A 121,896-nucleotide genomic window follows, 5' to 3' on the forward strand; every position below is an offset into this window, starting at 1 on the left:
ACTAGCCCTGCGGAATCTAGGAACCATTCATATGAATTAGAGACGTTGGCGGAAGTGAATGCTGTTAAGCATTTCCGTCACTATTTACACGGACGAGAATTTCTTGTTGTAACTGATTGCAATTCTTTAAAAGCATCAAGTAAAAAGGTGAATTTAAATGATAGAGTACACAGGTGGTGGGCTTATCTACAAACCTTCAATTTTGACATTGTATATCGAGAAGGTAAACGTATGACTCACGTAGATTTCTTTTCACGGAACCCCATAGAAATAGAACGAATTAAAAATAACAAAATTAAAGAAAAAGAGATTAATTTGACTGAAATTTCTGAAGGATGGTTGTTAGTGGAGCAACGTCGTGATCATCAAATTTTGGAGATTGTAACAAAGTTGCAAAATGATGAACTCACAGAGGACATTGCGAGTACATATGAATTACGGTCTGGTACTCTTTATCGTAAGATACAAAGGAAAGGCAAGACTCTATGTTTACCTATAGTTCCTAGAAGTTTTAGATGGTCCGTTATCAACCATGTACATCAATCAATTATGCACTTAGGTTGGGATAAAACGCTTGAGAAGTTATACGAGTATTACTGGTTCGAAGGAATGGCGAAATATGTTCGCAAATTCGAAGAGAACTGTCATGCTTGTCAGGTTTCTAAAGCAAGTTCGGGCAAACCACAAGCCGAACTCCACCCTATACCTAAGACCAGCATACCTTGGCATACGGTGCACATGGACATAACGGGTAAGTTGAGTGGAAAAAGTGATTTAAAGGAATATGTCATTGTTTTGATTGATGCTTTTACAAAATTTGTGTATTTACATCATACTCGTAAAATAGATTCTTTAAATACAGTAAAGGCGCTTAAGTCAGCAATATTTTTATTCGGCAGTCCTTACCGAGTTATAGCGGATCAGGGTAGATGTTTTACTGGTAAGGAATTTCAGGATTTTTGTCAAAGTAAACATATTAAACTTCACTTAATAGCTACCGGTGTTAGTAGGGCCAATGGTCAGGTGGAGCGTGTCATGGGAACCTTGAAAAACATGTTTACAACTGTGGAAACGACTGGTCGATCTTGGCAAGAGGCGATTGGTGAAATACAATTGGCTTTAAATTGCACCACCAATCGTGTGACTAAATCAAGTCCTTTGGAATTACTAATTGGGAAAACAGCAAGACCTTATGGTTTATTGCTTCCCGATGACTTTGAAGAAAAGGAAGTAGATATCTCCAATGTAAGACAGCAGGCTATACAAAACATAGAGTCAAACGCTAGATATGATAAGGAAAGATTTGATAAAACTAAGGCCAATATAGTTAAATTTAATCTTGGAGACTTTGTATTACGTAAAAATGAAGAAAGAAATCAAACAAAATTAGATCCTAAGTACAGGGGTCCATTTATAATAGCAGAGATTTTGGAAGGAGATAGATATATTTTAAAAACGATGGATGGCAAACGGTCGTATAAGTACAGTCATGATAAGTTAAGGAAAATGCCAGATGGTTGTATTCCTGCTGAGTTGGATGTGTGTAGTGATGATATCGGCAACGACAGTGACGATTGAGGTACAGTGATTGAGAAGGAATGTTTTGATCATAACATTTCACACACGCCCAGTGTGGTGTTGTGAAGTAATTTGGTGTTTCACACACGCCCAGTGTGGTGTTGTGAAGTAATTTGGTGTTTCACACACGCCCAGTGTGGTGTTGTGATATAATTTGGTATATTCATGTATAAGAGTAGTACTGTGATGTGTTCTGGTGAGAGATTGAGAAGTCTAATGACTGGAGGATTAGAGGATGCAACTAAATAACAGTTTTGGAGAAAGACATTGTAATATGACAGATTGTTGTTTATGTTTGTTAACAAATATTTAGTAAGAATCTTTGTTGTTGTGGTGGACCCTTGGCTTATTAGAATGTTTTGTTAAATTATAAAAGATGTTAAATTGAGTCTAATGTTAAGAAAACCGAATATTTTAGATGCACCCGAGGACGGGTGATTGTCAGGATGGCCGTGTCGGAGATGTAGAGACATCGAGCCTTTCTTTTGGAAGATTTCTCAATATTTGGGCTCGGGGTGACATAACTGGTCGCCGAACGTAGCCACGGTCACGGGATGAACGAAATGTTTTACAAAGGAGGTTCCAGTGTTAACGGATACGCTGTATAAACAATCAAGTCTTGATCAGGAGCAATGCTGGTTTATGTGGAACTGCCTAGTTACGGCGCTTGGGAATTTGTTGATATTCCCGATCGATATGTATTTGATATATGTTACTGTATCTGTCTTTTATTTTGCAATCTCCTTGGAGAGTTTACTGTCATCGTCTTGGAGTCAGTCTTAGAGAAACCCTGTGCCTGAGTGAACGTGTCAGTGTGCTATCAAAAATATATTAAAACGTACAGAAAGTTTCCCGTTGACCGTGGATTCGTTACAGAACCCAAGAATATTATTAAAAGCATTTGTTTACTTATTAACATCATGATGGCAAATGCTAACGAAGAATCGTCTCGCGCTCGAAATCCAAACGACAATACGACATCAGAAGTGGGATACGTGCCGTTTATTACTATGCAAGAGCATTTGACTGTTATGCGAGAGTTGATTCAGACGCTAGTGCAAAAACCGAAAGAAGAACCTAAAAAATTATCGCTTCCGCGCTTTAATCCTGAAATTGCGGGTTCTGACTCAGCTGCATGGTGTGCAGTTGTTAATTTGTATATGAAAGAGAATCCTTTACAAGGCAGTGCGTTGTTTTCTGCTTTAAGTAGCGCACTGGAAGGATCAGCAGCACAATGGCTTACGCAAGTGCTAGTAGGTAGAGAAGTTACCTGGACAAAATTTAAAGACCTATTTATTGCGCGTTTTGGTGGTAGAGAAACAGCAACTTCGGCGTTAATGAAAATGTCCAACGAAAAACCACTGAAGGATGAAACCTTGGGAGCATTTGGAATTCGTCTTCGCTCTCTCTTGAAAGCGAGGTGGGAAAATTCAACTATAGCTGAGGTGATCAATGCTTCTGTCCTTTTCCAATTGGCTTCGCATGATCAACGAATTGAGCGAATAGCACTTACAACTGATATCAAGACAGAGGATCAATTTCTAAGTGAAATGAGAGCATTCTCCTTTGCGAAGAAGAGGTCTGTGTCTTCGTCGGATAACTCTTCTGCGGCTCCTGAGGCAAAACGATATAAGATTTCTGATTTCTACCGAAACAAATGTCATTACTGTGGTAACTACGGTCATAAAGTAGAGGATTGTCAGAGAAGAATAAAATTTGGAAAGCAGAAGAACATACAGAACTCGGAGGAAAGGCTAGCTCGGAGGAAAGCTACATCATCAAAAGTGACATGCTTTAAGTGTCGCGAGGAGGGACATATTGCGCCTTATTGTCCGCTGTTGCGGAAGGGGAAAAATAACAATAATACACCAAAGGGAAGCAATGATTATAATAATGAGCGTCGGGTCGACTTCTGTGTTACGGAAACTTCAATGGGTAGATTAACTCATCTGGGTGAGTCGTTTCCATTTTATTTTGATTCTGGAGCAGAGTGTTCGCTGATTAAAGAATCTGTGGCTTTGAGATTTTCCGGTAAAAGAGAGACGAATGTAGTAGTGATGCGAGGAATAGGAAATACTACCATTAAGAGTACTTTACAAATTTTGTCTGTTGTGTGTATTAACGAATTTACGTTGGAGATAGTTTTCCATGTCCTTGCTGATAAATATTTAAAATATGACATAATGATTGGTCGTGAAATTTTGAGCCGGGGTTTTGATATAAAAATCACTCAAAATAGTGTTGCTATTAGTAGAACAAAAGTAATTAAAGTAATTAATGTGTGTAATAAAGGCACTAAAAATGAGATTAATATTAATGATGTTGATACTGAAGTTATAGGAGAAGATAAAAGCCGATTAATTTCTGTTCTTGAAAAATTTAAAGATTCATTTATTACGGGTTTTCCACGTGTTCGTGTGAATACGGGCCAAATGGAGATACGATTGATTGATCCTAATGTCACAGTACAAAGAAGTCCTTATAGACTTAGTGAGGAAGAGCGTAGGCTTGTTCGTGAAAGAATAAACAAATTAATGGAAGCAGAAATTATTCGGCCCAGTAATTCTCCTTTTGCCAGCCCTATATTACTTGTTAAAAAGAAAGATGGCTCAGATAGATTATGTGTAGACTACCGGGAGTTAAATAAAAATACGGTTGCGGATCGGTATCCTTTACCACTTATTGCAGATCAGATTGCGAGGTTGAGACAGGCTAAATACTTTATAAGTCTGGATATGGCTAGTGGTTTCCACCAAATCCCTATTCATCCTAATTCGGCAGGGTTTACAGCGTTTGTTACCCCAGATGGACAATACGAGTATGTGACAATGCCGTTTGGGTTGAAAAATGCTCCATCTGTTTTCCAAAGAGCCATTTTCAAAGCTTTAGGTGAACTTGCTTATTCGTATGTTATTGTATATTTGGACGATGTTTTGATTATTGCTGATACGATAGATCAAGCTTTAAAAAGATTGGATATCGTGTTGAAAACTCTTGTGGAAGCTGGTTTTTCTTTTAACTTCGCAAAATGCTCTTTCCTAAAAACAACAGTACTCTATTTAGGATATGTAATTCATAACGGGGAGGTAAGCCCGAACCCGGGAAAGATACAAGCTTTGAGTTCTTTACCCCCTCCAACGACAGTCACACAGCTTAGACAGTTTATTGGACTGGCTTCTTACTTCCGAAAATTTATTCCAAAATTTTCACAAATAATGAAGCCTTTATATGCACTCACTTCCAGTAATAAGAACATAAATTGGACAGATAGGCACGAAAGCATAAGACAAAAGGTAATTTCTATATTGACTGATGCGCCAGTGTTGATTATATTTGATCCAAAATATCCAATAGAGTTACATACTGATGCAAGTATGGATGGATATGGGGCTATTCTTATGCAAAAGGTAGAAGGTAAGAACAGAGTAGTAGAATATTTTAGCAAAAGAACTAGCCCTGCGGAATCTAGGAACCATTCATATGAATTAGAGACGTTGGCGGAAGTGAATGCTGTTAAGCATTTCCGTCACTATTTACACGGACGAGAATTTCTTGTTGTAACTGATTGCAATTCTTTAAAAGCATCAAGTAAAAAGGTGAATTTAAATGATAGAGTACACAGGTGGTGGGCTTATCTACAAACCTTCAATTTTGACATTGTATATCGAGAAGGTAAACGTATGACTCACGTAGATTTCTTTTCACGGAACCCCATAGAAATAGAACGAATTAAAAATAACAAAATTAAAGAAAAAGAGATTAATTTGACTGAAATTTCTGAAGGATGGTTGTTAGTGGAGCAACGTCGTGATCATCAAATTTTGGAGATTGTAACAAAGTTGCAAAATGATGAACTCACAGAGGACATTGCGAGTACATATGAATTACGGTCTGGTACTCTTTATCGTAAGATACAAAGGAAAGGCAAGACTCTATGTTTACCTATAGTTCCTAGAGGTTTTAGATGGTCCGTTATCAACCATGTACATCAATCAATTATGCACTTAGGTTGGGATAAAACGCTTGAGAAGTTATACGAGTATTACTGGTTCGAAGGAATGGCGAAATATGTTCGCAAATTCGAAGAGAACTGTCATGCTTGTCAGGTTTCTAAAGCAAGTTCGGGCAAACCACAAGCCGAACTCCACCCTATACCTAAGACCAGCATACCTTGGCATACGGTGCACATGGACATAACGGGTAAGTTGAGTGGAAAAAGTGATTTAAAGGAATATGTCATTGTTTTGATTGATGCTTTTACAAAATTTGTGTATTTACATCATACTCGTAAAATAGATTCTTTAAATACAGTAAAGGCGCTTAAGTCAGCAATATTTTTATTCGGCAGTCCTTACCGAGTTATAGCGGATCAGGGTAGATGTTTTACTGGTAAGGAATTTCAGGATTTTTGTCAAAGTAAACATATTAAACTTCACTTAATAGCTACCGGTGTTAGTAGGGCCAATGGTCAGGTGGAGCGTGTCATGGGAACCTTGAAAAACGATAAAAAAAAAACCTTGAAAAACTATAAAATCGAATGCTCTTTGAGATCAACAAATCTTTAATACTTTTCTTAAAAATAAAATTCTTTTACCGAATATTTCTTATAGCGTTGAAGCTGTACATGTTTGCTACCTGCTGGTCTAAACCACAAGCCAAATCGTGTTCTTGAATTATAATAATATATCTTTCCCGGGCAGCTTAATCATAAGTCTCTTGAAAATTAGCAAATTCATATTTTATTTTCGACATTGTTGTAATTCATTACGATTACAAACTATAAAATTAAAACATCGCAATTAAACTCGGCGTTATCAAAAATGTTATTTACATTCGAGCACAGACTAATTTAAGTCCATGATCACATTTCATTAATAACAGCAGACAGTAGTCTGTGGTTATAATCTTATGCTATGCTGAATCGGTAAAGCAGTTCTGTAAGTTCTCAAGACATTGGACAAAAAATATATCGAGTGATAGATCTATCCTGTACCTCCATCTGTGATGATGTTTCGTTTACGCGTGTCTTGTGACGTTTTTTGATTTGTTCAAAGTTTGATTGTTGACGCATGTATATTATCATTAATATACTTTGTTAATTTGGATTGCAAATTCTGTCTGTGTCAAAAGAACCGCACGGAAGTTCAGTAGAGACCAAAGAGCTACGTACGCGTAACAATTGTTTGTACGATATTTCCGTTTGATTCTATCTCCAAAAGGCTGACAAGATTCGAATCTTGTTATGCTAGTTGTGTTGCTACAATTCATTTATAGCTTCTTAACAATCGAAAACACGAAGTATACTAAAACAAACCACTACATGATATATCTCATTCATTTCGAGAAACACATACGAAATCTTTTTATAAACATGTACTTTTAATTTAAATAAACATATTTGTAAAGATTGTTGACGAAGAGTAGCTATAATATGATCCACTGCTTAAAGCCGGATATAGAAGTATTTACTACTATGTATCGATTACGTATTTTACATCTATCACTGAAAGATATCAATTAGTTTATTTAAATATTCGTCTTTTATGATTCTTCTAAAATAAGTATATCTTAATCTATGTTGTAAGAGAATGTCTATATTTTGTTTCTCTATATTTTTCATGTATTCGTATAGCTAATTCATACATTTAAAGATTAATCCTATAGGACAGATTATAGTTAGTCTAATTTTTGCGTCAGAAAAATATATAATCGCGATTCATCATGAAATCTTTCGAAATATAATCTCCATCTGAATAAAATTAATTTCGATTAATTTAGCGTCTCGAGCAAAATAGCTCGAATGTATAGTTACCACTGGCTGATTTAAGTACTGACGTGTAACTAACGTGTCGGAAGTGATTATCATAACAAGAAAATTGTATAATATTAAGCATTACTTGGCTGCCAGGATACGGTATACGCGTTTGAATTTGAAATTATTCGATATGCACAGACGGGTGTATCTTACTGGTTGGCTGGCGTGGATAAGTTTGTTTACAAGCGGGAGAACTGCGGCTGCATTTGATCCTCGAAGGTTTCGTATATTCAAATTGGATATCCGACACCGAGCGTAATACGAAAATTCAAAGTATCTGCACGTATGTGTAGCTACTATAGACTCGTGAAACGGGCCACGGGGACGGGTCAGCCACGAATAAAACCGCTTCTGAAAATTTTTTTCTGCCTTTTCCCGGAAGAAACGTCCACTGAATGCATAATTCTGTACGAACGTATCTTCGTGAATGTGCACGCACGGGACTCGCAAGGTGAATTACCTTGAAAATCCATCGTATCTTTTCCGTCCTTCAATTTCTTTGTCGATTCGATCTTTGTTCAAAGTCCAGCTGGGCGTTCTTTATGGATCGAGCGTTTTCAGTTTGTTCTCTTTTCTTCATCTTGAATATATGAAACATTAGATAATGTATGCCACGCACAGTGTGGTACAATGTTGTCGATATCGAATTTCATGGAATTCATATTTTTCAATTCTTGTCGAGTGTATACAATTTTCATATATGTATAGAAAGTTCCTTTCTGAAACAACAACAGCTAACAGAATTCACTAAAGACTCGGTTCGTGAGTAATTACGCATAAAGTCTTTCTTCATCGAAAATACAGAGTAATCTAATAGCCAATTATTTACGATACCTATTCTAAATCTTATAAATCACGATTATAAATTATAGTAGAAAAAGGAATCACTGCAGCATTAAGCATTCGTGAATGAATAGAAGACGGTATATGATTAATGAGAGATACGTAGATCAAACTTGAATAAGATTATGATCCATTTAAATTGCTTCTAACCTTATCACGATAAAAAATGTTAAAAAAAGAAACGTAATAATTTCTTAAGAGCTTCTCCTTCGAATATAACATTTCTTTAAAATTTTCATCAATCTTTGTTTAGTATAGATAACGTAGGATATTCTCAAGTTAATTATAAGTATTTATTTATGCCAAAATTATGTTTGTCGCCACGCGTATCTATTTAGAATTTTCATGAAGGAAATTTCATCGATTTTTCTGGAAGATATTAGTGGTTGAAGGAACGTAATCTGATACTTTCGTTATAATTTGGCATGCACAAATACTTGCTGCTTACCGTGAGACCCAGATAATCAATAGCTCGTCTCGGTTTCATTGTGAAGGTAGAACAAATTGGTGCACCACCTACAGCGCGAACAACGCTGAACTCTCGCATAGATAATCTCTGTGGAAGTTTTCAAGGATGCCTGTAATTTACAACTGGGCAACAGGCCTCGGTGTTTCTTCTTTACGTTTCATTGTACACCACCCCTGAAATAGGTTCTTTGTGTGCGAGCAGCAAACTGGACCGTGATGGAAAAGTGTAACAAACGTGTCCTTGCACGAAATAATATCTTTCTTTCCAGCTCGGTCGTTTCTTTATTCATGCAATACTACGCGGAAACAGGAGATTATCTGGCCACAAATGAATACTTTTGTTTTAGACTGCCGATTGTCAAGTTTTTATTTCCAGAGACAGGTGTAATTACGAGATGGGCAAATAATCAAACTATCCGTGGTAACAACCACGATAAAGTGCACAGATTCTTCGATGAAACGTGTTATTAAATCATTTAACAGATTGTACATGCGCGATAATTGTATGAAGAATGCTCAAAATATTCTTTTAGTCCCGCAGCATTTAGTCGTACACGCGAATCGTATAAATCGCAATTATGTATATCTAATTCACTATTATTATTATTATTATCATCATCATCGTCGTCGTCATCATCATTATTATTATTATTATTGTTATTATTATTATATATGATCATTTCTTCGAATCATTTTCATAAGAAAATTATCGAGGTGAAAAAGAGAATTAACTTTTCAAGAGAATTAACATAGCTTATGCACGAATAAAAACAGTTAAAATGAAGACTTCGCCAATACTTCCGACAAACATGGATTCGTGCGTGGAGCCGCGTCTGTGTAACCAGCTCCTAGCAACAAGTCATAAGCTATACTTTGTACGCACTTGTCAGAAACGGCGAGAAAACAAGGGAGAGAGGATGAAAGGGGGAAAGAGAAAGAAAGAGGAAGAAGCGAAAGGAGATGAGATAGAAAGGTGAGGCGGAAAAGAGATAGGAAAAGAAGGTGGAATGCCTCGGGAAGACCTAAGGATTCTCACCGAGCCTCTCAGGAGACTGTCTTGCGGTGCTTTTGCGGCTCAACAAAAACCATTTTTTTGTACCTAGTCTAGATATGGAGGAGGAAAGAATAATATCGCAGAATGAACATTGATATCAGCTAGAACGTGCAGTAGGAGGACCGGAACAAGGCTTTCGTAATTTGAGATTTTTTCGAATCTTTGATCGCGCAGGGGAACTTCTTTATTTGGATTCATCCCCTGGATGCTATGGCCGCAGGATGTAGGTATATATCGTTGTTCTTTCTTAGGAATACTCGACGTCGGTTAACACACGAGTATTCGCGTTCAGATTATATATATATAAAACTCGCTCTTCATGTTCGATTACGTGAACCTGAGAGTACATAGTTGCTTATTCTAAACAAACATTTATCCTACAAGAAATGATCGTAGTTACGGCAGAAATTTATGCATTGAACGCTATACAATCTGGTCGGAAATTTTGGCGAAAGGATTGTTATATACAGGATTGATCGCGAGGTACGGAAAAGGAAAGGTAAAACAGAAATTAATAACGGTATCTATTTCTTTTGAATGGCAATCGTGTACATTGAAGTTAACATAATGTAATACGCATTTGAACGCATCCGGGTAACCTCTGCGAAGAGCGAGCTCGGACGAAGAACTAAATAGGAATGTGATGTAGGTGAAGGATCAAAGTAAGGAGGATGGATAATGAGGAGCGAAGTGGCTGCAACGAAGTATTACATTAATAACTCAATTTAGCTATTAGCCTGATACCAGATGGTGCCATGATCCATTTGCCTGTCTGCCGTTTCAATGGGGACTTTAACCACATATGGAACGATCGTAGAAGAATTTACAGGTGAGGAGAAACAGAGACCGAATGGAAAAAGCGAAATAAGAGATTAAAGAAGCGTGTACGAAGGAAGAAATTCTCCCGAAACGGTAGTCACAAGATCGTTGATCATAATCAGACCGATGCGCGTTGTACGTGTTTGCGCGATCGATCAACGTTTTCAGAAGAAAATTCCAAGTTCAAACTGAACTGAACACTGTCGCGGCGCGCAACGCATGTTGCGAATACGTCATACAAGCAGAAAAGAAAAGAAGAACAAAGACAGAAGAAGTGGCAGAGAAGGAGGAGAAGGAGGAGAAGGATGATGAGGACCATCGAAGTCGATGGTGGTGATGGTGGTGGCGTGGACCGTTAGTTGGCCCCAGCTCCGCGGGAGCGTTGTCCGGGCATTCCGCGTTACTATTTTGCGTCTTCCTCTTTTCTCTCCCTTCCCTCTCTCTTCTCGTTCCTTCTTTTTTACCTTTGTCCCACTCTCACCCGCTTCGTTCTACCGTTCGTTACACCGGCATTCTCTCTGTCCCATCATCTTCCACTGCCTACCAACGTCACCGGATCTTGTATCGGACACCTCGTCTCATTGCATCCTCGTGTTGGCTTAATGTCAACCGAAAACAATCCGACATTCTAACGAGTTTGTTTTGCCGTTGTTGTTTTTCTTCAACATTGTTTAAATCTTTTATTCTATCGTACATTCAGGCTGGATTGATTCGATTCATTTGTATCTTGCACACGATCGTTAATTCATTTTTTCGAAATGGAAATTCACATCGAGAACGACACGTAACGTAAGCGCGTTGAATATTTAACGATGCTCGGTGTCAAGTTTACTTTAGAAATAAATATATCAATTTCGAGTTTTAGTCCAACGATAACGGATTAATAATGTAAGATGAAATTAATTTGTTCTTTCGTTCGAGTCGCTCGAATATCATGAATTGCTTCATTCTACAAGTGAAATACGAACAAAGGCAACGAATGAGTTATGAAAGTCTAATAGCGTTTCACAAACTGCTGTTAGATATTCCTTACTCTTGTAAACCGTGTCAAAAATCTAGCCAATTACACGTGTCAAGAAACGCGCTGACGAAACGTCTGAATGACATTCTGGAATTTTAAATCAAGCGTATCCATAGAAGGGATCGGATATTCTATCGAACGTAACTTGACCATCACGAAGGTTCGAGACTTCGATGGAGAAATTAAAAATTTTATTTCGATCACTCACTTATAGACAGAGGATCTTACGAAATAACTGACCCTTTCAATTCAGTTTGTTTTAATCGATTGTTCAAGATCATGACACTCGAGCTTTTCAAAACGAAGAGAAAAATATTTGAAAGTATAAAAATGATCAAATGTGAAAGAAACTTTTCGAAAGTGTCGATGAAGCGACATTGTTAAGCGAACCGAGTGTCGGCTTGATCGCTGGGCCAGTAGGTCCCCTCATCAGTACCTCGGTAAGGATAACAGTTCACGGGTGTACCGTTTACGCTAACGTTATCCTTGCCGTTTTAACTTTGCATCTCAGACATCACCGCAATCATCGAAAGTGAGAAAGTGAGTGGTCGGTCGATGAAAGTATTGAAAGAAGAGCACGGGTGTAAATCACGTTGCATACAGATACAGTTTATGTTGTTTTACATCCAAACTATTCTACGACGATTGAGGGAGGGAGGAGAGAGAGAGAGAGAGAGAGAGAGAGAGAGAGAGAGAGAGAGAGAGAGAGAGGGAGAGGAAGAGAGAATCAAACAGTATCGTAATAAATATTTCTGCTCACTTCTTTCTGTTGCAATCTCGTGAATAAATTCAGTTTCTTGCTTCTATCGACGTATGTGCAATATGTCACGTGCATGCAATAAATTAAATTGATCTAACTATTACACGAGAAAAAGAACATGAGCAAAAAGACGAAAATAGAATTTTAAACGATGTACTCTCGAATCATTTACGAACCACTATTGCGTTACAATAAGCACGTGGAACGAACTTTGCTCCACTTGGTACATCGAATCTTGTATTTAACGTAACCTTGTCAACAAAGTAGCTGATGGGGATAGAAATCGATGGACGATTAAGATACGTAATGTAATTGTCTGAAACGCACGATTCGTTCTTGGAAGAAAAACGTCCATTTTTTATTCGGTTGAACTCACCGACTCTTTTCTAGTTAGTACGGTTCAAAATTATATGTTAGCTCATGGTGAATGAGTTTTAATCAAGGCCAGTATCACGAACCAATACGTAAGAACGTACTACTATCGACGTTTATAATGTTCGTCGAAATGATCTTCTGAAATAGGAAGAGGTCGTACGTTTTCGGTTTTTAAAGCCACTACATGTAACATGATGAGGATAAGTTTATAAAGGAAGCGATTGGAGAAACTATCATTAAGTGATTTGTTGAGAAACGTTTTATATTTATTTTTGATGAAAGTCGATAGGCTCTTACTTATACCGCCGACCATAAATATCGAGACATCAACTCTTCATATTTATTGGAAAACTCTAATAAATATTATTCACATAAATATATAAGTATTATTACATTATACAAAACACACAAGTAATAAATAATAGGTTTACAATAAAATAAATATAAAATAAACGCAGCGGACAGCATTCAATCTGCATTAAGTATCAGTAGATGTTCCTGCACTTACAATCGACAGTATACTTATAGATAATACAGATATATTATGTATTCTTGACCATAAGTCACCGTAAGTCATCATAAGTCCATAGAGACCAGAACACATGTTGATTTAAGATAGTAGCTTAATAAAACAGGTCTGTAATAAAATCTTCATAGCATACAATAATTTATTTTTTCTTATACTATCTATACAATTTTAATAAGTATCAAATTCATTTTGTAATTATATATCTATTCATTTCTAAGTGTACCAAATGTCCTATGACTTATGAACTGTAGTTTATGTATCCATGTATGCATTTACAATTAGATATCTGGTTTGCATTTACTTGGAATCGCGCGCTGTCTGGTTTCGTTACGTTATTATGTTAGATATATGTGCGTAGATCTCGGTGACCTCATATTCGAGAAGACTTACACAACGGTAGAAGGTTGGCCGTTAGTCGGTGATCCACGGCCACGGCAAAAGTGCCGGGAGGCGCTTCTTCTCGCCAACGAAAGTAGTATTACGCTTGATTTTCACTCTCTGTGTTTTCGATTACGTAAGTACCGACCGAACGAAGACGCAGCTTACGGTTTAATAAAACAGTTACGTTTGCCTACTTGCTGTAATACATCATTGTATGCATGGTACCATCGAAAGACGTTACACGCGTATCGACATTCATGAAGAATGATTAATCTCGTTTCGTTTCCTTGTCGATGATCATTCTGTTCCTCTTTCTACGTTTGACTCATCTTTTATGCGAGTAAACGTATCTTAGTGATTTTCATGGGTAAAAGGGTAATTATTAGGTTTTAGCCGAAAGACAGTATGACAGTAACTTGCTGTTCCAATTATTGAACAAGATGTTTGAACTTTCGCGCACCATGAATGGCAGTAGCTGGTTCTTGATCAAAGGATTGCCCCACTGAATGCGTAATGCACGCTGCACCATTACATGACCCGTTAGCCCGTTAGAGTGACCCTACTGACTCGATTTGCCATTATAGAGCGAACGATTGTGCCTGGTTTGGCTCGAAGAGAAATGGATCTCTGTATGTGAGACTTTGACGATACCATGTATGTATTCGAGAACATATAGTCAGCGGCAGTGGTTTTTGCAATAGCCATGACAAGGTCGAAAGCTATCTCGATCTAGATATTTAACATTAAAGTCGCTAATTCGCTTTAGATATCAATGATTGTAATTTGCTTAAATCTGATATTCAGAAAGCATTAAAAAATGGGATTAGGTATTTAGTAATATGACGAAAATATTCCATGAATTGCATCAATTATTGCAATATTGGAAAAAGTTTGAGTTTCTTAACAATTAGAAATTTTGTAGATTTAATTATGGAACGAATATTTAAGAATTTAATTCAATGTATAATATCTTTAATTTCTCTCACAACAACGTTTAAATTGTTGTTGCATGTTCATTCGAAATTGAGAGGTTATATATTTCCAAGAATTTCCGGTTAAAACTAAAACGCGGTCTACATTCAAGCAAATATTTACGGGGAAGCTCACTTCCTAGATGACAAGGATCGCTAAGAGAGTTTACCGAGCTCTTCCGTACGAGGAACCTACCGCAGGCAACTTATTAGCGTTTATAAACGTCTAACGGTCCCCGAGTTTGTCTAAAACGATTCGGCGATTATCTAATGCCGGTTGTGTAATCGCGGTTGTGCAACACGAAAATGTAATCCGTAAAAGTGTTACGGCCGTAGAATGAATACCTCTTCATCCTGTGTTCCCCTACCACGGCTACCACATACCTCCACAGCCATGATTCCTTTGCCCGTCTTTCTCCATGTTCTTCCTCTTTCGTCAACCGTTGCCAGAGCAAAACAGAGCAGGACAGATTACTCTCAAACTCTCACCACAACCTTGACCTACTGAACTCACGGTATCTCGATTCTTAATCTTTTTGAGTCCCTCGACTGTTTTTCAAAAGACACAGCTGACCCTTGGGTCACCTTGATCGAAACTGAAGAACGTCGTCAAAAGTCATTCAACTATTCCAGCTTCTTGGCTGATCGAGCTGTCATCTGTTCTCACTAATTTAAAGACATCTCATCATTTTTTCTCTTTCATCAGGAAATGTTCGATATTCGGAAATTTCTCTATTTCTGGAATTATTCAGGCGACAATGATAAAATAAAATATATAAATTGCTGAATTCCATTACAGTGGAATTAGCTACTTGTTATTAGCTACTTGTTACGTATCAAGAAAATTATCACTATTCTATTCATTTTCATAAGAAGAGAGACAAATTTATTTACTATTCGAGACTCGAACAAAAGTAAGTGTCTAAAAGTAAAGAAGAAGTTCTTATTGATCATCTGCATAACCAACGGTATGTTACTGTGTTTACATCATCGGTAAATTCAGCAGAAATTTTTTAGTATTTCCAACCCTGCTGTATCTACCCTGTAAAATCATCTTTTCTCTTCCACGATTGAGAGTTATAAAGCCAGAGAAAATTGTATTACCGATATTATCTAACGATGGAAAGTAGCGCAAGGCCGCTTTCTTCTTACTCAACCGACTATTACAGCTGAACAGTGTAACACGCTGACGGGACTCTTCTTTCTCTTTTCGAACCGTCGCGTCGTCTGTCCGCGGAAGCGAGAAATTAATGCGGTCGTCGAAGAATCGTCCCTCTTTCCAAGGAGAGAAAGAGATATTCTCTTTGATAGAGGCGAAGAGACAAACCACGTGGAAAAGTAGCTTTTCACTTTCAAAAATATCTACAATTATACAACAAAATTGTATTTTCTCCGTCGATCGTAAATTATCAAAAAGATGAATTTCGAACGAGCAACACGTGATTAAGCGATTTATTTTTAATTAATATGTCTGATTTTCTGATGGTGCATTGGATATTATTATTTGAGTACCAACCAAAGTTACGCGATATATCGTAATATGCGATTACGATTCCTCACCAGCGAATCCGGTTTTTGAATACACGGTTACTGTCGTTTATTATCCAACCGTCACTTATGTTATAAATAAATCATTTATTACGTAGTTAACATGTAAACTTAATGGCTAACATAATTCATTTTAATTTTTCATCCAACTCTCTGATATGTCTTTGAAATTAATAGTCTTGCTTCGCCGATTGCTCGTTTGGGTATTGAATATTCTGTATAACTGAATCGTGGATGTCGCTTTCTTTTTAACTATTTTCTGTCTGTTGTTAAGTAATCTATCTTAGAGTGTATATTATCTTTCTATTGTTTCTGAAATATTGGTAATTACTTTTTATCATTGAATTTGATAGTCCATTAACGCTAGGGGTTGACGATTTGTTCGTTGACGATTCTTATATCCGGTCAAACGAAAAAATGTGTGACCAGCAAGAAAATACGAAGAGGTGCGTAATGTCTTGTTATTACACGTGTCCCTCCTTGGTAACGGGACAGGCAACCAAACCGACCGACCTACTTATACACGGACGTCCACGTACTTACACGCACGTTCACGCACGTTCACGCATAGTCTTGTCCAAAGAAACGCCTTAGGACTTACCATGCACTCCGTCCACCGTACGAAAGGTAAAACAAATTTCAAAGATTCGAGGTCAATACCGACATCACTGTGATTTAAATACCGTAAAATTAAACACGAAAGAATCAATCCCAGAAGTATTCTCGTATACACAGTCGTTCTATTGTGTGTTTATAAAACGATGATTTACAATGATCGTTATTATTCGATAATTAGGTTCTCGTAGATGATTATACCAGCTATAGAGTGGAGATAGTAAATAGCTTTGAAGGAACCGTTCAGATTGAAATATCGACGTGATGGGAAGTGAATGAAGGTGATTTTTGTCCCTGAATTTGACACAGTGCGACGCTAAGATGAGACGAAACTCGTAACGTATGCAAATGGGAAATACAAATAAAACGCCGGACGATCCGTTGGACATTCTTCGCGTGTTTTCGCGACCTTTTATGGAGATATTTGAGCTTGTCGATGTTAACCTTAGATTTTCCTTATTCACGGACGTGCATGAATGCTACGGGCCCGAAGCCAACGAGGAAGAGACGCGGTTGGAATAAGCACGAGGACCGGGTCCTTTGTGCGTGCAAAATCGAACAACAAGACAAGCAACGTTAGCCTTACTGCAAAATGAATGTTTCATTTATCTACCGGTATTTACTCATGCTGTTTTAACCAACCATAACGTCAATATCTCATGGATGAATGACTCCATCGTCTACGATTTTTTCAATTATTTTCACTTTTTACTCCTTCATATTTCTTCGAATAGCATTCCAATAACGTATCGTTAGATAATTTTCTCTTTTGTTTTTATAAAATTTTATTTCAAAATTTATCAAAGCTTCTAGAATGGTCGAGTGCGACCAATAGTATTACAAGTTACACGTCTATGACCACTCGAACATCTGTTCTTTGTTGAGCCACGTTATACGTATGCCTTTCTTGGTAGCGACTAGCTTGACTTGATCTACGGCGACATGTAAAAAATTGAACAGACTGTAATATTCTTCTACCAGAAGACACGCAAGGAAAGATCGTACAAAAATAGATACAATGTCTTTTTATAGCGTTTGAAGGTTCATTAAAGTTAATAGTTATTATTTCATTCTAAAAAGATTAACGATAGCTGAATTTTTATGTCTCGATGGTTTTAGTATTTCGGAAACGGTGATTTCTCACCAAGAAATTCAATAGTTCGTTAGAAGTATTGAAAGTGTTGAAACGAAGCGAAACACCCTGTACATTGGAATCCTACGTATTGTGATGAGATTCTAGATGGAATTGCGGTTTTAAAAGAAAGGACGGCTATATCTGGTTTTTTGAAATAGCTTTATAGCAAGGTCAGTGCACTGGCCTAGTCGTTGAAATTTACGGTCGTAGACTCGCTTGAGATACTTGGGAGAATATCCAGAAAGGCCGACAGGTACGCAGAGGAATTTCGCAATTTGTAGAACCGGCAACGTAGCGACTAACAAGAGCGGAGTAACTACATTCGCTCGTTGGATACCAATTCAATTCTTTATACCGATTCAAGTAAAACAGATCTTGTCCGCGATCGATACTCGAAGAATGTTATAACACGTGATAACTCGGTCAAAGAAGTCGAATCTCGGTATAATTAGTTATATGATTTTTAACAAGCTGTTCTATGAAAAATATATCCTGCCTTATTCGTTGAATATCTTTGCTTTCGGTATCTCTATAGTAGGACATCGATTTTATAAAATAAATTAATATCAATTCTTCTAGATAATATCAATTGTAGTTTACGATATTTTCTAGAAAATGTCAACAATTCCTGCTTTGATATGAACCCCGTTTGCTTAACCTTGTTTCAAAGTTTTTAACTAAACGAGTCTAGTTTGTCGGTTTTTATCTTTTTGGATGTAATGCTTAAGACCGTTGCTCGAAGTTTATTCTGATTCTTATCCAAGAGAAAAATTCGTCGACGTCGTCGGCATTAAATTTCGGTAGCAGGTTTTCGTTTCGTAATCCCGCCACGTGATACGGTCGCGTCGTTTGTACTGTTCTCCGCAGACGTGGACGTGTAAGTACGTGGGCTGACCATACGTATTACGCGCTCCTGGCTTATCCGTTCTATCCACGCGTTCGAATCTCCCACGATATTTTCAGTCGGACAGACACGCGGCCTTCCCTTTGTATCGTAAAACTCAATCATTCGAAGAAAATAGCATAAACTCGGATCGGGATAATTGCTAAAAGATAACATTGAAAAAAAAAAGAAACGCACAGAAAACGTACATTCATAATTTCTTCCAATTACGCACGTCGAAGTATCGCGATTTTACGACACTGTAGGACTATAGACCACCCAAGAGAGTGATTTTCGCAAATCCCATACGTGGTAGCTTAAAAGCAGAATCGTGTAATTCTACCGTGCACCGAATCGCTCGATTCTTAACTACGAATGTGCTTTATAAGGCTGCAATTGTTTTCATAGCAACGGTATAATTAATTTTTATTTCTTTTCACGAGACTTCGATGTACTTAGGTATTGTTATCTTACCCGCGTTTGGTATCTCGATCGTAATTAATTAGAATCGAAACCGTGGCAGAATTTTCTACATACTTTCTTAGCGTTTCCATTACCTTGAAACGCGATTAATAAAACTATTTGTTTCAACTGTGAGAAAATCCAAGGAAACAAGTACAGTCTGTATCGTAACCGTTTATCGGTCGTTATACATATTTATGGGTAATATTGATGCGATCGTTTGCTGAAGATGCTTAGAACGAAAGAGACATTCTACGATATGTATAGCATAGCGTGCCCGTCTGTGGAACTCTTGAAACCTTCACCGTGAAGATCTTGAACCGTAGTTGACGTACCGACCGGTACCAACATGGCGGCCGTGGTCGAGGAGCGGACAAGCAAACTCAACGATTGTGTAATGGCGGCTGAAGCCGGCTCTTGCAAGCCCATAGTGGAAAGGTGAACGTCCTGCAACGCCTCCTCCCTTCTCCTCTCTTTCTGCATCGTCTCCTCTTCATTCCCTCTCTCACACCATCAGATTCTTTCCTCGTCCCTGAGACGTGCTTCTTTGTCTGTCTTTCTGTTTCTTTCTCTCGGTCTTTCTACCTGAACCAGACGAATACCAGCCAAGTGAGCTAGCGAAGGCTACAAATCCGTTGCCGGGACAAACAAGCTTGCTACGTGGAACCTCATTTCGGACAAATGTCATCGGCCTCTCTTGGCTAAACAACGACCATTACGTTTCCTCGTTCCTAATCCTCATTTGCTGCTTTCTGTCCCACCTTTTTCTGTACTGCCGGCTGCCAACATTTGTCTCCTCCACTGCTTCTTATCTGCCAAGCATTTCTCTTGTTCCGTATTATTTGCACTGACCGATTTTCTCCTCAGACTTCGATCATTTTCTTTTTCACTCTTCAAAGAATTACCGTAGCCCTTATTTCGATCGGTGATGCGCATAAGTTTCAAAGTCCGCTATCTAATTATTTTCAGCTACTTGTCATTAAGATCAATATGAATTGTCGATAGCCTATACCAATGTACATCTAATGTACAATTTATATTCGTCATCGAAAAATATCGACGACTGTAAAAATTTCATGTTACTGACAAGTCGTTTAATTTCTTGTTTGAAATACATACATAGTTTTCCTTAGGGCATTAACGCTTGATGTTTATAAATATTCATCGCAAATAGAAATTGAAATGATATGCTTTTTATACGTCTAGTTGTTAAGCTAAAAATGTGCTAAACAAATCATAATCCAGTCATAAATATTCAATTTATCTAAGCTGCAGTGATAACGAGTTCTATAGTCAGTGTTACTGATTTGTTTATTTCTCCTTTTGATATAGGTCATATCGATCTAATCGCATAGACAGAAAGTTGATAGTCAACTTCATTTTCCTCGTCGTTGATAACGAGTTTTTATAGCAATTTAGATTTTTTCTCGCGTGATAAACAAGAAACATATCGTATTTATGTATTTTATATGCAACGCCCTGGTAAGTTTGCTACAAAGGGATTGAAGAACACGAGATGTTTCTCAGGCGGAATTGTGTAATTCGAATCACGGTGAACGAATCGAAAGGAATCTGGGTGGAAGAACGACAGAGTCGCGTTGGAGAACAGCGTACACCAAGATGGCGGCCGAGTGCCTCGTGGCATGGAATCTGATATTACCTCACCGTAGCCCTGGCAGTGACAGTGGCCCTCTCTCCTGTGCCTGCTTCTCTCTTCTTGCTCCCCCTCTGGCTCGTTGCTTGCTCCGTCTTTCCTCCGCAGAGTCCTCCTTTCTCTCCTCGCGAACTACCTCGACCATCACGTCGCGACTAGGAAACTCTACGGCTGCTAATTACACGCGAACACCAAGTATTTTTCGTTGCTTGCCGTGCAGTAACTCCTTCTTATTATTATTTATACTCTGATGAATATATTTATATATTTAGAAGTAATTGGCCAAACTGTATTTATGCATTTGTTTCAGACCAACGTAAAGTAGTACTACAATGTTTGTTTTTCAACGTTTGATAACAGATCCATTTGATTGTAGTTTTTTCTTCGTTTTGGTGTTTTTATGTTGACTTTGCACGCGATAGGGTTGAACCAGATATTGGTCAGGCTAGATCTGAAGGGTGACACGTCTATATTAAGCAGCAGAGAATGATTGATTATCGTTGTTGTCGCTCGTGATACGAAAAGAATTCGAACGTGCGACGTTTCAGCCGATGAATCACAAGTGTGTCGCACGTGAACTGCAATCTTGATGAAATACTCGCCTCATCCATATTTAAATGTAATTTTTATTGCGAAAATTGTGTCGTGCACGTCACGCCAAGTGCATAATCACTGTCGTTTACACGGACGAAGACACGTGTTACACAATTCTGACGAATTTCGTTTATCGATCATAAACAATTCTTTCAAATTTCTTTTAATTTTAATAAGTACAAGGTTATTGTACTTCTAACCATGGGCAAATTGCACGTGACAATTGTAACATTATAAAAATTGTACTTTGATATGCGATTTAACGGATACAAACGATATCCAAGCCCTTAAATTGTGTCTAAAGATTATGAAGAATATCATTATGTATTCATACGTCTTCCTCGATGACGAAACGGCGGTCTGATTTCCGTTTAAGTTTTATTTCCGCTCGGTGGCCGAATAAAGGAACATCGATGTTTAGTATGACTATCACGGCGAATGGTAGTGTGACAAACGCAATTGTCGGAAGGCGATAACGATTTAAAGTGTTATACAGTAACGATGTTTCTAAATCTTATAATAAAAAGACTTAATACCCAAAGCTTTGCGCTTTCGTTCGCTGTCATATGCTATTTGAAATGTATTAATTATTTGAAAAACTATAGTTTCCATTAGCTGCTGATCAGTACGATCTCGTTAATTAATCGTAGAAATAATCGCCTACTCGGTATTTCCGAAGCTTCCTGTAATCCAGGTATCTTTGACCAAGAGCCAGTCGTCTATGATCAAGCTCCGTAGACCGAATCTTATACTTCGTTTCAGTTCCAGTTCAACGAACCGGAAACACTGACTTTTATCATCTTCAGCAACAAGAACGCGTGGCGTATAGTTCTGTTCTTTGAAAAACAATTGACGATCGGTTAGGGGAAACAACGAATGTGTGTTTTAGGCGAACGATCCAGCTGAATCGAGAAGGCTGTGTAGCGTCGTTGAATTGGTTTCGGGGGTGATTGGTACGAGACAGCAGATATTCAACAAGGACTTTCGAAGGGAAGAAAACGGGATCGGAAGGTCGGAGCTGGAAGAAGCAGATTCGCTCCTTCTCTCTTGCCGTTCGTCTTGTTAAGATCATTCTACTACCATCGTACCATTCCTTCTCAGGCTTGACTTGGCTCGCCTCGACTGTCCCTTTTTCTCTCTTTCTGTTCTCTCTTTTCTCCTTTTCTCGTTTTCTGTTGCTCGTTTTTGATCGAGCTCGCTGAACGCATACGGATCCCGCGGGCAGGAGCGGTGCGCGGTACGTTCTTCTTCGGTCCGCTTCGACTCACAGTGTCCGGTAGGTGGGTGTGTAGGACATAGCGGACTTGTGCAGTCAAGGACACGTTCCGCTTGCTCACACAATCATGTTTCGCGTTCGCCGTCTAGCGATGCAACCAATACACTGTCGCGATTGCGCGCGCGTGTACGTGATGCATCCATCCCGCGCCAATGGCAATGGCAATGACGATGGCAGTGGTTACGACAGTGGTAAAGAAAAGTCGAATGGGACGATATACGCCTAGCTTAACTCAACGCTAGTCGAGCACACGTGTTTTCTGGAACATTGGAAGCGAGACTTTGAACTCCGCGCCGCATGCATAATCAGTGTGCGATCGCAATGCGCGGCCCGTAATTAATTACTCACGTTACCATTGATTCGAGCTGGGACTGTGGGAGCCGAGGTTTTTGTTCCAACGACACGATCTTTATCTCGGAATTAAGCATCGACGCTTTTGTTAATGAAGCAATTGAGACGAGATCAAGACGAACAGGATGTAGCTTCCTTTTGGATATATGTAGCTCCGTCTTCAACTGCACACGATGTAGCCAGCGAATAATTATCGCTTGCTCGGCCAGAATCATTTCCATCTTCCTCCGTTCCGAGACGGTTTCGCGTGCAACCAGAGGAGATACTTGTTCCTTGATATTGGTGTTGTCCCTCGAGAAAGCGAGCCTGTTGATTCGTACAAAGATTGCTACGTTCTTTGCGGCGTGTCTCTGGTTAGCCGTTCGATTCTACGTTACCGACCACATAGAAATCACCAAAATGTTCGGAAATTACCGGCAATCCTTGTCCGTTGCTAATCGTACACGAACTAAAATATCTTATTGTTTCAGTTCTCTACAATTTCATGAAATAAACGATCGAGCTGTATCGAACAGCTCGGAAATTACAAGCTACCTCTGGCTCGACCCCATCGCTACTATCATCCTGCTACCAACTTCATATTTGCGTTCGTGCTTTCTTGCAGCTTGTATCTACACGAGTGCCCATTGAAATTCTTTGATAGCATGCTTGATCTGCCATTCGTGTCTGGCTTCGCCCACTTTCCGTCGATATAAAGTTCCTACTCGAGTCATAGATATAAATATGAGATTCGATCGAGACATTTGTTAGAAGTCGCGTCAGATTCCATCTCTGCATTACGATCGTATTAAGATCGAAGTAGAATAGTTTATTGGTTGGGGGTATCCACTTCGACTATTTAAAGTATGCATGGCATTAAACGTATTTCATTGCATTTCGAGCGCGAAAACAACCCTACGGTACGCTTCGTTACCGCTCATACCGCAAAGTCGCCGCCAAAGATGGCAGTCATACTCAAGGACACATTTATCCTTTATCCTGTTAGCGAGCAGGAATGTCCAGTTCTCGTTGCAAGATTCTCAACTGGCCCGTCGGAGCCGGCTCGAACTTTTCGATCCATTAAACGACTCGATGGCACACTACGTAAAAATGAAAAAATCAGACAGAACGTTAGTTATATATATCTCTTTTAATCCCTCCATAAATATCGATATCTATAATAGCAAATAAAAATCGAGCGCAGTATAAGCTCGACCATAAAACCGATTTAATTAGATAACGCTTCGATTGATCATTCTTTGTGCATGCTGTCATGCTAATTCAAATAGGCACATTCGGTCAAAAGATGGTTTTGAGAAAAATGACTTTTAATATTTAACAACCAAACATCGATTTTGCATACGTCTGTTAATGATATAATGTAATTACTGTCTGTATTACTAGAAATATAATATAAAACTGTTATATCTTCAGTTTTATTGTAGATACAGTTCTCTTATTTAATATACACATAGATAAAGTACTTTCGTGCCACCTGACAGCAATGACTTTTACGAAAATTGCAGATACGCCCTTTTGACTTAACACGGCAGTATATAGGTAGTGTGATGCCTCGGGATTATAATTAACGTAGACAAAAAATTTTAATTTCCTCGTGTACGAGCGGATCGTCGCGTCGCTTCGTTGTGCAGTGAACAGAAAGAATGAAAATGAAAATAATCGACCAATGATTAATTTTCAATGTTTTGTACCGATGTCTGCTGATACGTCGGTATCATTTCGAAAGATAATAATTGTAAGAGGAGATTTATAAAGCGAAGGAGGAACGAATGAGTATCATCGAGAACCGAATGACGGATGTCAATGATTACGATGTCCTGTGAGAGTATTGCGCGAATAGAATCTGTCAAAGAAAAGACAGAAGAAACAGGTAGAGATACATCGTGGGGTAGATAGATAGAAAAAGATAGAGGGGAGCAGTAGTGAAGAAAGAACGAAAGGGGAAAGAACGAAGAGAAGAACGAAGGGGACAGAGGAAGTGAAGTGAATTAGCGAAGGTGTACGACCGAAAAGGAGGCCACGATCGTTCGAGTAAACAAGTGCCTTGGCCGCTCGACCAGTTCCACCTTTCTCATCTTGTTCCGACGTTCTGTCGCCATGGCCTTTAACGTACGTAGAGTCGCAATGCTCGTACAAAGGTACTTGCGTACAAACTTACATGCTAATTTTTACAGATCGATCTTTTAATGAACGCGCCTGCCTGCTCGCAAAGATGTACAGCGTTTAGTTTTCATTATTATTACTATTATCGATATTGTACATTAGTAATTCCTGACCCCTTTTAGTAGCGAAGCTCCATACAGATTTGGCGAAGTCGCGGAATATAGTTTTATACGTTATATCATTGTATATAACTCAATTGTTAATATCTACCTCATGTGAAATGCTTGGAAAGTATGTAGCTTTTATAAAATATTAGACACGCAGGAAATCTTGAGGATAAAGAGATAATTATATTCTAAATTAAGAAGTTAATTTGCTTTCGTGGAAAGTATGATCATTACGTGATAACAGTATTCGCTAATCTTACGTCAAAAGTTACATCTTATACACCAGAGTAGATGTTTACCAGTGTACAGGTTTATTCAAAGTTATGTCAGGTTTACATGAAATATTGCATTAGCCTAATTACAATCTATTACCAAAAAAGACCGATAAATCTGAACCGAGATTGCATCAGTAGCGAGTAAGTAATTATGACTCCTTTCTTTTGCATATTCATTGCAACTTTGATAAAAAGACGGCCGCAGACTTGCAGAGACACGTGGATGAGAGTGTAATTTCGCGTCTTTAATACTCCCGATTACTTTACCTAAAGGTGATCTCTGTCGCTTTCCTCTCTTTCTCACTCTCTCTCTCTCTCTCTCTCTCTCTCTCTTTCCCTCTCTTCCCTCCCCCTTCTCTCTCTTTCTAGCGTCTTTCCTGTTTGTTTCGCCCCTTCAAGATCAAGGCCTCGCATGATTGCTGCATAAGAAAACAATCTAGGTTAGCGACGGTGCATACATATCTATGTATGCGTAACTACGGTTGCGTGAAATTGTTAATGTCGTGTGTACAGGGTGAATCATTAGTAATCGATGTCTGGAATAACGTTTTGTCATCATATAGGTTATATAATATTTTAATTGAATCACGGACGTTTTATTTAACTCCTTTCATAACACGACTATTTCTATTTGCAGAACAAGATAACTCGAAGAAAAGTCACAATTGTTATCTATCTTTCTGAATCTTTTGAATATTCTAATGCAACAAGGTTGCAATACAACAAATATGCAATAAATCGCGGCACTTAGAACTGTAATGAATTAAGACATTAATAAATCCTATATGACGCTATATATTAACTAATAATTGCTGTATACATATGCATACATGATCATCTACATAATAATCTGTACAATTAAGGACAATTTGCTATTTACCTTTATGTGTGCATGCGAGAAGTTGATAGAACTATAGATAGAAACACGTGTAGATGCACGTATGAAGAGCAATTTGGATAAATCGGGCGGCTCGATCCAAGGCACGCATGTGAGTCAGTAAGGCATTAGCTACGCGTGCCACACCCCGAAATGCATTTCGCATTCCGTACCGCACCGCAATAGCGAACACCACACATTCCCCGAGGACCTGCACCGGCTTTCGCTGTGCAAGGTGAAACACTTCCGTCTGTTAGTGACGCCGACATTAGCTTCCTCTCTGAAACACGGTATTCTGTCTCTACAAATGATTCATTGTTTCCCTTATCGAACGAGAGATTGTCTGTAAGAAATAATTAAATACGGAAGAGGATCTTATTTGGACAAATTTTGGTCTTCAACCTTTTATTTATCTTGTATACTCGCTATACTCGCTACTCGTTACCTTCCTCTTTCCCGAACGATCAAAGTTCTGGCGCGAATTTACACGAACCGATTCGCACTTGGTATCAAAACGACAGAGAACGGTGATCTTGATCACGAGTACGTACGGTTGGACGCTCACTCGTCGTACGTTTCCAACTATACACAGTGTTCGCGAAATTCGTTCCAACTTTAAACTAATCGTTTTAAACAATTTGCCACGTTTTGCTAAAAATACATTTTTCTGCAGTAGTTGTTTGAAACGTTAAATATTATATTACCATACGTCGATGGAAATTTAATTTCTTCATGGAATACGGTAACATTAATAATCGCAGTTATTATAACGAAAGATGTAATAAACGTAATATGAATCACCTAACCCATTAAGAAATTCTTCGTATCGTTTCAATGAAAAGTTTAACCAGATGAAACGCGAACACCTTATGTATAAGCGCGTGTAACTGTTGGTGTCACACACGGAGAAAACGGTCAAGGCCATCGTACGTGTAGATGCTCTGCGGACAGAGCGCTAGAAAGCAGCAGCAGCAGCAGCAGCAGCAGCAGCAGCAGCAGTAGGTAGTGACCGGTGTGTTTTCCAATCTCCTTAGCTAGGCTCGACCTTCGCGAGTTGACTTTAGTCCAAGAAACGAGCACGGTATCTGCTAATGGAAACAACCGTCGGGGGTGGTCTTGTAAAAACGCACGCGCTCATCCCTGCACGGTCAGGTCGCGTTATTACGGTAAATTCACGTACTTGCCGGACAAATTCGATTTGCGAACCGCTTTATCGCTCTTAGCCCTGTTTCATAATGATCACTTGTGTAATTGTCACTTATGCGTTTGTTAACTGTTGTAATAACCATGGTCAAGCGATCGTCAAAATGATGATTTTCTTCACAAAAGAATTAGTCGTATATTTGCGATCGACACTCGTGAGAATCTTTAACAGATGGAGACTCATCAACAATAAGAATTTTAAAATCATTTTAGTTTCTAGGTGTGAATTGAAACTTGGAGCTTTTAGTATTACAACTAAACTTTTTCGTTCCTAATTACGAGTAATAGAGATTTTCTGACGGGCATACAAAACACGCTGATTTTGCAGAAAAGATTTTTAATATACTAAGGTTCGAGGTCAGCTTTAGAGAATATACAAATACATTCGTCGTTTTAAATCATTCGTAATTTACAATATTGAAATACAATGTTACGTATACGCAATACGAATGTGAAAGTGTTAAAGTTCAAACATTGAACATTGGATGAAGAGCTATCTTTTTCAAAGATTTCCGTTCAATGTCCAACAACTATTACGTTTCTGATGCCTAATTTGTCTACAATAAGTTCGTCGTGGGGTGTTCCCTTTAACGAGACGGCTTAATGTTTCGTCTTCTGTCAGAAAGCATACTATTTATAAATGTACTTTATGTAGCATTCTTGAAGTGCTTTCGAGCAGATATTACCATTCTGGTCAGTGCAAAAAATATGTGCGATCATATTTTGCAGGATTAAACGACTGTCCAAGTCGACGAACAATTCCATGCCACCGAACATATAGTGTGGATTGTAAACATAGGTAAAGTAATATTCAGAAGGAAAGGAATATTGAACTCCTAAAAGGATTTTGTCTCGCACACCATAATTTCAGTCCCTTAAACCATTCTGTCAGCCAAAATATTACATGCCAATTGCTCGAAACTGTTTTACGATACGTTTGTAGACGTTCCTGTAATTTACTTTTGACATTTATCTTTAGACAAATTACACATAATTAATTTATAAGTAACATTGTATACGCAGAAATATTTCTAATGAGTTTACCCTTCGAAAAAAAGTATTTATTAAAAAGACATAAAGCGTCAACCTTCCCTGTTTCTTTGGAACATCCACGAAACTAAATCACTATCCATCTGAGAAAAGTAAAGAGACCCATAAATCTATTTCATTCCGTTTTATTAGTAGAAAGACAGAAGATATTAGGAAAAAGAAATTGAAAAGTCTCGGTTAAGTTCATATTGTAATTTTATGGATTACTAGGGGCTATTGCCTTGCACCCGTAAGCTAGACGTCGTAAAACTCAAGCTCAATATCACGATCCGTATTATTTCTGCCCAAATACCTGGATAAAGAAATTTGGGAATCCTAAATTTAGTGAATTTTAAAAACGAAAATTGCGAATTAGAACACCATCTACATTCGAAATACATTGCTATACCTAGGAATTCCGCGAGCAGGGATCGAGGACATAAACGCGACGATGCGTGGCTCGAGCGCGAAGAACTGCAAACGTGGAGCGCAGAAATTCTTAGGGAATCGCGCGCTGAGTCTACAGGCGGAGAACGATTCGTTCGAAACTAAACGTTTAAAATCTGAACTGTAACATTAATCATCTCAAAACCTCAGGGAACGAACTTAAGCGTAAAAGCAAGAAGAATTGGAAATAAATTCAAATCGAGTGAAGAATAAAGGAATACAAGAGAGGGAGTATTTGATGGTGAAAAAGAAAAGAAAATGGAATCGAAAAACAGTCGGTCAGAAATATCGGTAAGGAAAGGTAATGAGCCGCGGCGGAGCCCTTCCAGACTCGGTAGAAAACCAGAGACTCTGGAGGCAGGCGAAGGTGAGCTTGCAGCGCAGGGCCAACCGAGACGAGCTAAGACGAGGCGAAGCGAGCCGAACGAACCGAGCGAAGCGACGTGGATACAAGAGCGTTGTTAGGTCATTGACTGCCGGTGGCCACCGATCCGCGAGCATCCAAGGACAGCCGCTCCGACGCCTCGCGATCTCCTTCTCTTTTTCTCTTCTACCTCCTTTTTCATTCTCTCTTTCTCTTTCTCCCTTCTCTTCATTCCTATCGTTGTTCTGTCCCTTTCGAAAAAACTTACTGACAAGAGCTATTTCAGGGACGACTTCATTAATCGGCTTTGGAAGTTTATCATTTTAGACCGGGTATACCGTAGATCACGTGTGTATCTTGGCGCGAAATCGAGTTCAGAGATTGCTTGAGAATGCGACTTAAGATCCCTGGCGAAAAGAATAACGCGGCAACTGTTCGAATTTGAACGTTTCGGACGCGATATAGGTGTGAAATCTTTCGTGCTTTGAGTATGTTACAATTAGGATTTTTTGAGTTTCGTTACTGGTAAGATGAGTTAGGCTACGGTTACAGTGGATGCGTATTCTAACGAACGATATTTGAACGATTTGAAGAATGAAATGTAATATTTACAAGAAACTGTACGAAGAATATAGGGAAAGAAGGTGGTAAGTCACATTTCTGGTAATAGAAACGTTAAGATTCATTACGTTGTTAAGCAGTCCCATATTACCAAAATTGTTTGTGTACTTGGTACAGAAACTACAGATATGCTTAATCGTTCCTTTGAAAATGTTCAAAATGTTGCTTGTTACAATAGCACAAGACACGAAAGTATTGCTTCTCTTAGTAATTATACCTTTGGTTTTTGACTTTCATGAAACTTCGTTAATTTATTAGATATTTTTAAAAATCTTACATCTTTGGATCTTTAAGGTTGTTTTCATTTTTCATTATGTCATATTAAAGTTCCAAAGAAATAAATCGATAAAAATGTATTTGTCATGTTTTTCTCCTGCGATCTTCATATATTTGATTGCGCATATTCACTGTAACCTTTCACATGTTGCGATCAATCGATTATCAGTAGGCATTTTGTAATTATAGATAGAATTATTTATTCGGTTCATAAGAGAAGAGTTAGTTCCACTGTATTTTGTGAGCGCAAAAAGTTTAGACCTCGTAAGTGACTTCTTGAGTACATAGCTTTCTTCAACGCGAAATCATTTCGAACGAAGAAAAAACCCGTCCTGACGATGCACATGCTGTTTTCCGTTCAACACCGAGCAAGCGTCAGCTGACCAAACTGCAAACTAACTGTTTATTGAGAAGCATTCTTCCGTTCTACGTGAACTTGGAATTTTTTCTATCGAAAGTTCATTCTCCTATACACATTTAAAAAGAAAAAAATTTATTAAATGACCTCCATTAAATCTATAAACATAAACGACGATAAAAATAATAATATACTACATACAAAATGTGCGAAATATCCTTCTATGAAATACAAATAGTACCTGCGTATTGACTCGAAGTTCTACGACTAATACCGAGCGGAGAATGAGAAATGTCAACAGAGGCATGTCCCTGAATGTATACTCTGTAATTTGCAAAAGTAACATGTGCTTCTACGTGTCGTATATATCGGAAAGAATGGACGAAACGTGAACGTGAATGCGTTTGCACAATACATTCGGGTCATGGGAAGAAGACCGATGCAGAGGGTTACGCGGATTTCGTGGCCGCCATTCGTTCGTGTCTCACGCATTTCCGTTTTCATGTTTTTCATATCGTACACGTTTTTTGCCATTCATTACGAAGCTCGATCCGCGCCACGTGGAATAATATCATGACGAATGACCAGGAAGTCCATTGAAATCTAACAAAATTGAATGGTACCTGTCTTAGGTAATAACAATCCCAATAACTTCGAGACTCTGTACTTGTGCAACTTTTGTAAGTTTAAATACAAATAAAAAATACGAATAGAGAAAAATTTAGATTAGAGATTTTCTTGCAAGTCACGAACCAAGCGTTATCTGGACTTGCTTTTTCAACGTGCTGGATGTTCGTGGTTAATCGATTCCTGTTTCCAAGACTTTTCGCGCCATATGCGGTGTTCTTTCGTGAAGAGGAAAATCTGGGTCATCATAATAACGCTGTTCACACCAGAAATTGGTCAAAAGGGGTTTCGTTCAGAAGCTCATTTCTAGGGCTGAAAAAGGGGCATCGTGAATATTGAATGGGTTCGTTTTCTATGAATCGTTCCATCGAGTTTTCAATGGGGCTGGCGTACTGGAGTGACGTTATGCGAGGGCCAGATCAGTTTCGTGAGAAAGAAAATTCTTTGCCTGCATGAAAACACCGGATCTTTTTACAAGTCTTCGAATCGTCGCCGAATCGCTTTCCTTGTTTGTACGACAGCTTTTTCCTTTTAAGAGCTACAACAAGTAATTGCATTTAAAGCTAAAGTTCCTTAGGCCACGTTAGGTATATCTTGGAGATGTTAAATAGATAGCAATAGTCAGTGCATAATTTCAGGATCATCAGACTTATAATAGCGACTTGGTTTGTTAACCCAAAGTTAGACGTCGAACATGGCAAAATAGAAATATAATCAGGAGCAAAATGGCCAGATTACGATGTTGTTAACCAAGGTAATCCGAAAGATATTACTGAACGAACCCGTAATAACGATGACAGACTTTGAGTGACGTTGAATAATTTACGACTCGACTTCACAAGGAAGCCTGATAAATACCCAAATACAATACAAAAATACAAGAAAGTCACAAATACATGTCAATCAATAATTATTCTGTTCCGAATCTTCTTAAGAGCAGAACCTTCTTAATTAAGAACTTAACCCTTTAGATCCTGATTTATTTCCCTAGTAAGTTGATGCGCAATTTAAGCAGGTTAATCACCGGTAAAGTTATAACCTAAGATCTCTCGATACATGTTCGTTTCTTAGATGAGAAATTTATGTCAATTTTCTTTCGATAAGGGTAATGACAGGTTTTCCAGTCGGATGATGCAGAATCTTGGTGCTTATCATAAAATCATATCGGGAAGTTGCACGATAATTCAGTAAAATTACGTCACATCCAGGTACCAGGTTCCAGGAATTTATAACGGAACTTGATTTCGTCATTCAGGATCCCGTGGTCGACTGTATGTGCTGAGTTTATTTTTAGAAACGCGGCTACGATTATCTTGCCGTAGACATTGCCAGCGCAGGTGTATCCTCTTCACGCTTCTCCATTTGATCGAATAATTCCCTGTTTCGCCAAAATACGGGATCAATTAAACGTATCGTGCACGAAACGTAGTAAATTAAAGTCGTAAACTCCGTGATAGTAGTTGCTGCTTTTGGTGCAAGGCTTGTAAAATCATTTGAAGAGATGGTTGTCTACCAAGCGAGGAGAATCGATGTTTCACAAAGTAACAAAGGATAATTGCAAATAACCTCCTTATCAGAATGAAGCATTTGTTACTAACGTCGCTGAATTATTGATGACAATGGGCATTAAATATTGCCTATTAATCATTCAGTGAGATGAAATGTTCGGCTTAATGAACGAATAAAGATGATGGTAAATGGTTGGGGATAATTGCGAAGGCAAGATTGTATATTATTCGAAGAAACGGAAGATTTATTTGCATATTCGACAGGAAAAAACGTACAATACGAAAGTACGCTACTGTAACCGAAGCGTGTCATCGATGCAGATATTCCATCTGCAGAATGAGCACCAAAAGTTGAATAAGCAATTCCTTTAGTTATCCAAAAGTGAAATTTTTCCGTGTGCTATCTAATTCAATGAAAAATCTATATAAAGAAACACTACACTGTGGTGTGGACTATACAGTAGAAACAGCGTCTATTAATAAAAAAACAAGTTTGGAAGAAACAAGTTCAACCTTGTAACAGGTTCCTTTTTATAATATACATCAGAGTTTCGTTCGCTTCGCATTACGACTCGATCTACTTTATTCAACCCACTAGAAAAACAACCCCCGAATCCATATGCAAATTTTCTAGTGTTTTCGTGAGTGAGTTTGAGATCAATCACGATGCTTCTTCAACGTATGGTAATCGATCGACGAGGAAGCTTTCCCACAAGGTGTGCCTACGGGATATGGAACAGAAATATCGAATATACGGTAAGGTGCTACTGAAGAGCGCAGGATACAGAAGGATAGCTCGAACCACCTGTCCCTGTCTCCCACGCTTCTATGCGATCCTATGGACCGATGGATGGATGGATGGTTTCTAATACGAAATATCGAGCAGGGGAAGCGAAAAATAGATCTCCTAGTCTGCTTCCCCACCTGCGTCCTTTCTTTTCCATTACTCTAGGGCGAAGAAGGAGGGAAGTCGCTTCTTCTTTGCCCCTGTTCAGGCGGAATCGACTGATTGGGAAGCTTCTTATGAAAATTTTTCTTACCTTCATATACACGCATTTTTTTCTTATTTACATTTAGCTTTGAGATTTTGAACTTTATTGACTTGAATTATATCGATGACCGATATTATTTCTTCTATGAATTTGCTAATATAACTTGGAAGATGAAAGTTGAATAGTTCTCTGTCGAATGTAAGATTATACTTTGACATGAAATTTTGTTTACCAGAACAAAACGAAGGGTGGCGGGCTGTTGTACCTTGTCCATGAAATAAAATATCCAATAACGTCTCTTGAGAGATCAAATATTTGTTTTAAAGATATAGAACGTCCAAAACGAGAGTGGAAATTATTGAAAATATCATGGATACTATTCTTCATTGGATTACCAAGTTGAATTTTAATAGACACATTTGGTAAATAAAAATTAAAATTTAGAAGATTAAAAATTTATCACCTTATAACAAAAATTTTTACAGTTTATCATTTGTAAAAACATTATATTTTCGTGCAAAGATTAAAGTATATAGTATATATGTAGTATGTATTAATATATGTGCAAAATGCCTATATTTGTATTCTATCTCCAACTCACTAAATCATGCTGAAAAAACCATAAACAGAATTCCAAAGACACGGATAATAAATAATAAGATCATATCTCATTTTCTACAGTTGTTCTAATTTTCACGTAGTTTTCTCAGGTATGTGTACCTGTCGAGTTTGTTAGCGTAGTCGGTAACCTTCTAGTATATACGAGGGTCATAAACAAAGTATTTTTTAAAAAAGCCCCATACGAAGAGGTCTAAAGAAATTTAAAAAGATCTGGCGGTCAAACAGCTTTAATCCTTGCCTACTATCCCTAACGGAATTGGTGGTTTTTTTTCTACAATATTTTTCTATAGCCGGGAAATTCTTCAGTTGGCTAATCGCAAATCCTCTTTTTATGAGAGCCGACATTTTCTAGTAACCAAAGTTGGCTGAAAGAATATTGCCGTAATTCCGGAACTTTATTGCACGATTCGTGTGCTTGGTTGTATCAGGGACCGGTCAAACATCTGCAGTAACAGGCTTAAGTTTAACGTTACAACGCGTTGCTTTCCTTCTTTTTAAGCGTCGTCGAATTTACGGAAGATCCTCCACCTTTTTAGTTACACGAAAAAGCCTAAAATGTGTTTTCTAAATTCTTGATTCGCGTCTGTTTGTCCCAGAAATTCGACGATCACCATTGCTTCTTCCAGTTAAGTTCTTTCTAATTTTCTTTATATTTTTTAATTTGTGCTTTACAATTTGTCTAACTGGACATTTGGTAAATCTTTTTAACTTCATTAATAAGTAACATGTGGATGGCAACCCCCAGCGGGATTGCAGTTTGTCTATTTTATTTCTTTAGCGAGGTCGATGGGGTGTTTTCTTCAAGTTCTCTCTAATGCAAAAAAAATTGAGCTTCTTATTAATAGCGCGTCACGAAAATATTTAAGTACTATTCATAGAAAACTTCTATGCATACATTGTAAGCGTCGTATAAACCATTTGGACATTTTAATATTCGAATAGCTACTATATATCTGTATAAAAACGAAGCTTAAAATATAGGGTGGTGCAGTTAATTTTATACAATACATCGTACAACTGTATGTGTACTAACTAGTTGATAATTTTGTAAGAAAGTAAATGACAGAAGCTGAATTTTTAGAGAATTTTTAGAGAAACGCATTAGGTGATCTAGAAGTTGTTCGATATCTAAATATACTCATTGTAGACATGCGATGTGCAGTCAGGTGGGAAATTACAAAATCACTGAAACTCTCCTTTTTAAGAAAATTAAGTTATTTATAGCATATTTTATAGCATATTATTAGGAGGAGTATTATCAATAGCGTCATCGAAGTCTCGAAAATCTACCAATGAACAACGTGGTTTGTTAGCTCGATTGATATTTGTATTGGCGTTCTGATACACGAATAGGATACGCTAAAAGAGATCCACTATAATGATAACGTAACGAGTTAAACGGTACCCATTTGTGTTAATTATTATATTACATACCCATTGTGTTGGCCCATTTTCAAATGTCTTAATAGGATAGATAGATGATTAACTGAATCAATTTTAACTTTTCGACGTTGTTTTACAACGCACGTAAAAAATCCATTCACCACTTGGTAAATGGAAAGGGTTGAAATTTTATCAAGAAACCAGCAGAATTTGGAAAATTTAAACAAAAAAAGTAACTTCGCTTACGATGCGTCTAACTTTTGGTTTCTTCGTAGCGCAAAAACGAATCCCTCGTGATAAGCTCTGATCTAAATGACAGAAAAAAAGATTCGAAAAAGTGTAGTTGATAATGATGGATGGTTATGTCATGTTTACGAACAGATTGGAGAAATGGCAAAAGCAGCTGACTCCGTCTATAACTAAAGGATTAACTTGTGTCGACAATTCGTCGAGGGTTCTTTACGACGTGTTCGAAGGGTTAAGTGCAAAAAACCATGAATTACTCTGCCTAATTTGTGACCCATGGCTTTCACCCTTTTTTTTCCTTTTTTTTTTTTTTTTTTTTTTTGCTAGAGTGAAACTCGAGAACTAACAGAAAACCCGGAAACATTCGCTAGATTTCGCAAATATTTTAAAGGTCAATAATTCTTCAAATATCATAAAACGGTCGTAAATAAAAACGAACAAAAGTTTTCATTGAATTTTAATACGTAATGTAATATTATGTAATACGTAATTGTAATACGTAATTGTTTTATATATAGTTATATAAAGTTTTTATATATAGTTTATATATAGTTCTCCTTTAAGACCCTTTTTCCAAAGATATTTTGGTCTTGTTGAAGTATTCCGATTTTCAGAAATAAATAATAAAATAAATAAAAGTGCCATGATAGTAAGCAATATAGTCTATGGCTATGTTTAAGAGTTAAATGCGTAAATATTTCCTAAATTAATCGTATAATATATAATTGCAAATGATGCACATAATGTACTTTTGCTATAGAAGGTAAACAGAAAAAAGATGCGAAGGATATTTTATCGATTATCTTTAATGATTTCAATGTAGTTAATGACAGATGTATTTTGGAGAAATATATTTAGAAATGATGACAAAGTTTCGTGTAAGAGAAAGGATGGAGCGAATAAAATTGTTACACATTGATTTGACCTACGATTAACGGGTGGGCTTTTTTTTAAAATCGATACATAAATGTCCAGCTACAAATTTGATTGTTTGTTCTTCAATGAATTTTCATAACGATGTGCATTGGACTATCATTTCTTAAAGCCATTGAATAATAATTTATTCCTAAACGATTGCGAAGAAATAATAAGCTTATGTCTTCGACGAAGTGCAATGAAGCATGAAAGGATGTCGTTGATATAATACTGTCTTTGTTGGAATAATAATTGGTCATTAATGCAGCATAGACGATATGCAAGTAGCGTCATTTGTCCTATTAGACGGTCAATTGTACCGGTCACATTTTGCTATGAAAACCTAATTGTAAGATATCACGGAAGAGACAGTACGATTGTGAAAGGATTCCACTAATAGTGGGAGCAATATAAAACCGCCAAATCGACCCGCAAGTGTGCATTGAAAATACGCGCTTCAAACAGCAAAGTGCTATAGAAACACTAAATTGAAATCATTAATGTATATCAGAAATACAAGTATCGTTACGATAAACTCGATGATCAATGGATTTTTGGGTGGAACTGAATGAATTTTGGACTGACTTTGAAAAGCAAGTAATCAATCATTGATAGATTCAACAGATTCATCAACATTCGAATCCAATTCAAAATTCTGTATTTAAATATGAATGTCGAGGATTACGCAAGAAAATTTAATAGAATACCAGACGGTAGAATTAAAGTTAAAAATGAACGGTTTCAAAAGAAACACCGCAAACGGCGTGATCATGCTAGACGGTACAGAATGTATCCTTGATAGTTGCCACTCGTTCATCGTCCTGTAGGCCAGTTCACTGACACCGCTGTACCATCAAGGAGTCCGACACTGTCAAGGTCCGCCAGTTCTTCTCAATGGTGTCGATCTGTCACGCAATTTAACTACGGTAGTCGACACGCCTTACCGCGAAGGACGCCCCTTCTGTCCTTCTGTCCTTTCCTATGACATAGTTTCCCTGTGTCGTTTCATTCTCTTAAACGTGTAATTTACAATAAGACAGCGTATTTCAATTTCGCATCCAATTCGTGATATTTCACTACGAGAAATTCTTTCACAAAAAAGACGTATCAGTGAAACTCAACATCAAATATATTTATAGGATCTTAAGTAAGTAATGAAATTATACGTACAAGTAATATATAATATATATTATATAATATAATATTTACGTATAAATGTATAAATATATAAATATATAATTATAAAACAATTATATAATAGTTATGTATAATAAATGCAACGTTATTGCTAATTCCTCTATTTGTTAGTCCCGGTTTTTACAGTTACATATTTAAAGCGTCTGTACAATTTCATTAAAATTTATGAAATATAGTTAGCACAAAAGCCTGTTGCTATTAGTAGAATTGTTCGAAGCAAAAGGTAGGATCATCGCGAAGAGCAGGCTCGATTTAGAACGTAAGGAGGAGTGTTTTGAAAGAAGTTGATCGAGCATCTGCACGGCACATATGTTACCGCCATGTTCCGTGAACCTGCAAAGAATCGATTTATAACCCGGAAATCAAAACCTATGAGAATACATATTTTTTCCTCGTTGGAATTTATCTAACAAGCAGATTCATCCTGAGGGAACCTCCCTCTTTTCTTTTCTTTTTTTTTTCTTGGAGATTGCCAACTTGATTGGCTTCCCTTCTAATTACCCCCGTCCGAGATGAAACGGTCGATTAACTTCTGAAAATCTTTCACCCTCGTCTTCCATATGGTGGAACCCTTTTTAAATTGAAAAGGCTACCGTAAACGTTCATTGAACGAAATACAAAAATCGGAATCTACGATCAGAGATATTGCGCAACTGACGCCTTCGATATTCAATTTCCCATTTGTATGGTTATACATATGCAATATACCTGCTTCAGGGAGTGGCATCTACAGTGCAGTTAGATCGAAACAAGGCTTCTCGAATGATCGTGTTATTGGTAGTAAAAGTCTTGGTCTAAAGAACGGCTGGTGGATGTTCGCTCGCACTTTCTTTCGCGAGCCCTTTCGTATATTCGGCCGGCGACAATAGCGAGCTTTAAATCGTCCCACACGTAGTATACTGTACAATCGGTACCGCAAGTTCCAGAGACACGACTTACTTGGTTCACTTTTGCTGGTTAACGGTAAGTCCGTCAAGAGTCAGTGAGTCAACGAGTCAACGGGGGCGCACACTGGTCCCCACGCACTCGCTCGATTGCTCGGGAATCGATCTTCCTACGTGCATACATGGTTACCTATACGCATCCTTTTTCTCTTCTTCTTTCTGCGTATCTTCTGTCTCGTTTTGTCCCCACCATTGACGATCGTTTTCTCCTTGTTCGTCTTCTTTATCCTTACCTGTGCACTTGTTAGATGACGCAATTCTTACGTGTCCATCGTATTCTTTTTAGCGACTTTGTTTTCCTTGTCTTTTCTCTCCTATTTCTAAATTCACATCCTTCTCGAGTTTATGGTATCAAAACAGGGTACTCACAATTCAAACTACACAATTTATACCTTTCCTCGTTTGGTTCATCATTTTCTTCTTTTATCCTCTCGTTTTATATCTCCTTCTATACATACATTTATTCAACGATGCACGTTTTCGAGGTTAACAACTCGAATATGAATCATTTTTGTCATTTTATTGTCTTTGTATCAAAGTGTGGACGTTTTAACTGTTTTTCGTCTACCAAAGAATCGTAAAACGTAGACCAAAGCATCTTCGTTACTTTTTTCCATGTATTCCGTTACGAACTAAGCTCGTGTTTGTTCGCATGAAAGAGGATTTTTATAGGCACCGAGAATTCTCATTCGAAGTGAAGCTAATTAATGTGCAGGCAAGGATGGAGATAATAGCAGGAAAGATGAAAAGAAGAGCAAGCTACGCGATTGTATCAAGAACTTACCAAGACTGAGATAACTGTATTCTACCTCCACTGTGTTTTATCCTTTCTCTCTTCCTCCATGTTCTTTCGGACTTGCTTTTCATTTCGTATCCTCCTCATTAAGAAAGCTATATCTTTGAGACCTTTTCGTCTAGAAAAACCATATTTCCATTCCCTTTTTTCTCTTTTTTATGCAACAGGTAACGTTGTTAAAAAACTGCGATGTAATTATTTTGCTCTATGTATTCTATTTTATTGATACTGTTATTAATCATGCTTTTATGCGTGAGATTAGTGAGTTTGAAATTCCTAAGCCAAGAATCTATGTTTGGATTGTAGAAATGACCGACGTATAATCGAGTCAGAACAACTTTACTTCGATTACGTAACCTTGAACACCTTATTTTTGATGCTCGAACATGTCACGCTCTTTCGCCTCCTAACGATTCTCTATTTTCTCGGATTATTCAAGTAATTTATTGCAATGTAAGAAACTGACATTTTTTAGAATATAAAAAATATTCAGAACATAACGAATAGGCATAAGTCAAATTGAATCGCAGACTACTTACTAGTTATCGTTGCACAATTTTTACGTATAGACCATATCCTCCATCTTTTGTCAATTCTGAATCATATTATTATACCTAAATATTCTAGATTCTTCGTATCGAACGATTAGCATATCTGAAGTGCACGAATTTTCGCTCACATATTTAGCTAGTGAAATCATCTCTCTTCGTTGAAACGAAAGAAACATTCATGCGAAGTGAATTCTCGCGAATGCGTATCGTTCTCACTACGTGCATCAGAGGCACGAAGAAAAATAGCGCGAATAACCGCAATCGATGGATGTCGCGGAAAGAATCGGGAACTAGTAGGACGTAACTGGACATCGTCTGGAGTCGACGAGAAATTAACGGCGAATGACGTAAACGATACGACTCACAGATGAGAGAGTCTGGCGTTTTCCATTTCACCGGTGCGCTCGCAGAATTTCCCTCCGGGTTGTTCACTTTTTACCTCGGTCACCAAGTGCATATGCCCGGCATTGACGCGATTGCGTCGATTATCAGCATACGACATACGTGTGGCCAATACTTTCGATCCCGCGTGCTGATTTCATACCGATTTTCTATTACTATCGTCATTAATCAATAGGCACTAACGTTCCAAAGATTATTACTCGCTGGTGCATCGAATTATATAACGATCTTTCTGAAATCATCTTTCTGAACAATTTTTATTTATTATCAGTTAATCGACATGTGGATATTCTTTCGTTAAATACTTAGGAGTGATCTATCTGGTTATTTTGATCGTTGAATACGTATTTTGAAACGAAGCTCGGTTTCGAGCAATTGATCGGTCCGCTATGTAAACTGAAAATAACGTTGAAGTATGTCCATCTTCCAAACACGCGAAGAGTAGCTCTATCCAGTTGATTTTATTATGAAACGCATATTTTGGGGTGATCTTAGTTTCAAGCAATTGATTAATCTGCTATATAAGCGCAATGTCCTAGTAGCTATAACCGGCAACGTAGCCCTACTCAAAAGTTTTATTATTATATCAGCTAAAACCAGCTTCAAAATTGAAAAAAATAACGCGTACATAATATAAATCACATAACGTAAAACAGCCTAGTCCCATGCATCGTAATGACATCGAGGAGTGGCGTAAATATGATAAAGAAACTATATTAATACCTAAATTAATAATTTTAAATATAACAATTTAAAATATACGCGTAATTTAAAATTTACAATCCACGACCAAATTTCAATGTTATATTAAAAATAAAACCTTACAAGTTTTAAGCAGGAACGTAATATTCTATCCAGAAAAATTCAACATCAGTGCATGCACCAGGCAGCTTCCCATTACAAGGCCAGGTCAAAGATCCTAAACAACAAGTCGAACCTTTAGAAACAAGAAGTAGATAGTCGGTCGATTAAAAGTCCATCAAACTTGAACGACCTAATTTCCGGATAGTAACCCTTCCCCTCCTCAAGCGGTGACGCAACCTGCTGGTGTCCAGGTTTCCTCGTCCCCGTGGCTACTCCGGCCCCCACTGAGAGTCCAGGGAACCAGAGGAAAAGCACGGAGGGAGGTTTCGAGCCAATCGACCGACTGAAATGCCGTCCACGTTGTAGCGGCAATACAGACTATATACCCTATACATATATACGTACGTACATACATACATACATATCTATTCGCATGGTAATAATTCGATGACAGGGTTCGGTGGCTTGGTGGTGGTCACACACATGCATACACCACATACTCTTTCCCGTAGTTTCTGTTTGCGTGGCTGGTCGCGAACGACGTACACGGACACGTGCAACAGCACGAAATGGACACACAGGTAAGACGCGTGTTCACCAGGCTACACAGGCCGTGTGCGAGGCTGAGAGTGGGTTCATCGGACGCCAGCGGCCGCGGATTTACCGTTACGTCTTCTTGGCGAAACCCAGAGTCCACACCGGCAGGCTGCTTCTTCCTTCTTTCTTCTACTACGTTCTTAAGTGAGCTATCTTTTTCCTCCCTCTCTCGGCTCCTTGTGTTTCTACGACTGAATTCCAGCAACCGACGGTCAGCAGTTCCTTCGCCGAGAACCGGAAACGCAAATGTCTCCCTCGTGTCAGAATCTGGTCGAGGAATTGCTAGACTCGGTAATTTTCCGGCTCACGGAGTCGACTTTTTTCATAAATTTTGTTTTTTTAGTTAGTTTTGTCTTTATTTTTCTTTTTTTTTTTTCCTTTAGTCGATCATTGTACAATGAATTCGAATTCCGGTGAATCTGTGTTTAAAATTTTTTACCCTCTAGTCCCTTTGCGCATACTTCAAAAGTTATGACCACAGTAGATGTGTGTTCGGACGAAATATCGTATTATGAAATAATCATTCTGATGAACCTGAAGACCGAAATGCACATGCTTATAAGAATTTATATATTTGATTATTCCGACGTATTTGTCAGAATGACAATTCGTGGGAGCATACATTCACCGTAACAATACTCTGATCCTATTCTAATTTCGACACAAACACGGTATGATCGTAATCGTTTTTCAGATCCGTGGTTTAAAAGTCTAGAAACTGAAGGTATGGAATTTAAAGATCAAGGAATTTCTAATGTCAAGGTTTCCTTGCTGCTTTGTCGACCCTCTTGTTTCTCTCTTGCCTTGTTTGTTTCTCCTTCCTCTTTGTTCTCTTAAAAGTGCAAAATGTGCGCAACAGATACCACTTTTCTGAAGAAAATGAGAAGCGCGATCGGTTGAAAGATGACATCAAGGAAAGTCCCAGGTTTGTAGAATTCGGAGGTCGTTGTCCCCTCTGTTCAAGGTTCTCTGAGTCACGTGTAAGATTCCGGCCACGCTTCGAGCAATCTGACCTGGAGCGTGGCTGGAGTGAATCAATCCGCAACGTTATTCTATGGAAAACATCTTTCACATTATTCCAAATTAGCGTCGAACATGGACTATCGATTTTTCAACCTACTTTACTGACAATTTCTCAGGCATTAAACGCTAAAAGAGCACTCAAATTTATCGTATATGGTTTAATTTACATAAAACGAAGATTTGCGCCAACAGTGTCGAATGATGCCTTCGCTCGCTTTCGAAAATTGTTGCTTCCTAGAAACGTTAAACGATGACGAAGCCTGCGAAGTTTTGATGAGCACGTAGCTGCCTGATCATTTTGATACCCGAAATAACAGGATGATGTATCACGAAGAGTGAGAGAATTCTATCGAATCATGACGATTCATGACTCTGATTTTAAATAATTTTATTTGACGAAAAATTTTTACAAAACGTTAATACACAAAAGTTATCTCTCTCTGATAACTTAAAATTCTTATGAAAGATTGAAAACTTTTTTGAGTACTAGATAATATGAATTTCTGGTTTCGTACATGTTTTCTATTAAGGAGCAGTTGCATAGATTTCGAGGAATCGCTGCAATAAACGAGTTCCGTTGCAGAGTGAGCGACGAACGGACGAGTTCCTGAGACGTGTTTTTCTCTGCGTAAGGCTAAGGCCACCTGTGCGAAGCCCCCAGCCTTCTACTTTACTTTCTTCGCGGTTCCGTTAAATACCCGACACCGAACGCGATCGCAAATCCAGGTGCGGAGGTCAACTTGCGTCAGGTTAGGGTTTCGTGCGTTTCTCCCCGCTATCCATGCCTCTGTCACGCATGCATGCGTACTCGCACAGGTGCGTTTACATCGGACCAGGTTACTCTTTCCTTGAAGCTACAATAACACTCGGCGACTGTGCATACTTGGTAAGAATAATTTCACTGCCAATTGTCATCCATGAAAATTAATTTTTCATTTTGACAGCATGATACTAGATAGATAAAGATGGTTTTAATTGCACTTCTAAAAGTTACCTTGGGGTGTATCGTTCCATTAGTCTCCACCAAGTTAACATAAATATAAAAAAATGTTTATATAGTGGAAATAATACTACTACTCGTAAAACAGTCCTTCGTCGCCCGTTATTCTTTGACTGACATAATACTGCAGAAAAATATCGAATAAAAGGGTACTAACTTCGATACGAATGATTATATTTAGTTAAAAATTCCAACGTTTTACGTATCATTCGAGGAACATCACGCGCAATACTTATTGACATCCTACAAGCGTTCGTGTGTACGTTCTCTCGTTCTCGAGCAACACAAGCAGATGGACACCTCGAAGAACCGTTCCTCGCACACTCGATACCGCTCGTTCGAGAGTGAAACCAGTTGTTCCGATTTCGATCGGACTTTCCTAAGATATCTTCCTCTTCTTCGTAATCTTCCTTTCATTTTTTGCTGCTGTTCTCGCGAAATTACTAACATTGAAATTAAACTACCAAAATCTCGCATCATCCTTTCTAACTTTCGTTGTGCAACCGTTTTTATGATCTACACGCTATACTTAAACGTATGGAACATAGAATATTCTTCTACGAATATTCTCCACATTGTTCTCCATATTTTGTGTGATTTATGGCGATTTCGTCTATCTATCAAACCGCCAACTATCAAATCTAGTATTTTTCTTTGCAAAACGCAAGCTGTACTAGAGGAGAATCTTCGACGCGAATAAACTGCGAAACAAAATCGTCGTAAATCTGTAACGACGAGGGCGAAACGAGGTGCAGAAGGTGAAGGAAATGGAACTGTTCTTGGAATGGACGATTGCGAAGGGAGTGTCGGCAACAAAGGTATTTACACAAAAAATTCTGAGAATCTCTGTGGCAACTTTACAATCGAATGCAACGGGAAGGCAAATCAGATGTCGTCATGCTGGTACCCGCTGACTTCCTAGACGGTGTCTCCATATGCTGGCACGAAAGACCGATAAGCGACGATCGATCGAATGAAACGGGACGACACGCTGCTGCGCTTCCGCTACTACTCTTTTTATGAAAACTTTGGTATATCATTGAAACTTTTTATGTTAGGCGCCATACTTTTCTATGAATAATGGAATATTATGTATGAACAGACTGAATTTTTATGCGTTTATATGAAATTTAAAGGCAAAAAGATGCATAGAATGCACGCATAAGATATATAATAGTAGAGTATTATATGATAGGTAGATGATATATGCAAAAAGTATATAGAAGTATCCAAGATACTTGTTATAATATTAACGGATAAAGCAAATCTCTGCTAAAATTCCATTCTTCTCGTTGCGTTCGTAAAAATATAAATTTGCATAAACATCCGCAGCCTATTCCCGAGATACGAAAAAGTTGATTTACATCTTTCAAAGATGTAATTTAATATTATTACTTTGAAGTACTAAAGCTAACGAGTTTGCAATAATTCTTATCGGCTAATCAGACGATCCTTTGGTTCGCTGCTATATGTATATCGTAACGAGAAACGATTCCTTTCACGGATATTAATAATGGTCGTTTTTCTTCTATTCCTACGTTAATTACTTTAATTGCAAGCAGTTTTCCATTACTAATTGTCTTATTACCCGATGATAAAGTTCCGCGATAAACCTCTTAAAAGAAACTTAAATTCCGCAGCTAGATTTATTATGCTTCTGTTTTGACATACCGCTTTCAAAACCTAAAATGATTAAAATTTTCAAAGACTACTTCTTATAATTCCCCCGTATTCTGCACCATTACAGACCGTCATGGAATCAAATCGAAAAATGTGATTACAGTGGCGTGTTCTGACGAACTGCTGTTTTGATCGCTGAAACATTTGAAGATCGAAACCTGTGTTGCCATAAGAATCTACCGTAGTTGTTCTACTTTGCATCTGCGTCAAAGAATACGTGAATCTCAAGAAAGATATTTTTCATCGGGTTGCCATTTTAAACAACATACTTCCTCAGTATGTGCATTAATCGTCAATCTGAAAACGTATCTCGAAGCAACATGATATTTGCAGCAAATATATATTTAGCGAAAAATTATCTTAAATGTATAATTCGTATTAAAATAATGCGAATGTAAAATTGACTATAATATAATAATTAGTTAATATTAATAATTGACCGATTAAATGTTTTTCTGATCTCTGCTAAATACATATGTACCTACACTGAATGTTTCACAGTTGCTATGTATCTACATCTTCAGATTTCTTCCAAACTTTACCGACATAATTATAGTAATCGGCTTCCACTATAGTTAATGAAATTTCAAAATGTTTCATATAACACACATAACACACATTCATAAAAACTTCGTACAAGCATATGAATACTTTTGCGAGCTACTGTACGTGAACGATCATCATATTCGACAATAGCTACGCAGACGTAGGTACCGTTGGCTAGGGAAAACCGTAGAATTCCGGAAAATCAGTCGCAACCAAACGTGATGTGTGCAACGAGCGCGCGCGTAATCGACTATACGGTACCATGGATCCGGTATGAAAGAAAAGGAAGAGCGTCGACTCGGAAACAAGACGTGCCAGCTGAACAATGGGACGCGGAACGCAGGATGATTCGCATCGCGTCGGAGTAATAACTTTTCCAGAGACAGGAAAATCGTTCCGGAGGTAGAGAGAAGGTGGAGCACGGTCATGGGAAGAGACCATTAGAGAGGCTTCCTTTGGCTGTGGCAGCAGTCATGGTAGTAACCATGGTGGTATTCATGGTAGCAAGAAACGAGCAACTTCGCCGTTGAGGAGGGTTTTGCGCTTTGCCGCGCGATTCTGCTCGCGTGTGCGACCGGAGGAGACCAGGTAACAGCGTTCCCGTGTTACCGGTCCGCGGCCACTGTAATTTATTTAATGTAAGCGGCACATCGTGGTTCGCGCGCGCGTACACACAGCCTGTGTGCCACGGCGTACTCACACGCGCATCCATTACGACTGCCTTACCTGTTACATAGCTTCACCGCTCTTCGTCTTGCGTACTGCGTGTACGCCAGGAAAATCTACTACCGGCAAGAGGTGTACCGATAAAAGTAAGTCTAACGTCGCGCATAGCTCGTAAAGCTCGGCGTGTTATAGTATGAGCTTGGTAAAATTCGAAAACGTCGAGATTTAAGATAACGCTTCGAGTAAGATGGTGTACTTGTTGCTCATTTTTCGAGGAGTATCAAGAATGCGTTCTCTTATGCGAACTTCAAATGCGAACTCTTATATACGTGTTCTTCTAACTAGGGAGTAAATTGGACTTTTATGAACTTCGCTTAATATGGTGTCGGTTTATTCTACGAACGTGCGAATTATAGGAATCTCATGTTTAGATCTTTTAATCCCGTATCATTTTTGCTCCAATTATATTTCTCTATCGTTGACGAATTTTTTTAAGTTGGAAGAGAGAATGAAATAATGGTTATCGATGTACACGATTGTTCGTTTCAATTTCTTTGCTGGAAGTTCTGCTAAAAGGTCGAACATCTTTCGAATATGGAAACATGAATCGAACATGAAAATTTAGTTAGTAGTATAAACAAAGAATCTTGGGTAAGCCGACATATATAAAAATATATTACAAATTTAGCGTCATAAGTATCATCACACATGACACGATAATTAATACAAATTTCCTATAAAAAATATGTATTTTTTGCATCTGATATTATAAATGCAGGAAACCTTGAAGATAAAGAGATAAATGCTTCGAATACCTAGTAGTTCTATTGCGCTATCAAAAGATTAAAAGAAGCTCGTTATATCTCTGTGTGTAGAAAACAAACTAATCTTTATTCGCATGACACGACTCAAAGTGGCGTGTTTGAGTAACGCCTGAGCTAGTCGATGATCCGCGGAGGGCGTCATTTTCACGCGACAGAGATTCATTCGTGAACCGGTGCGAATGATTTCTACCTTTCGAACACGCCACGGGAAAGTATCAAGTTGCAGAAAACACACGCGTCTGCTGGCCGTGCCTCTGAAAACTTCGTAAAATAGAAAAAGACGAGAACGGAGACACGAGGCGTGAATCGGTGAGTTCTCTCGATTCTCAGTGCACGTATGCTGAATCCTGCGGCCCTCCATCTCCTGCTTCAGCTGGTTTTCCTCGCCCCTTCTGCCGCCATTCTGCCCCTCTCTCTTCCTCCCCCTTTTTTTCTCTTTCTTGAGTTCTTGAGGTCAGAACCGTGATCACGCCTCACCTTCCTTCCCGTTCTTCGGCGTCGTGCATTCATTGGCCTCGCCTCCATACATCTTCTCGAGGTTATGCCGCGCGGCATTCCCCTGCGAACTTCGCGAATTTCGACCTTCCCCGATATAATGCTTCCCCGTATGCTCCCCGCTATCATCCACATGATGTTTTCGAGAAAATTCCAGTTGACTTTCAAGATCTCCTCACGATCTTCGCAAACTTAATCAACTTGTGCAGGTAATTAAGTTGACGTAATCATTCAACAAATGCATAAGTAAGATTGGAGCTTTAACATTTTGAATGAATTTGCTGAATACTCCAGACGGAAGCGATCCGCTTGGATGGCAGGCGCCTAGCAGTTGCGATCGTTGTGAACGGAATACTTCTTTAAATAAAAAGTAATATAATGATTTATATTAGCGAATTATCATTATTATGAGCTGATTATTTTTACGTGTTACTCCGAGATCATTTACAATCGTACTTACAATGTCACAGCGACGACAACGGAATGCAGAATGATATTATTCGCAATCGTAACACTCGTACGTTATAAGTGTAATAAGAATTGCGACTCTCTTCGAAGCATACAGAAGGTAAACAGACTTTTAGTTTTTTGTTTATTTTCGTTGCTAAGAAATGCACATGTATCATGTGTTATAGACTAATGAAAGAACTTCAAGCGCGAGGGAGATGAAAAAAATTAATAAACGCGTATATAGCTTTTGCTGGATACATATACGCGTTCATAGCACTCAAAGAGATTAATATTTAAAATGATTGGTTTGCGTAAATGTCGATGTGAAAGTATCCGGAAAGTTTCGCAATATTTTCGCTGGAAAATAACATATTACTAACATATAGAAATATAAAAATATAAAAATATAGTAGAAATGTAGAAGAAATGAGGTGCACTTGTCGTATAACTATCGATCCCAAAAGAGGATCTCTAAGGATATATCAAGAGTTTTTGTATTTTCACATAAACCGCTGAAACTGAAAATTACGGAAATAATTCTATCAAATTACTCGAATATACAGAGTTATTAGACCGATATATTTACCAACCGGTGTATTATCTCTGCAGCAGGATTACAAATCCAGGGATCGAAGATAGCTTTAATTTGCAGAACAATCTCTACCTGAAAAATACGCGAAGCCATAAACGTGCGTGACAAGAATGACAGCCGGTGTTTTGTCAAGAAATCTCTCTTATCAGAAAAGGAGCAACGAGGGGAGAGCAACGTTGGACGTCGAAGAGCTTGGACGACTCGAGGTGGAACGGCTACGGAAAATTACGTTGTTACGAGGGCTGGTTCGCAGTGGCGCACGCTCGAGCGAACGCAACACATCTACCATTAAGAGGTCTCGACGGAAGAGGCCCTTAATTGGTCAAGCCGGCACGCTACCGCGGGAAGTGTACGGGACCTAAAGACGTGTCTTCGTCGTGCTTGCCTGTTACAAGATGCACGCACGCGCTCCTCTGTCATGGTAACACCTGAAATATGCACGCGCGACTTCGACACTCGTTGTCTCCAAGGAGCAAGATTTGTCTAACTTGTGCTTCCCGGAAACAAGACTTTTCTTCCTAATTTTTCTGTAATTTTTTATACCACTCCATATCCTGGTAGTGTAAAAATTGCAATAGTTCTGGATTTTCTGTTGTGATATTAAGAATTAGAAGGATTTATATTTAAATATAAATTATCTGTCCCACGGTCAAATATAGTATTGTAAATCTCACACTTTACATTCCATTAGATGTAGTATAATTATTAACGTCCTTGAAAATATGTATTTGATTATTTCGTATAATAATTCTAATACCAGAAATGCAAGATGTCGTAACGACAAACAAGTAATTATTTCCTATCTCGGCCATTCTAAATTTTTTGTTATTTTATCACACGACGTGGCCGTGGTCACATTGTCGATAGTTGGTAAACGAAACGAATTACAAAATTAAGACTTACAATGGTTCGATACTACGAGACACGCGATCATTCTTCGTCTACTAATCAAGTACCCTATTTTAGTCACAGGAGGATAGTATCGATCAATTAGTTGTACAATTTGTTCTTCGAACAAAGAAAAAGTTATTTTCAAAGCAACATCTAGTCACAGAAACCATTCTCCCTGTCTGGTTCATCATCCACGAAGCTCCTAACCCGACTCGTGTTAACGGTATATCAACTTGCGACGCAGCTACTCGGAAACGGCGTCTCGGCGACGCTGATCCCACCACGTGGATTCGAATTCCCCAGATCCTGGTGTTTTTGCTCTCTGTTCAAACAACAAGACGACTCTTGCGGTTTAATTACGCCTTATACCGACCATTCAATGCTTAGACTCGGAAATTATTTATGGTTCGCACGACTTGCGTCACGATCTGCGCAACACATCGCGCCAGCTTACATAACTACTGTTGCGAAAATTAATGCCCGCGAGCGATGGATGAAAAATATGACGCGACGATTGTTTTCTTGTCTTCAAAATGACGACAATACACCAATTCGTGAAATGTATCACGATCCCTACCCGGACAAGTTACACTCGATTTCTACGGTGGTTTCTATTTTCTGATAAGAAAAATGTAATGGAGGTACGAAATACACGTACCTATACGACGAAGTCGTAATTATAATGGCATAACAATAAACTGCTCAAGCATTGGTGGTACGCTGTAATTATAGTTTAACTGATATGATTATAAAGGATTAAATTCATAATATTGTAATTAAAATACATCAATGTACTACATAATTGTAAGTGAAAAGCGGAGAAGCGGCTCAAGTTCTTTCGTGAAACAGTTGCTCATATTTGTAGAACGTGGATTATAGTTTGTAAATATGCTGTCTCATTTCACACAAAGTAGATAGAAAAACTTCGAAATGTTTCTAGGAACTTAGAACAGTCGAACAAAATGCTCTTCTATAGATACAGCAAAATTGTTAGGACATAATCATAGCAACTGTTTCGAACGATCCAAGTATTTTTACCGATAATACAATAACGATCAGCCGCTACTCGGCAAAATATCTTTCATTAGCCACGTCCCTCGCGGCTACGATCGTTTGTTATTCGATCGGGCAATCTCGCGATATCGTACAGCTCGTCAGTAGTATAAAATTAAAGTGACCCGACGAGCGAGTGTTGAACGAATGCGGCAATAAAGCCTTAACTACGACTCGGCTCGGTATTGCGTGCGAGGTATATACATATGAGAGGTTAAAGGGTACTTTGGCTAGACGATGAGGCTACGGGAGAATCTGTCGGCCGAGGCGTGAGAAGCGACGACGTAGGTCTTCGCTCGGTTCACGACGACAATTATCACCGGCGGTCGCTAGGACGAGAGGCAGCGTAAAAGAAAAATTTTACGTTCCGGTGATTACGTAACGCGAGTCACGGTACACGTTCGCGACGGCTCGTCAGAATGAAAGGGACGCAAAGTGACGAGCAACGACCGGAACTCTCGAGGACAGTGGCACTGAACTTGAGGGAGAAAGAGGAGGACAGTGGCGAGTAGAGGAAACAAACGTCGAAACGTGTCGCCGTGGAAACTCGTATTCGACGACCGCCTTCCGTGACTAATGATAGGCCGGATTTTAGCGGCATCGGTTCGCTGATACGTAGGACACGAGCGTGTCGATGATAATAATCATGATCCAACTGATAGCGTTGACTGGATACATGGCAGAAAGATTCCACGTAAATACCTGGTATCTTGCGCTTAAGACGCAATCGAACGTGAAACATTTATTTCCGCTGGATCGGATGCTTCGAAAATCGTCGAGGTACTATGAACTAATCCCTTGGCTGTTCGAGTCGCAATCAATGTTATATCGTAATTGCTTTGTATTTGGTAGGTTTGCTTCAAAGGCTGTTCGTAATTTAGTTATTGTTAGAAATTTTCGTAACTAATAATCGATATTATCATTTATTTCCTATACCGAACATAGACCCATTGATGAACAGAAGGTTAATGTAAAATATAGAAAAAGATGGGATACGTAAGTTAATAATACGACGATATTGATATATTTCTAGCAAATTAAATTTTCCTACAAGGAATCTATATTTTCAAAGTGGAAAGAATGGGATAATACAGAATGACGGTAAACAATTAATGTCGAAAAAGTACTAAAAATAACATTAATTCGTTTTATATCAATTTCGTGTAACGCTAATGAAACGAAACACTCATAAACGAAGGAAATGATTAAATTTTTAAGTTGAAGGTAGAAGCATAAGCAATAAAAGACAGCTGTGTCACTGTAATCCTTTAATTACTACAGTAATCTGGCCATGGCCAGAAATGGTATATACTTAAATAATCGTGACAATTGGACGTACGTTAATTATCCCATAAAATTTATTGATATGTTCAATTATTCGTAGATTAGCCAGCTTTCTGACAACTCGAAGTATTGTTTGTGATAATTGACTAGTCAGAAATCCCCTCGTTACAATGCAAAGTAATTTCGGAAATGGCTGCTGAAATTTCCCCGGTCGCTAACAATTACGTCGATGGCGTACATTATCCTTCATAAAATTCCATAGGTCCTGTCCCTTGAGCCTGGCTTTCCGAACCCCTGCAAATCGCATCATACTTTCTTTCTCTCGCTACCCCTCATCAACGTAAAGTACACGAATTTCTACCTGCCAATTGTTTACACAGACCCTAACAACCCCCGATGAATCCATAATTCAATCATGCTGTATAATGGAAAAATTTGTTATGCGTTTTTGTTATGTGTTTATGCTAAATATAGAAGTAAAAACATTTAGAGAATTCAACTATGCTGTATCTACAATTAAACGACCTCGTGTAATGGAAAAATTTGTTATGCGTTTTTATTATGCGTTTATGCTAAATATAGAAGTAAAAACATTTAGACAATGTATATGATATATAGTATGCGTAGTATAGAAGTATTTTTATACTTGCTACGTTCTTTCTATAATATGTAAGTAGTAATACATGTAAGAATTACGAATTTCTAGAAAATTTTTTTTTCGATTTATAAAAGCTTAATATCGAATAAATATTCGTAACTTAGTTAAGACGCGTGTCTATCTGTCTTTGAATGTAATTGAACATATTTCGAATCATCAGAACCAAAGAAGTTAGTTTATCAGTACCTTAAGTATCCTAGGTTCTGTGTAATTACGTTTTTATATGGAATAACGTGTTACGTGTTGTCACGAAGGATCAAGGTAATTCGCGCACCGATATTGAAGGACAGACTATTTATGCGTAAGGATATTCGATCACCATTGTATAACTACGCAAATGCGCACCGACGCTATTTAAATACTTTTGTGCGCGCTAGATATGGAATACGAACATGGAATACATTTCGGAAACTATTCACTAGAGATTCTCCCGGTTTTGCATACCCATTGCTTCGAAGTAAAAGCTTCGTTCGAAGAGAACTTTGGCTGTTGCGAAACATGGAGCTCTGAGAAACGTGTTTCTCGTTAAAAACCGAACGACCTCGTTAGACCAACGCGATACTCTAGCCAACAGATTATCCTGCACGGCCCATAAAAGCAATAAGAGGAGCATGTGTCAGCGAACAACGTAAAGATTAATAGACGTCGAACGACGCGTGGCCACATGGAAGAAGGTTTATTAGCGCGAGCGATCGATCGTTCCATCTCATTCCGTTCTTCGTTTTTTCGGTGCGTCTCTCGGCGTTAAGTTTTCCCGGGAATACGTAACAGTTCTTTCATACCTGTTTGCCGGCGTGGCCGGTCACCATGCTGCTGCAACCGATCCCCACCATTTTCTTGCCGCTACCGCGGTCGGTTGCAGCGAACGGTAGGCAACAAGAGTTGCATAAGTGTTTCTCTCGCCTCGATCTCGACCTTGACTTTGACTCTTGATTACGACCACGATCACGACCAAGTAACGACGCCAGTCAACGACGAACGGTTTCGCAAGCCGTGTATAGTCGTTCGAGACGTAGCTTTGTTAGCTATTACATGGCTCTGCGGTATGTTCTATCTCTCTTCTTTCTCTTCTTACTTACTGAGAGAACACCGAGACAGCTTTAAATGGACCTTTTCTATACCAGTAACCAGGACGATTCATGTTTATATTTGCCGCCACTTTTTTACCCTTCATATAATTTATCGCCAGAATTAAAAATTATCTAATTATACGCAGATAGGATAGCGTACGGTTGATTCGAATAGAGTAAGAGCACCTGATTTGATATTTATCGCTTATTACGGTGGAAATCGTTTATCACTTCGATCTTCAGGGTAATTTGAAATTGACAGTACAGAGATTGTAACTGTAATTTATTAATACGTAACCTTGACGGTAGGATATTTTCAAAACTTGGAACATTGTAGAGACATTATTTTCGTTTTACGTTTGTATATTTCCATTAATTTCTTTCTTTCTAATCCTATCTATCTTTCCATTTCTTATCGTTTAAAAAATATGGGAAATAATGAAGAACATATTAACATCGATTTCGAAAGATAGTCGATCATTTGTTTGATTGTTGTTACTATATCTGCTGTAGGGAAGCAATCGAATACATAGTTCTCACGCGGTAATGTTTAAGAAGAAGCGAAGTTCGGGCAAAAGATGAAGAAAGACGTGGGTAATGAGTCGGTGAGTTAATGAGAGTTCGAGAAGAGAAAGTAGGCGCTCTCTTCTTGCTGGAACACTTTTGATGAATTCGCAGATACTTCTGTTAAGTTGCCGAAAATCATACCGATCGATACTCGTTCAGGAGCAATAAGTTAGCGTCTTCTCAATTGACTCTGCCATCGTAAACTCGCCTGTGAAAAAATTAATGCCTAACGGCGATGTTTACGATCTTTCTCAACTCTTTGATAATTAACTAATATCAGTAAATATCCAAAATGATATGACGCAATATGACTAAAAGTTAAATTCGCGAGATAAAAATACCTTGCTAATTATAACTATTCTAGGTATTTTCCTACTAATAGAAAAACATTTTTTTTAATCTTGGAATATTTTATCTTGATTTCCAAAGATAAACAGCAATGTTTAACGAGAGTAAACGTAATAAATTATTATGCGAATATGCTGAGTGATACGTTAATTTAGCCGTTCATTTTATTTACAAACGTCCTGATGTGTTATGTGAGATTTCATTATAGGAATTAATGGATCTCATGCTTATACAACAAGTCAGTCTATGTACGTTATTTTTGTTAGATTACATATTTTACGCAGTAAGCTTCATACCATAGTGTAAATAATTATAAGGAATAAAAGAGAAATGAGGGTAGTGACACTACTTCGTAGACACCTTTGTGTTAAAAGTTGTATATTCTAGTACGTTCACAAGGCAATTGTGGAATTAACAGGCTCTGAAGTGCAAATAGGATTTTGCTTGATCGTAAACTAAAGAGAATATGGATGAATAAATCCTCATAGGTAAATGGTTTGTTGATCCTTTAGCCTGTAAATGGAATAAAACAAGTAACAGCTTTGTACTTTACATAATGTTGTTCTAATCTAAGGGAAAATATGAATTACTTTTTTCATTGTTTTTCATTGTTAAAAAAAAGTCATCAATTCGAATAATATAAGAAAAATGTGCACAGAAAGAAAAAAATCATATGCAGATAACGATAATGTATAATTGTACAATTTTTCTGCTTTTCCATATCCTAATACACGTAGTATTAATAGACTTTTAATTTATACATTTTTATAATACGATGCCAGATCGAATCAAATAAATCTTCTATGACATTTCTTTCTATCCAACAGGAAGAACATTTTATGCGCCTGACAAAAGATACAAAGATGATTTCTTCCTTAACTTCTGTTACCTGTTCTTTACATCTCATTTCGAAAAGAACTTTGCCCTCAAATATTCATCTTAAAGTCACAACATGATACATTCCCAAAATACCTTTACTCTATATCTTAACTTCGTTTGTGTTAAAAAAAAAACTCATCGATTCGAATAATTAGAATACAATAATATTTGCGATTCGTTAGAGTTTTCATTGAAACAACACTTCGTAGAAGAAAAAATGATTCCCCGGAGGAATGAATTATTCGTGTTCGAATTTTTTCACATTTTCAGCGATTCTCCTGAGACTACAATCGGGAGAAAAATCTTTGCATGGTCCCTACGCGTTGCTCGAGATTCCATCTTGGGGACGCGTGTCTCCCGTGAAGAAGGTTGCAAACATCCAAACCTCTACTGGATTTTTTCTTATAATCTTGCGTTTCCCATACGAGATGCAGCAAGATTTAGAGATACCTGCCGAATTCGTGCTGCGGCCAAGGGCATAATTCAAAGTTGACGTTCGTTGGCCTAAATTCAAACAAGTGTTTCTATCCCAAGTGAGAAAATTTCCACGAAACCTATCGCTTCGAACGTTTTTCAACTCCAAAGGAAAAAAATCGAAAAGATTTTACTCGTTCATGCCCTTCACTGTTTTATTTTTCTCTTCCTTTCTGTCTTTGTAATCCTTTTTTTAAATAAATTTTTATGCGCGTGACTCTCGATATTAACGTTTCCGTGATATTAAAGATTCTCATCATCTGCTCGATATTGTTCTTACGACAGCTCTGTGGACATTTCAAGTCCCTGTGAATTGAATCAGTCAGATAGTCAGTGTAAGAAACGGGAAACAAGCCTGTGACGAGAACTGTCTATGAAATCATTAATAATATTTAATAAATAATAATCGTTAACCGGTGTCACAAGCATGGGCAGAAATTCGACGTGCATAATTCTGTGAATCTACAAGACGAATAAAGAGTTTCATACAATTTTTAATAGTTGCGGTTTTCTTGACTCTCCTTGATTTGAAGTTTTAAGAGATACGTAACTGAAGGTTCCGACAGTATGCAAATTCTTAAGTGTCTATAAAGTACAATATTCTTTATCGATTAAAAAGCTTATATTAATGGCCAACGATTCGATAGGAAATATTGTCTAATACTCGCATCGCGTCTAATACTCGAACGTAGTAAATGCGAATATGTAATCGCTTTTTACACGCAATACCGTATTACGAATATTACGCAATATCTGTGACATGTTTCCACAGAACGTTTTTATTCCAGTTTTGACAACGTATCTTTTATATTTTTAATATTAAAATTATCACATTGTATCAAACTTAAAGGACCTTCAAAGCTTTTTATTCGAAGTAACTTTAACGCTTCTTTAAATCTGATTTTACGTCGTATTCATTTTTCTATTTATGTAATAAAGATTGTAATAAATTTAGTCACATTTAAAACACCCTGTAGATACGTAGTTAGGTACCTGAACAATAACAGCGTGATTCAAACCTAAGCCGCTATGTGTACATAATGGATAGAGCTAGGTACTTAGCTTTAATAATGAGTCAAGTCCATCATAAACCAGTATACAAATACGTATCTAGGTTTACAAGGTACCTGTTTATTGAAGAATCGTGCTTTATTGATCTTATCGTGCTTTATTATTTATTATTGAAGAATGCAACTGCAACGAATCACACGGATAGTGTAGATCCGAGGAAGTTGTTCCTTTCTTCTTTGTTGTACATGTTAATAACTTTAGCGCGCTGAAATATTCGTCGGTCATCTTTACGGAAGTGCTGTGCGTCGTAGTTCACGATCTCGAGAAAAGCTCGTATGTATCTAGAACGACGATCGTTCGTTCCGAGACCGTGCATCAACGACTTTTCGCAGGAACGGGGACAATTTTGAACAACCCGCTGCGCTGTGTGAATGAAAAACCGGTAGTGCGTCGGCGCGACCGCGTTCGCGCATTTACCGTAAAAAGAGAAAAGTGTACAAAAAATATCAACCCGTGTCCCGGGTGACGAACAAATTGACCACCGTAAAGACAATATACAACCGAGCAGTAAAAGAATAAGGGGAAGAGGATAAGAAAAAGGTAAAAAGAAGAAAAGAGACGAGACACGGTCAGGATAAAACTATAAAACACGTCTCTGTTAAAAAGAGACGCGAACGCGAGACGAGGAAGGGAACCGGTGCGAGAAGACTGGCAGGGGAGAGGGACCTCGTACGCTTCAGCACACGTACGATGCTCCGTTACGCGCATGCGCAGTCCCACGAGCGGTTTCCATCTCCAACAGGACACTGCGCGCCACAGCGGACCCCGTACACTGCTAAAGCGACCAAATAATCCGGATGGACTGTATAGCACGCCAGCCGCGCTGGAGTGGGGAAGCGGGGCCTGTTGGTAGAGTAGCAAAGTGGGGAGAGATCCAGTCGGTGGTGGGGACAAGGCCCCGACCGAGCGAAGAGCCAACGAAGTTTCAGTTGATCACTAGAGTTCGACCGTTCGTGTGTTCTCGCTCAATCTGCGCTCCGTGTCGAAGATAACTGTAAATCCGCGACAAAGAAAGACGAAGTTTTACCTTGGACTAACCGAGAACAGAGAGGCTAATCTATCTTTGGGCTTCGCGATTGGCGTGTATCGTTGTTAATAGTGACTATCGCGGGAACCGAAGTGATCCAAAAATTCGCCGGTTAATATTCAACATATTTCTTTTTCTCGAGGTGGATTTTAATCAGAAGTGTAAGTACGTCTAGCTCGCAACTAGGACCATTGACACCATTGCAAACTTGAAATTTCGTTTTGTAACCAAGTGTAACACTTCGCCGTATATTGCGGTTTTTTTCAACAGAATCAGTGATTACTGATCGTCGCTAGAATTACGTCCTAAGAGACGAGAAGACACTTCGAGAGATACCAGAAGTGATTACTAGTGTGGTTGATGTCTTTGAAGAACGCAACTGTGGCCGACCATGAGAATGGTGGCCTGAAACCTTAGGGTGAAGTGTCACGTTAACATGCGCTAAGGTTCAGCAGAATGCCGAAAATTTTCTTGATCAAGAATCGATTGCATCAACAACAATTGAGACTATTAGAGGCACACCACGCCGGAAAGAATTCATCGACTAATGGTGCCGAACCTCTCAGTCTGATTGTAAATAAACACCAGTGTAAGTAAACTTCTCTTATTTTAATTAGCTCCTCTTGATGCCGAAAAATGTACAGCTTTCGTTTTAGCTGGAAAACTAAATTAAAATCGTTTTAGCAAATTTCATGTATAAAATTCGTCGAGTTAATAATGAAAGATACAAATGTTGAAAATAGAAACGGATGCCAAAATATTTTTATCATGAATATATCATTTTAATACATCACAGCTGCGACATTTCATAAAGTATCTATATATCTTCTATACATTCCGAGTTGTCAAGTTTTATGATAAATTGATGTCTTTCTAACAGAGATCGCGATGCAAATTTGGACGATGACCTCGCGAGAAATTATAACAATTCCTCCCTGTCGTGATGAATGTCGATCTGCCGAGAAGATTGCGAAGCCGGTTTCGGTAGTTCATTAAAATTCTCGGTTTTCTTCGACTTGGTTAGACTACTTTTTTACACTCGACTCTCTCGAAGAAAAAAAGAAATGCGTGCCCGAGAATATTTTAGGGCAACCCCGCAGGTGCAAATGAGTCGGACGCACAGGTGCCGTTGCAATTTAGGAGTACGTTTGCAAATTTGATTTGCAATGCTATCATTATCTCACGTTTCGTATAACGCGTTATTGTTTCATCGTTGGTCATCTGCATCAACGTTCGAAAACTAGCACCTTTTTTAACTGTTTACAAATTCATATCAAAGACAATTATCAGTTTGTCTTTCCTTATCTAAAAGTTATTCAGCTTGATTTATGTACGAAATGTAATTTTCTTTCAGTAACATATGATTGTCGTATATCTTATGATCAAACCAATAGTAATTATAAAAAATAATCCATCGGTTTAAAAAAGAAACTGAAGCTAAGATCCGATTAATTATTATGGATTTCGTAGCGATCTTATCTCTGTTTTAACGCTTGTCAAACAACAACTTACTCTTTGTAACGGTTATTACCGAAGAACGGTGTAATACGTAAACGACATGTACATTTATCGTGCACTGTACGCAATATCATTTCAGCGAACTTTAAATTAAGTAAAAAAATAAATTTTCACGGCGAAATTACACATATACTAAACGAGTGTTATTAAATCGCTCGAGCATTATTTCAAGCAAAACAAACCAATAATGTACACGTGTCACATCTTTAATTTTTATGTGCTATATATATAGAATTTCGTGTTTTAAATATTTCAAGTGCGATATCAATATTGATTTCCAGTTATGTAATTGATTGGAAGACAGGTTAATTGGCTTTTTAGCCTGGGGCGCCTATTCGGTAGCATAACGCGAGATGATAGCCTGACGCGGTTCTTTTACAACGGTATAGTGAGTAGACAGACCGACGAAGTTGGTCCTAAACTGGTTTAGAAAAATGACTCGAACCGGTTCCTCTTTTTCGTCACTCCTTCTTTTTTCTCTCGCATCACGGACACGGTCGGTTGTTTCGAGAGCTGAATGTCGATGGCCTCGTATCGATTATCACGCGCCGCAGGTGCAAATTTACTTTCCGACGACGTTACTCATTAAGCAGCTCGTATATCAATTAAACGTACGAAACCCAGAACGCGTAAGTTTGCCATCCTCAAAGGAACAAGATAAGCGTAACTATCCCTCGATAACCGAAAGAGATCGTAAGGTTCTAGGAACTCGCTGTCAACAGAAACGCTTACTTGCGTTTTTCGATTATTATGCGATAAATCAGACGAAATTATTCGACGTTTATTAGCAACGAGTGCCGTCCTTCGCGCAATTATAAATTTATTTACCGTACATTTGACGAAGACATCAATTTCGCGAAATAACGTGAAAAATCGACGAGATGACATCGACCGATGTAGAGACGTTGACGCGCATTCAATTAATCTGAAATTTGACTTAATTCGGCGCCGCTCGGTAAGAGTTCGATAGCGACACATCGATTTTCTCTTTCATCTTTAATTCAATTGTGCCGTAAAAAATTCATTTTAATGCACTGTATATGGATCGTTAAACGTTGACTCAAAGATTTATCCTTGATAATGCGGAGCAATCGTTACACCTTTGAGCTGGCATCAATGTACCGTTAATAGCTAAAGATAAAGAGACCATTGAATATTAATACGGCTAAAGTCGTCGTACTTAGTAAATTTATTGCGTCTACCCGTTAGATGAGGTTCAATGATTTATCAGAACGACAATCTGTGCTGGAATAGTCTGACGCATTGACGTGACGATGAAAGCACTCGACGCGTATGCAAAACGCGTGCAGAGTTTTTCTAGGCGTATCTTCATATTTACGCATCGCGCAGAGATTTCTATGCTCGACGAATCACTTCCACGTTCGAGCCGGAGACTTTGATGCCCGCATACGCGGGACGTCACTATACTTTTCACGCGCTTCGTCGTAGCATAATTTAACCGTATACTTAACATGCGTATGCTAACATATCATAGTTATCTCATTGATCGAATAATATTCATTCTATATCGATATACAAAATTTTTTTAATTTGTATCCTTCAAATATAAAATCTGAAATTGGTTCCACATCAAAGTATAAATAATATCAAAGGAAATGATCCAAATAAAATTTCAAATAATTTTATCAAATATATTTTAAAATGACGTTGGTTTCTGTTTCTTCTCAGCTGTTACACGCGAATAGACGAAAGATATCGAGTGAAATTTGCGTAATTGGCTGCAAAAAAAGGAACAGGTTCAAGCACGAAGGAAGCATTCATTGAGAACGTAGCTCTTTTTTACGCACGTTTCACTTATTACGGTTCAATTTGGTCACGCAGGCGTTACGCGATATTACGCAACGCGTTACAATATGAATTTTCAAGTTTCGCACGGTTCTCGCGCGAATTGCGCAACGTCGGAGCACGGGAACGCTCACGAGTCGATCGTCAATGTCTGTAATTCCACGACGGCCAAGGCGAACTCCGCGTACCGGTGTTAGAATCTCGTGCCGGGTCGATGGAGAGGGAGTGATAGAAGGACGTTGCCGGTTCGAAGTCGTAAATAGAAAAGCGACCGGAAAAAATCAAACTCTCACATTCCTTGAATCAGAATTCTTATCGAACGTTTTGCTGCTTGGGCTAAGATTTACCGTCGGTTGGGAAATGGACTATAAGCGAAATAGCGCTCGCGAAGAATACAGTTTATGAATGAGCAGTTGCATATTTAAAATTAAACCGAGTTCGATGATTTCTTCATTTCTTAGCAACGCTTTGGATATATTCAGCGAAGAAAATCTCTTGCTCCTTTTTCAAAACTACAATGAATGTTGCTTTATATGAACTGATTGTAAGACAAGTAGTTTATATCATTGGATTTCATTCATTCTCCTTACTCGTTATGATGTTTTACTCATATAATAGAAGCTGTTCAGGTTTAGGTAAATAGATTCAACCAGTAAAATCAAATGTTACGAGTACCAGATCGGTTACTATTTCCTTGAAATAATCAACGTATATACATATAAACAGAGTTCTACGGTATTAGGTTAATTTAGTTTGTTTTGTGTTAGTTCGAAAAGTCTCGAGTCAATACGTTAAATAGGTACTACTACCAATTGTTTTATTCAGTTTAGAACACGCATCCTATTTAGATGTTAGCCGCAAACTGCGTCACAAGTTGCCGTACTATCACCGTGTGCGTGGAATGTGTTAAATTCGACGCGATGAATACGAATACTGGCGACGAGCATAACAAAACATTGCCCTTAAAGTAGAATTGTAAATCGAAAGGTATATCGGTATGATTTAACCAACTATCCGAAGGTCGGGGAACAGAGAACAGTTTCAACGAGACGTATGAATTTTGTTTCACCATGCTGAACGAGATTCGCAAAATATACCATTTAAAATCGTGTCGCTTTCCAAAGCTAGCGTATGCAGAGTGGTGTGCGACTAGACGAACACACCAGTCAGAGGCGACGTTCGGCTGTCGTTGACACGTAGGGTAATCGCACACCTGTGCCAAAGACTAGTACACCAGGATGTGCAGTCATTGTGACGAATTACAATGCACTGCTCGCGGTGTTCATCGTGCGTGCATTTCGAGGCACGCGCGTATGCGTGTATTAGTATATGGGTATCAAAGGTACGGGTTTCCTCTAGCGATGGCAATGACAACCGGGCGAAAAACATATCAGCTCTTCGCCTCTTCTAATTACTCGAAGTACTACCACTTATACAATGTACGCGTCCATTTCGTTCGTTTATTTCGATGAAAAATCTAAAATATCTCATAAAGAATGAAGCGTTATCGCGTACGTATATTTTAATTAATCGAAACCGGGCAGCTGAATGAGTAACAGAAATCATTGAAGGACAGCTAAATGATATTTTAAGAGGGGATGATTTAACGACGAAGGTAAATATCGTGATAAGGAACATCGGTTGGCTTTAAAACGACACAGCGTGGACCTGTGGCCGCGCGGAAAACAGGTTCAGCTCGCGGTCGAAAGCAGTGTAAGCAGGTAGAAGACAGAACTTGGCTACGTCGTCTGGTTGCTGCACACACGCGCGACTCACCTGTTCACAGACGTTGCACGCATACTTAGCTACGGTCGCCGCACAGAACAGCCGTATTAACGACTACCGACCCGCGGAGGCTAATGGCGCAAGAGGGCCGTGACCGAAATTCTTTCGAAGCAAAGGGGCCAAGTGCAGAAAACGCTCAGCTCGATAAATCTGTTGCGACCGCCACCGAGTCCTTGCAAGAACGCGCGCTACCACCACCTCTCCTCTGATTTTCTCTTCGAGTTCGCGATCATTCTCCAACCATTTAGATAATGTTTAACTTCCTTGGAGGTTTATTTTTTTCTCAAGGCAGATGCACCGTTGCACCTGTAACCAGCCAGTTTCTCCAACACTTTCGTTTGTTTTCGATCTACGCGCAATGCTGTTTCTACTTTATTTCTTCTTTTTTTTTCGTATTAAACGAACATCTTCTTCATCCCCTTTTACATTTTCTTCTTCTTTTTTCTTATTTTGCATGGCTATTCGATATCTTCTCTTTTTAAAAGACTAAAACTGTTATGAATCAATGATTCACTCAATTTGAATCGAAACGATCGTTTGCTGCTAATATAATACTTGCTTTGAAGCAAGATACAAAACGATGAGAAACCGCAAAAAACAAGCAGGTGTATCGTTGAAAAAAGTGGTGAGAGTTTCGGCTGAAGCGTGAATTTCTCTTTTTTCTCCGTTCATTTCCATCCACAATTGAAAAAAGCTCCACGAGTCAGAGGAATCGGCTTGCATTCGCGACGCGTGTTATTACGCTCGGCGAACACTGTAATTAGGAAGCCGCGGCGCGTCGACTTGGTCGCGATCTGCCGACATCGTGAACACACCAGCATACGTAACGTCTTATTCAAAGATCATTATTCTAGCTAATATTCGAGCTGATAAACATGAAACGACATGAATGAAAATTCAACAGCTAATATCCATGGTTTTCAAAGTTTTTCTGCCGCTCTACAAATTTTGAAGTAGCCATTCGCAAGGGAAAAGCTGAAGCAGGTATCATTAATCATCGTTGCAACTTCAATTACGGTTAATCTAAATTAGAAATCTAAGTGAATCTGATCATGAGATTTATCGCCTAATCGCCGTGTAATATACATCTCTTGAATAGATTTAGAGCGATTTCAGATCTTTCAAATTTTTCCGAATCTTTTCCAATTTCCTCGCAAGATATTCGAATAATCGGTTATCCAGATCCTCCTGGAGCGCCCGAAAAAGATGTTTCAACCAAGAATAAGTTTCGAAATTATAAAAAAAATCTATAAAAAAATATTTTGAACCGTCAATGTGTTCGCCGAATATTTTATGCAAAAATATTAAACCCGATACGAAAGACGCAAAGTCGCAGCGTGGCTTCGTTGGCTACGATTTTGCTATGATCATTGCTGAATAGTGACGGCAAGGAAAAAGGAGGGAAAATTTTCCTCGTTGGTGTTGAAACTACCGTCCGCGTTCGTTTAATCGTGTGCCAGTATCGTACCGGTTTTTCCTGCGCATTTCCTGCAGAATGCAACGAGAGGTGGGACGCGCCGATTACGTTTCCGTATGTGCAACGAATGTCAAGGCTCAGCGTAGGTCTCGAAAACACGTTCTACTCGTTCTCCATCGTTCTGTGTTCGCCACGCTCATCACATCAATCAATAGAAAATGACTAAAAAAAGAAAAAAGAGAAAAGGAACACGGTAGATAGGAGAAACACTTTAGACTGTTTGTATCTGTAATTGTGATTTGCGGTATCGAATCTTTTCATTTTTTCAATGCACACAGAGTGCATAATAATCGTACATAATATTGTGCTAAAAATTCCACTGTTCAAGCCTATAACATTGAGTAGAACTTTTTACCTATCTGAACCCGTTGGAATAAACAGCATATATAGATAATAGAGGTTCACCAATTTCGCTCTTTGAGAATGATAAGAGTTTACGTTCAAACAACGATCCAATAGTCAGGAGTTCGTTTAACCGAGCATTAGCTAAGATTTCGTCTCAATATAATAAAATTTCGTTATGTGAACATCACTTATTTGAATGAGTTTTCAGTATAACCGATTAAACGCGTTTGCTCTTGAATCCACTTATCCCAACATAAGTTTCTAGCAATGTTCACGAAAAATTATAGATATTGGAGAGACTAGGTTAGACCCTACATTATAAACTCCACCGATATAAACTGCTTGTCTTACAAGTTCTTATAAACAAAGTTTTACTCTCATTATTTTATTACTTAAATTACTATAGTAGAATTTCAAGCATAACTTAACTGGACAACAAAGGAACTACAAAGGAAGTTTCTGGCGTCTATAAAAACACTACATTCGTCGTAACCTTCGTCGGGCGTTAGCGCTTTGTACGACTCTAGGTCGAACTTTTATTTGATGTTTATATTTCATACTTATCATTTTGTCAGTTCGCACTTGCCGTATGACTGTTACGGTAAGATTGCCATGCCACGTCAAATATGCCGCACGAACAATAAAAATATTTCATCGAGATTATTTCAACTTCACCGGTCTCATCGACAGCGCAACGCGTAGTGAGACCTCGGTGCTCTGTCGAAAGAATTGCCTGTGCGTCCAGTAGTAGTTGCATCTCTCGTCGCAACTTTTCATCAAGAGACGAGACCAAGCGCGGAAGATAGTCTGCCTTGATCTTCCGTTGCGCGCCTCTAGAAAGACGTTGTTCGCGAGAGTAGAGTCGCGTTAGAAGGAGGGAGGCCACGGTCGGAGAAGAATTAACGGACAACAGGAGGAGGGACAGCGTGCACGGTTCCATTACGTAAGGCAACCGTGTAGCTGCGTGTACAGTGTCACCTTGCTGTTCGCGATGCTTCGACCCACGCACAGTACCGCTACGCAAATGCTACGCAGATACGGTGCAGCTAGCCTTCTCTGTCCACACTGACGCTCCTCCTTCGACTTTTCTTTTCACGTCTTGTCATATACTTCGCGAAGTTTAAGCCAACGGAACCGATTCTTTGCGGGGGATTAGGCACGTAATATCAAAATACACGCGTGTTCGATAAGGCGCTCCAATTTGAGTTTCCAATATTATATATATATATATATATATATATATATATACATAGAAGAATTACAGTAAGTTATCGATCTTCCTAACAGTTATTAGAAACACATATAGATTAATCGAGATCCAGACTTGTAAAATTATACGATGGAGGGAACAAGCGTGACAATAAAATATCATGACTTATACATAGTATATTGGACTTATTTGAATTGTATGAGTTTCTGGAAATTCTAGACGCTGCTCGCAATCTCGAAGCTGTCAACGTGACTCGGCTGATATTTCCACAACTCCACGATATATACATATATAAGACGTTAATAAATAATCAACATTTTTTCTCTCCAAGCGTCGGATATACTGTATATAAAATTTGCTTATATACTTACTCTTATTTATTTAGCTGATCTATCACTGACACGTTCTTTGAACAATTGTCAGACAACGCGGGCATTTCTCGAGAAGAATTCTTAAATAAGGAGCTCCATTTTCGAGTTGCCGCTTTTTTTTTGCAGATTCACTTTAACTAAGTGGGAGTCCAGTTTCGTTCCCCGGCTACCAGATTACGAATATTAGAACGTTTTACATATTTTTCCTACATATTTTAGGTGCAGATACTTTCCAAAGCCAGTTAATACGATTTTAATGCGTAACATCGTTTAACTTTAAACGATGTGCCAGAAAGAGTTTTAAAATAGGGTCTTCTTAATGATACGACACGTGATTCATAAAATATGCAGAGCTTCCATAATTAACACAAATCCCTGTGTACATTTTTATGGGCTCTGCGATTATTACGAATAAAAACGGTACGGGAATTATTGCATTTTACGCGGCTCTTAATTATAATAATAATTAATCCCTTACGGACGAGTACCGGTATATAGCCACCCGTATCTGTTCACAGTTCCGAGTACTTATTTTGAGGTGTCTGGCATACTTCTATTTTTCTGAGCGATAATCTTATGCGTATTTACGCATGGGTATAGTAAACTAAACAGTAATGACTTTTTGATGAAAGAAAACTATACGTTTAACGTAAACTCGCAATGTAGGATGATGGTCGAGTCAGGACGAATTTCAGTCTTTCAATGGCATTACCATCAGCAAGCTTTTTATATATTTTATATATTTTTTATAATACCTTATACACGATGCTTAAAAAATCCAGAAAGCACATGTTCGATAATAATAATACAAATATTATTTTGAACCTGACAGAATAGAACACAACGACAGTGCTTCAGATAGTGAAAATGAACTCCGTTGAACAAGAATACACAACAGAAATAGTGACAGTGATGAACTAAATTTTGAAAAAAATACTACAAGTTTCAACAACGAAGAACGCAATCGTTCAGCGTATATATTTTCTCAACTGCGCGCACCAGTATCTCTCGTCCACAACGACGCTCGCTCGTCCAGCGGACCCGTCCACAAAGGGTTAAGAACGATACACGCTTTATCCCTTGATCATCGTGATAACCAACTGACATTGATTCGATGCAAATGTCACATCGGAACAATGTCGGTCATATTATTATTGGCGATGCGCATTCTTTACAATAGTCACGCCTTATTGCTGGTGTACGTGTGTTGAGCATAAGTTTACTGCCGAGTTTGCACTTCACGTCTGGATCTGATTCTTCCATTTGATTTTTTTCCCCATTTTAATCCCCCATAAGCATGACCTGGATTATTTATAGACTCCACGAAGTTATGTAATTGTGATAGTCCTAGTTATAGTTATCTGAAGTGAACAATTACTCTTATTTGTGGTACCTTTGATCAAATTCTCTATCGTTCGATTTTTTTTTTTTTTTTTTTTTCATGGGGAGGGGAAAATGCTATTACGCATGCCCAGTGACCCGCATCACTGGGTTATGTGGGAGTCGGTCGGATGTCGTTGCCATACCCACTAAAAACCCCTCCTCCTTCTTCCTCCGCTTGGGGGGCAGACAACCCCGGTAAAACCTGTCGGCAGTCATCAGGGTTGTCCTTTCGTGCCCCGTAGTATCTACTTCTTCGGGCCGTTACTGCTCATGTCGTCCTCTCAGCCAGTTCAGAATACTGGGCTGGTCTCCTTCTGCGGTTTTTCGTTGTTTCATGTTCTTGCCCTCATTGCTCCGCGTAGTTGTTGTTTCGCTCGTTCTCCTCCTTGCTTCTTCCCAGGCCCTCGCTGTCACCCTCCTGTGACACATGACGGTCTTGCAGAATTGCCTAAATTTATTCCAGCTCTCGTCCTTGGCGGTCACCGTGGCGATCAGATTGCCCACGTCTATCTTCCCGCCCAGAGCGTTCTCCAGCTCGATCCTTCTGTCCGTCCACTTCGGGCACGCGAAGAGGGCGTGCTCTGCATCGTCGTTCGGGTCTCCACAGTCGAGACAGTTGCTGTCGCTGTTCCTGCCAATCCTTTTCCTATAGACACCGAAGCTCCCATGCCCGGTTAGCAGCTGCATGGTGTGGTGATCGATGTCCATCTTCTTTTTGGTAAATAGCAGCGCACTCGGTATTAGCTTCTTTGTGATATTTTCTTTTTTGTAGTTGTTCCACTCCTTCTGTCAGTCCTCTTGGGCCTTCTTGCGAATCGCCTCCAGTTCCTCCTTCAGCTTGCAGTCATCATCCGTGCCAATCCTGGACCCATGGATCTTGTTCCTCTCGTAGGTCTCTCCGAGCATCTTTATCTTTATGTAAATCGGGAGATTCCCGGTCAACACGCAAAGTGCCGCGTGGGAGACGGTACGGTATGCCGTCGTTGTTATGCACAGGGCCGTTCGTTGTGCACGTTTCAACTTTTTCCTGTTCTTATCGGTATTCGCTGCTCTAGCCCACACCGGTGCTCCGTAAGTTACGATGGACTCCCACACATTGTAGTAGAGCCTACGAGCCAAGCTGGGCGGCCCATTGATGTTGGGTAGAATTCCCCTAAGTGCTCCTATTAACTTGTCGGCTCTGTTACACACCATCTCGATATGCGCACCGAACCTCCGACTGGAGTCAATGACGACTCCGAGATACCTGATGCGATCGACCGTTTCGATGTCCGAGGAGCCCCACCTGAGTTTCACCACTCTCGGCACTCGCAAGCTTGTGATGAACATGACCTCCGTCTTTTCTCTCGCCAGGGTGAGCCCGACACTCGTGCACCAGTCGTTGGCGATCCTTAGCATCGTGTTGACCTTGGCGGAGGCCTCTTCGTTCCTCCCGACGGAGCATGTGATGGCCAGATCATCCGCGAAGGCGGTTGCTCTGACCATTGGCATGTTGTCGAGTCTCTCGAGCAACCGGTCGTATACCAAGTTCCACAGGAATGGTCCGAGGATGGATCCCTGCGGGACTCCCGCCGCCACCTCGTGCTCCACGTGCCGTGCTGGTTGCTCACGATGATCCTCCTTCCGGATAGGTAACTGCCGATTAGCCTTTTGACCTTCCATGGCAGCTTCCTCTTGTCAAATTCCTCGTATATGCTCTTCCAGCTGAGCGAATTGAAGGCATTGCTAATTTCTAGGGTGATCATCACGCATACTACCTTCTTCTGTCTGCAGATGTTGGCAAACTTCATCACCTGCGTGATGACCTCTATCGTTCGATTGGGCAAAGCTTGACATATATATATATATATATATATATATATATACATATTACAAAGGTTGCTATTTACAAGTTAAAATAGCCGAATCATGATGTACATGTTACTTTTCGCTGAATGAATTTGATTTTGATCAAATTACTCAACAAATCAATCAAAATCACAAGCGCAAAAATTATTTTCCCCGAAGGAAGGAGTAAAGCGATTTCATCGAACGCTCTGTATGTAATTACTTCTGGTTCACCGCAATAGTCAGATTCGCGACCGATAAAACGAATCTAGCAGTCGTCCCGAACGAGCCTCGGAGTAATGCAAAATTTGCACTGTGAATCGATTACAAATCTTTAATGGTATGCTTTCGAGACACAAACGCACCAGTTGGTTGGAATGGCTGAAAAGTACCGAAGCGAGAGACCAACCAGTGAAAGACAAAATTAGCGCATTGTTTGGGCCGTCTGTGTATCCGCGTGAACGCGAATAAACGATGGCGTGTAAGCGGTGAAGGTTCGTAGCACCGCGGGTAGCCAAAAGGAAAGGAAAGGAAAAACTGGAGAAAAAAAAAGGATTTAAGGGAGTGGTCGGAGCGTAAGTAGGTCGATTAGTCGAGGCATTCGATGGAGCAGACAACAACCAGCCACGAAGCTGCCGCCAGGCCAATAGCTGACAAGACAGAAGCTTCTCCCGCCAGAATATCCAATTTACCTCTTTTTCTCTCTGATCATGAACTTCGTGTTCGTATGATTCCTATAGGGTTTCGACGAAGAACAATCGTTCTCTTCCTCTCCAGATCTTAGATCTATATATACATAGATGTTGTAGAGTTTTTCTATACAATCCTCATAATGTTGCAATCAATGATAATGTGATATACAGATACTATCGACGATAGAAGGGATCGCTGCAGGAATATATAATTTCATCTTCTAGTCATTTTTCTTTTTGGTATTCCAATTTGATATAAATTCTTCAATATTAGTAATAATATCTGCATTTTCGATCATGAAATCTATTTACTTCTGTTCATCTACGATAAATGTTATTGAAACGTTGGAGCCATCTCTTCGTTGCCTCAAGACTTTCAATCGGAAAAAGATGAAATAGCGTTACGCTTGCGTCGTTTTTTAAGAAAAAAACTGTACAGTCGTGTTTCGTCGTATTTCAAACGTAGGCTACGATTTAAATACACGTTGCAACTACTAATGCTCAAGACGTTGTATTTTTCGCTACGACAGCGCGAACCGAAGAAATAAAATGCGAGTCATTAAAAGGCGATAGATAAACGACCGGAGGAAAAAAGCAAACGCGACGTCATTGCGTTCGTCATTGGAGACTCTTCAACCCGTTACTTTTTAACGTTGAGCACCGTGAGGTTCGGTCGAACGTTCTCGCTCGCCTTGGACCATATCTTTATAGCGATCGAGTTCGCGGAGCCTCATTTAAAATGGAACTGTCTATGCGGTGCGCCGGCTCAAGCTGAAACATTATTATCATAGTATCTCTGTTGTATCTTCTGGCTTCTGTAACGAGGAAAACCCGTCAACTACGCGACAAAATCACCAGCGGTACGGGAATCGGAATTTATAGTAGGAGATTAAGCGACGATATCGTAAACCGCGCGGTCCCGCACGCGATGCCGTTTACAATGACGCATACTCAATGTTACGCGATCTCCTGACGTTGATTTCAACTTTTCTACAATGCACTTGCTCCTCGTTGACTGTCGCTTCGTCTTCTTCGTGACACAGCTATCTCTGATGACAGTAGCGACATTGGTCGTAATCCAGTACTTTCGTGAGATTTAACCCAGAAGTTTCCTATAATTGGGAGATTAAAAGGGAAGAAAGACGAATCAATGGTGATTAGGTCGGTTTTGATCTTCGCGATTATAAATGTGATTTATTTCTCACGGGAATGATAGAATCTATAAAACCCAAAGGATTTTTTCTGTCTGTGATAAAACTTGAAAAGTACTCGTTCCAATGTTGTAATCTGTTACACCGTTTACTAATGTATTATTTGACACATACCACAACGTTACCTTGTACAAACTACACGACGAAATAATCTCTCTGTGATAGAACGAGCACGGCGCGAGTTTCGCGTTAGATTTCGATCGTTTAAAATTACATGGTAGAGAGACATATAGAGAACGTTAGTTTAATATAGAACGAACGTTACGAGGGTGTTGCGTACGGTCAAGGCTTGAACAGCTATCAGATCTTTCTCGTTCACCGAGAGACCGTTCGGTCTTTCAAGACTCCCAACCGGTCAGGTCTCCCCCCTCATTCTCTCTTTTTCTTCTTTTCTTTCTCTCTCTCTCCCTCTCTCTTTCTTCGATCTTCGACTCTCGATAAGGACTCGAGGCGACTGGATCCTCGGTACAGCTAAATTGCTCGAAAACTCGCAACGCGGACAATCGAATGGGCATCGCTAGTCTCTCGGCAGGGAGCTGCTCGTTCCTGCCGAGGCAGACTCGAAGTACCGGTTCTTGTTTCTTCTTCTCGCTCTCTCGTGGCCTCCCTTTCTTCTTCTCTGTCCAGACGGAAGAGTAGAAGGAGGGAAAGAGAAGGATAGAGAATTCCTTGGAGGAGGGAAGACGCGACTGGAAGAAAAAGATCGGTACGCCGGTCACGAAGCTCGCGCAGGTATTTATAGCACGGCCCCGGACCTGTTCGAGGGATTTGGTCGGAGGATCTCACGTACACGGGCCGATTCTGTTTGAAGGTTGCTCAACCGCGAACAGAACCCGCCATTTTGGTTCCTCTCTACCGCGGATCCGTTGTTACCTTCGACTTGGAGGTGTGACGCAACCGCTTGCGTAAAGACGCGTCGTTAGAAGCATTCTCTAAACGTTTGACCCACCGTCTCTATAGAACCATGAAATCTCCGCTCGTAGAAACGCGTTTCGCCCCAGGGACGGAGCTATCGCGATCGCTGCTGGTAGCGCTGGAACGAAGGACGTTCAAAATCCTAATGATGATGACAGGTGTCATGTACTGTATGGAAATATCGAAGATCGGTTCTGATTGATAGCAGACTATTACGACGTTGAAGACATTGAAGACGTTGAAGAAGTGATGAATTAAGTAGCAATGAAAATTGAGATTGCTAGCGAAACGAGAGTTCCTTTCCCGAGTTTTTTTTTCCTGAAATCCTCACCTATTACAAGATACGTACATAGCTCTTCGAGCATTTCGATTCGGTCGTGGTATTTCAGTTTTTAAATCGTCCATTTCATTTCATATTTAATTAACTTTTAACTTTGTTCTCCGCCGTGTTACATTTCTACGATATGAAAAGATACAACGAGATTTGTATTATAATTAAGGTAAAGTACGCACGCATGGATCGTTTTCTGAAAAATAGCGGTAGACTGACTCATATCACTAAGATTGTCAGTCGTAAATGAGAAAAAACTTTTTCCATGTTCGAATCGATAGTCGAAAGCGCGATCAAAGTTAAAAAAGCGCAGAGCGGAAAAGGCTTTCCTCGTCGCTGGCCCCATATAGACGGCGCGCACGTGCTCACAAAAAGTAGCGTGTCCTCGCGACTGGTTTCCTGGTTTCCGCTCGAATGGCTTCGTCGGCCGACACGATGTCCTCGTGCTCCATTCGCGAAACACAGTCGGTGTCAAAGTCAAGAGAACGCAGACCCAAGCGGATCCCGGTAATAGAGAGAAATTACGAATCCAACTCTACAGCCAGATGCCTCAGCCCCGGCCCGACCGATCAAGCGATCCGAGACTGCGTGTAATTGCCTCTCAGACTGTCCTTGAAGGGCGCTCCTCCTGTTCGCGTTTGTCCGCCGTAAATATCATTGTCGAACGATGGAAAGTTGCACGCCGTTGCAATCGCGTAGCTTACTCGCTTTACTTGTACTCGCAAGGTTATCGTTATTTTATATTCAAGAACGTCGTTCGATCGGGTAATGCGTGTAGCTGTAACACGAGCTTGAACAAGGTAGCGTATGTGGAAGAGATAACCGTAAGGCGAAATAGATCGTAGACGTTGGTAGAAATAGCGTAAGCCAGTAAATTTCGAATCGGTCGACTTTCAATGTCGATCGTAGTCTTACCAATTGCTATGTAAACTTTGTAAGTGATACGGAAGACGTATTGCAAATACGTTGTAGTGTGCTTCTCTCTTCGCACATTTCTCTTTAACCATTGAATTTTTCCAATATATTCTCGTACAATTTTTCATACGGTTCATTCTTTCTTCGTATTTTTTATAAGGCAAATTAACATGTTGACTCAGTGACCGATATTTAGGGTTTTCTGTGTGAGGTGGCGCTCGAATGCACGGTCTATTTCGTGGGGCGGCGCAGCGTCATATTAGACTGTTCAACACGATCGCAATTTTTAACTTTATGCTAGCTATTTCCAAAAATCATAGGTGTGTTATTTTTCAGGGGAAAAATTATTGATCAACTTTTAAGTTCAGTGAATCCCCACAGAGAAGAAATGCCAAGTGAAAATAAAGTACTGCCCAAGAAACATTCATATTTTCTACAGTCGTACCAAGGGCCCGCGAGTAAAACGAGACAGCGATGTAAACAATGTTATAAACGCATTTCTAGAGTAAAAGGTAGAGAGTATGCTACGAATAAAATCAAAAAAGTAACAACATATTATGATCGTTGTAGATATTATCGTTGAGATATATCGTATATCGTTGAGATAAAATAACATAAACCTATTTTGTGAAATATAAGTGAAATACACTGTGATGCACGTTGCCTCAAGAAACAGACTCGTGTGACCCACATGCTATACATGTCGTCTCACGGGACAGACTCGCGTGACCCATCGGTGATGCACGCTGACATCAACATGTTAAACGGTTGATAGGATTTAACGCCCGTCACCGTTCATGAGAGAAGCGGTTTTTCGAATGAGTTTTAATGGTAGCTAGGGTTATATCGTGTGCGAAACAACGTTGCTGCTCGAGGACGAATTACGAGGCAGTGCGTGAAGGACGCACAGAAAGAGAGTATAGCATACGGTACCTACGAACCTCCTCAAGGTTGCTCGTAAATTCAACCATCCTGACTCCACGACGACGAGAGCCCATATTATAACCGTATGCTCATTACTTATTCCAGACGCACCAAGCATTAAAATTTTGTCGCCAACTGAGCCGAACTAAATTTGCGAATTTTAATCATCAAGCAGTCTTCTCTCTGAACGACGATCGACCTACTACGAATGAATTTGTCTAGAATGTTTAAAACAAAAAAAATCGGCTTTTAGAGCTAAAGCTTCATATCATCCTGTTATCCTTTTAATTGTTTTTTCTTTTTTTTGATTCATCCGATCATGATGATGCATCAAGATACTCCAAAAATAATCCAATAATCCAAACATAACACGGCTGCAACAAAAACACTCGGAACGGGAATATTATGTAAACATAAGAATATTCGATTCAACGATACAGATCGCGAGAAAACAGACGATGATCGAGCAACGACCCCGGAATCATTACGCAGCACCAGTCCAGCTTCTTCTCCACCGCCACAATGGCAATCGAGTACTCCAACCGATACACCGCCGCGTCGATTCATCTCGAGTATTCTCGGCGGAGACGTACCATACGGGAGCAGAGGACACGTACTGACTAGAGCAGAACGTAAGGAATATAACAGCCCACCAATAGTCCCCTCCTCTAGCGATGCTACTCAATTTCTCTCGAAATCGGAGAAGCTGGTGCTACCCAGACCCGACACTCCTCCAAAAACGCCAAGAGTCGAACCACCGACTAGAGTGTCAGTCATTCAGAGGGTGCCTTCACAAGGTCAGTCAACATCTAGGAGGGAGGATAAGATTGAGGTGCCACAAGTTCACGAACCGGAACAGGTATCTTCATCATGTTTCACTTGAGAGTGAATTTTTAATCGCTTGAATTTTTTCCATGCTACCTTACTATGGCCTGTGTTAACAAACACGCTCTTCTCTCTACTCTATCTCTAAAAAAATCAACTGTCAGTGGTACCAGGAAAGTTATGGTACTCTGCACATCTATAACGATCTTCCCATATTCATAAAAAAATACAAAAAAGTGTAATAACTCGACCAAAAATAACTTAAACAATGTAGAAGGTGTTGGTTGAATGCATCTTTAAACAATTATTCATAAAGGCGGGAAAGAGGACGCTCATATCTATTTATTTCACGCATACATATACTAATTAATTCTGGTGTAACCACCTGCGAAAATCTATCCTGACAGCTAATACAGAGGACTTATTTTTTGCAGGAACAGCCAATCGATTACGCCGTGCCGAAGAGAAAGGAAGAGGACGAGGAGCGAGGTCGTGAAGGAGCAAAAGTATCGCGCGCGATCGGCAATTCAATTGCCAGGCCTCTTCTAGCTATGAGATTATCTGGTCCTCAGGTAGTTCACGCAGCAGCAGGTCACGGGAGATCTTCAACTTCTGGTAGCAGCGGAAGTTCCGGTTCTAGCAACGGGTCTAGCAACTCTGGTAGTTCCTCTTCTTCGAATTCAGGCGGAAGTGGTAGCTACTGCGGAGGCGGGGCAGTCACAGGTGGTAGTGGAGGCGGTGGAGCTGTAGGCGGAGGTGCTGGAGGTGGAATGAATCCTGGTGGAAACGGCCGCGGAAATTACGGTCCGAGTTCGCCACCCACTGGTTCTTTACCTCCCTTCTACGAGTCGCTCAAGGGCGGGAATAATCTGGCAAACTTCGCAAATCAGTACAACAGTACTCAAGGTATGATAGCTGATAATGGTTACAAAAGATATCTGGATAAGTGGTATTGTATTTATTATATATTTACATACTGATTAATTAGTAATATTTTCATATGACTTCAAAAACATGATATATTAAAAAATAAGAATGCATGCAACATTTTTTTCTAGTCACTGTATAATATATAAAATATCCAAAACGAAATTATACATACGTTATTATACATAAGGTGTATAATAACTAGGAGATGATATAAATCTTCCCTTAGGCATAATTTCTTTAGTTGTATTCATAAAATTATGAATACACAAATATTCACAGTATATTACTAATCTATAAATAAGCTATAATATACTATAAATCAATTAGTAATATATGAATAAAATGATTGTCTCAGGAAACGGATATCTGACACCATCACCGGCGGTAGGAATGGACTGCGACGCAGGACAGCAAGACATGAACTCGCAGCATTCTCAGTATAATGCTCAAGATGGCAAGCAATACTCTCTTCTACAGAATGTGTGCGCATCTTATGGTTTGACACTGAAAGAGGAGGAAGATCTATCAGCATACAAGATACAAGCAAACGATTTGTTATCGGGACAGTATGGCGCCTATGATATGACCGACACAGGAATGATGGTAGACATGGTGACGGGCGCCGTTGTAGATCCCCTTCAGTTCACCGCTACCTTGACCTTCAATTCACCCTCGGATCATACCGCTCTTCTTGAGAGTCTGAGCGACGCTGCCGATCTGTTTCTACCAAGGCTACCAGCTGAGGATGGTAGCAATGATCTTCTGGAAGAATCTTTGCACTCGCCAGCTTCGGCTGGAAGTGGAATCGGCCAGGACGGCGGGCAAATGACCACTCCCGTAGAACCGAGCGTCGATCCTTTCCCAGAGCACAGCATGGCCTTAACCAGAGGCTTCGACACGTCGAGGTAAGTGCTTGTGAACAATCCTTTACTCGGAATTGAGTTGCTTTCGATGTTCGCACGCGATACGCCTCTCTAACGTTTGTGAATGTCACGTGTTCTGTTGCATTGGAAATCGAGAGTGCTCTTTGAACTGGACATTGAATCGTAAGAAAAAGCTGAAAATTCGCACTATTAAAAAGGATTCCGAGGAACCAAATGAGATGCACTCGAAAGTTGTTCGTCGACCGTCGTAAAATAATACAAACAAACAACCATCTCTGTTCAGGAGCAGCTACACAGCAGTTCCTCAACATTTCAGTTCGAAATTAGGGCTGACCTACGCTACAGCAGAGTCAAGTTATCAGCCCATCTCCAAGGAACGCCCGGAGCTCGCGCTTCACATTAATCAGAACCACCAACACCAATCAGAACCGCAGCTGCAACAGCTACAGATACAGGTGCAGTTGCAACAACACCAACAGCACCAACACCAGCACCAGCAGCACCAGCAGCACCAGCAGCATCAGCAGCAGCAACCGCCGCCGCAGCAGCAGCAAGCCACAACGACCTCTTCTCATCAACAGCAACACCAAGGATTGTTGAGTCCAGGATTAAGTTTTACCGGTAGCGGTTAGTGTTTATATCGCCTCTTTCCCTTTCATTCTTCGTAAAACAGCTTGTACAAATATCCTACACTCAAAATATCCTAGAATAAAATAAAGAACCTACATCTACTGTAACCATAGCTTTACTATAATGTATTCAAGGATAAAGTTAAGCGTTTGATACTGTTGATGTTAGGTTTGGAATTAGACTCTGGTAGTAGCGTTGGTGGGAGCTTACCAAGCCCAGGAGCAGCTAGTTGCTCTTTGGACGCCGCCTCGACTAGCACATCGCCATCCTGTGCTCTGATGGAACACGCACCAAGCCCGGCGGCTACGGTGTCCTCTGCATCGGTAAATACCGTGCAACCGACTGGTCCTGTCGGAGAACCACCGCTGACGCAACGGGTCGGTGTACTGCAACAAAGGGTAAGCACCCGAAATTGATCCAGGCAAAAGCATACTTCTCGTTTACGAACTTGAATACGGTTAAGAGTATCTGTATGGCATTGTTGCTGGATCTGAAAGCCCGCCTTTTCTTTCTCACCTTTCTCTCCTTACTGTCTTTTGTCTCTTCTTATATTTCAGCTTTCTTGCTTCCTTCTTTCTTCTCCTTTTTGCTACTCCCTTCTTTCTTTTCTTCCTCCTTGTTTCCTTCTTTCTTCTCTTTCTTGAAATCGACCACATGTATTTACATTAAATGTATCATCTCGTTAATTTCACAATTAATTGAATTCTTTGTCACGATACAATTTTTGTGGCTTGAAAAGATATAACTTTTTATAATAAACACAGGACGCTATTCTATGAAAACTAGCAAGGGACAGACTGTTCCAAAATGCTTAAACACTGCCATATAAATAATTAAAAGCTTCAAAACGATACTTGTTTGTAGAATATTTGGCTTCGTTCAATTCAAACGCATCAAAGTTTGCGCGATAGCACAATTATGCAATGCCAATCAAATAGAGTGCTTCATCCGTTACCGATTGAGTTACAAAATAATAGATTAGATGGGTTAATAGATAAAACTAATCGTGATTTTGTTACAGCTTGGTCTTCCTGGTGACTGCCAATTGGAGTTTGTAAATGGCGGCCATGGAATTAAAAATCCTCTGGCGATCGAGGGTCAGAGACAGGCTGCGGCTACTCGCGAGGAAGAGAGAGCAGCTCGACCTCCGCCTGGCAAGGTAAACGTCATTCTTTGATGTTTTTCTTCACCATATATCGCATATTTTATTAAGATTTGCATTCCTCAGACTGTAGATTTAGTACTTTACACACCTAGATCCCAGTTTCTGATTACCGTTCCAGTTTTGTCGTTGTTACATATTTCATGCGTTTGATATGTATTTCGCAACATGAAGAATGACACGAAGAATATTTTTAATAAATGAAGAAAATTCGTTGATTTTCAGGATGACGATCCGAATCGTTTCACGTGTCGCGTGTGCACCAAGAACTTCAGTTTGCAAAGACTGTTGAATCGTCACATGAAATGCCACAGCGACGTAAAACGTTATTTATGCACATTCTGTGGCAAAGGTTTCAATGATACGTTCGATTTGAAGAGGCACACCAGGACACACACCGGTGTTCGTCCGTACAAGTGTAATCTCTGCGAAAAGAGCTTCACGCAGAGGTGCTCTCTAGAGAGTCACTGCCTTAAGGTTCACGGTGTTCAACATCAATACGCATATAAGGAACGTCGCACAAAGGTAAGGTTCAAAATTCAATCAACATACAATAATATCGTATATATTTTTCTGAATCACGACGATCTTGTATAATAGTAAATCACTTGACATAATTATAAAAAAATAGTTTCTCTTGACGTTATCTAATAGAGAAACGCGTGGTTGAATTTGTAATAAAAATATATATCGAAGTAAGCATAAGTATAAGTATAAGTATAAGTATAAATAACTTATTTATACTTATACTTATACTTATACTTATGCTTACTTCGATAAGTATAAATAACTTCGATAAGTATAAATAACTTATTTATACTTATACAGGTATAGTGTTTGCTGATCCAGATCCTTACTCTAGCAGTGTTAGGTTACATTTGAGAGCGATAGAAAACACTTTGGTACATTTACAGCAAAGGATATTACCAACAAAATTAACCTTGGTGTGTAACTGTAGCCGAAAGTTACAAGAGACAACAATAATAATCTATTTATAGCACTTTTGTTTCTAGACTTTGTAACCCAAAACAACATTCATATTCATAGGCACAATAATATAGACCTTTTCTGTATTTAATTTTTTTTTCTCTCTTTACTAAATTCTATTTTCTTCTTAACGACGATATTCCAGTAACGGTTATATAAAAGAAAAGATGTAGAGTTTTCCTAGAAGTAATTACAATCAACAGTTTTAAAAGTTCCGCAATTTATATAGCTTGAGCTTTTATCAAAGAGGATATCCAAAAACACATAAGAAGGCGGCGATATAACACCAATTTCTGGATATAACATTGTAAGATTAAATGGATATTAATTAATGCCTTTATTTCTGTTCATTTCATTCAGGTATATGTATGCGAAGAATGCGGTCACACAACGCAGGAGCCGGAGGTCCATTACCTACATCTGAAAGATAAACACCCATACAGCCCAGCTTTATTGAAGTTCTATGATAAGCGACATTTCAAATTCACCAACAGCAATTTTGCCAACATGTTGCTCCAGGTGCGCAGATAGACTCCAATTAGAGTACAGTATGACTGTTTAAAATGTCATATAAATAATAGAAAAGAAACAATAATAAGAGGTAAGGAGGACGTGACCGGTAATCGTTTAATTTTGTAACGTGTGTTTCTCCGTTCCTTGGTAGACAAAAAAAAAAAAGAAACAACGTTTGAAATTACGAAGTTAGATAGATAGGCAGGGGAGGGTGGGAAGAAATACGAAGCTGATCAAAACAGTAAACGTTAATAAATTCATAAGAGATAGAGCAAAAGGATATATGTTTATATATAAATATATGTATAGATAAATATAAAAAGATGATGTGTAGGGTACGTGAAGAGAGACGAGGAAAAAGAAATCCGATATTCGAACAAAAAGAATAGCAGAAGCAAGAACACGAAATTGTTCTTCGTCATGTAACTCTTCAGGGTGGCCTGTTGCAACGGGACTCGCGGAATACGGACAGCTGCGTAAAATCAGCCTCGAAAAGCCTCGAAGCACCTCTTCAACGTGCCACGACATTGTTGCACCTGAGTCGAACTTCCAGCTTGTGATGATGACTACAAAAACAGCGGGAAGAGGAAGAAGAGGGAAAAGAAACGAAAAAAAGAAGAACGAAGAGGGAGGCTGACTACGATTTTTTAGCTACTCAACTGGAAGGCCATCAAACGCATCTTGAAATAAACGTCGCGCGAAAAGTACCTGCAGATGGCCCCCTTAAGCGGTGATACACGACGGCGTCGAGGGCCGATGACGATCAGATTAATTGCGATTAATCTCATAATTATCCACAAGATTTGTACTGACTCATGAATCCCAGAATATACGGATAAAAAAAATAAAAAGAAAGAAAGCACATTTGCATACACAGTATTGACTTATTGAGTACACGATAACTGACGCATAAGGTTTCATCAACCACATATAGGTAGATATATAATATATGTATATGTGTAGACTATGATGTTTAGGTTACAGAAAGAGACGAAAGTCAAAGTTGCGAAGAAAAAGAAAAATTATACCCAAAGACTCGGATCGAACGTTTCAGGAATGATGATCATTTCTTCTCGTCGACAAGATTTCCTTACCGCGAGATGGGATTACGCGGTCCCTTTTAGAACGATTTTTTTTTCTTTTAGCGATACACGGCAAGTTACGTTGCTTTCCGACTTAGAGGGTAAACAATTACGTAGAAGTATCTGACATTTGCACGAGACCTGTGTCAGGTATTTCTCAAATTTTCGTTACACCGAGATAACGATACATATTTTGGTAAACATATCGTGTCTTGAGGTAATTGTTCTTATTTCCAATCGTTGCGTTTCGACTGAGGCATTTCGGAGAAAAGGAGAATGCAAAAAGAAATTTTTTGTTTGTTCTTTTCTTTTAAATAATAGACGCCTATCGGTACGCGCTTTGGGAAATCTGTGATATAATAACAATTTTACTCATTCCTCCGCGCACAGGATTTCGCTTATTGCACCTTGGTTCTTTCATGGGACGAGCACTGTCATAGTAAAGTGAGATTACACGATACACATATACACATTTCTTCACAGTGTTTTCTGTATACAGAAAATCCCCTTCTTCTATTTATTTTCCGATTTCAATCGTTGATATTTTTTTTTATTTTAAATCCGATATGATTCATTTTATATATCAAAGGTTTTATTACCTTTAATTTCTTAGTAAAATTAATATATTGACAAACGCCAAAAAGGCAGTGCATAGACAGACAAATATAATGGGGTTTCGTGCAATTCTATGGTGGTAGGTTATATGATTACTTGGGCGACACATGTATAACAGCGTACGAATCTGTTCGCGATTCGATTTATCAATAAAGTAACAATCCGAATCATCATCGAGGCACTTATACATAATTTCGCGAAAGCTTAAAAGTCCAGGTTATGCAAATAGGAAAATCTGCTGGTAGCAAACCGAATTGTACTCTGCGAAACGGGTATATACTTTTTTAGAAACACCAATTGGCTTCTGACTAAACTGCACAATCGATATAATGTTCTTATAAATCTTAACCTATCATATTTTGCCGTTAAACAAATCAATCTGTCGAAATCTAAATCGATTTTAAAATCTAAAAACCGTTTAAAATCCTCGAGATCTTATCGCTGTTTTATTGAGATGTTATTTGAATATTGGGATATATACATACTAGGACACATTGCAGTTCAATTACACCACTTATTCATTTCTTTTCACACAAGCAAAACAACAATATAAGAACTGAAATAAACACAATGAACAACACGTTTAGAAACTTACATTTAAGTTGTGATATTTTCCTTTGAATACAGGTAAGTTTCCAGCAAATTCACAAAGTGTAAATAGTATTCACATGCAGGTAATTGTTAGAGTATTTTCAACATTCTTTATCATTTTACAGTATATCGTGCGGACGAATAGCGCAACTTGTATATAGCAAATATTAATTAGGTTGCACGAAACGAAAACAGTCTTAAATCTTTGATTATCTGGTACCTTCTTTTTGTATCGATAATGTATACTATTTTCGCTATATCATATCTTGACAATACTCGGGAATTATAATACTTCTCGTGGTAATCTATTAATTATAACTAATATTACTTTATTGCTAATATTATTGTATTTTAATTTTAATATAATATTATTATTATATAATTATGATTATGTAGGTATTAATAAATATTATTTCTATTACGATTATTTAATTTACGTCCAGTATTGTTCAAAACTAGCATTGAGATATTGCTACTATCATTATTAATACACATCTCTATTTTATACCCACTATCATTTGTACCAATATTCACCAATAGTTATTTATCTTGACCTTTCAAGACATGTCAGGACACTCTATCACCTTTCCCTTTTCTAGTATTGTTGCAATATTATGTTTTCCAACTGTGTAATATTATGTTACTATTAATATCGTTATTTCTCCTCAATTAATAATTCTGACTATATATTGACTTTATTAATAATTTAGAAATATATAAATATATATTTGTATATGCATTATCTATATACCTATATATCTATACAAATATATAGATATGCAGATAGATAGATATATAAATTAGAAAAATATATATATATATGTCGACGTTATCACATGCTATTAATAAAGTGCGCCATGTACGTTCGAATTTTTGAATGAGTGTCAAATGACTATCGTATGCGTGAAAGATAGAAAAGAGTGTGTTTCGCACGACTGTTCAATATACTGTGTATGACGGATCTTGGAGAATTTGAAATTTTAAAGTGTCAAGCAATACTAATACTGATGTTAGTACTGATGTTTTACACCACACATAGACACTGATCTAGGCTCTCAACCCTGTCGTCATTCATTGATGTTAAATTTAACGAATTTCGAATACGCGCTGTCTGTGTATGTAGAAATAGAAGAAATAATAAAAGTAATATTATATGCACACGTGTCAATTTATTTCTGCAACTATGTTTATTTTTGATACCTTATATATGGAACGTCTGAAGAGGATGATCATAGGTATTAAGAACTAATTACATACAATTTATATAAATATATGTATATATGTGGAATTTGCATATCTTTAATATTTGTATTTCTGTCCATTAGTTGCATTAATATAATACAACCTATGAGTCATGCAATCCTTCCGTTCACCAATCTCTTCATAGCAAAGCGTAACCAAAGATTCTTCGTGGAGGAATCTCTAACAGAAGAAACAGAGCCGATGATACAAGGAACTGGTCGGACGCACAAATGGTCAGCTACCAAACTTGCGTTTCGATGCTCTCGCAAGGCTGCAATATCAAAATGATAAGAGACAGAGATACTGCTACGGTTAAACTACTACTCCAGGATGTGTTTTATCTGCAACAGAGAATGATGCCGGTGTGTGATGATTCCTCGGTAGAGATGCAACGAACGAGTATGCACACGGTGGGTCAAAATTACTGGATGGTCGTTTGTCGGCGGCCTGCTCGACTTCGACTCTGCGAAATCGGTGTTTATTCGTCGATTAACGCTGTTTAGCTCGTTTAGTAAACAAGCAAGGAAATCGATCTCTTAGAAACGATTTCACGGTGCTTTCGTCTCCTCCACGACTCGAGCTTCATCAGCGATATCGTACACTTGTCTTTTTTTTTATTTACTCACTACTGATTACGGAGCTGAACGGCATGAATCTGGGCTTCGCAGGTACTTTCGGCACGTCCTTTCGACCTCTCGGTGATTTCTCCTCGTTGAGAAGACCTTTCACCTACGATCAATTGTTTTATTTCAATGGTTATTATAAGTTTCATTTTAACTACATGCTTTATAATCTAACATAACCAACCTGTTCGTCGATTGCGTTAAACTGCCATTTCCACGTATGATTGTACAAGAAAGGTCGATGATCGAATCTATTGTCGTCGGGACTGTAAGTCTCGGCGTGACAAGATGGTGTCAAGATAGTCATTTTATGACGATTTATAGCATAACATCTATAAAAGTGTTTCACTTTATCTGCCACCTATAAGCGAATTCAAATTTAAAAATATCTGTAGCAACAATGGCTGCTGCTAATTATAACTATATTTACTTCTTTTGAGGTACATTTATCCCACATGTGGACGAGTCTGCAGAACATTGTGAAGGGACCTGCACAATCCTGTTTTCTTAAACGTCCAAAAATACCAAGCTCCTTGTACGTCATACCCATATCGATCTCATCAAGCTGCGCAAGCTGTCCTCCTTGAAGAGGTTCCAATTCTGCGGTAGCAGGAGCGTCTAAGATTTTATCTAAAGCAGTTATTCCATGTTTTCTCCTGAAGTAAACATAATGGTTGATCTTATATGTGTCAAAATAACTATCTTAGAAGGATACCAGTTTTAATATTGACCTAAAGTAAGAAAGAAATGACTTTAAGTCGTTTTTTGCAATTCCACCGATAGGATTGATATCGGCACTGCTGCAATCATATTTGGTAAAATACCCACGAAGCGCTTCATCAACGTTACTGCTCCCTAATACCAGAAGACCACCCGGTCGTCCTCTGACCCAAAGCATCAATTGGGCAAACAAATAAGCTATCACCATTCTCAAGCGTGCCTTAAAAATTTCAAATAATTAAAAACTTATTTGTTTCTCACAAGGATGATAAATATAATAGCAGATAAATATAATATAATAGATAAATATAATCAACCTGGATATTCTGCAGAGCTAAATTTTCTCTAGGAGACCCTCCTTGCACCTTAAACCTCGGTGTCAGCTTAGTGACTTGTTGGAAAATCGTTAGAATGGCAGACACAGCAACATCGATTACTATACTGTGATGATAAGAGCCAATCTGATTAGCGAGTTCAGCTGCTCGCGCCTTTGTTTCGGCTGATGAATTTTCAGTACCCATATAGCATGTGACAAGAAGGGTGTTGCACAGCTGTTTTGGATCAGTCGGTACATATTCACAGTCTCCGACTATTTTCCTGATGTCTGACAATACCTGTGCATCTAATTAGAGACATTCATTAAGTACATCCTCTAATAATAATACGAAAATAACACGTACCTCCTTTGTTAACCGAATCCACGATCATATCACACATGGAATAAACCATGCACGCTGATGACGCAGAATCGACACCACCACTCAAGGGTAAGAAAAATCCACCTTGGCAAGAGCGCCTTTTACAAAAAGGCGATAGTAAATAAATAATAAATAAATATTTAATTATGAATAAAGTAACGAACCTTAGATAGTCCCAGAGCCAGCATGCAGGGGCCAACGAAATTTCTTCATCTGGTATATGATAAACAAGTTTTCCTGTTGCGTTTTCATCTTCATAAGGACCTAAGTCCACATCGATCGGTCGATCTGGAGGAATTGAAATCAAAATATCGGAAGTTAGAGCAAAATCCACCTTTATGCGTGGATAGCTTGGTTGTCTGGCAGCTAAATGAGACCTTGACCTAATGTTATTTCTATAGCTCCTATGGAAGAAGAAAACAATTAACTCAAAACGGAAGTTGAACTTTAATGAATATTACAAACCTTATATCCTCGAGATCAAAAGTTGCCACAATGACTTCCACTTCATCCAATGCAAACTGCTTACCACGGTTCAAGATCTGACCATTCAAAGTAATAGAGGATCCACCACTGAAGTATAATCTAGAACCATCACATCCTCTCAAGTTACTGAACATGTAACATCCACCTGATTTGAATGTAGCCGACTTAACTAAGTCTACGGTGACGTAAGCTTTCCGTAGTTCGAAATATGATCCACTACCTAAGAGAAAAAATTTAAATCATATATATAAGCTACAAAGTAAAAAATAAATACACAGTAGTATGCAAAAGCTTTTGACCGCATAAATTTTCTACTTTATGTTCTAAAAGCGATTTTAGATTTAATATTTTACTCTGTTAAAAAAACAGTGCAATGAATAAACACTGTTATAACATAGGTATACATGTATACGTTTTGTATGTACTATACATTTTTAAATGTGATACATGTGTTTACCAATGTAAATACATGTATATATAAGTGCTTGTACATTGTTTTGTCAATTACCATTTGCGATAATTTCAACACCATCCAAACACATTGGAATATGATTGCTCATCGGGCTCCAGAGTTCTTCGCAAATTTCGAAACCTACGCACGTGTCCCTGGTTGAAATAACAGCATCGCCAAACGGCACCACTGTCTGGTTAGTGATCTGAGATATCATTCTAGGCAGAAAGTAGTCCTCCACCGTGCGTTCCTGCATAAGCAATTAGCACTTGTAGACAGACGCTCGGTATCAAGCCTAAGACTAGAAGGTCAAGAACTATTCTGATTTCTTATGCATCGTGCGTGCAATCTGAAAGAATGACCTTGGTCCACGGCGAGAACCACCTGGATTCTCTATAATTGCCGTCCTCGCACAATTGCATCTTGGGTCTGATAAGCAAAATTCGTCGATTCAGAAATGCCACTCTGCAGTTGTACGTCACATTCTTGTGCATGACCGGCATACCAACATCTACCAGCATGTCCTCGGCCGCCGGTGATTTAAGAATCGTCGCGAGTACTTCCCAGCTGTGAAGCAATGTATCTGACTCGTAGAAATGATCCTCGCAACTGTAACCACTATTCGACAGAATTAATAGTATGTATCTTCTTTATGATTTAAAAAAATAAAGATTATTTAGTATCTCATAATTAGACCGCGGATGTTTATGCAAACGAATTTTATGAATTTTATGAATACAAAGAGACAATATCTAGATAAAAATTTGTCCCACTCTCTAGATATAACAAATACGTTATTTTAGATATTTTAGATATTTTTGTGTATCATATGCATTCCGTGCATTCTTGAGCTTTTAAATTTCCCATAAATGCACAAAAACCACATCTAGTTATAATATTGTATTATTCTTTTGTTTTTTAAAAAGAAAATTTTACGAAATTTCTAGCTCCGGTCCGCTTCTATAAGTAGCGCCAGCATCTTTAGCCTCTTGAATAGATTGCAAGATTCTCCTGGAATTCCCATCGAAATCCAATGCCCACTGATTCAGCGAACAAACTGCTACCGTCACTGTACGACCCATCTTTAAAAAATTCTTCTTTTCTTCCAAAATTTCAAACAAAGCGATGGTTATAACAGGGACTATCTATAAAAAATAAAACTGGATGTTATTAACCGTAGAACATTACCCTCGTTATATAAAAATTGTAAAGTACATATTTGATTGGAGGAGAATAATTGCTGACAAATAGAAAGTTAATTCATTTCGACCTATCAATTGAAAGCTCATTGATTGGCGGAAAGAACGTTTGCCGAGGAAATAGCAGCACATCCATTCTCTACTCCGACAAACGTTGATTGATCAATAATTTTCAGAAGCACGCAGGGAGAGGGATGTAAATTGCTTGGCTGTTTCGTATGACTAAGCGCAAGAATGCCTGAGAAAACTCCGAAAACGAATTCCTTGAAATTAATGCAGCTTTCCTGACAAGTTGCCTTGTCACGATTAATCTTTGATAAAATGGATTCAGATATTCGGTTGTAAGGACTTTTTGGACAAATTTAAGAAATCTTGAAATATCTCTGAATAATAAGTAACCCATGATGTATTATTGTATATTTTCTACAAGTTTATCAATATCATATAAAAGAGCATACAAAAAGATGGAGAATAATTCAATATCATTAAAATTCAAAGAATAGAATAAAGAATCGTATTTTTCATGAATCTGTTCTTACACGAGTCTTCTTGCAAAAAGAGAGCAACTTCTTGCAACTACTACTTAAGGAAATACAAAAGCTAAATAAAATATTAGATTATCTTTACAAATAATAAGTTCGATCGTGAGAGAGAAGCAGAAATGCGTTGAAAAAGATCGATAAACAGACATTCTGTCTACCAGACTTGGTTCGATACGAATGTTCCATCGGAGCAGAGCGACGAACCTCGAGGAACGAGAAAGGGCTTCGAACAATCTACTGGCTCCGCCCCCGTTTCCCTGTTGTCAGGCAATGGACGGGCCAGCTTTTACCGAGTTCCTCTTCCCTGGAGGGCAAAGTTCCTGATCACAGTTCACGCGGTAGATTCGTCCAGACAATATGTTGTGTAGTCGAAACGTTATCTAAAGTTGATACTGTTCTCGATAGGCTTCTTCTAGGAATGCATTTAAAGAACGATTTAAAGAACGATTTAAGGAATGGTCGAAAGCTTCATCTGACGGATGACTAAGTTCCACATAAAAGAACAAGGAATAAGAGAATTAAAAAACTAAAAAAAAAAATAAAAAAATGAGTATGATCGGAAAATGCCTGTTGGACGGAAGAATTCTGTGGATCGTTGACTGTGTCTCGAGACAAGATAAATTTAAAAGTCTTGAGAGAAGGAAGGCAGCGATGTTGAACAATAAAGAGGTCGATAGACCAGAGGAAGATGACAAGGCCTGTGGAAGATAACGAAAAATGAAAGATCTTTTAACCGATAGCAAGGTGAAGGAGCTTCAGGCCATGCTTTTTCCGGTTCATCCAATCCCTGGTAAATTTAAGCAATAGCAGCGCGTCTAGTTTGAGCAAATAGAATAGAAATGTTTATTTGTTGTCGGTACAGGCAGTACGCTGGCGAACTTGAACAAACTACAAGAGTTGCATTTGCTGCAACTAGGACGATGCGATGCACCACGAAGGGAAACAGAGTTATCATTGTTCTCCATGCCTTTTGGAACCAGAGATGTTCAATCGCAAGAAATTCTTCGGAGCATATTGGATACTCATTGCATGATAGACGGAATCACCCAGGAGACTGCTAGATGGCCCACAGAGTGCCAAGTATACAATATAATATGAAACAAATATACAGGGTATCTCTACGAAGTTTATTTTGATTTTATTTCATTTTAATAAATCAATCTTTGTATCAGTTCACCACACATATTAATTCTTGTTTGATATATCTTTTTTAAAGTCATACGCACATAAAAATCAACTAGCATGAAATGGAAGATGTTATATTAGAGGCCAAAGTATTCTCTTTGTATTTCTTATTTTTATTATAACATTTTAGTGAAGCTTTAAATACCCCGTGATTATTTAATCTTTTTTCCTTGATTATAGGTATATAATGTATTGTAAAAATCTAAAATATCCTATATATATAAAATATAGGAAAGAAAAAGAAAATTCGAACAAAATAATCAAGCAATTAATACTTCAGGTACTTCCGGAAAGAGTTAGGCATATAGAATACTCTCCAGCCGTTCCAGAACCGTTCTACTTGCCAAGCGGGAAGGAACCAAGGCCAAAACCATTGGGCGATGAATTTGGAACTGTGATATTTCGATATCATCCAACCAATGTCACCAGTTACGTGAGTCTATAATAATTCGTGCGATAATAATTATTGTAACAATTACAATTTAAAAGAAGAATCAATTATTCGTTCAATGACCAACAGTTTAGTAGATCTTGTGTGGGTGGAAGCACGGTCGCACCGTTTCCAACGGAATTTTCAGCCGATTCAAATGGAAACGAATCGAAGAACGTCGAGACTAATAGCAATATGTTCTTATTGACCAAAGTGTCTGACCTAATGGAAACTGACACCGATTTACATTTTGAATCTCGTTTCGAATCTGGCAACCTTTGCAAAGTTGTGAAGATCACTGACACGTATTATCAATTGTATCTTAGAAAAGATCTTTATACTCAAAGACATACCCAATGGTACTACTTCAGGATATCAAATACGAGGAGCAGAACCAATTACAGGTAAACATTCAATTTTGAAACTTAATTAATTTTCTTTATACAAATCCATGCTTTTACAAAAATAGAGAAAAATTTGTTTCACTCGCTAAATTTTATGAGTATTTTATTTTAAATATTTTGCATATTATGTCCATTATGTATATTTTGATGCATAAATGCATAAATATCCACAGTATATTTATTACAAATATTCATTTAAAACAATTTCAGATTGTCCATTGTGAACCTTTGCAAAGAGGAAAGTCTATACAATGAAGGTCTTCGGCCACTCTTGTACTCAACTAAAGACGCAAAGAAGCGTGCCGTTGGTTGGAGAAGATGCGGAGAGAATATCGCTTATTACAAGAATGATTCATCGTACGCTATCATAATTTCAATATCCTCAAATGTTCTCGTAATTTTTATTAGATGTATCTTTCTTTCCAGAAGCAACGAAGAGAAAGAAAAGCACACACTGACATTCAACGTCTCCTTTCCTCATGACAGGGACACTGTTTATTTGGCACATTGTTATCCATACACCTATACTGACCTACAGGTAATACAAATACAAGTTTCATTCTTTGCTATATCTTTTTATAAATAGTCTGTTTGTACGTACAACCAAAATGATTAATACTCGTTGACGATTGTTGTTAGAGACACAGTGAATATAAATAATTTGAATCAGACATGCAACAGACGATACGATTAGCAGGATCTTAATAGACCGACATAGGAAGAAAGAAAAAAATGTTGCAATTTTTAGGAATATCTTGCCAAACTAGTAGCAGATCCTATAAAATCTAGATATACGAAATTACGACTATTGTGTCGTACACTTGCCGGAAATGGAGTCTATTACTTGACTATTACTGCGCCTACTTACGACGATGTGGTACGAAGAAAAAGAGGCATAGTTATCACGGCACGAGTTCACCCTGGAGAAACTCCATCTAGTTGGACGATGAAAGGAATTATTGATTTTTTAACCGGAGAATCGAATCAAGCCAGAGTATATGCTCAACATAATCTTGATCTTAATTTAGTTTTTTCTTTTTCTTCCTTTCTTTTTTTTTATTTTAAGATGTAACAAGACTTTAACAACGCAGGTACTACGAGAAAGATTCGTATTCAAGCTGATTCCTATGCTAAATCCGGATGGCGTTATTGTTGGCAACAATCGTTGCTCGTTATCGGGGAAAGATTTGAATAGACAATATAGAACTGTAATGAGAGAAAGTTACCCTTCAGTCTGGCATACAAAGTTAATGATTCGACGATTACTGGAAGAATGCGGAGTGGCCATTTATTGTGATTTACACGCTCACTCCAGAAAACATAATATATTTGTTTATGGCTGCGAGAGTAAAAGAACCGCTTCACAGGCGAAACTCTCCGAACAAGTGTTTCCTCTGATGTTACACAAGAACGCAGCTGACAAAGTAGTCGATCCGATACAGATCATATGCTTTTTTCTCCTCTGTTTAAATAAAGTCAAATGTATTAAGAAGCACTCGATTTTTAGTTCTCTTTTGAAAACTGCAAATTTCACGTGGAGAAAGGTAAAGAAGGTACGGGAAGGGTCGTAGTATGGTCTATGGGAGTGCAGAATAGTTACACCATGGAAGCGTCAATGGGAGGGACGAAAATAGGCTCTAGATCAGGCACGCATTTTTCTACTCAAGATTACGAGCAAATTGGAAAAGTATTCTGTGAAACTCTGTTGGATTTCTTTGATCCAGATCCTATCAAGGTAAACATAATAATCGTTCAACTCATCATAACAACAGAAAATCTTCTTAACGTTGCTTCTTATTTTGTATATATTTTTCATTGGATTTAAATGATGGTAAATTACGCACTGGAAGGAGAAGCTACGGAACAAAATAATTACTAGGTTAATGAAGGGTGGCTCCAATGCCGAAGAACCGACGAATATCGATTTAACCGACTACTCCAGGTACTTTTCAACATTAATCGTAGCGTTCTTTTTATTCGAACCATCTTCGATTTAATTATTCCTATATCTTAATCAGCGACGAAGGCGACACGTCTGATAGTTCAATCTCAGAGGAACAGGTAATACAATTTCCAGAAGGTACATGGACCTATACTTTGAAGGAACCACTTGTTTCTCCGCAATATTTGTGCGCACCACCACCTACACCAACATTTATTCCTCCTCGAAGTTTAGAACTAGCAAAAAGAAAAAGCAAAAAGGGAATCACCGTTAACAGAAGCTGCATTCGACGCAAACGAATGCTGGTAAAATTTGAAATATCTTTAATACTTTCTTTCTATAATTAAAACACATTCATTTGAAATGAGTACTTACTAATTAGACGGGTTGACGTTTAGACTAGAAGAGCAGTAATGGATTTACCAACTCTGGACCCGGGCAGCGATTTGTGTGACTATATTGATTCAGCAGATGAAGGACTGACGAGGCCAGAACGTAAAACCACACCATTGAAATATTATTAAATGTAAATTGAAAAAAATAAGAGAAATTATGTTTAGGTTTCTTGGCAAGAATTCGTGAAAATTGCAAAGAAGAAACTAATCAATTCGTGGATAAAGAAACAAAGGAAATCCCCAGTGATGGATTAATCTTGCCGGAAATAGCGAGACCTCGTAGTATATCTTTAGCTGAGAATATCAATGTCGATAAGGAAGAACCGAAGGCGAACAGACGATCCCATTGTCTTCGCTTGGTTAGGTAAAGGGATATTAAAATAAGATGTTCTGACCAAAGTAGATTTAAAAAATGGAAGCTTCTTTGTTTAAATTTTAATTTATGTAGGACATTAAGACATCATTCGCCTGTTCCGTTAAGAAGTCAAGATATACAAATTAAGCTCAGTTCACTGCGGCAACAAATATGGATGGGAGTTCCACTGAACGTCGCAGAAAATATCGATAAAAGAGTCAACCATCCTATTCCAAGGGGACCATTAAGCTGGGGAATATCCAATATGGCGTTAACCAAAAATAAAATGAATAATAAAGTATTACTGAGGTGCGTAAAGCTCTGTTACATTATCGATGAATGTTCCAAGTTATTTTTATTTCAGAGGCACCAAAAAATTGCAATTTGTCGAATATATTGATACGGAAGACAATATGAAAGAAATACAAAATAAATATAAACGTGAAGATACGATGCGTTCAAAAGACAGTAGTTTGAGAGTGGAATCGCAGCGGCAAAATGCTGAGCAGAAGCCAAGAAAAAAGAAGTCTCCTCTGAAGTGGCAGAAGATAGTTAATCTAGATTCTAGAGTAGAAGAAATGTGCCACCGCAAAACATCCTTTTTAACAATTAAAGCAGACTCTTTAAAACTGGTCACGCTTGAAGTACCTTCAAAGATTCAAACGCGACAGCACAAAATCGAATCTCGAAGGAAGCACCGGAAAAGTTGCGCCACCTGCACTGTTTCTAACGGTGGAAAAATATCGAGCGTTACGAAATCTCAATTGCATTTGCAATCGCATTCACGATCCCACATACAATTGCAACCCCTAATCGTTCCTTTGTGCGACAGTTTTTCGTCGGAAAACGACTCCATCGATTCTCGTACTCAAAGAGCCTCAAAGAAGAAATATAAGAAGAAGAAACAACTGAAAAAAATGAAGTCGACTCCTGCAACGGGAAAGAAAAAGCGTGTCACTAGCGCGAACGTATTACGCAATCCCTGAAAGATTTCGTACATAAACAAGAATATTCCGTTGAATAGCATTTTTTCAGTCCCTCCAATGCAGGCTCTTTTTCATGTTTTTAAATATACTCCTGTTAAAGATTCATCACACCCATTAATGAAAATAATTTTGTGCGAGTGATTTTTATATTGTACTTTTTAACGTGATTGTACGATAATTCGTCGTTCAATTAAGGCTTACGACATTGTTACGTAACAAATTTTGCCAAGACTTAAAGTGTGAGATAATCAACCAACGTACTTACGATTTTTCGTGGATCCAAATAGGAAAAAAGTGACGATTGTTTAAGACTGTATTTAAATACGATATTAGTCGCACATTATTTAAATGGCATGCGCGGGATTGCTGTTTCTTCCACGTGTTTTTTTACCAGAAATTGAAAAATTTTCGATTTAACAAAAACATAACCTCACAAAATATTATCGACATTCATAACGTAATATTTATTTCCATTGGAACAATTCATCGCTTTTAAAGTTATACCGCTTGTAGGAAATATATCTTACTATCGGATTTCATTCAATGGAAAACTTCATAAATATATCAGTTTTTGAAAGTCTTTTTGCGTAACGCTTTTTGATACGTTATGCTTTTATTGATAACTTCGTTTTTAACACAGATTAAACACAGAAGAACGTGATGCTGCTCAAGAAACACTGTACAATTCTTTTTTCGTTAATACTCATGCGGTTTTTAAAAAAATGTAATCACTTATTAAACTATATCGTCAAAACAGTTGGTGTTTTTAACGAGGTGCTGCCATCTGATGGAGGTACGTGCAGCATGCAATTGTAGATAACAACTATTCATACGAATCTGTGTATATGTATCAGCAGGTATAAATAAACTTCCTGGCTCATACATAATATCTCAAGGTATATATGCTACATATATAACAAGATACATACATAATACAAAATAGAATTTAAAAAATACGTTAATTTTAATTATTAAATTAATACTGTGAATTATTGGCACAACAGCAAATATTCCATCTTATATACATACCATATATATCTCCACTTTTATTATATTTTGTATAAACAACATAAATAAAAATGTTTAATACGAAAAGATCTACTTTTATATCTACCTTCCTTTCAAATTTATTTAGACAAAACACCAATATAAAAATATCAATTCCCTTAAGTATAACGTCATTTTTATCAGTATTATATTTTACCAATGCTTCACCATTTTTTGTAATAATTATATGTTCTATATAAAGAATATCAAAGGCTATATATTGAAAAAGAAAAAAATATTATTATTCCATAATACAACAATATCAACATTTTTCAATCTCTTAAAATTAGTCGAATAAATTGTAATAAACAATGAAACATCAATAATTAATGCAATTATTTTTCCTCATGGAATAATTAATTTGTAATAAAATGCACTTGCGTAATTTCAATCTAACAGAATATATTTTCGCGTATTATTGAGCCAGAAAGCCGGGTCATCGAGCATTGACCTGGATATCCGGCTATTGTAAGCATAAATACTTACGTTTTTCCCAATGCCACGTAGCACGGTGACAAATTTTCCTAAAATCGTAGATAAAAGTACACAAAATTTTAAACAAGATTTTTTGTTAAGTCCAATTTCTAATATACAATCCTTTTAAAACTATGTGAATTAAAAATTAAGGACCATACAAAGTAAACTTTTTTAACCAATCAATTCGCTACTATGCGTCATCTACAAAAATATCAATCATCCTGTTCAAGAATTGCTTACATGAATTACATTATTCTTAGAATTAAACTTGAAACACTGTTTCATAAATTACAACATAATGTTATAAAATATTGCAACAAATTTTAAGAATATTCATAAAAAATTATTAATTTTTATTTGATTGAATATCGACAATTCAACAAGCGATGTCAGAGTTCCTAAGATAAAGTAACGAAATCATAGTGAAAAATAAAAGATAGAGATTTTAAAGATTTTAAGATTTTAAAAGAGATTAATGAAATATTTAAAACAAATGAATTTTAATTTATTTTTACTAGCGCCACTAATTATTTTAATGATTTTTATCATCATGGGAAAATGTTTATATGCAATGACCTTTAAATGAATTAATTAATATTATGATAAAGTTTCTTCGAGTGTGGCAATGATATGTATCACAAATTATAAGAATGAATTCAATAATTTCTGCGCAACCAAACGAAATTAAAAAAGCATTGTTTGTAAATTATGAAACCGCTGACAAGTGATAGGGGAGTAGGTCAAGGCGGAAATGCTCTCTGCGTCTTCGATGACTTGACGTAATTCCGTCTTTCGTTATTCAATTCGATTATGAGATGGAAAGAATGATATTAATAACGATACAAAAAGAATGCAAAATGAGAAATTCCTTTTGCTACGAATTTTGTTTTTAATTATATTCTCTCTAATGGAGATAAATATTATATTACAGTAAATTAGAGAGATCTCTCTTCAACTTTCTATGTATCAATGAATACATAATGTAATCATTCTTACTATACTCTCAAATATCTTCATATTATAAAATATTCTCATAATATTTAAAATATCATAATTTTTTGCAAAATCTTATTTGGTGTTTTTCCAAAAGTAATATTAAAAAATGTTTGCACCTGAAGCAAAATTATTTCTATTACCTTACTTCGACATTACATATAGAAAATATTAATCAAATATAACATATTTTACATATGTCAAAAATTGTTGATTGGGCATACACGTATATATACGTATAGCCTTATGTTCAGCGTAATTCGCGTTTCATTTCTGCAAAATAACAAGTAGCTGATTTTGCTTTATTTTGCATACTTCAAAGACCAGACGTAAAAATGGAAAGGTATAATAAATACAAACATATAATAATTGGAGCAATTAGATATTGTTATTTTATTTCATCCCCTTAATTTATTTTCGATCGATTTTTGCTTCCATTGCTTATTTTCTACCGATGATCTTTTAAAATACGAATTAAAAGACAACAAGATACCAGAAACACGTTTCTGTATTTTTTTCTGTTAAACACTTGAATTGCTACATATATATAGTATATAGTATGTACAAGACCATTAATTACAATATTAATTACAAGACCATAATGATCTTATTAAAAAAACTTCAAGTACACAAGCATTCGATATCAAAAGAATTATATTATTTAGGAAATGAATAGCATGAAACTGTGAAAACTTTCAAGATAAACAGTATTTTAATTAAAAACCCGCATAAATAAGAAATAGCTCTACGTTTAATACAATGAAGTTTAATAGTTGAAGGAAAAAATACAAGGTGCACGGGCGAATGCAAATATTAATTCCAATAGAAACATGGCGCAGCCACTAATTAGCTTCGCGAATCTCTAAGTAGGGGTGACCGTAGAAAGGTCCGGTTATAAAAGAGATCGCGCAAAGTTGGAAAACCAGTTCGGTGATGGTTCATCGACAACAACGCATCGTTTAGGTAGTATAAGCATTTAGGTGGGTGACGATATTTTCTTCCCCTCGTAGATTATGAAGACACAAGTGTATTATTGATATTCGACAACATCCTTCATCTTTGAACTTGAAAATACTGTGAAACTTGAGTGATCGTGCCCGATATGACAACGTGATTCGTTCTTTAAGTTATTTCATCAAGATTTACTTGAGAAATACAATTACAATCTGATCCCCTTTCATTTCCAGATAACATCAATTATGTCTACGGCCGGACCGGAAATAGTAGCCGGATCGATGGCAGCCGCCTCGACCACCGGATTCTCGGCGACCACTGTATTCTTATCCCTTTTCATTCCTGCTGTCGTTCTATATCTCATTTATTTCCGCCTCTCTAGGCAACATATGCTCAAACTTGCCGAAAGTCTACCAGGTCCACCAGCTTTGCCTATCATAGGAAATGCCTTGGATTTACTTGGAAGTTCCGACAGTAAGTGAAACAGTAATTTTAAATAGAGTAATAATAATATTAAATATAAAATAAAGTAATAATAGTTGACATAATTCATATTAACTTTCGAATTTATCTTATACAATTTGATACGAGAAATGGAGCCGAACAACCCTTAGTTTCGCGAAGAAATGGAAATAACGATTTTGTTTGCAAATTGCAGCCATCTTCCAGAATTTGTTGGCAAAAGCCGCTGACTACAAAGATGTGGTTAGGTTGTGGATTGGTCCCAAATTAGTTGTTTTCTTGTTTGACCCACGCGATATTGAAATAATCCTATCCAGCAACGTGTACATCGACAAATCTGCTGAATATAGGTTCTTCTATCCATGGCTTGGAGATGGTCTTCTCATCTCAACTGGTAAGTTCTCGTTTTAAAGTTCCTCTGTTTCTGTGCTGTATAACAATCGGTTCAATTAAAAACATACGAATAGTATAGAATGAAGACTTTCCTCATAGCAATAGGTTTCCGGTATTATTTAAATCAACGGTCTATGAATTACAAAATTAAATCATAATTCCACTCTGAAGACAAATATTCTTTGAGTTCTTCGCATACGAATGTGAAGACAAAATAACTTAATCGATTGTTACAATCTCTTATTACGACAGGTAAATAGAAGCAATAAAACATGAAATATCATTATAAATGTTTTCTGGTGATAGCGAAAGCTAAGTCGGTGAAAGAAACGAGATGTAGTTTCACGAGCGAATGCAGTTATCGTAACTTTCCCGTTGTCTAGATAGCTTCCCCCCTCCTCCCCCCAATCTGTAAGTACCATTTATTCGTACACGTAACAGAGCTTGACACACGTGCACGTAACAACCTCGTGTGTAACCGTCTTAAACGACCAGCACGCATGCATTGACGTAAAACTTTCTTCGCACCCTTTACCACTTCCTCCGAGCAGGAAAAACTTTTGAATTATAAGTAACTGAAAGTATAAAAAGAAGTCAGTATAATTAACGTCTGCAATTTCATTACTGAAATAGGTGGAATAACTAGGAAACGTGTAATTTCATATCTATTGTATATCGTATTAACACATTCTTCTACCGTGCCTTTCTAAATTATTAAGTTAAATTATATATTCATGAGAATATACGTAACACTAATAGAATACCATTATTTTTCATCATATGAATGCAGTTCATATATATTGTAATCTGTCTGTGAAAGACAGATGAAAGTAAAAAGAAAATTTGTCGTTATCGCTTCCAGTGGTTTAGTCTTTCTTTTTTGTATATCTAGATAATAACGTGCTGTCTGTGTCTCGCAAAAATATTGATATTTCATAAACAATTAGGTTTTCTTTGAGCCACGCTTTTCCTTGAAGAGATCGTGTATTCTCTTCGAAACTGTTCCTTCGTTTAATCGATACAATTAAGAGTTCTTCCAAAAATTTTATGCACTGAGCTAAATAGATTAACAACTAGATTAACAGATTAACTGAATTAAAAATGTAATTCCCATACAGGTCAAAAATGGCGTAGCCATCGTAAACTGATCGCCCCAACCTTCCACTTAAACGTGCTGAAGAGTTTCATCAACCTGTTCAACGCAAATGCTCGCGATGTCGTCGAAAGAATGCGCAAAGAAGGTAGCAAAGAATTTGACTGCCACGATTATATGTCCGAACTCACCGTTGAAATTCTTATGGAAACTGCCATGGGTGTCTCCAAGACTACTCAAGATCGTAGTGGATTCGAATACGCCATGGCAGTGATGAAGTACGTATACATTTTTCCGCCCCTCTTACGCAAGCGTTTTCTTCCTCCGGAGAAAGTTCGCCGATATTCCAGAGTGCATGTCCTGTACGAGTTATAACCGGTATTGCATAACAACTGGAAAATAGATACATGTCTTTAACGAATGAAGCGGCGATACATTATGCACGTGTATTACAGGCGAAATTAAATAACGGGTAATTTATTCGTAGGATGTGCGACATCTTGCATCTTCGTCACACTAAAGTATGGCTCAGACCTGATTGGTTGTTCAATCTAACAAAATACGGAAAGGACCAGATCAAATTGTTGGAAATTATCCACGGATTAACCAAGAAAGTCATCTCGCGTAAGAAGGAAGATTACAAGAGCGGAAAGCGTAACATCATCGACACTAGTGTTCAGAAGAACGAAAAGGTAAGGATCAAATCGATCTATAATCGATATACAAAATGAATTATCGATGCGATATTTTTGTAAATTTTAGGGTGACAACGCCACCGTCGTAGAGGGTGTTTCATTTGGTCAATCGACCGGTCTTAAGGATGATTTAGATGTTGATGATGACGTTGGTGAGAAGAAGAGACAAGCTTTTCTTGATCTCTTGATCGAAGCTGGTCAAGAAGGCGTCATCCTTACCGATAAGGAAGTTAGAGAACAAGTCAACACCATTATGTTTGAGGTAGGATTCCAACAAGACTGACATTCGATATATGTAAATACATAATATAATAATATAGCACGATGGAAGTCAATGAAACGGTATGTTTAAAAAAAGGGACACGATACAACTGCAGCCGGAGCCAGCTTCTTCCTTGCATTGATGGGTTGTCACCCTGACGTACAAGAGAAAGTTATTCAAGAACTCGACGAGATCTTTGGTGACAGTGACAGACCAGCCACCTTCCAAGATACTTTAGAGATGAAATACCTCGAACGTTGCCTCTTGGAAACACTTCGACTATACCCACCTGTACCAATTATCGCTCGGGAGATCAAAACAGATCTGAAATGCAGTTAGTATCATGATTTTCACATCTTACATTCTTTTTTTTCTACCAAAAGCAGTATTAACAAAAATGAAAATTTCAGTGAGTGGAAACTACACAATTCCAGCTGGCTGCACTGTTGTCATTGCTACCTACAAGCTACACCGACATCCTAGCATCTATCCTAACCCTGATGTCTTCAATCCTGATAACTTCCTACCAGAAAATACCGCAAAACGTCATTATTACGCGTTCGTGCCATTCTCGGCTGGTCCACGATCCTGTGTAGGAAGGAAATACGCAATGCTCAAACTGAAGATCATCCTGTCGACGATCCTCAGAAATTTCCGCATAAAATCTAACTCGAAGGAATCCGATTTCAGGCTACAAGCTGATATTATCTTGAAGAGAGCAGACGGTTTCAATATCAAACTCGAACCTAGGAAAGTAGTAGCGGCCACGGCATAAAAATGCAAAGACGATTTAACATAAGAATTTTTATTTCAAAGGAAAATTACAAATCGTGGTAGGTTATAGGCTCCCCGCACAATCACACAGCGGGTGACAAAATACTTAATCACACACGCGAATCGTTAAACGTCATACTTTTCGAGCATGCGCGGGAAACTATTCCCTCAAATTATATGCTTGTGTATAAATGTATGTATATTTCTGTTCATCGTGTAATGTATGAATATATTTACTATTTACGTTGATATTTATCTTATGCAATAAATTATGCATCCACAGCGTTGCAAAATCCGATGTTATGTTTCATCTTTCCTCTGTTTCACCTTTCTGTTTATGTTTTACTCTTAAGAGCTTACAAAGAAACGCTTAAAATAATGACTGCAAAATATAGGCAAGGAAAAAGACACGATGTCGCAGAATTTTTAAAGCAGAATTGCACAGAATGGTCGAATAACTCGGATAGCAACATTAGCGGATACATTGACAATCCAAAGATAAAATTGAAAACTTTGCCCCAAGCTCAGGGAAAAGAAATAAATAAGGTTATTGATGATTTAAAAGCTGCGTTACCAAATATAACTCCCAAAGAAGTGAGAAGGTTCTTATTGTCATTATATATACATATAAAATTGAAAATAATACAAACGTATTTATAAAAATATTATTAACTACGACATTATAAATAGGTTTTATATGCCATATCATGAGGCGATACTTCTCGAGTTTAAAGAACAGGGATACCAACAATCATTTGATTATATGACAAAACTTCTAGATTTCGATGAAAAAATTTCAGAAAAAACGCCTGGCTCGTTATCATGGAAAAAACCATCTTTAAAAGATCAACAAGATTTTATAAACTATTTGACAAATGGATTTATTGCGTCTGAAAAGAGTAAGAGGGAAGGTATGAAAAAACATGACTGAATCTTACTACATATGCTAGTTTATTGATTAAGTAAATGAATAATTTACTTAGGTGACTACTTTGCACAAGCAACGACACTTTTAGATATGGCTCTGTTCTTTCAATCGAAAACGTGGGAATGGTGGTGGATAGCCGACCATCTCTATCAATTTGCCCTTTCAATTGCGAAATTGATAGACGGTGATGATGTTAAAACAATCACGTTGATACGTTATTTATACGGTCGATTTCTTTGTCACGAATGTTGGTATATAGATCTCGAACTCTTCGTATTTTAAAGTTCTGAAAAATAATACTTACGATCATACGCTTAATTAGTACAGAATCCAACAGAAGCTCTAGATCATCTGAACAAGGCACGAAAGGACTCAGAAAACAAAACATGGAACGCATCGGCTAAACTGGGACTAAAGCAACATTGTATCTTCAAAGAATGCAACATTCTTTTGTATAAAACTCTACTGATTTTCGTTCGCACGGAACGTCTCCAAAATCCCCAGTCCGCTTTGAAGGCCTGCATTGAAGCTGTAGAAAGAGCAACCGATGGTAAGTAAGTTTTGTTGACTTCCATTCAAGAATCAGAAAGATAAATAAAATTAGAAAAGTTTCAATGTAAAAATTGGTAGCTCGGTTTAAGTGATTTCGCTTACGAATAATCATTAATAAAGGTCCAAAATTTTGTTGATTTGGGTTGGAACGAAAAGACCATTCCATTATAGATGATTATCGACAACCAAAATGGTTTTGATCGTTTATAGCAATTATTTATAACAGTTAAAAATTAACATTTTGTAAATTAATTAAAATTATATTTTTTATCTAAATTTCTTCAAGATTTAGTGATCACAGACTCCAATTTTTGTCAATAATTTCTTTCATATAAATTTTAAATATAACTTATCTTTTATTTCTGCTTCTATCGAAACACTTATTTCGCATCTACGAATGTAAAGTGAAATGAAGTACAATAAGACTAATTAATACTAAAATGAAAATAAAAACAGCTGGAAACATTGAATATACAAATGAAGTCCTTTACGAGCTCGGGAAATGTTATATCGCCGTAAACGAAATTAAAAACGCATTGCAAAGTTTTTCGAAGTTATTAGCTCTCGCCAAGAGAACTTCAGATATCGAGGGTGTTTGTAATGCGCACATGGAATTAGCTTTTGCGTACAAAGTAATTAAATCCCTTCTTTTGTTTCTATGTGTAATGTAATCTTTCTTAAGATGTAAATGATACTGGTCCTGCTCGCTCATATAGCATCTAAGCGATAGTGACTACACGGAAAAACATTTGCGGATGTGCCGAGAAAACGCTGAAAATTTCGGTCTCCTGGAAAAGCTCGCCGATGCACACTATTACACAGGCGAACACTATTTGAGTCAGGTAAACAAATAAAATAAAAGAAAAACAAAATGCTGTTCTACCTTATTTAAAAAATGTTGCGCTACAATAATTCTACAAAAAAAAATAAGTTCACTCACAATAAAAATATGCACAAAAATATATAAACATACAAATTACATAAATTATTTTAAGTGCTTTGATTTCGTCAAATAATAAAATTGTACAATACTTGCTTTGTACAGTACAAAAGACGAATCAAAATTTCTATTCCTGCAGGGAAAGTTACATTTTTCTACAAAACATTTGGAGAACGCACTAAACCTATACAGTAGACTTGATTTGACTCGCGAAGCTGATCAAGCAAGATGCATTGCAGGAATTTCTAAAGGTTCTTTTACTTTTTAAAAGATATATAATTGTATACTACATGAAGTTATTGTGATGCTCAGTTGTTCACTTCGATGAAAAGAAAACAACAATATAAAATGAAAATACGTGTGTGTTCTCGCACTCTCAATTACGCCCAAGATCTTTTCTCAAGTATATGGAAATACATCTACTATTTGCTTTATTTTACATATTTTAACAATTTATAAATATCTACATAATACAAGTTGTATCATGACGTTGAATATTTAATTAATACATAGATTAAATGTACATATAAGTTATCCTTTACGTATTACAATAATAACTGAGTGCGATAAAAATTTTTAATGTATACATAACGGTGGTATTAATCTTTGAAGGGCAAGAAAGAATCCAGAAATATATCGATTTGTTACTACGATGCGGTGAATATGATGAAAATGCAACGTTGAAACTTTGTCGGTGGAAAAGTTACAGAGAGATCTTTTGGATTGAGGAGACCTTGGGTAATTAAAATTCAATATGAATTTTTTACTCAGTCATCACGTACTACTGTAATGTATATAACTCCTTTTGTTTTTAGATTTGTATACTTATGATTAATCAAAGATTTCTTAGACAATGATCAAAATTGAGACAAAAAAGGGCGCTTTTCATACTAACACTATCAGTGTCTGTTTCAATCTTTGTTAAAATCAATTACGATATTTGCAAAACTTTCAAAAGATTCTCAGTTTTGATAATTGCACACTTATATTATATACATGTTTTAATGATGTCCATTAGATTTCTCATTAAATATACTATATGTTTTTCGTTACACTAATTCACTGACTATTGTGTTACGATAGCCATCACTTCCTTTCTTAAATTTTATACATTTAACGGACGTTTACTTAAAATACTAAAACCTCCACGATCTTTATTATTCAATATGTCTTTATTATTCAATAAAAGTCAAATTATATCTCAATTTTGTTGTTTTGGTATCTCACACTTGACTGAATATCGAATATATCATGCACGTATATAAACCCGTTCATAATTATTGTATCATAATGTAATTTTTTTACGAATGTTTCAGATACAAAGTCAGACTTAGAAATCCAGCATGAAAATTCGGACACGCTTTCATCGTCGTTGTCTTCTACACTTCACAACGATCAAGCAACATCGCGACTCTAAAACTCCATATGTAATAGTTATGATTAATAAAATTTATTACTACAAGTATCCCATTTTTTTATTTCACCTTATACATATCTAACTTTATATTTAAATATAAGAACTTCCTGTTTCTCATTACAATGCCGCGGAAATCATAAACAAGCGACTTGCTTATAGTTAGACTCATCTCTAAATAATATTCTCAAAAAAATTAATGAAATAATTACGTAAAAAATATAAAGATAAGATAACAAAATTAAAACAAAAACAACGACGATGTACGGCGAGCTTATAACGCGAGATTTTTAGTGATGTTAATTCGTCAGTACGTATGATCAATTTATAATAGCAAGATTTAAAAAACTGTAGACTTCTAAAGTAACTTAAACAATTAAATAAGACAAATAAGAAATATCAAATTAAAAATATTATGGGCTAAGAAATCACTGTACTAATAAAATAGTAATAACAAGTCTTGTGATTACATTGCACACAAACGACTATTCAATTCTTACTCGTTGCCATAGAAAAATTAGAAAAAATTAAAAAAGATTTAATAGAATTAAGTAATTAGAAATTAACATTGAAATTGGCCAGATTATACAGAAATCTACCAACCCTCAAAATAATAAACACATTACATTACACATTAGTTAAACACATTACAGATCCCATAATATTATAACCTTTATTTTGCAAAAAATAGTTAACCCATAGAACGACTCTTACATTATATAATTATTAAAATTACCAAGCCATAGTTCTATTTTAAGCTTATAATTATTTTACAGAAAACTTCCAAACCATATATTAATTATACTATTTACTATTAAATAAGCCATTGAAAAACGTTATAAAAGAACAAGAAATAAAATATATCCAAAAGATATAAATCTATTTCCGTTTTTTAAATTAGACTTTTCAAAATATATTTTTCTCAATTTTAGACCATCGAGGATTGATAGCATTCTGTACAACTTGGCCCAAATATCTTCAATTAATGTGCAACGGTAAATTATTTAGAACCTGCATACAATACGTTTCTTGCTTATCTTACTAAGAAAAAAAACAGAATGTAAAAAGCATGGAGATTCCTGTAAATAAAACAGCTAATTACCAAATATAGTAATAATTAGAAATAAGCTTTTTAAGAGTATATATATATAATATAATATAATATAATCTTTTTTGTTGCACAAACAAAAATACAAAAGAGCATTAAATATCGCGCGCGCGCGCGCGCGTGCACGTGTGTGTGTGTGTGTGTGTGTGTGTGTAGAAATCGCACACTATTAATCTATGACAACGGATAACGCTTCCACAACGAATTATATGACACAAAATTATAGGCATTTGTGTATGTGATGTAATAAAATATTTTTAAGTGTTTCTATGTTAAAATGAACTCGTATACAAAAGGCTACTAATCTCTGAAAAGTAAAATACCATTGTACACTTCATCTTTTAATTTGAAATACCAATGAAATAATTGTTCCATTTTATACCTTCCATATAAATGAGAATTAATAATATGGTACATCTTCTAAGCAACAGAAGCGGAGGAAACTTGACCTTTTGACTACGTAAAAACTATATTTAAGTTTTATAAAAAAGTGATCTCATAAATATATATGTATATTTATACACTACTCCACATGTGTTTCACTTTCAGTTTTGGAGTCGTCAATTTTGAGAGATGGCATATCGACAATATTTTGTATTTCACGTGATATGTTTTCCAAAGTCTCCGTTTCGATGGAATCAGTGTCGATATTTATATCAATAACTTCTTGTCGTTTTACAACTTTTGCACTTGCTAAATCAAGTACTTCTCGTAACACTTCTGCTACTGCATTTGCAGAATCGCTCATTGAATCTTTTCGTTGTGGAGAATCTACATCCACGATTTCCACATCATTTCTATTGAAACTCTCATCAGTCGTACCTTCTTCGAGTAATACAGTCCTCTCCAAAACTTCTGATTTTTTTGAATCAGAATCATCTACTTTTATTTGCATTCTATTTTCATTACAGGATATTCTTTTTTGTATCGATTTAGGCGATCTTTGTTCAGCAAGTATTGTTAAATCACCTTCATCATCGGCTATGTCCGTTCCATTGTTCGTTTCTTTATGTTTAATATCATTTTGTTCAATTTTCTTTGAAACATCAACATCATTTTCTTCCATAATATCCTCAACACAATCTTCACTGGATTTCTTTAAACTTTCTGTATTAATCGTTTGAATCGCTTGCCCGTTGCACATCGCCTCCTTTTGTTCCTTTTCCTGTTTTCCTTTCTCATCATCTTTAATATCTAAAACTTCTTCAACTACTTTAACTTTTTCAACTTCTTCAACCACTTCAATTTGTTTTTCCTCTACCTTACTTTTATCTTCCTCGTTTTCTTGTTTACCTTTTTCATTTTCTCGTTCATTTCCCTCGTTTTCTTGTTTACCTTCTTCGTTTTTTCGTTTATCTTCCTCGTTTTCTTGTTTATCTTCCTCGTTTTCTTGTTTATCTTCCACATTTTCTTGTTTATCTTTCTCATTTTCTTGTTTATCTTCCTCCATCTGTTTATATTTTTCTTTATTATTTTCTTGTTTGTCTTCAGAATTACTATGTGAAATTTCCATTATTTCTTCTGAATTCACACATTTTATAGATCCATGGATATTTTTATCAGTTTCATCATTATTATTATAATAACCCTTATTTTCTTTTTCACTTTCTTTATTCATGCCTTCTTTAGTGTTAGTTTCATTTTGCGACAAACTTATGATATTTATTTTTGCAACTTCATCTTCTTGTAGATTTTCTGTTTCTTTCTCAGTCTTATGTGTCTGATCATCATCAGATTCTTTCATAACAAGTTTTACATCAACAGCATCTTCTACTGGTTCCTTTTTAGGCGAATTAATATTACTTCCTGTATTAGAATTTATATCTGTACGATTACTTGTGTTAAAATTCTTTTCACTTTCCATCAATTCTTCTTCATCATCTTCTACAGTAATTTTTATAGTCTCAGACAAATCTTCTACCTGATCATCTACTGCTTCGCTTGAACCTGATGTTTCTTTCATCCAAATTTCATTACTTAATTTCTGTAACTTTAATTGTGGTTGTTTATAGTGTGTCAATTTGTGTGTCAAACCTATAAATTTATTTTCATAACTAGCTCCACATTCATCGCATACATATGTTTGAGTCTTAAATATATCATCTTTATCATCAGATTTTGGGGACTGCAATTCTTGGGAATTTGTAACTGTAGGAAGTTTCGCGAGTTTTTTCGTATTCTTTCTGTTCGTTTTTCGTACATTCTTTTCAAAGTTTTCCTGATCGTTATCGTCATCACATATTTCTATAGTAACAGATGAAGTACTTGTAAAGCTCAATCGCTTTCTCTTTGACACAACATCCTCATTCGATGACGATTCGTCACTCACGTCTACATTACGATTTCTTCTTATAGGAATACCACTTAAAATAGTTTTTAATCTTTTACGATTATACTTATTGTCAATATCTGCATCCGATAAGGATGAGCCAGTTGCTCGTTTATGTCTTGTTAAACGGCGGCCGCTATTTTTTGCAATTTTTGGAATAGAAGAATCTGAATCAGAACTTTGATTAATATTACGCTTACCATTCTTCTGTGTAACTTGCTTTGCCTGTTGTGCAACCAAACTGGACTGTTTTGAGTCAATTTCACTTATTTCTTTTGCATCAGGCTTGTGTTTTTTATTAGGTACATCTTCACTACTTGAGTCCTTATCTGCAGTCCTTAGACTTTTACTAGAACGCTTTTGACTTTGCTTTTCTATATCATTTCTTATATCACTAATTGGCTTACTGGATTTATTTTCATTTGTCAAATTTGTGGCCATTACAACATATGTCTTATTGCCTTCATCATCCTCATCAATCCTATAGAGCTTCTCCTTCTTTATTTTAGAATCTTTTAATACATCTTTTAAAAAAACTGTACAAAGTTTGATTTGTTTGTTGTTTGATACTTCTTTCTCAGGCTTACTTTTATGAATATCCATATTTTTCCAACAACATTTACATACAATTTCTCCTGTTTTATGAATTTTGAATATATCATCATCAGTTTTAATAGAATTATGACATTTACTACAAACTTGCGACTTTGTTTGTTCGTTTAATTTGTTATTTCGAGATCGTGTGCGAGTCATTTCGTCAGAATCACTCTCTGATTCCAGAAATGCGTTTAAATTTATTCTATTAGATTCAGTGCTGGTAGTTTTGCGATTTACAATGGTTGTTTTTATCTGTAACATGAATATATTGTATTGATTTAATATAATATATAATAATTTAATATAATATATGACTAAATATTACCTTAGGGAAAGTTAAGTAATTTATTTTTTTATCAACTGTATCTTCCAATTTAATTGTAGTTTCTTCACATATGTTCTTTAAATCTACCAATACATCTATCACATATCGGCAAGATAAACATATGAATTTATACTCTCCATAAACATTTCCACTGTTCTAAGAAATATAAAAATCATATGTAAATTATATATTAAATTACATACCATATAAAATACAATATACAATACAAATATAAACATATTAAATATTATATTCATATGTAATAGAATATTTATAAAAGTAATCAATAAACCACTATATTAAGAATTTTCTACCTTTGTATTAAGGAATTCCTGTATTTTGTAAAATGGATTATACTGCAAGTTCTTCTCTTTACTAATATCAAAGATAAATTCGTTTTTTGCTGGTTCACGACATAGACTACAACACTGTCTGCGAATATTTATTTTTTGCTTTGTAGCACGTTTATATTTTTCTATAAAAGAGCTGCATTGATTTAATTCATATGCACATTTATGACAAATTTTGGTTGGCAATTGATCTGCTTTTAGTACCTATGTAAATAATAAATAATTAATATGACTGAAAACACAAAAAAGTAAAATGCTTATTAAAGACCAATAAATATAAAAGAAATGTTACAAGGAAATAAAAAGAACAACATAATACATTTCATATATTTATATTGTGATGTTTAAATATATATAGTTACATTTAACTTTGTGATAACTTATGTTTATTTTTTTGTATTAGAAAACAAAACTCACTTCCCGAATGCACAGTTTATATTTAATATAAATGTATCGTAGATTATATTTTATAGAAAAATTACAGCAAATTCAATAAATCATCAATAATAGCACATACTATAACCAGTTAAAGATTTAAAATATAACTTAAATATCTTATAGAAGGCATAGAAGCTCTTAAATCATCACAGAGTATGAAACTATGATCATACAGAGTAATAGAATCAAACATCGGCTTTCAAATTCTCCACAAAATAATATTAATCTTCTATTATTAAAGTTTGTTTATGCAAAATTAATCCAACAGCTTTGTATAACCTCTAATATAAAGTCTGCAAATGAATGACTAAATAAAACATTTATTCCTACTATTTACAACAGACCATTCACTATTAATAATAATAGATCTGTTCATTGTATTTATATGTAATTGTAAGGAAATGGATTTAAGCAAACCCTTTGTTCAAATATTTATGTTTCTTAATGTGCACAAATATCGACGCACGCTCAAACTTACTGTAGCAAACTTAATTGAATTCGAATATCTCACTAACAAATTAGTGATTTTCAAGTAAGAATATTTCTATTACAAAACTACCTTAATAAGTGAGCAGATTTCGAGTTGGTCATAATACATTTGTTTGTTGTCCGCTGTAACATCCAAGAAAACACCTTCATCACTCGCACAGAGAAAACAGTACTGACTTGACATTCTGCCACATAGAACTCAAAGAACAAAAACCGATTGTTTAAATAATAAACTAATCAAATACTCAGAGATATCAATCCGAAAATAACATTAAATTTTAGTTATATAGTAAGTAACAAAATTCATTGAAACGTAGTAGATTGGCGGTAATAGTACTCCACTAAGATGGCGTACAACGTACGCTATGTCGACCTATCGAAACATATATGTTTGCAACATTTTGACCGTTAAATTTGAAACCTTAAACATCAATTACGTTTTAATTACTGTCGTTATGTAATAAAATAATATCAGTATTTGATAATTAAGGTGTCCTAATAAGTAAATAATAATTGCTTTTTCTCTAGACTTTCCTTTATTAAAGTAATTTTAGGTTTTAAACATTCATAACGCTTTTATTTCATCAAGAATGTGCAGACTTAAATATTTTGGTCAATTTAGGTACAAGTATATCTTTCAAAAACATGTATATATCAAAAAACATTGATACTTCCACATCTTCGATCATTTAGTGTTCACGTTGAGACCATTTTTGCAGTGGCGAAAGTGAAAATAAATCAAATATAGATCGATTCTGTCCGTGCAATTGTTCGATACGAACTTTTATATTATCTAATATTGACCTAAGAAATAGAAAAAAATATTATTTATAAATATTCCTTATTGAATAATAATTAAACAATCTTATTCGTTATTTGTAAAAAGAATATTTTGCTAAAATTAATTGGAGGCTTAATTACCTGAAGGATTCTGTCATGTCTTCAGAAAACTTGAATAAATCTTGCATGTAAGTATTTGTTAAATCCGTAAAACGTTTTTTAACAATAGCATTCATTTGATCATTTCCTTGTTTTATTTTCTCCAACTTCGGTTGTTCAGTCGGATCTTTAATGCCGGTCATTGTACTTAATTGCTAAACAGGAAAGAATTGAATAAAAATGTATTCCCTATAAGATAAAACGTGCCATAGTATAGACGAGATGGAATATCCCCCTCTTAAAATTACGCAATGCCTTGTAACGGTAAGTTTCAGTTTGACCAATTCAAAGAACACGCGCGAAACAGTATACATGAATACACGTGGGTGGCATGACGTAAGAGTCAGACATATTGAGTATTTACAATGGCCTCAGTACGACATACACATGTTGTATTTTAAAAAAATGTTCAAGAAAGATTATGTTTGTATATAAATTCAATTCTCATATGCACTATGTAACATGAATAAATTATAAATAACTTTGAAAAGCTTTGTTATGGAAGACTAGATACACATATGTATTTATAATAAATCATTAAATGAGAATATTGCTTCAACTGAAAATTCATTTAATACATATTTTCCCTTCATTAAATTGACTGTAAACGCACAATTAGAATTTGTCTAATACAAAACTATCAAGTAGGAGGACCACTGCGATTCTACCTTCATATAGAATATTTATTTAAATACGCACACGATACGCAATGCACACAATAGCTGATGGTCGGTCGGTTCTATTTTGCACGATCTGGACCATTGGACAGGAATTATCACCAATTTAACCAACGTAGACGTCACTGTGAGAGCCGACAACGAACGCAGAACAACGTCCTTTGTCCTGCTTCGTGCGGTACTATAATTTCTAAATTTAGTGATTGCTCGTCTACGAATTATTGTTTTCGTCGATCAGGGTAGTTCAACATTAGAACTACTGATCGAACTCAGGGTTAACGGTTTCTGCGCGTTCGCGGGTTTATCTACCGACGCGCGCAGTTCACGCGGGTAAAATTTTTAAGTTTAAGTAAAGATAGCACGTACATCGAATATTATAAACTTATTTCGAAAGGAGTAAACAATCGAATTATAAATCTTGCTTTCAGTCAAACACTCGACTCATAAATAACAATTTGCATTATCTGTTTTTTCTTTGGCTGGGTATTATTAGCATTCGCAGCTATATCACGAAGCACAGCTTCTACTGCTTCTTCCCATTCTTGATCTTTCGAATCTTCTCGATTAAAAGATGTTGACCATTTTAAGCGCGGCATTGATATCACTGTCAAAACTTTTCTAAAATTAACAATAATATGAAAACATTCAAAGATTATTATTATAAACAATATAATTCATCATGATTACCTAAGATCTGAATGCAGCGCGGACATATCGCCTCCAGCCTGTTCACCTAGTCTGCGAATAGTTTCAGCCAATGGCCCACTGAGCCTTTGCAATCTTCTCCATGATTGAGCATATTGTCGACTTACAAGCTCAATAATAGTACTCGTCAACGCCAAACCAACCAAGATATATAGAGTACATAGTAACGTGTATTTCGGTTTCTCTATAAAAAGACGATAACAGAAGGCATATAAATAATAATCTATAAATACGCACTACGTGGGTACGAATAACAGTATCTTTTCGAACGTAAAGTAAAAACTACGTATTACGTCGTGGGTTCGCGTGATATTTCAAAAACTCTTTTAAGTGTAACATGTATTTTAATACTTACTCGGTACTAAGTCACCGAATCCTATCGTGGTCATAGTGACAAAACAAAAATAAAATCCATCAAAAAAATTCCAGTCATCTTCCCATAACATGAACATACCTGCACCGCAAGCGAGGTATAAAAAAAGTAAAACAATCGCTGTAAATGCTCCTATAAAAAGAATATGTAACTTTATATTTTTGTATAAAAATTTATAATGCAATTTGTATAACGTGCAAAAAAACGATATATAATAATATCAAGAGTATTTAGATTATGAATATACTAATTCGAATATAAAGTTAGTTATCGTTTTATTGGATTGGCAACTAAGTGATTGCGGATTTTGTCAATACCACCTAATGGCTTTCTCTATTTAATACTTTCTCTATTGAACTTAACATAATTCAAATGAGTTAATCGAACTTACCAAGCGATCGCCTTCCTGCTAAATTTGTCGGAACGCAGGGAAAAGAAAAGTGAAGCGGGAGTTTCGATTTTAGGGTTAATGCGATTTTAACTACACCTCTAGCGAATAGTTTCCCCCAATCAGCTATTACTATCAATGTCAAAGGTATGCCAACGAATGCGAATAAGATGCAAAACATCCTTCCCAGATTAGTAGATGGTACAACGTTCCCATATCCTTAAAACAACAAAAGAAAAAAAAAGAAAGAACAACCAAACAAACAAAAATATAGAAACAGTATTTATAATTCGTCCACTTAATCTACCTATGAATTTCGTGTTTTTAAAATTACATTAATTCGTACCTAATTGTATTATATGTTAGGAAACTGTTACAAGCACAATCTCTTGATCGTCATAAATCAACTTAGATTTAAATTACACGTTTAATTGTTATTCATTACCAATCGTTGTAAGAACAGTGCTTGCGAAAAATACGGCTTGAAAAACACTCCATCTTTCAGTTACGATCGGCTGTAAATCTGTCGTATCTCGATTTTCTTGGTCTATTGTATCTGTCACGAAGGAGACCAACAAACCACCTTGTGCTGCTTTCTGGACTGCCTCTTCGTAAGCACGTAATTTTACGCTAACCTGTAAACATCCCTTACATCGCATTCTTTCTAACTATTCAAAAACGATTGGTACGTTTCAAAATATCGGTTCGATTTTGATCACCTCCATCAAGTGAGTATTTCGAATCGAAATTTGAAGGTGCACCATCAATGTTGAAATTACCGACTTACCAATGTGCGCAAATTTGACACATCGGTATTGTTGGAAACCGCATTGACAAATGAATATCTTTCAGCACGTAAATTGGCGCGCAAAACTTCCAAACGTGCTAATTCTGCCGGAAGTTCGATATGCCGAAAAACCTGTTAATGAAAACTATAATAATAAATTCCAGCGAATTATTTTATGATTTATATATTTCAACATTGTTCTAGAATTGCATAGCTCCAATGTAAGAAATTAACTTTGTTTACTAACGACATTTAATACACTTGTTTGTAAACCTCTTGACTCTCAAGTGGATGGTCCTTCAATATCATTTTACGTGCTTCAAATATATGTTCGGTTTGCATTTTGATAATATCCCTAATTATTTTATTCTGTGAGTTTATTATTAGGTAATATTCTTTTAAAGATAACATACAAATTCATTTTTTAAAAATTGCAAACTAAAAGATAAACAATATATGTAAACGTTTAACAAAGGAGGTTAGTATTAATCGCATCGAGCCATGCGATTGGTCAATTGCTAAAAATAAAGACATCAAATGGAAATCCAGATCCGCGTTGTTATTTCTGTAAATATTACATTCTATAAACTTGCGTAAATAAATAGTTAAAAAATTGGAATATTCATTGGTATGTTTAATAATATCAATAAAATATCATTTGTCATTAAAAATCTTTCTATACGTTTTTACATTATTTATAAGATTCCTTTAACGCATAATTATTTATAAAAGAGTAATTTTTCATCCAATTGTTCTTTTCATATTTAACAGCAATTTTATATAATTATTTCACGAAAATTGCAGTAGCTATTTCTATTTAATTTTTTTAATTTAAACGTGCACGTTTAAAAGTTTAACTTACTAAACCACCAATTGCTGTATAAAGCATCAATGCAATCAAAAGTCCAACGTGACCAGCGATCGACTTGATTTTTTGTATATGTTGCTTTTGAAACAATCTTCTTTCTTCTGTGATTTGTTCGACATTTTCTTCAGTAAATCCCACAGATAAATCAGACTTTTTGATGGACATTTTAAACACACACGTTTTGCGAAACACGTAACTGCTTCTTATACTCGAGGGAGACTGATTGGGTTCACCCGAATCTTCTACAATCACTTCGGTTATTTCCGTACGGAAGAGCGAAGGAACTGTGGTCTTAAAACTTCGCCCAGAATTCAATTTTGTCAAGTATCTTTAGATATGATCGATATTACATATTTTTAAGTAGTGCCTGCTGTTTGATAATTACATGATCTTCTCCTATCATATACTTAAATTTTACTTATTTAAATTCATTCTAATCTTTTCAATCATTCTAATATTTTATTCTTGAAAATATTTCAATTAGCAATCCAAACATACCAAAATTTTTAATTTTTTATACTACATTCACGATAATTTATTATGAACACATTTTCGTGGAGATTTAAATATTTTGTAATTCAGATTGACCTATACTAAAAAAATATGTTGATAATACTGCAATGATATGTTATTTTTAATATGGAAATATGTAAGTACTTACATACATTGTACATATATTTTATAAAAAGTATACAATTTTTGCAAGTAAGCGCTCTGCGTACAGTCGGTAATGAAGTATTATGAATAGACTGCGATTGTCATGTTCGAAAGAAATTTGCAATAAGGAAACGAATAATTATTCAAACAAAAATAGCAGCGATCGCTAGATAATTGGAATAACATCCGTGATGTTATTTGATTATAAATTTAATAATTAAGGTCAATAACTACTTTTCGTGAGTATACCTTATGTATATACAAACAGTATATGACAGTTTATACAATATTATTATAACAGTTAATGAAATAAAAATAAATCAGGTATTAATTATAAAATACATTAAAATACATAAAGTTTAGTATTGCATTACAATATAATAAAGATGCAAAATGTTACGATTAAAACATGCAAGCGAATATGGCATTTTGTTAGGTTATTGAATCAATATCTATAAACATTCTACTTTATTCTTAATTAATTACATAGAGTATCTATTGTTTCATTCAATTTCCATAAGATTAAATTGTATTAACATTTATAATTATGTTACATAGATAGACAAATATCTTTCAAATGTGGTTACTGTGTAAATTTTTTAATTTGTATCAATGTAATATGTTCTGTAATAAATATATTTTAGATCATGACAGCAGTGAAAGTTCATGGTGGAATTGACATTTTGAGGCTTCCTGTTAATCAAGAAGAACATGTATTTCCTCCATGGCATATCAAATACACACAGTCGCACATACTTCATTCTAAATGTTCTAGGAGTGAAAATGGTTGTGGCGATAAGGATGCTGATGCCTGTCAATTTTGCATGTACATTAGATAACTTTGATTATGTATAGAATTGTGGTGAATTATATCATATAAATACTTCTACAGTTTCAGCCGCACTTTAGAATTGCCACACATGCCAGACATGGTATTTCCAAATAATATATTAACTTTAAAACATCAGGATGGTGCATCCATGCAATTCAATGCATTAGATGCTTTGAGAACTGTATCAAATGGAAAAATTAATATTCAATTAGCATGTGCAGAAGCTTGGAAAGAATCCAGGTACAGATATGTATACTCATATGTGTTCACTTTATTTATCAATACATTTTCTAGTAGTAGTAGTAATACATGTATGTATATATATTATTCCATAGATCAGAAAGCAGTGAATATTTGGAAGAAAAAGTAAAACCATTTGATTGGACATTTACCAGTAATTATACTGGGACGATATCTAATTTTGAAATTCAGGAAACTAATGAACGAATTGATGTGGATAAATTAAAAAGGAGAGATAAAATTCTGTTTTATCATGATTTAACATTGTTTGAAGATGAACTTCATGACAATGGCATTGCAGTTTGCTCTGTAAAAATTGTAAGTCACTATATGAACACATTTGTTCTAAAAAAAAATTTTTGACTTCATTTATCCTAATTTTATTTACTAATTTCAATAGCGAGTTATGCCAACTAGCTTTTTCATTTTATTGAGATATTTTCTGAGAATTGATGGTGTAATGTTGAGGATAAATGATACGCGGCTGTATCATGAATTTGGTCAAGATTATATATTAAGAGAATATACATCAAGAGAAGCCAGGGTTGAAGAAATACGCGTAAGTAATTGTTTAATATCGTTTTAATACAAACAATACTCTAGAACAAAACTATGACAACTCATGTTTTATCCATACCAATAATATGACATGTCAGTGTCAAAATTTATATTGCCTCTGTATCAGAGAGATATTAATGCAATGACAAAACATTTTTATTTTCATTTTTTTGTTAATAAAAATTTCAATAAAATATTACATACATATTAAATTTATTTTTTGCTTGTCCTTTTAAAATGTACTGTGTTTCTTTTAAGATATAGACTGTGCTTTTTTACACATACTGTTTATTGATATTTTATTGATAACCAAACTCCTGAGTTTCTATGAAGTTTCTGCTCTACAACGTAAACAAAATAACAATTAAAATAAACCACAAATTAATTTTTTCTAGGTTCCACCATCACTTTTTGTAGAACCAAGCGAAATAGCACCACATTTACCCTTAACTGGATGTCAATACCATAAGCTAGTAATGATGTCAAGTAAAACAGAATTAGTCACAAACAACGACAACGAATTGGTTAATGAAATAGTAACAGCTAGTGTAACAGCTAGAGCTAATATAAGTGAAATAGATAATTCTGTTACCTAAAATTTCCATTTATATGTAAATATATCACAGTCTGAAACAACCAAATGTGCATTTATTGAAAAAAGACATTGCCGTGTAACCTTCCATTGTGTGTGAATTTTCCATTTAATTAACAATAAAAAATTTCAAATTCGATATATGATATTTAACATATGAATAATGCATCCAAAATGTTCTAAATAAATGCTTTTTCAGTAATATATCTAGTACCATTATAATTGTTTTATTCCATCACTTAACAATTGTATAGAATTGTCACATTTTATATCTGTAAAATATAGTAGAATCTACTTTTATTTCTATGTTTTGGAAGAAGATGCTGCTTCATTTAAATTTTCATCATATCGTCTTCTAACAACTGTATTTATCCACAAAAGCAATATTTTATTATATTTGTGTTCACTTATGCAAGTAATTCTGTTTGCGAGAAAATATAGTTTGGCATTGAATAAATCTTCACATGTAATTTCTTCACTTGATTTCTTTGTATACATAAAATCAAATGTACAGTAACCTACTGCGTGTACATGAGCACAACGTTTTAGTTTTCTACCCAATGTCCCATTATTTGTCTCCAGTGACCAATTATGTTCAAAAATCTATATAATAAATGTGTACATTAATATTATCTTCCTCTTTCATATATCACAGTTAAAATTACATTTTATTACTTACAGCTATATCAGATATACTTGTTTCAGGAGAATATATAAATTTTGGACGGGGATTTGGTAAATGTTTTGGGCATTTTTGAGTTTTTAACGATTTAATATCTATATTCTTTGCACATTTATTATATTTAGTGTCAATTTTCTTTCTTCGCAGTGCAGCTCTTTTGAAATCTTCTTTCTCATAATAAATAATAATATTTCCTGTTCCATCATCAACTATAACAATTTTTATTCAAATTACTTGTTTAAGGCAAAGGCCTTTATTAAAGCTTACAGATATTATTTGTCAATTCATATAGTTTATATTACTTACCATGATATTCATAATATTTAGGATCTTCAGTAACATCTATCACAAATCCGACTATTTCTATTTTTCTTATTTTAATATAAGGCATATTAAGAGGATGAAATTTGACATGTTTACCCTCAAAATAAGGTATAAATCTATACAATTCCATTATTAAGAAGGGTTCAAAAATTTCTATATTATCTAAAATAATTTACTGTGCTTGTAATAATATATAATATTTATATAATGATATATTTAAAATTTATACTACTTATCAATTATTGCATTTAATGTTTTAATCCACCTTCAAAATTTTTATGTTTGAAATTGACCCACTCTTTTTCATCAGATAGATATTGGGGAAAATCATAATCTCCTTTGTATGAAACAAAATCTTCGTTGATTTCTTTTGGTAAATCCGTCCAATTCATTAGATCTATATTTGCTATTTTTATATTTTATAATTAAAAAGAATATATAATTTAAAAGAGAATCTAGAGAAATTCACTATACAACACATTTTATTTCAATATAAATAACGTTTAGAAAATTTAGCAGTATGTATTAAGTGTTTACATTCACGTATGTTGAGATGAAAGATTTGGCGTGAAGAAGTTTGTTACCAGTAGAAAAGCACTTGAAAGATTCAAGTCTTTATTTTAAGCAATATTGAATTTGAACGTTTGCCACTAGAGTGCGCTGTTAGTTCAATTTTAAAATTGTAATCTTGGCGCTGGATGAATTTTAAAATACATCAGGTAAGTACCAGGTAAGTAAATATCAAGTACAAGTAAGTATCAGGTAAGTAATTTGAAAAGATAAAATGCAAAGCGAATTGAAATTAAAAAATTATTTATTTATATTTTTATTAAACATTACAAATGTAAGTGATGCAAAATAGAATGAAAATAAATAAAAAATAAAACATTAAAAATCAGTTTACAGTCAAATAGACATAGATAATTTAAATTTTTTACTAAACTTATATGGAATCAATACTTATATGCAACATATGAGCAAGATATTAAAAGAGATGTAAGAATATTCATAGTCTTTTAGTATAAAACAACAAG

At 36.9% G+C, this 121,896-nt stretch overlaps 9 protein-coding genes and 1 long non-coding RNA gene across 20 annotated transcripts; 5 read left to right on the forward strand and 5 right to left on the reverse strand.

Moving 5' to 3' along the window:
- Window positions 1-24,527: 24,527 nt before the first annotated feature.
- On the reverse strand, window positions 24,528-28,133 carry LOC126921575 (uncharacterized). The gene is made up of 3 exons (XR_007712407.1): window positions 27,000-28,133; window positions 26,558-26,834; window positions 24,528-26,096 (listed from the first exon to the last, which is right to left on the reverse strand). It is a non-coding gene; the product is annotated as an uncharacterized LOC126921575 (long non-coding RNA).
- Window positions 28,134-58,809: 30,676 nt separating this feature from the next.
- LOC126921507 (transcriptional regulator ovo) lies at window positions 58,810-85,120 on the forward strand. 5 transcript variants are annotated; one of them, XM_050733167.1, is made up of 11 exons: window positions 58,810-59,194; window positions 59,304-59,622; window positions 76,184-76,602; window positions 77,003-77,474; window positions 77,854-78,403; window positions 78,666-79,003; window positions 79,181-79,410; window positions 80,034-80,171; window positions 80,400-80,699; window positions 81,522-81,680; window positions 82,109-85,120. In XM_050733167.1, the coding sequence occupies exons 2-11, from the start codon at window positions 59,490-59,492 to the stop codon at window positions 82,232-82,234; spliced, it is 2,865 nt and encodes a 954-aa protein (XP_050589124.1). In that variant the 5' UTR covers window positions 58,810-59,194; window positions 59,304-59,489; the 3' UTR covers window positions 82,235-85,120. The 5 variants fall into 5 exon arrangements, with proteins under 5 accessions (XP_050589124.1, XP_050589125.1, XP_050589127.1 ...); XM_050733168.1 differs by having other exon boundaries at window positions 58,811-59,194; window positions 78,666-79,009; window positions 79,181-79,389; XM_050733170.1 differs by having other exon boundaries at window positions 58,811-59,194; window positions 78,699-79,009.
- Window positions 85,112-96,031, reverse strand: LOC126921510 (glutamine-dependent NAD(+) synthetase). Of its 3 annotated transcripts, none has more exons than XM_050733177.1 (13): window positions 95,886-96,031; window positions 89,119-89,327; window positions 88,545-88,800; window positions 88,240-88,432; window positions 87,711-87,951; window positions 87,410-87,649; window positions 87,228-87,343; window positions 86,865-87,169; window positions 86,559-86,767; window positions 86,258-86,483; window positions 86,012-86,188; window positions 85,831-85,933; window positions 85,112-85,545 (listed from the first exon to the last, which is right to left on the reverse strand). In XM_050733177.1, the coding sequence occupies exons 2-13, from the start codon at window positions 89,262-89,264 to the stop codon at window positions 85,517-85,519; spliced, it is 2,241 nt and encodes a 746-aa protein (XP_050589134.1). In that variant the 5' UTR covers window positions 89,265-89,327; window positions 95,886-96,031; the 3' UTR covers window positions 85,112-85,516. The 3 variants fall into 3 exon arrangements, with proteins under 3 accessions (XP_050589134.1, XP_050589136.1, XP_050589135.1); XM_050733179.1 differs by having other exon boundaries at window positions 95,882-96,021; XM_050733178.1 differs by lacking the exon at window positions 95,886-96,031 and adding an exon at window positions 94,260-94,401.
- On the forward strand, window positions 90,102-96,715 carry LOC126921503 (cytosolic carboxypeptidase 2). 2 transcript variants are annotated; one of them, XM_050733161.1, is made up of 15 exons: window positions 90,102-90,713; window positions 90,786-91,003; window positions 91,389-91,541; window positions 91,629-91,942; window positions 92,153-92,299; window positions 92,369-92,480; window positions 92,691-92,936; window positions 93,034-93,366; window positions 93,450-93,677; window positions 93,793-93,884; window positions 93,961-94,189; window positions 94,283-94,379; window positions 94,445-94,643; window positions 94,728-94,943; window positions 94,999-96,715. In XM_050733161.1, the coding sequence occupies exons 1-15, from the start codon at window positions 90,641-90,643 to the stop codon at window positions 95,618-95,620; spliced, it is 3,279 nt and encodes a 1,092-aa protein (XP_050589118.1). In that variant the 5' UTR covers window positions 90,102-90,640; the 3' UTR covers window positions 95,621-96,715. The 2 variants fall into 2 exon arrangements, with proteins under 2 accessions (XP_050589118.1, XP_050589117.1); XM_050733160.1 differs by having other exon boundaries at window positions 92,153-92,480.
- Window positions 96,716-98,979: 2,264 nt separating this feature from the next.
- On the forward strand, window positions 98,980-103,068 carry LOC126921514 (cytochrome P450 4g15). Its single transcript, XM_050733185.1, has 8 exons — window positions 98,980-99,117; window positions 99,325-99,565; window positions 99,750-99,947; window positions 101,065-101,317; window positions 101,527-101,731; window positions 101,802-101,996; window positions 102,093-102,330; window positions 102,407-103,068. The coding sequence occupies exons 2-8, from the start codon at window positions 99,337-99,339 to the stop codon at window positions 102,769-102,771; spliced, it is 1,683 nt and encodes a 560-aa protein (XP_050589142.1). The 5' UTR covers window positions 98,980-99,117; window positions 99,325-99,336; the 3' UTR covers window positions 102,772-103,068.
- LOC126921550 (uncharacterized) lies at window positions 103,068-106,655 on the forward strand. The gene is made up of 9 exons (XM_050733272.1): window positions 103,068-103,372; window positions 103,461-103,681; window positions 103,754-103,945; window positions 104,021-104,248; window positions 104,707-104,882; window positions 104,967-105,092; window positions 105,330-105,441; window positions 105,803-105,928; window positions 106,507-106,655. Exons 1-9 carry the CDS (start codon window positions 103,068-103,070, stop codon window positions 106,605-106,607), a joined length of 1,587 nt encoding a protein of 528 aa, XP_050589229.1. The 3' UTR covers window positions 106,608-106,655.
- Window positions 105,582-114,277, reverse strand: LOC126921506 (myb-like protein X). Its single transcript, XM_050733165.1, has 6 exons — window positions 113,879-114,277; window positions 113,162-113,334; window positions 112,311-113,044; window positions 111,278-111,517; window positions 110,964-111,119; window positions 105,582-110,890 (listed from the first exon to the last, which is right to left on the reverse strand). The coding sequence occupies exons 3-6, from the start codon at window positions 112,422-112,424 to the stop codon at window positions 108,236-108,238; spliced, it is 3,165 nt and encodes a 1,054-aa protein (XP_050589122.1). The 5' UTR covers window positions 112,425-113,044; window positions 113,162-113,334; window positions 113,879-114,277; the 3' UTR covers window positions 105,582-108,235.
- A 612-nt stretch (window positions 114,278-114,889) lies between these two features.
- On the forward strand, window positions 114,890-119,905 carry LOC126921521 (TIP41-like protein). Of its 4 annotated transcripts, none has more exons than XM_050733205.1 (6): window positions 114,890-115,031; window positions 118,279-118,460; window positions 118,527-118,706; window positions 118,802-119,024; window positions 119,107-119,265; window positions 119,660-119,905. In XM_050733205.1, exons 2-6 carry the CDS (start codon window positions 118,282-118,284, stop codon window positions 119,858-119,860), a joined length of 942 nt encoding a protein of 313 aa, XP_050589162.1. In that variant the 5' UTR covers window positions 114,890-115,031; window positions 118,279-118,281; the 3' UTR covers window positions 119,861-119,905. The 4 variants fall into 4 exon arrangements, with proteins under 4 accessions (XP_050589162.1, XP_050589161.1, XP_050589160.1 ...); XM_050733204.1 differs by lacking the exon at window positions 114,890-115,031 and adding an exon at window positions 117,688-117,856; XM_050733203.1 differs by lacking the exon at window positions 114,890-115,031 and adding an exon at window positions 117,689-117,873.
- LOC126921526 (TWiK family of potassium channels protein 7) lies at window positions 114,906-117,313 on the reverse strand. Its single transcript, XM_050733215.1, has 5 exons — window positions 116,972-117,313; window positions 116,110-116,241; window positions 115,768-115,957; window positions 115,326-115,541; window positions 114,906-115,066 (listed from the first exon to the last, which is right to left on the reverse strand). Exons 1-5 carry the CDS (start codon window positions 117,140-117,142, stop codon window positions 114,906-114,908), a joined length of 870 nt encoding a protein of 289 aa, XP_050589172.1. The 5' UTR covers window positions 117,143-117,313.
- LOC126921530 (uncharacterized) lies at window positions 119,271-121,458 on the reverse strand. Its single transcript, XM_050733222.1, has 4 exons — window positions 121,128-121,458; window positions 120,845-121,024; window positions 120,536-120,747; window positions 119,271-120,459 (listed from the first exon to the last, which is right to left on the reverse strand). Exons 1-4 carry the CDS (start codon window positions 121,252-121,254, stop codon window positions 120,160-120,162), a joined length of 819 nt encoding a protein of 272 aa, XP_050589179.1. The 5' UTR covers window positions 121,255-121,458; the 3' UTR covers window positions 119,271-120,159.
- Window positions 121,459-121,896: the final 438 nt, after the last annotated feature.

Source organism: Bombus affinis, chromosome 10 (assembly GCF_024516045.1).
Source record: "Bombus affinis isolate iyBomAffi1 chromosome 10, iyBomAffi1.2, whole genome shotgun sequence".
Lineage (NCBI taxonomy): Eukaryota > Metazoa > Arthropoda > Insecta > Hymenoptera > Apidae > Bombus > Bombus affinis.

What these genes read in the sequence shown, in the direction of transcription:
- LOC126921550 (XM_050733272.1), top strand. Translation starts at nt 103,068, where the DNA reads ATGTTATGTTTCATCTTTCCTCTGTTTCACCTTTCTGTTTATGTTTTA. An exon ending in ACTCCCAAAGAAGTGAGAAG is followed by an intron (nt 103,373 to 103,460) that starts GTTCTTATTGTC and finishes CATTATAAATAG; the next exon opens with GTTTTATATGCCATATCATG. An exon ending in TGTAGAAAGAGCAACCGATG is followed by an intron (nt 104,249 to 104,706) that starts GTAAGTAAGTTT and finishes AAATAAAAACAG; the next exon opens with CTGGAAACATTGAATATACA.
- LOC126921530 (XM_050733222.1), bottom strand. Translation starts at nt 121,254, where the DNA reads ATGAATTGGACGGATTTACCAAAAGAAATCAACGAAGATTTTGTTTCA. An exon ending in CAAACATAAAAATTTTGAAG is followed by an intron (nt 121,025 to 121,127) that starts GTGGATTAAAAC and finishes AAATTATTTTAG; the next exon opens with ATAATATAGAAATTTTTGAA. An exon ending in TAAATATTATGAATATCATG is followed by an intron (nt 120,748 to 120,844) that starts GTAAGTAATATA and finishes AAATTGTTATAG; the next exon opens with TTGATGATGGAACAGGAAAT.
- LOC126921503 (XM_050733160.1), top strand. Translation starts at nt 90,641, where the DNA reads ATGAAAGATCTTTTAACCGATAGCAAGGTGAAGGAGCTTCAGGCCATG. An exon ending in CAACCAATGTCACCAGTTAC is followed by an intron (nt 91,542 to 91,628) that starts GTGAGTCTATAA and finishes AATGACCAACAG; the next exon opens with TTTAGTAGATCTTGTGTGGG. An exon ending in CATTGTCTTCGCTTGGTTAG is followed by an intron (nt 94,644 to 94,727) that starts GTAAAGGGATAT and finishes TAATTTATGTAG; the next exon opens with GACATTAAGACATCATTCGC.
- LOC126921521 (XM_050733202.1), top strand. Translation starts at nt 117,887, where the DNA reads ATGTATATACAAACAGTATATGACAGTTTATACAATATTATTATAACA. An exon ending in GAAGCTTGGAAAGAATCCAG is followed by an intron (nt 118,707 to 118,801) that starts GTACAGATATGT and finishes ATTATTCCATAG; the next exon opens with ATCAGAAAGCAGTGAATATT. An exon ending in CCAGGGTTGAAGAAATACGC is followed by an intron (nt 119,266 to 119,659) that starts GTAAGTAATTGT and finishes AATTTTTTCTAG; the next exon opens with GTTCCACCATCACTTTTTGT.
- LOC126921510 (XM_050733177.1), bottom strand. Translation starts at nt 89,264, where the DNA reads ATGGGTCGTACAGTGACGGTAGCAGTTTGTTCGCTGAATCAGTGGGCA. An exon ending in GGACCGGAGCTAGAAATTTC is followed by an intron (nt 88,801 to 89,118) that starts GTAAAATTTTCT and finishes TCTGTCGAATAG; the next exon opens with TGGTTACAGTTGCGAGGATC. An exon ending in ATAAATGTACCTCAAAAGAA is followed by an intron (nt 86,189 to 86,257) that starts GTAAATATAGTT and finishes ATTCGCTTATAG; the next exon opens with GTGGCAGATAAAGTGAAACA.
- LOC126921507 (XM_050733166.1), top strand. Translation starts at nt 59,490, where the DNA reads ATGCCGAAAATTTTCTTGATCAAGAATCGATTGCATCAACAACAATTG. An exon ending in AAGTTCACGAACCGGAACAG is followed by an intron (nt 76,603 to 77,002) that starts GTATCTTCATCA and finishes TATTTTTTGCAG; the next exon opens with GAACAGCCAATCGATTACGC. An exon ending in TCAGTACAACAGTACTCAAG is followed by an intron (nt 77,475 to 77,853) that starts GTATGATAGCTG and finishes TGATTGTCTCAG; the next exon opens with GAAACGGATATCTGACACCA.
- LOC126921526 (XM_050733215.1), bottom strand. Translation starts at nt 117,142, where the DNA reads ATGTCCATCAAAAAGTCTGATTTATCTGTGGGATTTACTGAAGAAAAT. An exon ending in ATACAGCAATTGGTGGTTTA is followed by an intron (nt 116,242 to 116,971) that starts GTAAGTTAAACT and finishes TTTCATTAACAG; the next exon opens with GTTTTTCGGCATATCGAACT. An exon ending in AGCAGGAAGGCGATCGCTTG is followed by an intron (nt 115,067 to 115,325) that starts GTAAGTTCGATT and finishes TTCTTTTTATAG; the next exon opens with GAGCATTTACAGCGATTGTT.
- LOC126921514 (XM_050733185.1), top strand. Translation starts at nt 99,337, where the DNA reads ATGTCTACGGCCGGACCGGAAATAGTAGCCGGATCGATGGCAGCCGCC. An exon ending in TACGCCATGGCAGTGATGAA is followed by an intron (nt 101,318 to 101,526) that starts GTACGTATACAT and finishes ATTTATTCGTAG; the next exon opens with GATGTGCGACATCTTGCATC. An exon ending in TCAACACCATTATGTTTGAG is followed by an intron (nt 101,997 to 102,092) that starts GTAGGATTCCAA and finishes GTTTAAAAAAAG; the next exon opens with GGACACGATACAACTGCAGC.
- LOC126921506 (XM_050733165.1), bottom strand. Translation starts at nt 112,424, where the DNA reads ATGTCAAGTCAGTACTGTTTTCTCTGTGCGAGTGATGAAGGTGTTTTC. An exon ending in AAATCTGCTCACTTATTAAG is followed by an intron (nt 111,518 to 112,310) that starts GTAGTTTTGTAA and finishes TTATTTACATAG; the next exon opens with GTACTAAAAGCAGATCAATT. An exon ending in ATTACTTAACTTTCCCTAAG is followed by an intron (nt 110,891 to 110,963) that starts GTAATATTTAGT and finishes TTCATGTTACAG; the next exon opens with ATAAAAACAACCATTGTAAA.